The 142,388-nt window shown below is 51.0% G+C and overlaps 1 protein-coding gene across 4 annotated transcripts; it reads left to right on the top strand.

The window, feature by feature from the left end:
- Positions 1-58,294: 58,294 nt before the first annotated feature.
- On the top strand, positions 58,295-141,475 carry PHF21B (PHD finger protein 21B). 4 transcript variants are annotated; one of them, XM_066361289.1, is made up of 13 exons: positions 58,295-58,538; positions 59,407-59,472; positions 115,561-115,653; positions 117,108-117,458; positions 119,897-120,037; positions 130,464-130,515; positions 132,803-132,879; positions 134,276-134,330; positions 135,761-135,783; positions 137,620-137,775; positions 139,546-139,621; positions 139,894-139,997; positions 141,118-141,475. In XM_066361289.1, exons 1-13 carry the CDS (start codon positions 58,485-58,487, stop codon positions 141,334-141,336), a joined length of 1,467 nt encoding a protein of 488 aa, XP_066217386.1. In that variant the 5' UTR covers positions 58,295-58,484; the 3' UTR covers positions 141,337-141,475. The 4 variants fall into 4 exon arrangements, with proteins under 4 accessions (XP_066217386.1, XP_066217385.1, XP_066217389.1 ...); XM_066361288.1 differs by having other exon boundaries at positions 137,617-137,775; XM_066361291.1 differs by lacking the exon at positions 58,295-58,538 and adding an exon at positions 59,181-59,223 and having other exon boundaries at positions 137,617-137,775.
- Positions 141,476-142,388: the final 913 nt, after the last annotated feature.

The raw sequence follows: 142,388 nt of genomic DNA, 5'->3' as shown, positions 1-142,388 counted from the left end.
TAATATATTTTAATTACTTTTACATATCTTCCATATTTTTTAATATTTCTATATATTTAATTACTATAACATATTACTACAACAGAGGCGCTCGCTCGTGGTCCTTGTGGGCGTTGTGTCGAGGCTGCGACTGGCGGGGCTCTGGTGAGAGCGAGGTCAAGTCATGGAGAGGGGTGGAGGCATGTGGTATTGTTCCCTGTGGGGAGCCACAGAGCTGAGGGGTGACAAACCGTGCTGCGGGAAACGTGAGTGAAATTGGGGCTAGCGTCACGTCAGGAGGCCGGCCGTGGCATTGTCGCCACCGCGGTCCCAAGAGCTACCCAGGGTGACCCTGCCAAGTGGTTGCCCCCGACGTGCCTGGCTGGGGAGTGACCAGGAAGGCCGGGATTGTGTAGCCACAAAGGGATAGCCTTGGTACCAAAGGAGAAGGAGGAGGGGGAGAGGAAGGGGGAGGGGGAAGAGGAGGACAAGGACGAACTCACTTGCCCTACAGCTGTATTTGTCTGTCCTGGAGGTGAAGGAACTTCCTCCAAGTGGCAGGACTAGCTAGGTTCAACGAAGATGAGTTTTGCCAGCACGTTTCTGAACCGTGAAGCTGATACACATGTCCAGCACCAGGGTGTGTGCTCTTGTGTTTTAGTTTCATTTTGCAGTGTAGCGTTTCAAGCAGTAGGTTAAAGCTGCACAACTTTTTTTTTTTAAGTGAATTCTTTTTTTTTTAATTTTATTTATTTATTTTAGAGAGGAGAGAGAAGGGAGAGAAAGAGACAGAGAGGGAGAGAGAGAGACAGAGAGAGAAGGTGGGGAGGAGCTGGAAGCATCAACTCCCATATGTGCCTTGACCAGGCAAGCCCAGGGTTTCGAACCGGCGCCCTCAGCATTTCCAGGTCGATGCTTTACCCACTGCGCCACCACAGGTCAGGCAAAGCTGCACAACTTTTGCCCTAGTTCTTGCATGATGTTGGAAGAATACTAACCATAAGACGCTAAGGGAATGAGACCCATTATTAAGTGATTAGAAACTTGCTTGGGAAAAGGAACATGCTTCGAGCGGTGGTTCTGAACCTTCAGCAGAGGAGTGTTTACAGATATACTTGAAAATGCAAAGGAAGTGTGTTCGTGTAGCAAACCAGTTTGCATATAATTTTAGGGTGTTTATGAACCCTCCTTTGATCTTATCCATGGACCTCTGTGTTACGGACTCTTTAGGCACTGGATTGAACATATATAGGTTAAAAAAAAAAAAGGTGCCCCCTTCCAATTCTGGAGGTAAAAGAAAAAGTCAGGTTTATTCCCTGCCATTATGTGTACTTTCCCTAAGACCAGAAATGCAAAACATTGACATTGCCAGGTGTGTGTTCTTCTGAGATAGAGGTGAAAAAGCAGTACCCAGCCAGGAAACTGGGTCAGGTGTTAGAATAATATGAATTGTATGTAAAATTAGAGAATGTTAAGTAAGGGTGTATTGTGAAAAGAGAGGTCTTCAATGGCATACTTTTCAGTGTCTGTTTTATTAGCAAAAGAGCACTTACATTTCACATCCTTCAGGAAGATACATAACTTGCCAAAACCATCCAGTCAGTTGGTGGCAGAGCTGAGGCCAGAGCCCAGGTGTTACTCGCAGCCCATGGCCCCATTCCATGTGCCCTTTTGGTACTGAATGACTGATGCTGGGGACACCACAGATTTTTGGTGGCAAGCCACAGGTGGCCCTTGGTCTTTGCTAGCTGTTGCGGGTATGGGTCAGCTTTCCCATCATCCCCAGAGACTGCCCTAAAATGTTACTACTTAAACCTTTCCAACCACCTTTCTCCCAACTCCCAGACTCATCTCTTGCTTCACCATCCTTAGTATATAATAGGCACTCAGCTAGTTCCCAAAAGAGAGAGGCCTTATTCTATACATTTCTGAGTTCCCTTCTGACTCATTGCTTGTGAATCTTTATACTATACAATGATTCTTCGTCTATCACAGGGTTAGGTTCCAGAACCCCAGTCCCCCTCCCCCTCCCGCAATAGGTGAAAATCCGAGAAGTAACGACCTTATATTTATTTTATTATTTATATATTTTTAAGGCTTTATAAACTCCACACTCTTATAAGCCTTTCACACACTGTTATTAACCTTTCCCACACTCTTATAAATACATCCTATGCTCTTAAACACTTTCTACACTCTTAAACCTGTGTAATTTTAACAACATATAAAATTCTGTATGGGTACTCACCAGTGAATATACTACAACTTGAATGATGAAGATGATGTTGAATTCACTGTGCAGTACTGATGATGATGAAGGTGATGATGAGGAGATGACTGTACTGTACAGCCAAGAAGAGCATTACAGCTCTTCTGAAGGCACCACTTCATCAGGCACCTCATCAGGTGATACAGTATCTTCACCCTTGTCCGTAACTTCTGTTTTTGCTAAAGGTATAGGCGTAACTGGTGTCTTCTTCCGGGTGGGGAACATAGTTATGGGGAGTTGCTGGCAATGCTTTTCCTTCTGGGCAAGAAGGTTTTTATAAACCGACATGCCATCCTCAATTGTATTTGAGAACTGCAACAAACAAAGCATCTGGGGATCCCATTCTTGAGTTACTAGCTCAAGTTCTTTGGCCATTCTGACCATGGTTGTGAGGCGATCAAGTGTTAGGCCAACTTCCTCTTCTTCTTCAAGCTCTAGTTCCTCTTGTTCTTCTTCCTCTTCTTTGCTTGCTGACTTCGTCATCTCTGTGAGGTCTTCATCCGTCAAAGGTTGTGAGTGGGCATCGATCAGGTCATTAACATCATCAGAAGTCATATCATTGAAGCCATCTCCTTCTAGTAGTTTTGCCAGCTTCATGGCCTTATCTACCACAGAGTGACGGACTTCATTAGGAGGGAATCCCTTATAATTGTGAACCACTTCTGGCTCCAGAATTTTCCAGCTGGCATTTAAAGTTTCACTCTTCATCTCTTTAATGGCCTTCTGAATATTTAGGAGACATGATGCAATGGTGTAGTCACACCAGTATGCCTTTAGTGAGAAGTCTTTGTCTAAGTCCATAGCTTCAATGAGGTTTTGCGGGGTGTTTTGTGTATAGAGAACCTTAAAAGTGCAAATAATGCCTTGATCAATGGGCTGAATCAGCGATGTGGTATTCAGCGTCAAGAACTCTATCTGAGGCCCTGGCCAGTTGGCTCAGCGGTAGAGCGTCGGCCAGGCGTGCGGGGGACCCGGGTTCGATTCCCGGCCAGGGCACATAGGAGAAGCGCCCATTTGCTTCTCCACTCCCTCCCCTCCTTCCTCTCTGTCTCTCTCTTCCCCTCCCACAGCCAAGGCTCCATTGGAGCAAAGATGCCCCGGGCGCTGGGGATGGCTCCTTGGCCTCTGCCCCAGGCGCTAGAGTGGCTCTGGTCGCGGCAGAGCGACGCCCCGGAGGGGCAGAGCATCACCCCCTGGTGGGCAGAGCGTTGCCCCTGGTGGGCGTGCCGGGTGGATCCCGGTCGGGCGCATGCGGGAGTCTGTCTGACTGTCTCTCCCTGTTTCCAGCTTCAGAAAAATACAAAAAAAAAAAAAGAACTCTATCTGCATGCCATCATATGACAGATCAACAGCGTGGCCTCCAGCATTTTCCATGATCAGAAGCACTTTGAATTTGAGGCCTTTCTCTGCCAGATAAAGCTTGATATCTGGGATAAAACACTGGTGGAACCAATCTGACCTGAGGAGTTTTATGATCCAGGCCTTGGGGTTGTGCATCCAGTACACAGGCAAATTATTCTTGTTTTTTAGGGCCCTTGGGTTTTTTCACTTCTAAATAAGCCCTGGCTTTATCATAAAGTCTGCAGCATTCCCACACATAATCAAAGTTACATGATCTTTTTGGGCCTTAAATCCAGGGGCTTTGGCTTTGTCCTTCATAATAAAAGTGCAAGACGGCATTCACTTCCAGAATAAGCCTGTCTCATCCATATTAAAAACTTGTTCAGGCTTATAGCTCCCCTCCCCAATGATGGTTTTGAATGTGTTGCTCACATACTCCTTGGCTCTGGCTTTATCCACAGAGGCAGCTTCTCCATGCAGAGAAATGCTCTTAAGTCCAAAGCATTTCTGAAACTTGTCAAACCAGCCCCTGTTCTCATTGAATGGGGTTGGTCTGGTGGGAGAAGCACTCGATGGTCCTGCTTCTGCGTTGTCGTCCTCATCCTTGTCACCTTTTCGTGAACATTACCACTTTCAGCAAAAGTTTCACAAAGCTTCTTGGCCTTCATGCAGATGGTGTTGGCATGCAGTGAATCTTCTTCCTGCAGTCGCTGATCCACAGGGTAATGCAGACTCCATCCTCACAATGGCCTTATTGCAAGAAGTTACCACCCTCTTCTCAGTCTTGTTAAAAGACACTCTGCTGTCGCCCTTATATTCTTTTCATCCTTCTTTATGTAGCGAATTGAAGATTTATTGATCCCACAATGGCTGCCTACAGCCGAGTAGCTTCTCCCTTCCTTTAGCATGTTGAGGAGTTCCACATTTTTTGCGATGGTAAGCATCTTCTCTGGCACTTGGGTTCAGTGCCAGAAGCCTTAGAAGGCGCAGAACATTTGGGCAACATCATAGGGCTTGAAATAAATTTAAATTTATGAAATTTCACAAAAACACAACACCACACGTGCAATGATCAGACGTGGATGTGAAATGAACAAGGCAAGATGGTGAATGCATGCTCTATGTGAGGGACAGAGGAGACTGATGCTACAGTTGCTGAGCCAATCAGCGCCCACAATACAGAACACAGTGCTCTGGTTGGTCGCCTCCCATCCATCAGCCAATAGTGTGCTGTGTACAATCTCAGCTGGGCAAACTAGCTCAAGTGGAAGTGGCTGTAGCTGTGTTTTCCTTATGTGCGAATCTTTGTTTACTCATCTGCTGTATGCTAAGTGTTTTATTTTAATTTAATATTCTCTTAATATATTTTAATATTTTTTATATTTTCAATTTTTTAGGCTAGAAAATGCTTATTTTACTGCAAAAATAATTAAAATAATATATAAAAATACCTATGTACTGTAAAATCTCATGATATAGCAAAAAATCCACAATACCAAATTAGATATATATAATTTTAAAATCTGTGATACAGTGAAACCGTGAAAAATAAACCGTGATATGGCAAGGGACGACTATATTTGGTTATATCAGGGAAGCTCATTCATCCCAAGCTGTTTTCAAGTGCCTTATAAGTGGAATGGCAATTTTTCCTTTTAGTACAATTATTATGGACAAAAAAGGAGCTACATACTCAACCTCACAAACTTGGGAGGTCTATATAGCATCCTCTACAAACTCAGATACTGGAAATAACCATAGGATGGTCTGAACATAGAAGTCCTAACTAAAAGCAAGTCATGACAGTTAGTCACGACCTTGGCCTGTAGTAGCTTCCTTGACAAAGACCAATCCTTACCTTAAGTGAGCCTGTCTGTTGTCTTTTTGCATCTAAGATAACACACCCTTGAAATGTCAGGTAACCCCCTTTTTTCAGAGCCCTCAGGGTACACCTTCCCACCAGAGCAGGAGACCACAGAACCAACCCCTCTCTGTTAACTTGTTCCCACACTGCATCTCTGTGCTGTACGTGTTAAGTATTCTCGGTATCCACCAATGTAAAAGAAATCTGTCTCTCTCTGTTTTACTCTATGTATAATCTCAGAGATTTCTCCACTGTGCTTTCTCCCTCCCCTAATCTACCTCCAGTGGATTTTATGGAACCCCCTTACGTCTCCTCCTTTGATTCTAATGTATAAAATAAGCTGCAAAACTGCCATTCTCTGGAGCCTTTTTTCAATCCATTGAGATTTTGCTTCCTGGCAGTTGTAATCAGTTTGGCTCAAATAAACTCATAAAAATGCTCTACAGGTTTAGATGTTCCTTAGGTCGTAATATCTAGGATGTCACCAATATAAGGGACACAGCTTAGGTAGTGATAGAGACTTTCCCATGTTCACATTTCTTATGTTGAAATGTGGCTTGTTAAAATCACAATGTTTATTCTTGCAGTAATGCAATATTTATCTTGTAAAGCAAAGGAAAACAGCACATTTACTTAATTACATATTGTAACAGGAGGTAATTGATGTCTTTCTGATGCAAATAAAAAAGGTTTATGCATATAATAGCACTTTAGCTGGCTTGCATAGTACATTGTGGATTTCAGGGCTTACTAAAATGGCAACTTTGAACTGGCTATAGCACAGGAGAACAGAGGTGTTTTGCAACAGATCCCTACTGCCATTGAATTTGGCTACTTCCGCCCTGGCTGTTTGGCTCAGTGGTAGAGCATCGACCTGGCATATAGATGTCCCAGGTTCGATTCCCAGTCAGGAGAAGTGTGCGTCTGCTTCTTCACCTCTCCCCCTCTTGCCTCTCTCTCTCTCTTCCCCTCCTGCAGCCATGGCTCAATTGGAGTGAATTGGCTCCAGGTGCTGAAGATGGCTCCATGGCCTCCGCCTCAGGCGTTAAGAGCCTGGTTGCTGAGACACTGAGCCATACCCCAGATGGGCAGAGCATCGCCTCCTAGTGGGTTTGCCAAGTGGATACTGGTTGGGGTGCATGTGGGAGTCTGTCTCTCTGCCTCCCCTCCTCTCACTGAATTAAAAAAGAATTTGGCTGCTTCCATGTATTGAGGCTCTTTGCCATTCATTTTATGAAATAGTCCACTAAAGGTGTTAGCTAGTTTTTTTCTGAAATCTACCTCCAAAAATCCCTTTCAATTTGCTCAAGCCCTGAGGATATTTTTGGTTGCCAGGCTGGTCATTTTCATCTTTCTGTTCAGTAAATAAGTATCCAGATATGTTGGTTTACCTACATTATCTAATTCAGAATGAGTTCATGGCAATGTAACTTTGCATTCCTTTCTGCTGCTGGAGTTCCATGACATTGTGTCAGCTTGGCCACTGTGATCAAGTCACAAATGTCTCATAATTCACGCCTAGTTTACCCTAGTGAAGAAAATTGCAAGGTGATATTTGTTGAATTCCAGCTGCATTCTGAATGGCCCTTGATTCTTGAGATTGGAATCATTCTCTTGGACTCACCAGAAAACGCCCAAGAATAGGAAGCCTGGAGGACCACACTACGCTCCTAATTTGAGGAATGAAAACGGGGTTCTATCAACCCAGCAGAGGGGCTTCAGAGGATTGGTGCCACTGAAGTTCCCAGCTTATGGACGTTGGCACCTCTTTTGTGACTGGAGTGACGACTTTGAATCAGAAATGAAGTCTTCTCTTTATTTGGGGTCATTTGTTGACCAATATCTGTGCTCTTTCCTAGAGTATCTTTTACCTAAAGAAAAGAAAGGTGTGGGCAAAGGACAGGTAGCATGCAGTGCTGAGAATAATGTCATATACCACTGCTTTTCTCTTTCTGTTCTTCTGTTCTCCATGAATTTGGCTTTGAATACTGATCAAATGGCCTCAACAGTAGAGAGAAGTTAAGTACTGAAGCAGCAGAATGAAGAGGGAACTCGAGTTCTTGGGAGATGCACACGTCCCCAGACTTGTCTGAGAACCAAAGTCCAGCAGCTGGTCAGAGGTCCACAGGCACTCTCCAAGAGTTCCGTTTCCTCCCAGGGGTCTTCTTGCCTAAACTTGAACCTAGCGGAAAGTCCTCTAATTGTTGGAGAGGAAAAGGTACTCCAAACTGAGAGGGGAGGGAGAGGAATAAAAAATAGTGTAATACGGTCATTCAGAACATGAGTCTTGCCCTGGCCGGTTGGCTCAGCGATAGAGCGTTGGCCTAGCGTGCGGAGGACCCAGGTTCGATTCCCGGCCAGGGCACACAGGAGAAGCGCCCATTTGCTTCTCCACCCCTCCGCCACGCTTTCCTCTCTGTCTCTCTCTTCTCCTCCCGCAGCCAAGGCTCCATTGGAGCAAAGATGGCCCGGGCGCTGGGGATGGCTCTGTGGCCTCTGCCTCAGGCACTAGAGTGGTTCTGGTCGCAACATGGTGACGCCCAGGATGGGCAGAGCATCGCCCCATGGTGGGCGTGCCAAGTGGATCCCGGTCGGGCGCATGTGGGAGTCTGTCTGACTGTCTCTCCCTGTTTCCAGCTTCAGAAAAATGAAAAAACAAAACAAAACAAAAAAGAACATGAGTCTTAGAGTTCATGGTCCTTAGTGTGATTCTTGACCATGCTGCTTACCAGACAGGTGGCCTTGGACAAGCGTTGAAGTCTTTGAGTGAGTTCCTTCACCTGTAACCTCTTCATGGGGTTGTGAGGATTAAACGAGAACCTTCACAGAAAGCTCACCATAAGGGATCAGTTAACGGACCATTATTATTAACCCTGTAGCCCCTATGTTTAAGCTCCTTGGAGCTTCATCCCCCTACACTATGAAAGGTTTTTAGCTATTATTTTTTCGAATGGGATTCTTGTTTTAAAAGCTTTATTTATGAAACAATAATTCAGTTTCCTTTGCTAATCAAAAAGATAGCTGACATTCAGAGGGTTTTTCCTTTGTATTGTAACTCATAATTGCAGTGAGTTCTAAAAACAAAGAACTGAGATGTTATAGCTGGATAACTTTTTTATTTCTAATTGAATTTATCGGGATGGCACTGGTTCACTGGCGCACTACTCAGTATAACACCATCTGCGCCATCTTCATCCCAAGCAAAATCTTTTTCTGTCCCCATTCCACCCCACCGCCATGTTATATATATATTTAAATTTTTTTATATGTAAAATTTTTATTTAGAAAATTAATTTAGTGGGGTGACATTGATCAATTAGAGTACATAGTTTTCAGGTAAACATTTCTATAGCATTTGAACTGTTGATTATGTTGTGTATCCATCACCCAAAGTCAAATCACCATATATTTGTCCCTATACACACACACACACACACACACACACACACACTCACACTGACTAACCCTTTCACCTTCTTTCATCCAGTCCCCTCACCCCCTTCCCCTCATGGAACAGCTGTCTGTTCCGTGAGTCCATGCCTCTGTTTCTGTTTTGTTCATCAGTTTATTGTGTTTATTAAATTCCATATATAAAGTGAGATCATACAGTATTTGACTATCTTTTTCTGGTTTATTTCACTTATAATTATCTCCAGATTCATCCAGGGTATTGCAAAAGGTTAGATTAGATTTTTTTTACAGCTGCATAGTATTCCACTGTGCAAATGTACCATAGTGTTTTTTTGTTTGTTTGTTTGTTATTTTTTTCAGAGACAGAGTCAGAGAGAGGGATAGATAGGGACAGACAGACAGGAACGGAGAGAGATGAGAAGCATCAATCATTAGTTTTTCATTGGGACACCTTAGTTGTTCATTGATTGCTTTCTCATATGTGCCTTGATGGGGGGGCTACAGCAGACCGAGTGACCCCTTGCTCGAGCCAGCAACCTTGGGCTCAAGCTGGTGAGTTTTGCTCAAACCAGATGAGCCCGTGCTTAAGCTGGCGAGCTTGGGGTCTCGAACCTGGGTCCTCCGCATCCCAGTCGGACGCTCTATCCACTGCGCCATCGCCTGGTCAGGCTGTACCATAGTTTTTTTTTGTTTTTTTTTTTGCATTTTTCTGAAGCTGGAAACAGGGAGAAACAGTCAGACAGACTCCCGCATGCACCCGACCGGGATCCACCCGGCACGCCCACCAGGGGCAACGCTCTGCTCACCAGGGGGCAATGCTCTGCCCATCCTGGGCGTCGCCATGTTGCGACCAGAACCACTCTAGTGCCTGAGGCAGAGGCCACAGAGCCGTCCCCAGCGCCTGGGCCATCTCTGCTCCAATGGAGCCTTGGCTGCAGGAGGGGAAGAGAGAGACAGAGAGGAAGGCGCGGCGGAGGGGTGGAGAAGCAAATGAGTGCTTCTCCTGTGTGCCCTGGCCGGGAATCGAACCCGGGTCCTCCGCACGCTAGGTCGACGCTCTACCGCTGAGCCAACCGGCCAGGGCTGTACCATAGTTTTTTTATCCACTCATCCACTGATTGGCTCTTGAGCTGTTCCCAGACCTTGGCTATTGTAAATAATGTTGAAATGAACACGGGGGTGCATGTATTCTTTCAGATTAGTGTTTCAGGATTCTTAGGATGTATGCCCAGAAGTGGAATCTCTGGGTCAAAAGACTGATTCATTTTGAATTTTTTGAGGAAACTCCATACTGTTTTCCACAGTGTCTGCACAAGTCTGCATTCCCATCAGCAGTGCACAAGGGCACCTTTTTCTCCACATCCTCATCAGCACTTGTTTGTTGATTTGTTGATTATAGCTATTTTGGCAGGTAGCTGGACAGTTCTAGTTTGAGTTAGAGTTATAATTTCCAGTCAGCTTTTCGAAGTGTTGCCTACGGGTCAGAGACTCCCTGTTCCTCATTTAGATATTGTTGAGTATAGTGACATCTTTCTTAGAGGACTCATAGGGATCATGTAATGGGAACATGGTCTTTGAGAGTTGTCCTAAAGCAGCCCGCAGCCTTCCTGCACCAGGCTGTGTCATTGCTTTTCCATGACCTGCTTTGCTGCTTTAACCTCTGATCCTTCATCTGCTTCCTTTTGTGTCTGGCCCTCTCTTAGCCTTCTTTCTGTCCATCCACCCCTTTCCTATGTCCTAATGACTGTTCTTCATATTGGTGTCACTGTGTCTATCTCTCTACTTTGTGCCCTACTGGGAACAGCTACCAGGATTTCTGTGAGGGGAAGGACCACCCTGATTTCCTGTATCCTCAGTTCCTCAGCCCTTATTAAATGCTTAATGTGGCTGGAACTAATTGAACACACTTTTCTTTTTGACTTGCCAACATTTTATCACCACACGGTTCATTCTCCCCATGCTTTTAAGAGTACAAGCATATCTTACCTCAGTCACTAATTCTAGATAAAAATGTTAAGCTCATACTAAACCATCTGCTTTATGCAGCCATGGACAGAGAAGTGGAGCTGATACGATGTGTAAGGCCAGTGGCTGTCACTGTGGCCGTGCAGATGCAGGTTCCCACTGGATTTGGGCAGACAGTAAGAGAACTGGAGCCAGAGGATGGTGGGCCATTCCGCTTATTAAAGACTTGTAATGGCAGACGAGCAAACAGGCAGGGAAGACTGCTTCCCTTTCTCCCTCTGGACTCACAGGCCCCCACAAGCAACACAGCACTCCCCAGCAAAATAGGCAGGCTGAAATCAGGGCTCCCAAACCCTTTAGCACTCCCTCTCCAAAACAGGCTGGGAGAAAACCCCTTCTCCGGCAAACAATAGCAAACAATGGCCCTTCCCAAGCAGGAAGGCAATTGCAATTTGCAACCTGCCACCCTGAGGCAAGCAGGCAGCCTTTCACAGACCACATACACATGGCACTGCCCATGCCAATGCAAAATACAAGCAAGCAACCGAAACACACTTGAAGCACATTGGTTTACCCAACCCAATGGAACCCTTGCTTTCCTTATCATGACTGTGGCCAGACCATTCAGTGACACAGCATTTGTTAGCTAGAGTCTGCCCAGAGGTCAGAGCCAAGGACATTCTCCTAGAGTGGACAAAGCCCAGCGCTTGCAAAAGCCCGAGCTAAGGTCAGATTCCAATGTTACCACTTAGCAGTGAAATCACTTAATCTCCCTGAGTCTCTTCTTCTTCTTCTTCTGTTAAATGAGGACACCGCTGTCTGCTGCTGGGGGAATCACATGTCATTGAGACAAAAAGGGTCTAGCACATTCCTGGACATTTTCTATACTTCACAAATACCAACGTTGTTCTTCCCTCCTCTTTGCTCAGAAAACTTGGGAGGAAGCCTTTATTTAAAATTTCTGCCTGAGTTATTTCACATCCCACTTCCTCAGAATATACTTGTGGCTCCCTCTAAAATGTATGTGATTTATAAATAAAATTAGCAATCACTTTCACACTCCTTCAGGGCACATTATTTCCTTCTGCTTCTGAGATGTGTGTGAGGGTAGATTAGTTGGTCATGGAAGAGAAGGCGCTAAAAGGCAGCAGGCCTTAGAATGTGAAAGCGCGGCTGAATATTGGGGATTGGGGGCGGAAATGGAAGGCTGGAGCAACTGTCTCAAGGCCAGGAGGCAGATGAAAGCTAGCTTTAGAAAAGCCACTGTCAATGTTGAGTGAGACCGCAGAAGCTGAGAGGGCCGGGGAGGTCTGCCAGAATCAGGGTGTTACAATCACATTTAAAAGTATGTGTCTAAAGCCAAGGGAGGTCATTTCTCGGACCATACAGGTTCCCTGGGACCCCAGTTGTGGGGTAAATTCTTTGTGCTTCTCTCTCTCCTCCTCTTCCTTCCTGTCTTTTTTCTTTTTCTTTTTTTTTTAATATATATTTTTTTATTTATTGATTTTTTTAGAGAGAGAGGAGTGAGAGAGAGAGACAGAGAGAGAGAGAAGGGGGAGGAGCAGGAAGAATCAACTCCCATATGTGCCTTGACCAGGCAAGCCCAGGGTTTCGAACCGGCGACCTCAGTGTTCCAGGTCGATGCTTTATCCCACTGCGCCACCACAGGTCAGGCTTCCTGTCTTTTTTCATTGCCCACCTCTCTCTAGTCTCCAAGGTTCAATAAATCCATTCATTAAATACATATTGATTGTGCCAGGTTCTGACTGACTGAGACATAGGAGAAACTGAAGACCCAAGTATGGTCTGATTGGGTCACACAAGTGCCCAGCAAGCTTAGAAGAGCAGGTTACCAGGTGCGGATAGACTGAGGAACAGGACCCACCTCCCACCATCACTCACTCACACCCCCCACCTTGCTCTCTGCTGGCAGAGGCAGAGAGGCAGCCCCTGAGCAGGCTGGCCTCATGGTGTGCAGGGAGAGCAGTGGTCTGAGGGTGTGAAGAAGTCACTTTACTTGGTGGTTGAGGGCCTCTGTCCTCTGGCTCTTGCTGGCCCAGTCAATTACAGGAGGGAGCTGTGAGTGCTGGGCTGGAGGCAGGCAGTGTTCCATACCCCAGGCCCGGGAGGCAGAGAGTGAACATGGGAAGACATGCTCTGAGTGGGTGGATGGGGGGCATAAAGACTACTCTGAACCAGGGAACTTTGAGGGAGACTTTTCTGGGGTAAACATGCCTCCTCCAAATTTACACGTTGAATTCCTAACCCTCAGTTACTCAGAATGGGCCCTTACTGGGAATTAGGGTCATTGAAGGTGTAGTTAGTTAAGATGAAGTCATACTGGAGTAGGGTGGGCCTTAACCCAACATGACTAATATCCTTATAAAGAGGAAATGTGGACACAGACCTCACTCCCAAGGAGAAGCTGTGTGTAGACAGAGGCAGAGATGGGGTGGTGAGTGCCCTGGACAGTCTCCCCCCAGGGTGGCCAGAAGGAGCCAGCCCTGCAGACACCTTGATCTTGGATTCTGGCCACCAGCCCGTGAGAACACGTTTTGGTTGTGTGAGCCCCGGTCTGGGTCTGCGGTGCTCTGTTCCAGCAACCTCAGGACACTAATCCCTTGAAAGGTGGAGCCCTGGAGAAGGGCTGAAAACAATGCAGGGGAGTGAACTGGCTAGACCCTCTAGGCCAGTGGTCCCCAACCCCCGGGCCGCGGACCGGTACCGGTCCGTAGAGAAAGAATAAATAACTTACATTATTTCCATTTTATTTATATTTAAGTCTGAATGATTTTTTTTGTTTTTGTTTTTTACAGAGACAGAGAGAGAGTCAGAGAGAGGGATAGACAGGGACAGACAGACAGGAACGGAGAGATGAGAAGCATCAATCATTAGTTTTTTGTTGTGCGTTGCAACACCTTAGTTGTTCATTGATTGCTTTCTCATATGTGCCTTGACCGTGGGCCTTCAGCAGACTGAGTAACCCCTTGCTCGAGCCAGCGACCTTGGGCTCAAGTCAGTGAGCTTTTGCTCAAACCAGATGAGCCCGCACTCAAGCTGGCAACCTTGGGGTCTCGAACCTGGGTCTTCCGCATCCCAGTCCGATGCTCTATCCACTGCACCACCGCCTGGTCAGGCTTAATGTTTTATTTTTTTAAAAATGACCAGATTCCCTCTGTTACATCCGTCTAAGACTCACTCTTGACGCTTGTCTTGTAAGTTCAACAATTATATTTAAAAATACCACAGTTTTTACGCCGGTCGCATAATTTTATTTTGTGCATTTATCCGTCCCACCCTAAAGGCTGGTCCGTGAAAATATTTTCTGACATTAAACTGGTCCGTGGCCCAAAAAAGGTTGGGGACCACTGCTCCAGGTCAGTGGTAGTCAACCTGGTCCCTACTGCCCACTAGTGGGCGTTCCGCTTTCATGGTGGGCGGTAGTGGAGCAACCAAAGTATAAATAAAAAGATAGATTTAACTATAGTGAGTGGTTTTATAAAGATTTATTCTGCCAAACTTAGCGAAAATATGACATAAAGTACTTGGCAAGTAATTATTATTATATGCTTCAACTTGCTGTAACTTTCCTTTATAAATTTTACAAAGTAAAGTTACTTCCCTACTTTATAAATCACCATGACTGTGGAATCGGTGGGTGATTAGAAAATTTTATTACTAACAGAGATACAAAAGTGGGCGATAGGTATAAAAAGGTTGACTCCCCCTGCTCTAGGCCCACCACCTGCCCCTCCTCCCAACACTGCTGCCTTGTCCCCCCACTCCCCAGAGCTCTAGGATGGCCCTGGACTCCGAGGAGGACACCGAGTTCAGCCTGCTCCATGATCTTGTCCTCTGTCCCAGATCTCTGTTCACTGGAATCCAGGTATGGACTTGCTAATTAGCATGTAAATGCAGACCCAAGAGCAAAGAGAGCCACATTGAACATGTATGCACGTTCAAGGCAGACCTGCCATTTTGTTGGGACCACATAAGACATGTGTATGTGGCCTACCACATGCCTGAATGGGATCCTTCCTTGACAGAGGGGTCCCCACATGCTTGGGGGTTTTTTTTTTTGTTTTTTTTTTTGGGGGGGGGCTGGATGACATTTATTAGTCCAATTATTCTAACACTAGCAATTTTTTTAATAAATAAATTTTTATTTTAATGGGGTGACATCAATAAATCAGGGTACATATATTCAAAGAAAACATGTCCAGGTTATCTTGTCATTCAGTTCTGTTGCATACCCATCACCCAAAGAGAGATTGTCCTCCGTCACCTTCTAATTAGTTTTCTTTGTACCTCTCCCCCTCCCCCTCCCTCTCTCCCTTCTTCCCTCCACCCGCCCCCCCGTAACCACCACACTCTTATCCATGTCTCTTAGTCTCGTTTTTATGTCCCACCAATGTATGGAATCCTGCAGTTCTTGTTTTTTTCTGATTTACTTATTTTTCTCGATATAATGTTATCAGGATCCCACCATTTTGTTGTAAGTGATCCGATGTCATCATTTCTTCTGGCTGAATAGTATACCATGGTGTATATGTGCACATCTTCTTTATCTAGTCTTCTATTTTTTTTTTTTACAGTGATTAAAGCCTTTAAGCAAACTCTTGGCCAATACAGCAAGAATCCATAAAAGACTAGTGTCACATGCTTGGTTTTAAAGACTGAGAGCTTTGCCTGGTTTGTGGCCTCAGTAGCTCTCATCTCAGTTGAAGGGCTGTCCGTTCAGTCAGGTACAGAGGCCCGTAAGTACACACTCACCTGGTATCCTTGTCCTTGCTACAAGTTACCATCCAACAAGCTTTTCCCAAAAGTGCAAAATTAAGAGAACAGGGTTCTGGCAGGGAGGAAAGGGCCCCAGGGGCAGCTGCCCCAGTCACCGTTGATGTTCCCCTCCGAAGTCTCCTCTCTGTCTCCCCTCCCTGCCCCCCTGTACCCTGGATCCCATAGGAAGGCAGGGCTCCTTCCTCTTCTGCTCAGCAGCAGAGGTCTGAGAACCCTGCATGGGGCAGCTGTCAATCACTGTGCTCCAGTTGTAGTGGCCACTGACTTAGGCATCCTCCACTCCTTGCTGTACTCTTACATTGCATTGCTCATACTCCAGAAACGAATTTCCCCAGCATCTGACCTTGTACCTGGCCCCTGATAGTCAATGAGCATTCAGTTTATTTGAACCAGCCTTGTGACCTGGGTCAATTCACTTTTTTGTCCCTGGGCTTTCTTTCATCGCTTCCTCTCGCAAGTGAGGGACCTTGAACTAGATGCTCTCTCTAAGTTGCCTTTCAGCTCTAAAATTCTCCTATTTGACATGGGAATGTCACTGTCCAATAGCTTCTCATTTCCAGCTAGCCCCTCCATCCCCGTCCCTAGCCTGAAGACAATAATCAACATAGTCAAGGTTTGCAATATGCAGCTAGTCTTATGAGGAACTGAAAAGGTTTCTCCCATTTCTTTCTTTTACATTCAAGACTATGATCATGATCCTTAGCATGTGATTACGTGTTGTTATGCTGGAGGTCCCTAAGACTACTCTCGGGTTCAAAACTCACTAGAACTCAGAAAAGCTGTTATACTCATGGTCATGGCATATTACTATGCAAGAATACAGATGAGAATCAACACAAATAATAGGCGGAAGGCAGTGTCCAGGAGAGACTCGGCATGGGGCTTCCAGTGGAGTCGTGTGGAGGGTGCTTCATTCCCCCAGCATCAACGATAGATGGAAGTGGGTGCATTTGGTAGATATTTAGTCTGATTTGTGGGAGGAAAATTGACCAAATTTGAGGATTATTGACTTATAGGGGTCATGGGACAGTAACATTAAGGATGAACCCCAGTTCTCTGCGTACGAGAGAGGCACTTGTTGGTTGGAAGGGGTCTGGGTCTAGGGTGGGAAGGAGACAGGAAGTTCAGTTTTGAATGTATTGGTCTGAGATGCCTCTGATGGATCCCTGTGGGTCTGAAGTTCAAAGAGGAGGTGTGAGCTGCGAGTCAGAGTGTTCAAGGAGTTACCGGAGCCACAGGAGTGGATGCAACTGCCTGGCGGTGGAATTTAAAGTGGGAAGGATGTTCTTGAGGGCTTCCGTTGGTTTTAAATATCACTGAAGGAGGGTGAGCCAGCCAGAACAGTCAGCTCGGCATATAGCAAGCACACTGGGAGAAGACTTCTAGTGTGTGAAGGAAGAAAGAATGGTTGGGGTGTTGAATGTGCTGAAGGGTTCAGATGAAGTGAAAGAGTTGGTCGTTGGTGACTGTGGAGAAAGCCACTGTAGAGAAGAGAGGGTTGAGGAGCAGCCCTTTGCAATGGATTGGGAAATGAGGAGCAGAGAACTTTTTGGAAGTTGGGCTCAGAACAGAAGTTTAGAGCTTGGGAAACAGCTGGAGGGGGCGGTGGGATGGAGGGGTGCTTGTTTGGTTCTTGTTTTTCAAAGTGGGAGCATGTTAAAATGCAGAGGGGAAGCATCTAAGGAGAGGCTGAAGATTAAGAAGAGAGAAAGATAATAGAATATAGTTCTGGAGAAGGTGGAAGGGGCTGGGACCCAGGGCACAAAGGGGAGGTTTGACCGAGGAGAGCAGGAGGGAAGGAGAGAGGGGATGCTAGCAGGTGCAGGAGAGTTTGAGTAATAATACTCCCTTCCTTAATGCCATGGGAGGGTGCCACTTTTCTGTCCGATTTAACTCTGCAAACTCGTACTGACTGCTGGCCGTGCCCTACACTGAATGCTATGAGCTGGTAACACAGTGAGAACAACTCCAAGGCTCTTGTGGAGTTAGAAGTGTTGGAGACAGAGCTCTGATGACCCCGATCAGAACTGACAGTGATGGAGCAGGAAGTCTGAGCCAGGCAATATATCACTTAGTCCTCACCACAACCCCAGGGAGCTGGCAGCAGTGTGATTCTGTTGTGACAGACAAAGGGATGGAGTCAAAGAGAAAATAGATCACTTATCCTAGGTTAGAAGAAACTGCGGGAATGGGATGAAAATCCAGAAAAATCTCTGGAGGCTATGCTGCTCATGAGAATATCAGGAGCTGGCTCTGCTCCTAAACCATGCCTTAGAAAGAGGCCTGGCCAATGTACTGAGCATCTGGGTGCCAGTTTCCCAGGACAACCCTGGGCTAGCATCATTCTCAGTTCTTCAGCGAAGGCCATTCATTAACTTTCCTCATGGCCTCTCTTCCAGTGCATGGTCCTGCTCAGCCCCCGCAATCCAGCCTGCTAACCCCGTGCCGTCACCGCAAGGCTGGCCTTTCTCTGTTGTAATGCTTCTTGGTTTTTAATTATAGTCATTTTCTGCCTCCCAAACTGGGCCACCAGAGATTTGCTTTAACAACTTAGAAGTCTGTGGGAGATTTCCAGCCTGAACTCCTCCATTTCCATATCTCCAGTTGCCCACACACAGCACCTATATTTGGACGTCTGACATCTCAAACGTCAAAGCTTGAACCCCCAAAGCCTGGTTTCCACCTTTGACTCTCCCCACTTTGCCCACTGCCCCTGCAGCCTTCCCATCTCAGTTAATGGGATCTCCATGACCACAGGTACTTGGACAACTCCTCTCCTGGTCTCAGACCCCACACATACTAGCCGATGTATCCCATTGGCTCTCTCTTCCATGTGATCATTAATTTTATGTGTCACCTTGGCTAATGGTACCCAGATATTTAGTCAAACACTAACTAGTCTAGACAGTGCCATGAAGGTATTTTAATTTTAGCTTTTGTACCTTTTAATTTTTTAAGAGATTTTATTTATTGATTTTTAGAGAGAGGATATATATATAGAGAGAAAGGCAGGGCATGGAACAGGAAGCATTAACTCTTAGTAGTTACTTCTCATATGTGCCTCGACTGGCCAGCCTGAGATTTTGAACTGGTAACCTCAGCATTTCAGGTCAGTACCTTATCCTCTGTACCACCACAGGCCAGGTGGGAACTTACTTTTCATATATAGACCACAACTTTTTTCTTTTCTTTAACTTTTTATTCAGTGAGAGGAGGGGAGGCAGAGACAGACTCCTGCATGTGCCCTGACCAGAATCTACCCGGCAAGCCCACTAGGGAATGATGGTCTGCCCATCTGGGGCGTTACTCTTTTGCTCAGCAACTGAGCTCTTCTTAGAGCCTGAAGCAGAGGTCATGGAATTATCTTCAGCACCGGGGGCCAACTTGCTCCAATGGAGCCATGGCTGCAGGAGGGGAAGAGAGAGAGAGAGAGAGGGAAGTGAGAGAGGGAGGGGCGGAGAAGCAGATGGGCACTTCTGTGTGCCCTGACAAGGAATTGAACCTGAGATATCCACATGCCAGGCTGACACTCTACCACTGAGCCAACCAGCCAGGGCTGGACCATAACTTTTAACGGGGAACTCAACACTTCTAGACACCCAGACAATCCTGCCACTCTTCCCTGATAAATTTACTTTCATAATCTACCAGGTGATGGTTACACCTTCTCTTCTACCCTTATACTTCTGACACAACTCAGCTGATGACTGCCTCGGATTTTGTGGAGAACACATATGCAATTAAATGAGAGCTACCTCATTTCCTGCCTTGGCCATGGCTGACCCATGTCTCCTTGAAGGAATTCTTCTGTGGGCCACAGTGATACTGCACACATCTATGTTCCCCTCTGCCTATGGCTGCCCCTGTGCACACTCTGCTGGATCCCTGAATATGTGAGCTTTCTAGGGCTCTGTTCGTCACTTTCTTTTCTTTTCTTAGCAATACTCTCCAGGTAACCTCCGGTTTACTTACAACTTTGACTCCAAAATGTGTATTTTCTGCCCTGCCCTTTCTCATGACCTTTAGACTCTTCTATCCAACTGCCCACTCATTATTTTCATTTGGATATCTTAACGGCATCTCAAACTTTTCACTCTGCCACCCCCTCAACTGTTGATGCCTGTGCCCAGCCCCACCCCACAGCGGCTTCTCCCCAAACCTTCCCTATGTCTGCACTGGCACCACTACTAGCGTCAGCCATGAATCTCCCCTTTCTCTCACACACCATCTTTTTTATTTTATTTATTTCATTTTATTTTATTTTTACTTAGTGAGAAGAGGGGAGGCAGAGACAGATTCCCGCATGTACCCCGACTGGGATCGATCCAGCAAGACCACTAGGGGTCAACGCTCTGCCCATCTGGGGCCCTTGCTCTGTTGCAACCAGAGCCATTTTTAATGCTTGAGGTGGAGGTCATCCTCAGTGCCTGGGGCCAGCTTGCTCCAGAGGAGTCATGGCTGCAGGAGGGGAAGAGAGAGAGAGAAGTGAGAGGGGAGGGGTGGAGAAGCAGCTGGGCACTTCCCTGTGTTGCCCTGACCAGGGATTGAACCCGGGACATCCACACGCTTGGCTGATGGACATTCACACCACTGAGCCAACCATCCAGGGCCTCATGCCCCGTCTTTAAACATAACAGTTCTGGTTGATGGTACCTCCCGAGCACATGCTGTGTCTTCCCTCCCCTCTGCCTGCAGAGCCCCCGTGACCTCCTGTGGCCCCTCACATGCCTCTCTCTGAAGGCAGCTTTGTTCTTGCTCCACTGCTGAGCTTTCTTCCTCTTCCCACCCCCTTCTTCCTCCCTCCCTCCCTTCTTTTCTCTTTCTTAAACAAAAGTCAACGAGGAGGAGGATATTTGTGCATTGCCTTAAATTAAAAAAATTAACAGCCTGACCAGGCGGTGGCGCAGTAGATAGAGCGGTGTTTCCCAACGTGGGGCCCACGCCCCACAGGGGGGCAATTCGATAGTTAAGGGGGGCAATTTGAAAATGGACTCCACACAACTTTAACTCTTTCTCCCCGGGCCATATAAATGCAATGCTAGATATCGGTGCCAAATTTAACAAAAAATGCAATTCTTAAATAATTGCGGTAAATAATTATTAAGTATAATTTCGTTTGACGAGACCAAAATATCAACTGGGTGATTGGCGTCGTCAAGTAAGCTTCATCCTGGGTTCACCACGGAGCATGCTGTCTGCCGCGGGGAACCCCGGACGTTTTAAAAACTCGCTAAACAACGCAGTTATTCTCACCTAATTGGCCCATCGCAACTTCTGTAGTGTTTCACATCATTCAGTTGGTGTTAATTTGAAATAAGTGTCAGTCAAAACTGTTGTAAAAGCTCATTGATTTAATAAATATACATATATATATTGTATAGATATAATTGGTAAGTATTTGATTTTATTTTTATCAATATTAAACTCTTTATTAAGTACTTCTTGCATCGGGGCTAGAAAGCAATAATATTTTATAAATATTATTGGGGCTATAATAGTGCATGCACGACAATTTTAATTTTAGAAGCATAACTTTCCAGAAAATTTTGTCAAGTGGAAAAAATATAGGTACCTTTTTATTTGCGGTGGTAGTGTAGTAAATGTGTTATATACATTTAAATAAATATGAATTTTTAGTATACGTTTACTCTATGTCACATTGAATATATTTTAACACATATTTTAATATTAGTTTTTAATTGATCTTATTTTTATTATAGCCCATAGTAAAATGAGTGGTGCAAGCAAGAAAAAAACTCGTCAATATTTGGAGGAATATTTAAAATTTGGGTTCATACCCGCTGTTCACGATGAGCGGATTCCTTTTTGTCTTTTATGCCAGCAATGCTTGACCAACGAATCAATGAAACGAGGTCGTCTTGAGGCACATTTGAAGGTGAAACATAGTGCTCATATTAATTCAGATTTGAGTTACTTTAAAACTTTAAAGAAAATTTTTGAAAAAAGAACAACATTAAAGTCTCTATTTACTGCTCATACTTCAACTAATAATCGTGTTCTTAAGGCTAGTTATCAAATTTCTTTATTCATTGCTAAAACTGGAGAAAATCACACTATAGGAGAGAATTTAATAAAACCGTTATTAGCATTTCTTAAAATGGTTCTTGAAAAAGATGACAAAGATGTAAAAGCTATGCCACTCAGTAACAATTCTGTTAGCAGAAGAATAGACGAAATGAGTGAGGATATTGAAAAACAACTTATTGAAAAGCTGAAAACAAGAAAATTCTCCTTGCAAATGGGTGAATCAACTTTGAGAGACAGTGAGGCAGTATTGATAACTTACGTAAGATATATTGATAAAGGACATTTTGCTGAAGAAATGTTGTTCTGTAAAAGATTAGAAAGCACCACTAACTCCAAAGATATATATAATAAGCTAAAAAACTACTTAGATGTCAATGATATACCAATGAAAAATAAAACATCTTGTGCTGCAGATGATGCTCCCAATATGATGGGCAAGAAAAATGGCTGCTTAAAATTGATGAAAGATGAGAATCCAGAAATGATTCTTGTGCATTGTGTTATTCATAGGGAAAACTTGGTAGCTAAAAACATCTCGCCTGTTCTGAATGAAGTATTACATCCAGTAATCAAGTGTGTTAATGCTATTAAAGCTAGTGCCAAATGTGAGCGTCTTTTCAAGCTATTTTGTGAAGAACAAAATGAAGACCATGTGAGACTTTTACTTCATACTGAAGTAAGATGGCTATCTAAAGGAAACTGTTTGAAAAGATTTATGGAACTGTTTGATACTCTTAGTGATTTTTTAAGCGACAAACCTGAAATGAAGTATCTGTTAACAATAGATGGTAAAGCATTTGTGAGTTATTTAGCCGATATCTTTGAAAAACTAAATATATTAAATAAGCAACTTCAAGGAACAAATAAAACTCTTGTCGATGCAAAAGCAAAGATATTTGGTTTCATTACCAATATTGAGTTATGTCAGAAACATATTAACAACAAAAACTTTAAACAGTTTCATTGGCTCCAAAAATGTGAAGTAACTGATACCGCTTTACTTGTTATTGCCAATCATTTGAATATTCTATCAGCTGATTTAAAAGAAGGATTTTCCGATTGAAAACAAATTGATTTCCCAACATGGATGATACAGCCAATGTTAGTGGATTGGTCTGATATATCAAATATGCAGTATCAAGAAGAACTCTCAGAATTGCAAAATGATGAGTCAGTTAAATCTTTATTTAATATCAAAGGAGCGATGGCATGGCTTTGTGAGGAAACAGAAATCAAATACCCAAATTCAACCAAATGTGCAAGAAAACTATTGCTACCGTTTCCATCTTCATTTTTAGCTGAATGTGGATTTAGTGCTGTAAATGATTTACTGGTAAAAAAAAGAAATCGGCTGGATATAACACAACGTGGAGACTTGAGACTAAAGCTAACCAAATTGGAACCTAAAATAAAATTTCTGTGCAGCAAGCATCAAGCGCAAGGATCACACTAAATTAAAATAATAAATTAATATAGAAAAATCTGTATTAAAATTATTTGGAATTTAAATTTCTGTTTTTCATTATATGTTTTGAAATTTTACTTACTGTGTTTTTTGTTTTTTTTTAATTTTTTTTTTAATTTATTCATTTTAGAGAGGAGAGGGAGAGACAGAGAGAGAGAAGGGGGGAGGAGCTGGAAGCATCAACTCCCATATGTGCCTTGACCAGGCAAGCCCAGGGTTTTGAACCGGCAACCTCAGCATTTCCAAGTCGATGCTTTATCCACTGCGCCACCACAGGTCAGGCACTTACTGTGTTTTGTTAACAATTTCATAGTGATTTCTTCCTAGAACCTATCATTTATGTTTATTAAGTGAACAAATCAATTTTTTAATGTTAAAAATTATGTATGTTACATGGGGGGGACATAAAAATTTTAGAAAGGTTAAGGTGGGGCATGGCACAAAAAAGGTTGGGAAACACTGGGCTAGAGCATGAAAGCAGAGCAGTTACTTCTGGTAGAGTCCAAATGAGACTAGTGAAGTTGTATGAACATTTGAAAGAAAACATTTAATTTAAACAAGGCACGTGTACCTCCCATTTCCATCACCACAGTCCCTCCCATTGCATCGCTGTGGGACTCCAGAGTCTCCTGGCCCTAAGCTTGTTTCAAGGGTCCCACCTTGCTCCTGCCTCTATCTCTGCCTGTGCGTTGCTGTCCTTCAGTCTCAGCTCTGAATGTCCTGCAGCTCATGATACACAAGTTCCCACTCAGTGGGCTGAGGGGTGTGTGTGTGTGTGTGTATGTGTGTGCGTGTGTGTTTTGTTCTGTTTCTTTGCTTGTTTGTTTGTTTGTTTTTGCAGAAAGGGAATACATCTCTCAGTTAAAGCAGCAATGATTTCCTAAATATATTGAAATCAGGGCTCAATTCTGGACATGTGGGGGAAATGAATGGTCTCTACCCTCAAGTTTTTATTCTCATTGGGAATATATTTTAAATGAGAGTAGAAGTTAAACAGCAGTAGGCATTTAACAATGACAGAAGGCAACAGCACAAGCTGTGTCATGGGATAGGACAGAATAAACTTGTAAATGACAGGCTTCGGAATTCAGAGAAATGGGGAAGTGGCTCTGGGCTGAGCTGGGGTGGGAAGACTGCCCACCAGAAGGTGGTCTCGGATTGCCCTGTTGCCAGTGGTCAGGCAGTCATAGCTGCGACCAGACCATTGGTCAGAGAAGGCAGCAGGCTGGCCTCTAAGCCCGGCAGCCAAATTGGTACAATCGAGGTGGGAATCAGTGTATGGAATGATTTATACTTCCGTTCCCTGACCAATTTCTTTCTATTGCTATCATTACTCAGTGAGTCTGTGTACTAATTAATAGCTGTTCCTTCATACTCCACAGCTTAACCTGCTGCTGAAAATTACAACAGAGCTAGAGATGAGTGATTGCCAAAATACATTAATTACATCTCAAGGGAAGTGCCCAAGATATTTAGATTATTTTTTTCCTCTCCTCCTTCATTGCCTTCCCCTAGTGAGTAAGTTTACTCTAATCACTTTTGAAGAAAGTGAGTTTCGTTGACATTCTAGCACATTGGGGTGTGTACACATCAGCGTTGAGAGCAGGATTGGAGTCTAGCAGCAGAGTGGTTGGTAGGTTGGTAGTCTTCGAAATGAGAGGTTGCTAAGGCCCAGCCCGTTTTCCACCTCACCCAGATGTCTTTGAAATGAGAGGTTGCTAAGGCCCAGCCGGTTTTCCACCTCACTCTGATGTCTTTGAAATGAGAGGTTGCTAAGGCCTAGCCCGTTTACCACCTCACTCGGATGTCTAGGAGGGAGATGCGGACTGCACCTCCCTCCTCGTGGGCACGTGGGTGAAGTAGGGCAGGTGGTGGGACTCCTTACTACTTCCCAACCCCCGATTCAGGGCATGGCTCTTTCAACCCAAAGAAAGAGGGCGAAGTGACACATAGTCGGCGCCCTCCTTCCCCAGTCCTCGCCTCCACACACTGAGACCAACTTCCCGTGCACCTGAAACTCCGGTGTGCACCAGAAAGACAGTCTGCAAACCCAGAGCGAGCACTCAGATCAGAATGTGGGCGGAGCCTCAAGGATGAGTCCAAAAGCAGCAGCTATATCTAGCAGAAAGCAGTGACTGTTTCTTCTTCACAGTGATTGGTTGTAACATGAGCATTTTCAGCAGTTGCCTCATATCAACCTTGAGGAAAGAGTTCAAGTTTTGCTTAGGATTTGCAGAGGCAGCAAGACAAGTTCCAGGTCCAGTCGGTCTTACGGTCTTACAAAACGAGCTAAATCAAGCTTTACTTGCATGATTGAAACTCTTTTGTCTGCTCAGGGAGTTCTCAAGGCTGGTGTCCATTTGTTCTTGAGATTCACAAGAGTTTTTCCTTTCCTCCCCCTACGCTTCCCTGTTGGCCCTTTCTCTGAGGCAAGCAACTGTCCCGGAAATGCTGCCTCTTTTCTCTCTGCCACCCATCAAGCAGCACCCATTTCAGCTGTTACTTGTCCGAGGTTCACCTTGATCACCTGATGAAGGTGGTACCTGCCAGGCCTCTCCTTCATAGAGTTATTCTTTCCTCATTTCCTGCTGTTTTGTGGGAGGTTCTTTGAAGCTCTGCAAGTATCCCCATTCATCATCAAACTATCTATCTATCTATTTATTTATTTATTTGGGTGGATTCATGGTTTCCTGTTATAATTAAATGGCTTAACTGTTAGTACCATTTTTCCCCCCCATTTTTCTGAAGCTGGAAACAGGGAGAGACAGTCAGACAGACTCCCGCATGCGCCCCACGGGGATCCACCCAGCACGCCCACCAGGGGGCAATGCTCCGCCCATTCTGGGCGTCGCCATGTTGCGACCAGAGCCACTCTAGCGCCTGAGGCAGAGGCCACAGAGCCATCCCCAGCGCCCGGGCCATCTTTGCTCCAATGGAGCCTTGGCTGCGGGAGGGGAAGAGAGAGACAGAGAGGAAAGCGCGGCGGAGGGGTGGAGAAGCAAATGGGCGCTTTTCCTGTGTGCCCTGGCCGGGAATTGAACCCGGGTCCTCCGCACGCTAGGCCGACGCTCTACTGCTGAGCCAACTGGCCAGGGCTTAGTACCATTTTTAAAATTTTTATTTATTGATTTTAGAGAGAGAAGAACGAAGGGGGGGAGGAGAGACAGAGAGGGAGGGAGGAACATAGATCTGTTCCTATAAGTGCCCTGTCTGGGGATCGAACCGCAACCTCTGTGCTTTGGGATGCTGCTCTAACTAACTGAGCTAACCGGCCAGGGCAGTAGCATTATCTTTATGCTCACATCATACTAGATCTGGCCAGTAGCCACCTCTGATATGTCCCCATCATCCTAGGAGCATTGAACGCGTTCCTGCTCACTCTGGCCCCTCTCTTTGTGTGGTCTCTCACCCCAGACGGTCCTTTAAAGAGAGCAAACTCCAACGCCTACAGCTCACTAAGCCTCTGGCTTTGTTATGCCCTGAAGCCTCATTGGCTAAAACCAGTCACACGGGCCTGGCTGAGAATCAGCGTGGGCGGGGCCCCACCGAGGGCTGCAGCCCAGGAGGTGGGATTCATTTCGGTCAGTCATCTCCGCCTGCGGCGTATCACAACGGTTTTGACAGCAACATGGTTACAGAGAGATATTTCCGTGCTATAAGAAAGACAAAACCAAACAGGGCAGGTCCAGCTGCTCAGGTCAGCCGACATCCAGCCTCTGTGTTGTGAGAGACCTGCTGGTGAATGACCACCAGGACCACAAAGGCGGCCCCTTCACTGCCCCTGCTGATCGTGCCTGTGAGGACTTCAGCCCAGTGTCAGCAGGTTTTTGAATTGTTTCTGTTTTCAGAGACACAGAACAGTAGTTTTCTATAAAAACCCAGGCTTTAGCATTGGCTCACGTTTTTAACCCCTCGTGGGCCCTTTGGCATGCAGGCCACCCATTGGCTACCCCCGCATTTTCCAGTGGTGTCACAGCACCCCAAACCTGTAAGGTGGCTGCATCGGGAGTCCTTCCATTGCGAGGGTGTAGACATTCTACCCAAACTTGCTCTGGAAGGCTCCAGACAGAGGGGATTAAGGTCAGTTGAGGCCCTGGGTGCAGAAGAAAATATTGAGCCCCTTAAAAAAAGAGACAGGGAAAATAAAAATACATGTTAACCATATTTTAAAATAAATTTAAAATATTATGTACTATTAATGTTAAAATTGCGCATATGAAAGCAAACTTGGTGTCACTAGAAAAAAGTGTAAAGTTGGGGTTTTACAGGGCCCAGAAGTCGGGGCCCAGGGCGCGCGCCTGGTTCACTGGCCCTTAAATTTGCCCCTGTTCCAGAAGGAAAGGGATTGGTTCCATTAAGAGCTTGCAAGGTGCTGGGACTGGCTTTGGTCATGCTGAACTCAGGGCTCCAATGATGTCCCCAGGATTCAGTCTCTCCCTTTCAGCGCCATTCTGTCATTTGTTAGCTTCATCCTGAAACAGCCTTTCTCTCTGCACTGCAAAGAAGCTCCAGGCTTTCCCCAGCCGCAATGCTGGAATCCCCCTGCCCCCCGAAGAAGAGAATTTCTCTGGACTCCAAGTGGTCCACTTTGCCCACTGATGTGCCCGTCTCCCCCCTGCCCCATCAAGCACCATGTCTGTGTTCTGTCCAGGCTGCCTCACAAGTCCATCCTGGCTTGGGAGGAGCTGGGCCATCCAGCAGAATTGCCGAGAGTGGGTAAGGGGAGGAGTCTGAGCAGGAAGCCAGACGAAGTGCCCTTTGCAGAAGTGGAGGGGCCAGCTTGTGCCTGCAGGGAAAGCATGTGCCTATCAAGATAGCAGGTCAGGGCGTGGCTCACTGTAGTTCCCACCCAAATGACTGGTAGGTCCCCTGTCTTCTGAGCCAGTGCTCTCCTCTCTGCATGTTACAGAAACTCTGGGTGTTGCGATGTCCCAGTCAGGTGTGAGCTGCTCACTGGGCTCCCTGCATGTGGGTTTTGCTACCAGAACTTGAACATAAGATTAGAGAGGGACCTTGAGATTTTTTTTTTTTTTTTTTTTTTTTTTTTTAATTTTTCTGAAGCTAGAAACAGGGAGAGACAGTCAGACAGACTCCCGCATGCGCCCGACCGGGATCCACCCGGCACGCCCACCAGGGGCGACGCTCTGCCCACCAGGGGGCGATGCTCTGCCCATCCTGGGTGTCGCCATGCTGCGACCAGAGCCACTCTAGCGCCTGGGGCAGAGGCCACAGAGCCATCCCCAGCGCCCGGGCCATCTTTGCTCCAATGGAGCCTTGGCTGCGGGAGGGGAAGAGAGAGACAGAGAGGGAAAGCGCGGCGGAGGGGTGGAGAAGCAAATGGGCGCTTCTCCTGTGTGCCCTGGCCGGGAATCGAACCCGGGTCCTCCGCACGCTAGGCCGACGCTCTACCGCTGAGCCAACCGGCCAGGGCCGACCTTGAGATTTTTAACGTCTTGTTTTATTATTATTATTATGATTATTTGCATGTTCATTATAAAAACTTTTTTTAAATTTTTTTAATTTATTTATTCATTTTAGAGGGGGGGGAGAGAGAGAGAGAGAGAGAGAGAGAGAATGGGGGGAGGAGCAGGAAGCATCAACTCCCATATGTGCCTTGACCAGGCAAGCCCAGGGTTTCGAACCGGCGACCTCAGCATTTCCAGGTCGACGCTTTATCCACTGCGCCACCACAGGTCAGGCTTATAAAAACTTTTAGGGGAAAAAATTACCCTCACTCTGAAAGTGTGGTAAAGGTAGCTATATCTGATGGGTTGGCCTATTTCTTTCTTTTATCTGGGTGGGCTTCTGCTGTGTTCATAATTTGGCACCTGCTTTTCCCCCCTAAAAATCATGAGTTCCTCAAGTTGCCTTTTTTTTTTAAAGTTTTATTTATTGATTTTAGCAAGAGAGGGAGGGAGAGAGAGAGAAACATCGATTTGTTCCTGTATGTGCCCTGACCAGGGATTGCACCAGCAACCTTTGCATATATGGGCGATACTCTAACCCAGTGGTCCCCAACCTTTTTTGGGCCACGGGCCGGTTTAATGTCAGAAAATATTTTCACGGACTGGCCTTTAGGTTGGGACGGATAAATGTATCACGTGACCAAGACAAGCGTCAAGAGTGAGTCTTAGATGGATGTAACAGAGGGAATCTGGTCATTTTTTAAAAATAAAACATTGTTCAGACTTAAATATAAATAAAACGGAAATAATGTAAGTTACTTATTCTTTCTCTGCGGACCGGTACCAAATGGCCCACGGACCAGTACTGGTCCACGGCCCAGGGGTTGGGGACCACTGCTCTAACCAACTGAGCTACCTGGCCAGGCCTCAAGTTACTGTCTTGATGATCCTAAGTGGAGCCCCTGCCTGGACTCCTTGAAGTGCCTGTCCTCAGAAAGATCACCAGCCCCCCGGCGCTGAACTGAGCTCTCCAAGGAGGACCCAGAATGGAGAAACTGGGGCCAGGATCCAGGTAAGTCCTGACACTCTCTGACCACCCAGTTGTTGTAACCCCAACACTTCTTCAGGACCCCATGCTATCTATGTACATGTCAGCAAGCAATGGGACCCGTGATTTTCCCTTCTGACTGTTACTCCTGACTCAGGGTAACAGTCATCCTTGTGATGAAGGAGAGGAGCAAGGGGCACACCCAGCCTTGGACTGGCTCTCTGCTGCTTTCCCTGTACTGGCTGGCTACCTGGTGGCAGACCAGCAGATGATCAAGACTCTTTGCTGGTGGGTTCATGACCTGGGGTCCCCCTGCCTTACCACAGAAGGATTTGTGAAGACAGTCTATAAAGTGTTGGATGGTCTTCCAGACTGACCACGAAAAGTCCCAAGCCATGGTTCTGGCTCGTGCTCAGCCCGTTTATGAGACGCACGCTTATTTACTCTGTGGCACTGAGTGGATCCCAGGGGGCTCTCTGCTTCCATTGTGTAACTCCACGCTTAGAGAAGTTTCGCACACAGAGATTATGCACTCCGCCAACTGCAGTCATTCTCTGTTGCTATTACCGTTGAGGGTGGAAATCACACACACCACTTTGTAAAGTAAATGATTTTTCACCTGATGGATTATAATGGTTCTCCAGAGTTGTTAAGACCTAAACAGTCCATTGAGAGTTCTTGGAGGTGGGGGATGAAGAAGGGGGAAGGGGAGGAAGGGAGTGGAGGTAGGAACGAGAGTCTCATTTATCATTCTTCCCAGAAAGCCGGCATGATAAATACTGGTGGGTGCCTTTACCAGGATTCCAGGCCTTAACTCCTCTGTGCTTTATAGGCTTGTAGATATCATGGTCTCTTTTTCTATGTGTACTTTTTAGGCAGGGAGTTTCTGTCATTTAAGTATTAGATTGATTCATGTAAAATCGTTTATTTTCTTTCTTTAGAAATTAAAAATTATTTTAAGTATAATATAGCTGGTATATAGTATTATGTTTTAGTTATATGATGTAGTGATTTGACATTTATATATACCTTACCATGTAATCACCCCACTGATTCTAGTAATCACCTGTCTCTGTGTAAACTTACCATAATATTACTGACTATATTCCCATTTACCTTTCTTCACCCATTCCCTTACCCCCACCCCACCCCTCTGGTAGCCATCGGTTTGGTGTATGTTTCTATGAGTCTGTTTTTGTTGGTCTGCTCTCTAATAGGCTGTAGGAGGCAGTCAGGGTGGTCAAGCCCTGTTGAGTGAATGCATGAATAAGTGGGCATTTAGAGAGCCATAGGTCACGTGGTTTTGTGCTGAGCAATTCCACACCCTCATCCTGAGCGTGGGGACAGGTAGCTGTTTCCTAGGTAGGAAAATAAGAAGTCTTTGTGTGTGACTCCGCCAGTTGCCGTTGACAGACCATGGAGTCCATGAGGGTCTTTCTCAAAGGGTGGCCCACAGGCCAACTGCATCTGAACATTGTGTGTGTGGGGAGACCCAGGAATCTGCATTTTAAACTCTGTAGGTGATTCTTATGCAGAGAATGGAGTCTGTGTCTACTAAGAAGAAACAAAAAATGAAAGTGGAGAATGAAATGTTCTGGTGAAGGCAGAGCTTCAGTGCAAGAAGGTTCTGGATAATTACCTGGATAATGCTATCCCCTGTTTTATTATGATAAAATACACATAACAGAAAATTTAATGTTTTAACCATTTGTAAGTGTATAATGCAGTGGCATTAGGTACGGTCACATGGCTGTGCGACCATCACCACCATCCATCTCTAGAACTTTTTCATGTTTCCAAAATGTCCTCTAGGGGACAGTATACAGGAAGAACCACAAAACAAATATGCCCCTCCCCCTCCCCCCCAGTAAATGGTTAAAACAAGCAACACCCGCCTGACCAGGCGGTGGCGCAGTGGAGAGAGCGTCGGACTGGGATGCGGAAGGACCCAGGTTGGAGACCTCAAGGTCGCCAGCTTGAGCGCGGGCTCATCTGGTTTGAGCAAAAGCCCACCAGCTTGGATCCAAGGTCGCTGGCTCGAGCAAGGGGTTACTCGGTCTGCTGTAACCCCACGGTCAAGGCACATATGAGAAATCAATCAATGAACAACTAAGGTGTTGCAACGATAAACTAATGATTGATGCTTCTCATCTCTCTCCATTCCTGTCTGTCTGTCCCTATCTATCCCTCTCTCTGACTCTCTGTCTCTGTAAAACAAACAAACAAACAAACAAACAAGCAACACCCTTTAACCCTAACCCAGGTAAAAAAAAAAAATAGAACTTTACCAGCTATTCCAGAAGCCCCACCATATGCCTGATGGTTACAGACATCATTTCCCACAGTTCTTGATTGTTTTTTATCACTTTATCACTCAAGTGTGTATCTATGAACAGTACAGTTTACTTTTGCCTATTTAAATATTTTAGTATGTTTTTCAGTTCTTTTCATCTGTGTTTCCCTTCTGTGCTTTAGATAATCTTTTTTTTTCTTTTTTGATTTGTCTGCTGAGACCCAGGCCGTTTGACCTGCAGCATCCCCCTGTGTCTGGACTTTCCCAATGTGCTCCTCTTCCTGCCTTTTCCTACACACTGACACTGGGAACCTGGTTCTTTCCCTTTCATGTTGCTTTTTTTTCCTTCTAATCATAGGGCTCATAATGTCTGCTCGTCTCTCATGATGACATGAGCAGTTGTTGCTTACTGCCTGCACAGTCATGACGGTCTATCATTGCTTTTCTTTTACTGGTTGGCAAGGCCACCCTCTTCAAGCTTTCATTGTCCCCTGCCTGGATTTCTGCAGCGGCCTCCCAGCTGATCTTTCTGCTCCATGTCCGTCCCCCAACAGAGCCCTGTTAAATCCTAAGACCCTCCTCCATCCAAACTCCCCCAGCCCATGGTTCCCATCACCCTGCCAGGGAAAGCCACGGTCCTCACAGTGGGCAGCAAGGCCCAGTGTGATCCAACCCTGGGCCCCTGCTCTACCCCTCTGCCACCCTCTTCCCCACCCCTCACTCTAGCACTGGGAGCGGGTCCCCTCCAGGGTCTGCGCACTTCACTGTCTTCAGAGTCCTTTGTCAAATGTCACCGTGTCAGAAAGCCCTTCCCTTCCCTCCCCATTAAAATGAAAGCTCCCACCCTCTTCTTCTACACCAGTACCATCACCTGTCATGCCAGGTATTTGCTTGGACTGGAGGCTCCACCATGGCAGGGAATTCCCTCCATTTGGTTGGGATATTGTCTCTCCAGTGCCTAGGGTAATCCTTGGCATGTGGTGGCATCAGTATCTGAGGGCGAACGAATGACCGCGTGAGCGAGGAACGAGTATCCGTCCTTCTTTGGGAGCACTTCTCCAGCCAGTTGGACTCAGCACCGTGGGGCTGACACCTGACTCTCTCTCTCTCCCTCTTTAAATTGTGGCAAAGTATACGGAGCATAAAACACCATTTCAGCCCTTTCTTAGGTATACAGATCCATGGCATTAAGTACATTCACATCGTTGTGCAACCTGAGGCAGGCTACTAAGAAGCTAGGAAATTCCTGGGCAAGTGGAATGGGGACACTGAGACAAGATAATTAAACAAGGCCACAAATGTGACCAATTTACAGGCAGCTAGTGAATTGTAGGACCTTATCTTCCCTAACCAAGGACACTTGAGGATAAGTGACTTACACCTCTCCTCTCTGACCAGAGAATAAAAACCTTAAATCACCCTGGTCAGGGGTAGCAGCCAAACCCAAAGACGAATGAAGTCAGGGGAACAAATAAAAACCTGATCTGAGCCAGACAGACCCAAGATAAAAGTAAAGCAGTAAAACAACCAAAGAATCATCTCACCTTTTGGCTACAGTGAATAGATCTGCTATTAACAAGATAGATAAGTATCTGTTTGAGTCTTTTCTTTTCTTTTTTATTTTTAGCAAGAGAGAGAGAGAGAGAGAGAGAGAGAGAGAGAGAGAAATGAGAAGCATCAACTCATAGTTACAGCAGTTTAATTGTTCATTGATTGCTTCTCATATGTGCCTTGACTGGGAGGCTCCAGCTGAACCAGTGACCCCTTGCTCAAGCCAGTGGCCTTGGGCTCAAGCCAGCAACCATGAGATCATGTCTATAATCCCACGCTCAACTCAGAGACCCTGCACTCAAGCTGTTGAACTCGCGCTCAAGCCAGCAACCTTGGGGTTTCCAACCAGGTACCTCAGCATCCCAGGTCAATGCTCTATCCATTGCACCACTCCTGGTCAGGCTTGAGTCCCTGCTTTCAATTTTCTTTGATGTTTACCCAGAAAAGGCCTTGCTGGGTCATAGGGTTATTCTGAGTTTAGTTATTGTGAGGAACAGCCCTACCTAACTCCCTTTTTTTTTCAGTAAAATACTTAGTTTTGATATAAATTCCTAGCTTTCCTCAAGCCACACCTCCTTGGTGACACTCTGTGGCCGTTTCCATCATAGAGCCTCGTGTCTGAGGACTTTCCTCCATGTGTCTGGGACCTCCCTCTGTGTTCACCCTTGCCCAATGCTCTGGTTTCCTTCTCTGCTTGCAAAAGCTCCGAGTCGTACCTCTTTGGGTCACTAGATGGCGCAGGAGAGTAGTTTTGTTTTGTGTGTTTTTTGTTGTTTTTCCTCCGAGAAGGCTCTCTTTGTTTTCTTCTAGGCTGGGGTAGAGACTCCTTATGCCCCGTGGTGGTGGTGGAGTTCTTTGTAGTGTTCCCCACCTAAGGTCACCTTGCCTTGACACTTGGCAATGTTTTTCAGTTTCTCATGTCTTTAGTTGGAGAAGCCCACACCATTCTCCTTTTTAAAAGGGATCATGGTGTTGGGAGCACACCAGCATGTTTGAAAGGGCATCAGACCGGAGGTCAGAAAATCCCACCTTTTAATCCTAGTTTCATTAAGAACTCTGTGCAACTGGAACATGTTATCTGGACACTTCTGGCTTCAATTTCTCTACCTGTGATATCTGTAGATCGGATTAGGGAGTGGTTATCAATTATGGCAGTGCATGAGGACCTAGGGAGAGGACCTACATTGATGCTCGTTGAATCAGAATCTCTCACAGTGCTTCATGGAGCCCCCAGGAGACCTGGCGCAGTGCAGTGGAGGACCCCTGGGTTAGGTGGCCCCTGAGATCTTCTTTAGCTGTCATCAGCTGGGTGACCTGCAGCAAGAAACCCTTCAAGCCCCAGTGTTTTCATCTTGTAAGATGGGAATAATCATAGTACCTATCACCACATAGGGTGTGCGCATTAGAGGACAAGTCAAGCGCCCCGCACAGCCCCTGGGCACAAGATATTAGCTGTTCTGGTTTCTCTCCCAGCCATTCTCAAAGCACAGGCAGCAGTGGTCCATCAAAGGGAGTCTTGCAGAAGACACCTGCTGCCAGGGATCCACATCCTGAGCTTCCAAATCAGTGGGACGAACCCAGATGAGTGGGAGGGGACTGGGTGAGTTTAGTCAAGTCCATTAAAATGGCCCCCAGCACTTCACTCACTAGATGCTCCGCAAATGTTTGATTAAACAGTTCATTTGATTAAGGAAACCATCCAGGAGAAAGTGCCCCAGAGCTGAGTCTTGAATGTCCACCGGGAATTAACAAGACAGGACGGTCAAAGAAGGGCAAAGAACTTTCTCCCAGGGCAGGGAAAGCAGTGTGTGACTTTGGAGGGGGGATGCCATAAAGCTGCCAGGGCTGGCTGACAACCACTGAACCGACCACGCCTTCACTTACAGGGCCATCCTTACAGCGGTCCTGTGGGACAAGAGCTACGGGGGGGGGGGGGGCTGACAACCACTGAACCGACCACGCCTTCACTTACAGGGCCACCCTTACAGCGGTCCTGTGGGACAGAGCTACGGGGGGGAGGCTGACAACCACTGAACCGCCCACGCCTTCACTTACAGGGCCGTCCTTACAGCGGTCCTGTGGGACAAGAGCTACGGGGGGGGGGGGGGGGGGGGGGCTGACAACCACTGAACCGCCCATGCCTTCACTTACAGGGCCGTCCTTACAGTGGTCCTGTGGGACAAGAGCTGGGGGGGGGGGGGGCACATTCCATGGCAGGGAGGCTGCAGGACAGGGACTCTGAGATCCATTGGGCAGAACTGAGAAGTCTGAGCTTTGTCCTGTGTGTCCCAAAAGACCCTGGAAGGGTTTAAAGCAGGGATGTGCTGGGATCCCTGGCCTACTGGAAGGGCAGGTTTTCAGTGGTTGTGAGATGGAGCCCTGAGGGTGAGAAGGAGGGGTGTGATCTCTTGTAAGGTCAGTGCACTGGTTCTGGCAGAGAACAAGGCTGTGATGGGGAATGGGAGGAGGGAGCGGATTCAGGAGCCACTCAGTGAGGAAGAGGAGAAGGGGAGGGGAGATGGGCTGGCTGAGGCCTGTCCAAGGACATCAGGGTGTCTGGGGATAAGCATGTGGGGTCTTGCTGGCCACTGGGAGGGCTTGGAACTCAGCAAGTGCCTCTGGCAACTGATACCTAAACTCTGAGCTCCAAACCAGAGCATGTGTTGGTTTAGGTCTCAGAGGACCACTCTGGCCCAGGTGCAGAAACAAGGGGTGAGGGTGGAAGCTGGGGCTTTGTTAGGAGACTAAAACAGTCCAGTGGTGGGAAGGAAGAGGAGGGAAGAGGTCAGTTTGGACATAACTCAGGGGCAAAGCCACCTGGATTGTCCACGGATGGATGTGGGAATGAGAGAGAAGGGGCGTGAGGACTCCAAGATTTGTAGCTTCAGCAACTGGAGGACTGGGGCTGGGTTTTTGTGTTTGTTTGGTTTTTGGTTTGGGGGTTTTTCTTAAATTGATTTGAGAGAGAGAGAGAGATAGAAAAACATCTGTTTGTTGTTCCAACCATTCATGCATGCATTGGTTGATTCTTATGTGTGCCCTGATTGTGGAATTGAACCCACAGCCTTGGTGTATTGGGACGACGCTCTAACCAACTGAGCCACCCGGCCAGGGCTGGGGCGGCTGTCGATGAGGCTTTGGAGACTGGAGATGGTTGAGTTGGGGTGTGTGGGGTGCTTGCTGGGCCATCAGGGGAGCCTGATGGCTGGAGGAGTCAGGCCTGAGGAGTATCTGAGAGTCCCGATGCATGATAGAATTTAAAGTCAAGGGACATCAACACACCAATTGGCTTCGGCAGTGGAAGGCACTGGTGCCTAGAGCAACTGCAGCCCCTGGGGTGGTCTGGGTGGGAGCCGGGGGAGGGCAGTGGTAAAGAGGAGAGCAGCATGGTGGGGGGGGGGATGGTAAAGGTCAACGGCCTATAACAATCAACTCAGCCCCCGTAACAAAGTACCACAGCCTGGGGACTTAAAAAAGACCTGACTTCTCACAGTTCTGGAGGCTGGAAGTGTGAGATCAGGTACCAGCATGGTCTGCTTCTTGTTCTGGTTCTGGTGAGGACTTCTCCCCACACTGCAGACAGCTGCCTTCCTGCTGTGTCCTAACAAGACAGACAGGGTTGGGGGCTGAGAGAGAGAGAGAGAGAGAGAGAGCTCCCTGGTGTCTCTTTTTATAGGACACTAAACCCATCAACTCAGGGTCCCACCCTCCTGACCCCATTTAACCTAAATGACTTCCTTGGAGATCTTATCTTTAAATAGTCATTTTGGGGGGTAGGTATTCAACATACAAATATGGAGGGGACACACAAACATTTCATAATGCCATTACACATGGCAGAGGCAAGGCCCCCGTTCTACACCCCTCACCTCTCCTGGCTTGGGGATCCCCACCTCCTGTCTCCCAGCCTGATAGAACTACCTTCACATGTAGACCATAGAGCACCCCATAGACCCTCCTGTCTCCTCACTTCTAGAATGACCTCCTCCCTTCTCTGCCTGCCCATGTGTCAGGCCCTGTCAGACACCCCCCCTCTGGGGACTCTCTCCCTTTCTCCCTCCCTGCTTGGTTCCTTCCTTCCTTCCTTCCTTCCTTCCTTCCTTCCTTCCTTCCTTCCTTCCTTCCTTCCTTCCTTCCTCCTTCCCTTCCTTCCTTCTTTCCTTCCCTCTGTCCCTCCTTTCTTTTTGTTAAAAGTATGTTGACACCAAGCTCATCGAATACATATAGTTTTGAGTACATCAATCATACCTCCACTAAGCTGTTAAGAAATTGTATTGATATCTTTTCCTTGCTTTTCCTCCTCTCCTTTTGCCCTTGTGGCTTTATATATTTTTTAATACTTACCTATTGAGGCATAATTTAGGTACGATAAGCTGCACCCATTTCAATGATCCAGTTTGATGAGTTTTGACAGCAATTTGTGCTTGTGAAATTGCCACTGCAGCAAAGATTCAGGTCATGCCAAATGTCCTGTCCCTCCTCCCTCACCTCTCTGTGCCCCTCTGTCTCCTGGGGCTTCCTTCCGTTACAGACGTTTGTTGGCATTTTCTGGAGTTGCACACAAACGAACTCATACAGCATAAACTCTTCTGTGTCAGCCTTCCATCACTCAGCATGGTGATGTTGCCATTCCTGTGCTGTGGGTATTAGTAACCCGTTTCTTCTCTTTTCCAAGGGCTATTCTGTGCATGGCCATACATCATTTTGTTCTTCGTTTATCTATTAATGGACATCTGGGCTGTTTTTAGTCTGAGGCTATCACAAACAAAGCTTCTGCGAACATCTGTGTGCAAGTCTTTGTGAGGACAAATGCTTCTTTTCCCCCGGGGTCAGTGCCCAGGTGGGAAACCCGGAAAGGAGGGGGGTTGTGCGGCAAGTGTGCACTGAACTTTCAAGAAGCAGCTGGTTTCTCTTTTGGCTCCCAGCAGTTCCAGTAGCCCTGTGTGAGTGACCCAGTCCTGGCTGCCTCCTCTCCGAAGAAGCCCAGTGTTGGCTTTCACGCTTCAGTAAAAATTGTAGCTGTTCTAATGCCAGTGTAGAGTTCTCTCATTGTGGTTTTAATCTGCATTCCCCTGATGACTAATGCCATTGAGCACCTTCTCGTGTGCTCACTCACCTGTGAGCTCTGGTGAAGTCATGAGTGCTCCGACCGTTAGTGGACATGTCTCTTTTCAGTCCTCAAACAATCGGTCTTCCTTGTTTAATTGTTATTTTCACACAAGTCTTTCTATCACCAGTTCAGAAACTCACTGGTGTGCACCCTGCTCTGCCCAGCAAGGGGCCTGGGAGGGATTTAGTGCTGTTGTTTTAAACCCCTGGGCAGACGTCACCCCCCCCCTCCCCCCCGCAGAGAATGACCTCACTCTCCACTCTCCCCCATGGAAAGGGCTTCCTCTGAGATATTTTGCTTTCCACTAAGGTGAACAACACAAATGAACAAAGGTCACTGTGGGCTCCCCACTTTTCAGGAAAGATTGGGAAGAGAAGGATGAGGTATTGGGAAGATGAAGCTGTGTAAGGATCGGAGAGGAAATAGGGGTTACTAGTTCTCAGAGTCATGTAAGCTAATAAGCATTGATTACATTGACATGGGGGAGTCCTGTGATATTGACACTCCAGTGCCTTGGTTATGAGTCAGTCTTTAGGGTTTATTTTTCATTTTCTTTTCTTTCTTTCTTTCTTTTTTTTTTTTTTTTCATTTTTCCTTAGCTGGAAACGGGGAGGCAGTCAGACAGACTCCCGCATGCGCCCTACCAGGATCCACCCGGCATGCCCACCAGGGGGCGATGCTTTGCCCTTCTGGGGCGTTGCTCTGTTGCGTCCAGAGCCATTCTAGTGCCTGAGGCAGAGGCCACAGAGCCATCCCCAGCGCCCGGGCCATCTTTGTTCCAATGGAGCCTCGGCTGCGGGAGGGGAAGAGAGAGACAGAGAGGAAGGAGAGGGGGAAGGGTGGAGAAGCAGATGGGCGCTTCTCCTGTGTGCCCTGGCCGGGAATCGAACCTGGGACTCCTGCACGCCAGGCCGACGCTCTACCACTGAGCCAACCGGCCAGGCCTTCTTTTTTTTTTAAAGTGAGAAGAGGGAAGATAGTGAGACAGACTCTTACATGTGCCCTGATTGTGATTCAGCTGGCAACCCCCGTCTGGGGCTGATGCTCAAATCAGCCGAGGTATCCTTAGTGCCTGACGCCGACACTCTGACCAATTGAGCCACTGGCTGAGGGAGGGGAAGAGGGTGGGGAAAAGAAGCAGATGGTTGCTTTTTCTGTGTGCCCTGACTAGGCATCAAACCTGGGACATCTACATGCCAGGCCAATGCTCTATCCACTGAGCCAGCCAACCTGGACCCAAGCCATTTTTTTTTTAATTTTAGATAAACAATGCATACTTTTTAGTATAAATATATCTCATGAATATTTGGGACATACTTGTCCAAAATATAAGTATTCATTTATCTGAAATTTGAATTTATTGGGGCATTCTGTGTTTTTATTTGTGGAATCTAGCAACCCAATGAGTCCCTATGGGTTTACGGAGGGTGAGCCCCTGGTGGCTTTTCTCTGCCAGAAAGAAGCCGCAGTTCCCGTGGGACCTCATCTCCTGCCACAGCTCCTGTAGGCTCTGGGTCCTGTGCCTCCTCTACTTGTAGGGTAGTGGCAGTGACTTCCCACTGTGGCCAGCCCCGTGCATTACTGGCCCTTGCTGGTTTAGTCCCAGCCACAAATTCACATGAAATTTTGTCATGAAATTCTCCTTCATGAGCCCTTGTGAAGGTGAGCCCTGACAATACATGTGGTTGACAGCGTTGTGCAAGTTGGGGTGCTACGGGGTATTCAGGGGGCAGTGCATTTTGATGTTACCAAAAGCACGAACATCACAAATTCTTATAGAAAGGTCTGTGTGTGTGCACGTGCATGTGTGTGGTTGGCCCCTCCCACCAGAGAGATCCCTGTGTCCCCAGAGAGAAGCTGGGGCGTCCCTGCAGGAGGCTTTCCCCACTTGGCTTGTCATTCTTTCTTCCCTTCCCACTTTTTATGGGGGATGATAAGCTTCTGTTAACTTAGGGACTGATGGCCTTGGGTGCAAGGGCGAGCCTGTGAAAGTGCCCGCAGGTAGGAGTCCTGAGAGGGGGCTGAGCTCAGAAATGCGAACTCTGGCACCCATGGCAGCGATGTCCTAGGGACCCAGACGCCAATGCAAGAAGAAATATAAATATAAACAAAGTTCTGAGTCTGAGACTTGCTCATTAGGCCTTTCTGCCTCTGGGTCTGGCCTTTAGCCTTCACTGTGTGCACCCCTGCTTGTCAGCCGGCCCTGCCCACCCGGGACCCAGCTGGGCAGTGATGTTCAAGGCTGGGACCCTGTCTGCAGTGCTCTGCCTGACGCCTCCACCAGAATCCCTTCTCATTACCTTGGCAATGGTGACAGAGCGCAGAGGCGAGGGGCCAGAGCGGCCTACCAGGTGGTCAGGGTTGGAGTGGGCATGTTGGAGAAAGCTTGTCTCCCTAGATAATACTTATGGAAATGTTGGTTTTGCTTGGTGTGGAGAAATAAATTGTAAAACTGTGTCCTTTATGGAAATTCCTTTCATAATGATGTATGATGAGGATTATGGAAATTCGAAATATTAGGGTTGGGGAACCTTAAGATGCACCTGCTAATACGGCCTGTAACGCTTTAGCTTTAATCACTTGCACAGTGGGCTGCAGGGGCGACACTTAGGAATCTGTTCTTTGAATCCGCCCCACCTGAGATTGAAGATCAAGACTGTTAAATTGTATCCAAAATAAATACAAATGCTTCCAGCAGGAGCCTGAGGGGCTCTCTCATGCATGAACCACAGGGTTTGGATGCTGGGCATCTAGAGTTTGAATGTCCAGAGATCAGTCTCTGTATTTCCAGTTCTAGAGAATGTTTCAGATAGGAAGGGAGCTGATAATGCATCTCCAAAGAAGCCAGAAGTCACTTTGGGGTTGGCCTGAGCCTGAGCGTGATCATGAGTGTGAGCCTGGGTTTGTGTGTCTTTAAATTGGGAGGTGGGGGCACAGATAAGCAGCACCAGGCAGTGGAAAAGCTCTTGCTGGCTCCTAAGCTGCCCACAGTGACGAAGAATGATGCATGAAAACAGCAGCTAAAAATACCACCACCCACCTCCCAAACTTCCCAAGGAAACAACAAAAACTTTGGCCCGGCAGAAGGCAGCCCGTGAGCAAAATGGAGGCGCTGCAGCGTCTCTGCATCCGAAGGCTGGGCTTCCCCGGGAATGAACGCTATTGCAGACTGTCTTCATGCCTTGTCCACAAATAGACCCCCTGTTGTGTGCCCGTGGCTAAAGCCCAGGCACTTTCACTGGGCAAGGTCCCACCCTCCCACACCAGAGATGGCACAAGTGGGTGTGAACGTGGCAGGTCAAATATACAAAGAGAACAGACCGCTTACAACCTGTCAGCCTCGGTTTCTCATTCACCAAGAGGAGGTAGGGCCTCTGAGGCTGCTGCCAAGGGTACACGTGGAGTTCTGTGAGCGGTCAAGCGTTCATTCAGTGGCCACCAGTGAGTCTGATGTCCCCCTCCCGTGGACTGCTGCAGGTGCAGCCCTCCCGAGGTCTCACGTGGTGAATGGGAAGCTGGGGGAGTGCTATAGGTGAATGATACACGCTGCTGTTGGGAAGATTTAGTGAACAACAACAAAAGGATACAAACTATCTCATCAATAACTAGAATATTGATTACATGTCAAAATGGTAACATTTTGAAAATATGTGATCAAATAAAATACATGATTAAATTGAAAAACAATCAGGTAGTGAAAAGTTGTAATGAAAGGACTTGACCCAGCAACCTCAGGGTTGGAAGCAGAGTCAGAGGGTATGGGTTCCGCCCTCTGGTACCACAGAGATTGCCACCTGGACACAGACAGAACACAGAGACTTCCCAGGACCACCCAGCACACTCCACAGCCTGACCCCCCTCCTGGAGAAAACCCCTAAGTTTGGGCTGGGCCCCCACCACTGCTCTGTATGACCAACTGCTTCACGTTTAGGAAACAGAGTCCTTTTAAGTTCTGATCAAAAGTAATAAACCCTTAAAACCAGTCCCTACGAGTAACTAGAACAACCCAACAGGAGGCAGACGCAGCATGGGGGGAAAACTAGACGGAGGCGTGGAGGGCATCAGGCCAGGTGGTGGTGATGTGTCACGCAGAAGAGGGTAGAGACATTGAGGACAGTCTGCGGTTAGAATAGGGACTTCACCACTGGAGACTGCTAATATTTATTTAACTCTGACCACGTGCCAGGCCAGCTCTCAGGGCCTTCCTGGGTCCACACATTTAGGCTGATGAATGACCCTGGGGTCTCTGGATCTGCCCTGATCTCCATTCGGTCTAGGAGGAAACGGGAGCTCAGGAACCAGAGATAAATTGCCCGGGATCACTCGGCCTGTGAGCTTCCGAGATGCACTGGACCGTGCACACGTGTGGAAGTACACGAGGGAGAAAAGCAGAGGGAGCCTGTCGTTACTTCTGGGTTTCCAGAAACTTCCACTCTGAAACTGAGGTCTCCACAACGCAATTCATGGAAAAATGAATTTATTTCTCTTGGATTTATTTATGTATTTGATCAGTAAAGGACTCATGATCTTCTCAGGTTCTATTGACTTTTATATTGCTGCACTTTGCTTCATAGTTATTATATTCACTAAAAAAAACAACAACAAAACAAACAGAAAACAAAAAACCCGCCACAAAGATTCAGAGATTCCACACACAGCAAAGATTCCCTTTGGCAGTTGCCCAGGTGGCGAGCCCAGCCAGCCGCTGAGCCAGAGCTGGACCCCAGAGCCCCTTTATGGCCCTTCCGCCACCCCACCCAACTGACCCTGCTCCTCCCATGTAGGAACTGCCACCGATGACAGGTGGTACCATGTTGAGGTGCTCTCAAAGCTCAGATCCAGAACTGGTGGTGTTAGACTCATAAAACCATGAGACAGTAGCACTTTATATACAATAGATCATAAAACCTTTTTTTTTTCAATTCAGTGAGAAGAGGGGAAGAGAGAGACAGATTCCCACATGCGCCCCTACCGGGATCCACCTGGAAAGCCCAGTAAGGGATGATGCTCTGCCCATCTGGCAGATTGCTCTGTTGCTCAGCAACCAAGCTCTTCTTAGTGCCTAAGGCGGAGGCCCTGAAGCCATCCTCAGAGCCCAGGCCAACTTGCTCCAATCGAACCATGGCTACCGGAGGGGAAGAGAGAGAGAGAAAGAGAGAGAGAAGCAAGAGGGGAGGGATGGAGAAGCAGATGGGCGCTTCTCCTGTGTGCCCTGACTGGGAATCAAACCCAGGACACCCACATGCTGGGCTAATGTTCTACCACTGAGCCAACTGGCCAGGGTTAATAAAACCTTAACATAATTAAGAAAAGATCTAAGTATACAACTGCATAGGTGAGTCTCCCAGAAAATTACATCAAGTGAAAGAAACTAGACCCAAAAGAGTAGGCACTGTGATATTTCACTGAGGTGAGGTTCTCAGAACAGGAATTTGCTCCCCTCTGTGTGAATGTATTCCATAATGGGGGGCCCACTGCCTACTTCACAAGACACTGACTGGCTGGTGACTGCTTGGGGGGCCCCCAAGGTGAGGGGCCTGGGTGTCTCCACCTTTGCAGCCACCAGGCCTGCACCCAAGTGTTTCAGGGGCAGGAGACACAGGGCTGGCAGGTGGCTGAGGGACTAGCATTGTGATGGTGATGGGCAGGTGACTGAGGTTGGGCGGGGAGGAGGGTGAGATGGCCATGCAGGACTCTGCTGTCAATGGCTCACACTATTTATAGGATGCTGATGTGTTCCGTGTGGTGATTCAGCCTTTTAGTTAAGTGCAGCACTATGTTTAGCACACAAAGCATGGCATGGAAAGCAACTCTGCCAAGGACGAAGGTGTTTACCCCCAGGCCAGGCTCCTGCCACTCAGAGTTTCTGAGTCAGAAGTATGGGGGCCTCTGAGATTCCCCTACCACACACAGGCAAGCATGCATACATGCACCCTGCACATGCATACACACATGTTCCCGTGCACACATACACAGCACACACACCACATACATACACACATGTATACATGCACACACACCAGCCTCTATTCTTGTTGGTGGGGTCATGTGGAGCCTCAGTATACTTGGTTGATCTTTCCAGCAGTCACCATCTTTCCTTTGGTAGGAGGTGTGATTTGGGGAACAGACAAAAGAATATAGATGGGAAAAAATTAAGGTATGCAATTAACCCCAGATGGACACACCTGAGGTAACTTCCATGGGCCTTGCCCTGTGTAGTCCCCTCTCCTTGGGTGTAGGGGGTCCTGTGCTTCACTGCTCATAGACATAATATGGCAAGGGCGATGGTGTCACTTCTGTGACTGACGACATCCTTTGGCAAAGGTTACATTGTCACTCCCTTGGTTCCACTCCCCCTCACATAAGATCCCTCTTAGCAGCAGCAGAGAGAGCCCGACCCTTGTCAGCTCCGAGGAGCAAGCTGGGAGAAGGGCTGGGGGAACACGTGGTGAGTACCATGGGGGATGCCCAGGAGCTGGGAGCAGCCCCTGCCGACCCTGCAAGAACACCTGGACTCCAGTCCTACAACCCGAAGCACTGAGCGAGCCTGGAAGAGGACGTGGCCTGACAGGGAGAGCCCCAGCCGGCTGACAACGTGATGGCCCGTAAGGTGGGAGCACGGGGGCAGTTGGATCAGTGACTCCTGACCCTCAGAAACCATGAGATAATAACCGTGTGTATTTCTGCTAAGTTGGTTCCTTACACAACCATAGAAAGCTAATATGACTACCCTTTTATACAAGGGGCAAATGATGCTCACATGTGCCTGTAGATGTATTAAAATCCCGGGGGGACACAAGGAAACTGGTCCCTGGTTACCCATTGTTGGGAAGGGGGGCTATGGGCAATGTGGGGACCCTGTACTCTTTACTTCTGTCTGCTCTGCTGTCTTTGAAAAATGTCAGTGTTGAAACTACTCCAAAAGTAAATGAATGAATGGTGGTTTCTAGCAGCTGAGTCACTGAAGCACTATTTTTGTACCGGATATGAAATGACCCTTTAACCTTTACCCTATGAGGCTGGGGCTGTTATCATCCACAGTGGACAAAAAAGGAAACTGAGGCCTGCACCGTTCAGTATGTAGCACACTGGGGCTCACAGAGCACCTGCAGAGCAGGGATTGGGGCCAGCCCTTTGGGCTCCCCGCCAGCGCCCTTCTCTGCTCCACCCACTGGCCAGGGCTAGCTGGGCACCGAGGCCACAAGGAACCGGCTGTCTGCACAAGAAGAGCAGGAGCAGCTCCCAGACCCCGGGCCATGGGAGCAGGCTAATCTGCAACGTTAGGTGCCCATGACCCCTCCCCCCATCAGAACTGTACCGACTCCAGACTTGACAGTCCTCAGTGAGCTATCAGCAGTCAGACTGGGTGAGGCTCCCCTTACATTTTGGGTCCTTCCTTGTGTGACCTTTCTCATTTCCGCCTCCTTTCTCAGCATTAGCTACCATCTCCTGCATTCATTCCCCAATCTCCTTTGTTAAAAATTCCAATGGAAAAATCGCCTGTGGTTTTTAAAAAAATTGTTCTTTCAAAAGGATTTCCAACTGTGTTCTTTTAACCTACGAGTTAGATTTCATCAGCAGGCTCTTTGAGTTTCTATATTTTGTTGTATTATTTTTGGAGGTCCATATGCAAGGAGTGTTTCATAGGTGCCATTTCTGGTCGCAATGTGTTTCTCTTTGGTTATTAAAAGTCACCATTTATAACTCAGGCACATGATGACAGCGTTTCCCTCAGCTTCCAGCATGACGCAGTGTCCAATTCATCCACTTATGTCTCTCTTAATTTTTTCCCTTTATTTCTTCACCTGAATGTCTCCGGGTGACAGCCCCCCCCCTCAAATAATTTCTTCAGGAGATAAGATGATGCTTTTGGTAGTATTATTTTTGTGTCTGGATGTACCTGTACAGTATTTCTACTATTTTCCATGTCTACTAACTGTGAAATCTTGTTCTTCTGTCGCTCCCCTCCCCTATGTGGGTTTTTCTTTTGCATTTTTAATTTAATTTAATTTTTTTATTCAGTAAGAAGAGAGGCAAAGACAGACTCTCACATGCAACCTGACTGGAATCCACCCAGCAAGCCCACTAGGGGGTGATGCTCTGCCCATCTGTGGCCCTTGCTCTGTTGCTCAGCAACAGAGCTCTTCTTAGCACCTGAGGAGAAGGCCATGGAACCATCTTCAGCGCTTGAAGCCAACTTGCTTCAATTGAGCCATGGCTACAGGAGGGGGAGAGAGAGAGAGAGAGAGAGAGAGAGAGAGAGAGAGAGAAGGGGGAGGGGAGGGGTGGAGAAGCAGATGAGTGCTTCTCCTGTATGCCCTGACCGGGAATTGAACCTGGGACATCCACATGCCGGGCCAATACTCTACCACTGAGCTAGCTGGCCAAAGCCCTGATTTACCTTAAATGGCTTTTAAATCTAAAACAATCCCCTTTAACTGTGGAGTTGAAATCACTCATAATCTGTATAATGATTGTAATGATGCTGCTGTGTAGTTAGTACCAGATATGGACTAGACACTCCATGTCCCTCCTCTCAGCTTCCCAAAAACACCTCTGCCAGCCAGGGCTTATAATCCTCGTTGACAGAGTGAGAAAGAGAGCTACTGACTAAAGGGTGTATCTCAGACAGTATAAATAATTTACTTACGGCCACACAGCTGGTCAAATTGGACCTCAGATGTGAACCAGGCCTGCCTACCCACACTTCCTTCATTCCCTAGTGAGGCCCTGGTTCAAGGATACTGAAGCTATAAAGCACCTTAATCTCATTCCCGACCCACTGGCTCTGCAGGTGAAGACACCTACCCTCCGAGGGGAGAGCGCACACATGCAGGATTCTTGGGGGATGGAGGCAGTGGTTAAATTTCCTCTTGTGATGTGCAGAATGAATAAGGGGATGGAGACAGGGAGGAGGGAGGAGTGGGTGATGACCAGCTGGAGACAGGCTAGACCTAGGCAGGCCAGAGACCCTTGTGCTGGGGACAGGAAGGAAAAGGCACTGCCTGGAAGAAGGACAGGTTGCTGTCTGGCTGAAAGAATAGGCTGGCCTGGGTATTATTTCAACAGCTTCTGCCACTGCAAACACCTCTGTGGGACACCTGCTGGTCACCCTGCCTTGATGTTACAGGTGTTTACAGCTCTTCCAACTGGCAGAGTCTGGAGTCCATGTAGACTCAGCTCCTGTGCCTGCTGGGTATCACAGACCTCTGTGTTCGGCAACTAAATCACCTTACAGCCAGAAATCAAAGAACAGCAGCAGCAGCAGCAGCTACGTGGGCAGGGAGGGGGCACGGGAAGCTGACGGTGCACAGGCCCACCTGCCTGCCTCCATGAGTTCTTTCCTCTTTCTTCCATCAGCTCTTCCACCAGCTCCTCAAACCATCAGGTGAACCCCCACCCCCACCCAGAGCCTCCCTGCCGACTCCCCTTGCTGGAGGGCCCAGTCCCCATCTTTGCCTGGCTCAGATCCTGACCCTGCACTCAAGTGCATGGCCCATGTTCGTGCCTTCATTCATTTATTCATTGATCTGCCCACTTGAGGACCACGTGCTGGGCTCCTCCAGTGTCCTGGGCCAGAAGAAAATTGGGCTTATGCCCCTGCCCTCTGCAGAAGCTCTCTGCATGGTGGGCAAGACAGGCGTGTCTACCAACAAGTACTGGTGAGGGAGAGAGTGTGGTGAGACACATGTGCACAGTTCTGAAGGGGAGCTATGGAGGGATGGCCAGTGTCACACCAGGGGAGCCGACACTGAGTCTGGTTTTTGGAGGATCTTTTAGAATTCATCACAAACTCTTTCCCCAGGAACTTGGGTCCACTCAGACCCCATTCTCATCTCAATACCAAGGACGTCCATCATCATCCACAGTCCAGTGTTGAGAGCCACAGAATCCTACCCCCTATCAGCAGCCTCCCCACCAAGCCAGGACTCCCTCTGTGAGGCTGGATGAAGGCTGTGACACCTCACTCTAAAAGAACCCCTTCTAAGAGTTCTGTGGGTCCTGGGCAGTCACACCAGGACCCGGTGCTCAGAAGGGCTCCATACCTGGTTTCATTCTCTGCTGTCGCCGCCTTGAAATTTGTAATCATTTTTGAGTGGTGGGGATAGGCTCTGATTTTTCATTTCGCTTTGAGCTGTGTGAGCTATGTAGCCAGTTCCTGCTCAGCCTTACCTCCTTAACTTCCCTCCAGCAAAGATGCCTAGGAACGGACTTCTTAGTTTCTTGGCATTTGACATCATTTTAGCGAATGTTTCATTGTGTTTTTCTGGCCTCACCACTCACTGGTCTCATTGCTGTTGCGGGAATAAAGTTGCTGGCAACAAAGAATGTCCTTGCGAGATGTTCTTTTTATTAAGAGATGCAATATTGTCAATGAAGATGGTGCACAACGGCACTGTATGAATTAGGCAGCGATTACTCCTGTTAAAAAGAGGTTCTCATTCTTTTAGAAAAAGGTTCCCAGTGGAGTTCCTTTAAATAGCCGACTTTCCTAATGCATTGTTAATGCACTTCCACATATTAAAAATTATTTACGCATGGCCCTCTTAGGTCTGCTGGTTCCCCCAGCATGCTTGCTGAGCTCCAGCCCCGCGCCAGCCCGCCCAGAGAGGCAGAGAGGCAGTGTGGAGCCATGCCCCCCTCCCGGAGGAGCTCCGCCTGGAGAGGGTCGCCTGGGAAACCTTCCCAAAGCAGGGGACATGCAGATGACATCCAACAGGAAGTCCTGGAGCTTGCCAGACGGGAGGCAGGGCCGGGAATTCCCAGGAGAGGGAAGTTTGTCAGAGGTGCCCGGTGTGAAAGTGAACAGGGACTCTGGGAGGAGGCTAGACAGTGGGGGCAGGGTTGTGTCGGGAGAGGAGGGGACAGGCTTGGTTGGTGGCAGAGAGCAGGGCCTTGTGCGAGTCCTAGGGCGAGGCCATGGGGCAGTGGGGAGCAGGGCAGTGTCATTCCAGAGCTGTGTTCTAGGAGATAACTTGACTCTGGTAGGAGGACAGAGCAGAAGCTTGCCAGCCTGGTACTGGGGTGGAGGTGGCGGTGATGATTGGGGTGGCGTGGGACCTGTCTGAGGCACAGGCACTGAGGAAGGCAGATTCGAGAATGGTCTCCAAGTTAGCACGGGACAGAGGCTCTGAGAGTGAAGGGTTGGGGGGAGGTGGGGATGGTGGAGGTAAGAGAAACCATCTAACAAGCTGAAGCTGGAGGGAAGGGGTGAGCCTCACATGTTACCAGCACAGAGCTCTGGTGGGGACGTGAGGGTTCAGCAGAGCAGTCCCACCCAGACAGGTGGCTTCCACCATGTTTCTCTGTGGGAAGTTTCCAACGTGGGGTGTGGGAGGGGAGAGGAGCCATTCAGGAAGAAAACAGGAGATAAAGGTTAAAAGAGGGACCGGGTGAGTCTGGCCACAGGGGGGAGAGGTTGAGGCAGGTCGGCAGGCCGGAAGGGCAGGGAGATGAGGGGATGTGAGCTGGGGGCAAAGAGGTCACTCCAGACTGGGAAAGACCATGAGCAGAGACTCAGAGGGAGGGGGTCATGGGGATGATGTGTGTGGGGAGGGGAGAGATGAGCTCAGGCACCGGGCGAAGGCTGGAGTAGACCTAACCTCTCCAGAGCATCCCAGCATGGCGCAGAGCCCTCCGGATGCATTGTGTTGTTTTGCTAGGTTGGTCATGGTCCAAGGGGAGGGTGCTGCAGGTTCTGTGGCAGTAGCGAAGGACCCCCACAACCCCATTTTACAGTGGGGACTCTCAGTTGGGGAGCAGGAAAAGAGTGTGCTTAAAGTCACTCAATAAGGTGGGGTGCAGGATAGAAGAGGGCATCCAAGTTTGAGGTCGGTTCGCTTTGTCCCCAGCCATGGTCCATGCTGGGAGGTACCTCATGTCCTTGAGTGTGCAGAAGTTGGATGTGTTCCACCGTGTACCTCCTACCTGCTGGTGACTCAGTAAATGCTTTTACTGCCTTGAGGGTCAGTATTCTTATCTGGAGATCAAGGATGTAGGCCCATCTGCCTCTGCCACCCTTCTGGGGCCCACGTGAGGGTCCTCTGTGCATGGTTCAGACTCAAACCCATGCATCCCACTCTCCAGGGGCTGCTTGTGTGCTGGCCCACCTGGGTCACCCCAATAAATAAACTCTTTATAGTCTATTTGCCCCATGTTCTTCACAGGTATATTTTTACCCCTCCAGCTCTATTTATAAATGCTGGCTCCCAGTCCTATGCCCAGTGCTGCAAATATGTCCTCACCTTTCCTGTCTGCTCCTGGGTTTAGCTGTGGTGCAGACTCGGTTGTCTAAATAGCTACCATCTTAGCTGGGAGCCTTAGGGTGGTCCTAGGGCCAAAGTGTCTTGGGTAGTAGGTTTGTTGGTTGGTTTTAGGAGATCTGATACATGTGCCCTTGGGTTAGCCATGGCTCTGTAACTCTCTGACCATGTCAGGTAGAGGTCCAGAACTTCCAACTTCACACATCGTCTCACATACTTCCCTTCTTTGTTCCTCCCTGACTGACAAATCTGAGCCAACTTCTAATATCCCCAACAAGTTATAATTATTGCAATTAACACTAGTTCACAGCACCTCCTATGGTTATAGGAAACATCCTCATTTCATTGTTATAAATGTTATTAATAACTTGTAACTACTTAACTATGATTCTTGCCAGTGGCTGCCACTTGACAATTGAAGATTTCTTTTTTTTAACATATGTCCTCCCCAGAGAGTGATAAAACAGGGGCTAGAAGCCTGTACTCCAACATCTCAGCCCATAATGTGCCCACAGGCCACAGTGGCCGGCCCTTCGGCCAGCAAGTGCCGGTGTCGTCTGCGAGGCCGGCCCAGCTGCGCGGTGAGGGGAGCACACCAGTGGGTTTCCAACTGGGTTAGTTTCAGTTAGAAAGAATTACTTAGCAGCTCTTCTTCCTTAGATGAGTCGTGAGGTAGTTCTCTGAATGTACGCTGGGCTAGGTTTCCACATCTGTACGATGGGATTAACACCACCTACCTCCGAGGGTCTTTATGAAGGGTTAAAGTGATTACAATGAGGCAACATGGAAAGCCTTTAGCATAAAGCCTGACATTTAATGTGCACTCTTCCAATAAACATATCACTATTATTGTCACTTAAAATGCCTGCCGTGGTCCCAGACACACGGTGGTTCCTAACAAATGCTCTTTAGTTTGGATCCTGCACGTTCCAACGCGAGGCAGGGAGGTGCGGGAGGTGTCGCACGCAGCAGTCGGCTCTTCTGTTCCCGCTCAGGTGTTCTGCAGAATAACCAGGGTGGAGAAGAAAAGGGATTGTTTTTGAAAGTGTTTGAAAGTTTTCAATGAACTATCGGGGGGAAAAAAAATCAGTGCTGGATATGAGAGTGAAGAATTAACTCATGTTCCACCGCGAACGCAGGGCAGGGCGGAAGAGCAGGATCTGAGGACAGCAGAGCATCATCAGGCTTGAAGGGAGCAGAGGGAGCCCACAAAAACCCACCCTGCTGGAGGGGAGGAGGGGAGTCCAGCAGCGGCCTGGCCAGGGGTCATGCTACCATGAAGGATCGGGTCCAGCCTCAATCCCCTGGACAAGGAAACAGCTGTCAGACTCGGGCTGAGCGGCCTGGAGAAGGCTGTAGACTTAGCTGAGGGAGGGGAGAGGGGGTGGGTCCGTGCCGGGGCGGCCCGGTGACAGAGTCCCTCCGTGGGCAGCTTCAAACAACAGACAATGGTTAGCTCACAGTTCTAGAAACCACAAGTGTCACCAACGCTGCGCTTTCTCGGGAGGCTCTAGAAAGAAATCTGCTCCATGCCTCTCTCTTAGCACCTGGTATGGCTGGCAGTCTTAGGTGAGCTCTGCGTCCCTTGTCACATCGCATTGTCCTGTGTTCCTGTGTGTGTGCCAGTCTTGTGCCTCTCCTCTACTTATAAGGATCCCAGTCATATTGGATTAAGGGTCTATCCTCCTACCTACCTACCTACCTACCTACCTACCTACCTACCTATCTACCCACCTACCTACCTATCTGATTCGATTATACCTGCAAAGACCTTATTTCCAAATAAGGTCACGTTCTGAGGTTCTGGGAAGGATGTGAATTTGGGTGGGGGGAACATATCCAACCCCATCCAGGGAGGGAAATGAAGGGGAGAAGGAGCAATAGGAGGGCTGGTCACACACCTCCCTTTCCCCTGTCTGCCTGCCTGCCCTGGCACTCAAACCTGGCCCTTTATCATTCACAGTGTCTCCCAGACAAGCCTGGTGGAGGGCGAGGACCTTAATGCCCTGACCTCATCATCTCCCCATCTGCTCAACCTCCCCTCCTGCACTCAGCAGATCCCACTCCACTGTCCGGTTACCCAGGACAGATATCTTACACTGCCCCGGGTGCCCTCCTCCCCCTTGCTCCCCCCACCTACCTCTCAACCTGTGTCACTTCCACCTCTCCTACTCTGTGGGTCCCACTGCTATTATTCACCTTGGTTGCTTGTCCCAGCCTCCAGGGTTGGGGGGCCACAACCTCCCCCTCTATGCAGTGGCAGCTGAGTGACTGCGGGTGACCTTGCCCCAAACCATTTTGGCTTTTGATGCCTAGATTTCTAGATGGCTGCCTCCCAGGTGTGCCACCTGCATTTTGGGATCTGCTGAGCCCAGCACAGCAAGTCCTGATGGGGCCAGGCTCTCTCCGGCCCATCGCCTCAAGGCACTGATCTATTCCAGCACCCACAGCACCGCAATGGGGTGTCGCCAAGACAGAGGGACTTCATTCACACACTTTATGTTCCCTCTGTCACATAGTGTGAGCTCTGTGATGTCTACTGGATGGATAACCCCATCTTATAGAAGGAGAGACAGAGACACAGAGCAAATAGCTTTCTCCTTGTCATTAGGCCAGCTGGTGAGAGCCAAGGTTTGAAACTCCCAACCTCAGATGGCTAGGCTGCACAGCTCTTTCCTCCACTCAGAAAAGACAAGCACAGGGCTCCAGAGGGACATCTTAGGAGCCCCAGCATCAGCCCTCCCCCCAGCCCCCCGAGGCCAAGGTCCAGGGCATATTCAGGGCAGCACATCAGGGACAACAAGAGTTACTGGACATGTCCCCTGGCACTGTGGACCACCCTGCAGCTGCCTGCTCCAGATCCTCACAGGTGCCCTAACTCTTAGCCTCCCTTGGCCGCAGCTCTCCCAGACCTGCCTCTCTGCTTGTCTATCTGCTTGTGCCGGGCAGTACTACTGCCCACTGGAGCTCACAGGTCAGACAGGCAGGAATGGTTGGGAGACCTGTCTTCCCCAGCACTCTCACCTGGCTGGCCTCAGCTCTTACTCCCAGCCAGCTCCTTGCTCCACCAGCCTCTCCCACCTCAGCCAGACCTGGTCTTTACTGTCTTCCCAGGGCAGTGTCCTAATCTGTCACCCTGCTCCATGTCTCTCCACATCTGGATTCTGCAGACACCAACATGGTCAGAGAACTTTAAACATCAATGGCTCCTGATTGCCTGCTGACTATCCCAACTGCCTCTGCCTCCATTCCTGTTGAAACAATCCGCTCTCACAGGGGTAGGTGCTGTCCTGGCCCATCCTGCCCACACTCTTACCTTCCTCTCCTGCACCCGAAGCTTCTGCGACCGATGGCTTGCACTCTCCAGCCTTGGGGGCAGGTGTGGCCTACGGGTTCTGAACTGATAAGAGAGCAGCTCTTGACCAATGGCAGGCAGGAAGCCGGGGGAGAACTACCCCAGCTCTTTCCTCTTCAGTAGGACAGCTGGGAGTTGCAGTACACACGGTCTCCCAGAATTTCCAGTGTGACTGAGCCCTGTGGCCCAGCTTGGTGACCTGCTCTGTAATTCACCTTGCTTGGGCTTCCATTGCTTCCCAGCTCACCTCCCACACCCACAGCTTCTTCCTGGGGTCAGCTTCTGCACCAGGCCTTCCTGGACACCTTGTCCTGAGCTGTTCTGATCTCCACAGCTGTAACTTGGAAACAGTGGAGCCCACCTCAAGCCCAAGGTCTCACTAAACCTCCCACTGACATCCACCAATTAGTGACTTGCAAGAAACTGAACCACCACCTCAGTTTCCCCATGCAGAGAGGAGGTGACAGCAACACCATCCTCCCCTCCCAGGTCAGTTGGGCGTGTGAAGCCTGTCTGTGGGAACAGGGCTTCCTCTGTGGGGCTCCAGTCCCTGCTCATTCCCCAGGCTGGCACCTATTCTGGACCCCGATGCGCCAGTAGCAGGACCCCGCGATGCCATATAAAAGCCAGTTCTTCCTCACTCATTCCCCAAGAATTACCTCCCTGCACCAGGCACTTTGGCTGTGTTCATGGAGGGAAGACAAGGCTTGGGGGCAGATGAGTGAAAGCTAACTTTCGCTATTACCCCGCAGAAAGGTTTCAGGGTTAGAAATGCTGCTGAGCCAGGAGCCTGGGAGTGAAAACATCACCAAATGTGAGAAAGAAACAGAGAATCCATTTCATCTGGCAGTTCCTTGGGCCTCCCAGATGTGAAGGTGACAGGGAAGTAAGGGTTTGTCTGGCCGTGTGCTTCTCCTCCTTATGAAAGGCAGCTTGCATTTATGTGCAACGTGTTGACCCACTCTCCAAAGAGCACTTAAGTGTGGGTGTAACAGTGTTAATTTTGGCTAATAACAGAAGCTTTGGGACAGAAATGGTGCCCAGGGCTGGGCTCCTGCTGGAAACCACATTTGTCTTTGTGGTGCCCACAGTGGGACTATAGTCAGGCTGCACCTGGGAAACCCCTGCCCCTCCCTTTGTTACTCGATCTCCATATCAACTACTTATACCAAGAGGAACCCCAAACTCCCAGAGGTGAAGCCAGGGGCTGGTGAGCACCTGGCAGGCCTTGAACCCTCAGTGTCTGACTGAGGTTGGGGTCAGGAGGAACCGAGTGGATCTGAGGGTAACTCTAAATTGGTCAGATGATTCCCACTTTACCTCCAAAGAAACTGAGGCTGAGATGCTGAGTAACTTGACCCAAATGACAAGACTGTTAAGGGGTGGAGCCACCTCTGAAATCCTGATTCAGTTCCCATTCGAGGCCCCTGTCCACCTGACCACAAAGCAGGTGAAGAGAAACATGGACCCTGGAATGAAGAAGTGTAGACATTACTCCTCTCTATGGCCATCATTAATGACCCACCTTTCCATGACCAGCATGCACCTCTCTTTGAGCATTCATTCATTCATTTATTCACCTCCCTCACTCACTTATTCCTCCATGAAGCATCTACTTGGCTCCAGGCACACCATGCCTTCCTTCAACACATGTACACTGTACTCTGCCCACAGGCCTGAGTTGGCTCAGGCTCCAAGGGGACAGAATGCCTCCAGGCTGAGTGAGTTCTGCATGGTGAGTCTTCAGAGGAAACGGTGAAGAATTTATGTGTGGAAATTAGAGGGAGTTTCCTAGCAATGTTGACATGTGAAGTGAGTTTTGGAGGATAAAGAGAATTGTTTAAAAGGTGGTCTTGGAGGGAAAGGGCATTCCAGAGGGAGGGCTTGGCGTGGGCAAAGGGAGGGTGGCCTGGCGTGCTGGGCGCATGGAGGGAAATGTGTCTGCGACAGCAGCACGGGGCGCCTCCTAAGCTTGCTTACAAAATCATGGCTTTGGTTTTCCTCCGCAGGATGGATTCTCCCATTGTGAGAGAGCACCTCAGCCCCTGGCCCCTGGGTTTGCTCAGGAATTGGGTGACTATGAAAACAACAGAGGGGCATGTAGACCATCGTGTCTGCAATCTGAATTAATTAATGGAAACTTGCAAACAGCACTTTAATTTTAGTACAGTAGGAGCCACTATCCTTCAGCCACCATCTGCCCAAGTCTGTACAGCTCTCAAACAAACTGAATATCCCCTCTGTTGATTTCAATACATGTGTGGCCAATTAAATGATTATAAACACTTTTTAAAAATAAAAGCCACTGGCTTAGCCACTGGCTTTTATTTTTAAAAAGTGTTTATAAAAAGCCAATGACATTTACAGAGATTACAGTAGGAATCCTCTTACAAGCTCCCTCTCTCTGGCTGGTTCCCTAAACCCTGGTCCCCTGGGCAGTCCACTTTAACCAGGCTGGTGTCCAGACTGGTGTCCACGCCCATGTCCAGGCCGGCAAAAACTTTGAGAAGGAGGAATACCACCCTGAGCTGGACACCATCTGAGCTGAACCCAGGATGGAAGGAGCCAGAGCCCCCTCGGCCTGCCCAGAGTTAGCCTTTTTTGGTTTGCATTTGGTAAATTCTGCTTCTCCCTGCTTGGTGCTAGACCCAAGGGAGCATGACCACTTAGATAGAACATGGGTTAGTTAACCTGTGATCCCTTACTGAATGCTTCCTAAAGAGGCAGGGCTCTCAGTGTCTGGGGACCCCAACAGGCAAACACGTAAGTCACTCGTGGCAAGTGCACTAATAGACTCCAGCACTACACTGGGGTCTCCAGCTGAAAAGAAAAATTCCCACCAGTTCTGCAGACTCTAGGTGCAGTTTCTAGCATATTGGCAAATGTTGTTGAAAGGGGACATTTGTTGATTGTGTGTGCCTGGGTATTTTTTGTGCCATGGAGGAATATGAAGCTATATAATGATTTACCACTTTAAACGTTTACTTTGAAGTACGATTGCACCGTTTCTCCCCAGCATCTTTCAAACACACTGGGAGGCTATCCGTCTGGCACAAAGCATTCCCACGTTAATTGACCAGGATGGTAACTCCAAGATGGTAATATCGACTCAGAGACATTAACCTCCTGGCTGCGGGCCTGGGAGTTCTGAAATGTGATCTCCGCGTCTGTAGTTATAATTGTTTTATGTCCCATTGACCGGGCATGTTTACGATTTTTAACAACAGTCTTAAAAAGTCCAGTGACATCTGTTGAGAGTTTAATTGTGAGTGTAAAAAAAAATCATTAAAGGAACAGTCAAGAGATCAATTTCCATACTGTTTAAACAACACGGTGGCCATCAGGCGGTGGGGAAGTCTGGCGACCTGACTAATTTCATCTCCCAAGTCGCAGCGCTAGAGCGCAGGGAGGCAGGAAGGGATGGAAGACAATTCAAAGTAGTAAGGATGGCGGACGGTAGCAAGGGAAAGAGGGATTGGCGAGAGCCGGGGAGAAAAGAAATGAAAAACGGACATTTTTCCTCCCACGGATAAGTATCTTTAACCCCGGCTTTAGGCTGGGCTTCCCAGCGGAGGGGGGTGGGGCCGCTCCGTTATCCACGGGTGTGACTGGGGTGAGTAAGAGGAGGGCTGGATCGCGGGCGCCCCACTCCCAGCACCCCGCTAGAGACGTCCCGGGGCAGGCGCCCCAAGCCGCAAGCCGGGTAGTCTGCGCCGCTCTCTGCCACCACTTTTGTTCTCCGCTCGGGGCGCCGGGCCGCGGAGGGTCGGCAGTGCGCACGCGCGGGAGGGGCGGGGGCGGAACGGGGTGGGCGGCAGGCTCCGGCACCGCCCCCCGCCGCCAGGGCCAGCTCCATCCGGGCACTGCCGAATTAGCATCGGGCCGAGGCACAACTTTCCGAGACCCAGCGAGATCCAGGCGCGCGCGCCGGAGGAAATATAGTCCCTGCCGGCAGGCAGCTCTCGCGCGCGTGCACGCGGCGGCGGTGGTGGCCGCGAGGTGGGCGCGCGCCGGCTGCGCGGGGCTGCGCGGGGCTCCCGGCGCCGGGGGGCCATGCGCCGGGCGGCGCTGGCAGCCGGGGGACCCGGCGCAACTTGCCGGGCATCCTGAGTAGTTGGGGTGGCCGCGGGCTTGGCGCCGCGGCGCCCGGTCGCCTTCTTCCCCTTCGCCAGAACTCACAACCCTTTCAGTCGTGGGGGGCTCTTGTCCCCACTCCCAGGAGGCCCAATCCGCCCCCACCCGCTCCCACCCCTGCGGAGCCGTGCAACTTCTCGGGAGCCGGGGCCAAAGTAAGAGCAAAGTGCTGCCCAAGTTGTCGGGATGGAGCTGCAGAGCCGGCCAGAGGCGCTCGCCGTGGAACTCGCGCGCCACCAGGTAGGCGACCCGGGTCTCTGGGCCGGGGTGGAGGCTCAAGGGACGCGAGCCAAGGGTCCTGCTCCTTGTCGCAGGATCTGTTGGATTGGAGGTGCCCGGAGGGGGCTCCTCCTTGAGCCAGCCCCGGGGGTGGGGGAAGTAGGTACCTGGAGGACCCTATTGGGCTCTCCCTACATCCTCTGATGCAATCCTCCAGTTTCTGGGGGTGGGAGTCGGGGACGTGTAGGACCCGAGCCCGGCGTTTTCTCTTTCTCGACCCGCGGTCTGCAGGGCTGAGTGTGCCGGATCGAGATCCGTCGTTAGCCTGCTCCCGGGTCTGTGCGAGTGTGTGCGCCGACCCCCTGCGCCTCCACCCCGTGCAACCCTGCACAGTTTGCAAAAGTAGTTTTGGCGATTGTTGCTCGGCGAGCAGCGGCATGACGGCCGGACCCGGAGCGGTATTGCGGTGTGCGCGTGTGTTGGGGAGATTAGGACGCGACTTGAATATTTATGAGCTTTGCTCGACACGGACTCGCCGTGTTTACTTGGCTCTTTGTTCCTCCCCCCTCCCCCGGCACACACTCACATTCACACTCACTCGCACACGCACCCCGGCCTGCAAACTTGCACGGCTCGGGGCGCGCCGCCGGGTGGCCTCGGCCCCCGCCCCGCCCCGCGAGCTGCCCCGATGAGGCGGCAGCCACAGGTAAGCGGCCCCGCACGGCACTGCCCGGCCGCTGCGCGTGCGGGATGCGGCCGGAGAACTTGGGGCGCGCTGCGGACAGCCCGGCCCGTGGGCTGTCGTGCGGGGGGCTAAGGACCGTGGGGCTCTGGGCGCACCCGACTCCTTGGGAGGCCAGACTGAGCCCACTCCTCCGTGTTTCCACAGAACGGAGACCTTAAGAAGCAGCTTCACGAGAGGCAGCCGCGGATCGCCGCGCTCAGCGACAAACAAGTAAGCGAGCTGGAGCCTGCGCCCACCCCTCGCCGGGGTAGGAAGAAGGGGTCATCGGCTACTTTGGCAGCACCTTTAAAAGTGCCGGCCTCGGCGCCGCGCGCTCAGACTCCCTAAGGAGTCCGTGTGCCATCCTGAAAGTTACCGCCCCCCCCCCTTTTCTGGAAAGAAAGAGCCAGGTTCTCGGAGTCCGAGGGGGGAGAGCGCAGTGGCCGAAAGACAGAAGCTGCACTTAAAAGGCAGCGAGCAGCCCGGCGTCCATTTTGAGTTGGTGGACATGTTTTTGGAATGTGGGCATTTTTCCCGGCTCGGTGCCCCCACTTGACGCTGGTGTGAGGGTAGGGATCGAGAGGGCGGTAATTCGGGCCTGGACACCAAACTACTTGGAAGCGATTTCTGGGTGCCATTGCAAACCTTATTTACGGAAGCGTTCCTTTGGGCGCCCCCTCCCCTCACTTCTCCAGCATCACTTTTTATTCTTGGAATCTGACGCCAGCTCCCGGGGAACAAAAGAAATGCGCCCCCCAAGACCCCCACAATTCTGCCCCAACTTTGGTCTGCGGCGTCAGGTGTAGATTGGGACTCAGGAGAAGCTCCTCACGCTGGGGGCCACGGCTGCCGTCCCCCTCCTGGCCTCTCGGGGAGGAAAAGTTGTCCTTTGTGACTTAGTTGCGCTGAGCTCAGCGCTCGGGATTTCAGCACCACGAACAGATGCCGCTGCCGGAGCGCGGCCGGCCGCGCGCCCCCGCCCCCTCCCTCCGGCCCCGCGCACCCCTCCCCCTCCGCTTTCCTCCTCCTCGCACCGCGCTCCCGCCCCTTCCCCGCGCCGCTCCGAGCCGAGAACTTTGAGCGGCTCAGCCAATGGCGCTCCCGGGGCTCCGAGGCTGGCGGGGACTGGGGGTGGGGGGGGTCCAGCGCCCCTCCCCGCTGCCTCCTCCCCGCCCTCCCGCAGCCCCGCGGGCCCGCCCCCACCCGCTGTGCCCCCTGGCCATCGATCGCGGTTCCTTCGGAATGCCGGCCGCTGCCGTCAGCACCAAACTTGGACAGCGCCCGCCCCCGCCCCTGGCTCCGCCACTGATCACGTCCCCTCCTTTTCTCCCCAGTCCTGGCCGGGGCGGTTGGATCAGATGCCCTCTCCCCGGAGGAATTTTCGTTCAGGTTGGGGACGGAAGACCTGGAGGAGATTGGCGGGGGTGGCGGCGACTCTGGAGAGGGAGAACTCGGAGGCCTGGCGTTCATTTTGAGTCTTTAAAGTTGAAAAGTGGTGGGAGGGGGCGTGCCGAAGGAGGAGGGGTCCGGGGGTTGCGGAAAGAAAGATGGCTGTTCCCCGCCGCTGGTCCGCGCCTGGTCGGGGGCGCCCTGCTGGACGGGAGGGTTGGAACGAAAGCATTAACCCCTTTCTGCCGGTGCCGCGGCCCCCTCCCCGGCCGCGCGCTCCCGTCTTCGAGTGGAAGCTTCCATTCCCGCCGGAGGGGGGCCCGGAGCGCGGCCCCGGCGAAGTCGGGGAGTTCGCGGGGGGAGGGGACCCAGGCTCGGCATTACCATTTTGATTGCTTTGATGCCATTTTTGGAGGGGGAGGGGTTGGAAGACCCTTCTCTGCTGAGCACAAAGATGTTTAATCACTGTGCAGAATCAAATCAGATACTTTCTTTAAAAAAAGAAACCACCACCAAATCTGGCACAGTGTGATAACTGAGGGTTACTAAATCCTTTTTTCCACTGGGTAGAACAGCAAGTTGTTGACTCTTATGCTCCGACGGAAGATTTAAAAGAGAGAAATCCAGTAATCCCGCAGCTTTTATTGCAACAATGTCTCTTTATGTGTGCTTCTACGTGGCAGTAGTTTTACTATTCAGAGTGGCTTTTTAGCGCTTAGGTTTGATCATTTCTTCTATATTGTAGCAACTATTTCAAGGCTGTTTAAATTTTTATGATGATCGTAAATGAGTAGCTATTTATTATCTGTCCTGACGGAATTTAGATGAGGGTGAGGAGAAACATTGGAAAATCCAGTTTGAAAGCTGCGCCTCCGAAGGAGCTGTCCGACTCCAGGCTGCCTTTGCCTTTAAATTTGAATGGGGAAGGATGCTTGTGAACAGAATGTACCTCCATCTTTGTGTGTGTGTGTGTGTGTGTGTGTGTGTGTGTGTGTGTGTGTGTGTGTGTGTGTTTAAGAAGAAAGACAACAACGAAAACTTTTGTTTTCTGGCCTTCTAAAATGTTTCTCTTTTAAATTACTAAAAATAAGGTCTGGTCAGCAGCCAGGGTTTGACCTGGCCAACCGAACTTGTGTTTGTGACTGTGTTGTTTTGCCTTTTCCCTTTGTGACATTTTATATAACAAGGGCTCATAAAAGAGGGAGGGGAGGGGGCTGAGGCCATGGTGCCGCATGCTAATAAAGCTGCCTTGTTTCTCCGAAGCTCTGGAGGTGAAATCTTTCAGAGGTCACCTATGCAGTGAGTTGGGTGTAGACTTAACATTTTCTGGTCTCTCTCCTTGGGAGAGTTTGGTGGTGATTGTCAAGCCTGGCTGGGGAAAGGTCAATGAATTAGCTCTTGGGGGTTCTTCTGAGCTGCACCCCGACTATACTTGGTCACCCAGAACCTGGCCAGGAGGAGCTAAAACAGAGGAACTGGGGTGAAAAAGCCAGTGTTTCAGAGTTTGTTTTTTTAACTCAACATAAATTTAGAGGTAGTGTTCATTTATAGATCTGCCTGGGGAGAAACTCATGCCATCTGTACCTGTGGAGAGAGATGTGTTTTGGTGCTGTTCCTGCTTGGAAACTGGGATATAAAGGTTAAGTTTCAATTAAAAGTGCACACGTGGATGGTGAACTAGATAGTAAATGAACGGGTGACCCCATTATCCACGTTTGATAGAGATACAGTAGCGGCTGAGTAATACCTCGGTGTACAGTCATCAATTTCCCATTCATATCCTTGGCACTGGGATTTTTTTTCAGTTAACTTCTAAAAACACAGACAATTGTCTGAAGATGTGTATCAAGGACTCCTAGAAGTAAATAGGTAGGCTGTGGATCAGAAGTAGAGAGATACAAATTCTGTATAACTCCCCAGCGTGTCTCCTGTCCTTGGTGGACTAGGGGATAAACAGGAAACCAGCTTCCAGAGGAAGAATAGAGGTCTTTTTTTTAAAAAAAAAGAGTTCATATTTTTACTTTAAAAAAGAAGGAGTTGGGTGTGGGGACTTGGTGAGGGCTGAGTTGTGGCCCCGCTAAGAGTAGTCAAGCTGCGTTCCCAGGTGTGGCTGCACTAGCGGCTGGGTTATGATTCCGGTGGAGCCAGGACCCCTCTTCTTTAATGAGATATGATGTGTGAAGACTCCATTAGTTGCTCCAGTGGTTTTATGCAATGAATTTGCAGCACATGCAGAGAGGCAGTAACATTTTTATCTCAATTGTCAAGCAATAAGCACTTCTGTATAAATAACAGACCCATCACAAATACTGGAGGGGTTATTTCTTTTTCTCCCTCTGTGGTGTTCTCAGCACAACATAGGGGTGCCACAAGTAGTGGGCATCTCCAGACCTGAACTTCATGCAAGTTCAGCTTCACCATGGAGGAGCCTGCTGTGTGAGCCGTAGTCCCTGCCAGTGCGGCAGAGAGAGAGACAGAGACAGAGACAGAGACCCTGGAGGTTAACTTGGGGCCTTGTGCTCTGCTCCATCTGTCAGTTTGATGAACTCTGGATTCCGAGGAGCCATCCTCGAGTGTAGCAATAAAAATGTCTTCTTGAAAGGTGTTATGTATGTGGCATGCACCCAGGAATCATGTCCTCACTTTGATTCACTTTTAACCACATCGGACACTAGAGGGTTCCTTGGAAGCGTGCACCGAGGGAGGCAGGGGCACTTTCCCTCTGAAAGCTCCCTGACAGTTTGTCATCTTGCGCTATAAGGAAGTTGCATTTTCCAGGTTCTCCCCCTGAGTCTACTCCTGTCCAGGAGGCTACATGTTAGTACATCTAGCCAAGAGTTTGAGTTCTCATTCTCCAAGCGGCATCATTACATGCTAAAGAGAGAACCAATGCCATCTCCCAGTGCCCCTCATGTCAAACTCTGCTGGAACAAGTGTGGGACTGAGACAGCAGGACATAGTCCTGGCTTCGTCCACTGCTGCCTGCACGCCGTTGACCCCTTGCTGTCCCGTGCACAACCAGACTGTCCCGGGCCCACACCTTTATCTGAGCTTTATCTTAGCCCTTCTTTCTCTCTGTCCTTCCACACTGGTCCCTCCCACTATCATCTCTTAGCTAGAAGATTGCAGTAGTCTCCTCACTCTATCCATTTAAGCAAACAAAAACCCAGCTTTTTTTGAGGTATAATTCACATATTATATAATTTACCCACTTAAAGTGTACTGTTAAATAGTTTTTGAATATTTGCAGATATTTACAACCATCACTACCATCCATTTGAGAACATTTTTATCTTAAAAAGCTGACTATCAGTCCCCTGTTCCATCCCCATTCCAGCCCTAAGCTACCTACCACTCATCTATTTTCTGTCCCTATAGAGAGGCCTGTTCTGGGCTTTCCTATGACTGGAATCACACAATACGTGGTCTTACCTGACTGGTTTCTTTCACTGACCATCACATTGCAAGGTCCGCCCTGGTCGGATGGCTTGACTGGTTAGATCTTCACCTTGAAGCAAGGTCCATCCAGGATGCAGCCTTGTCAGTACTGTGTTCTTTCTTATGTCTGAATCCTTCTCTGCTGTCTGGACGGACCATGCTCTGTCCATCCATTCAGCAGCCGAGGGACACTTGCTTGTTTCTACTTTGTGGCCCCTTCTGCTACGTTCTCCACCAGAGCAGGTGCCTTCAAGCCTGTGCACCATCATGGCTGTCTCTCTCCCTTGCTGTTGGGATGGAACCTGAGGGCCCACAGAGCCTGTGGGGATGGCCCTGCACTCTGCTCTGCCTCTGCTGGGCACCTCCCACCTCACTCTGGCACCCTTGGTGGCTTGCCAGCAGCTCTTCTGGCACTTCGAGCACTTTGCTGCCTCTGGAGAGGGCTGGCCATGCCTGTCCTGATCTCTCCTTGAGGGTGGGGCTGTGTCTGCTTCCCTGCTCCCTGTGTGCTCAGAGCGGTTCTCCCGAGGGGCGGAGAGCTTACATACCGAGCAGTGGATGACTTTGTAAAGAGATGGTGTGAGGCTGAGCAGTGATGTCTGTCCTAGTAGAGTCCCCAGCCCGTAGTAGGCGTGGGACCAATGGTAGGCTTTGAAAATCATATGTTTGAGAGAGAAGACACAGAGATGAATAAGACCAGCAGCTCCCCACCCTTAGAAACCTCACAAAAGAGTGAGGCGTTGAGAACCACATTTCAAGGAAACTATCCAGAAGAGTTTTGTAAAAGTCTTGTACTGGTGTTCTGTGTTATGTCTGGTCTGGAGGTTGCTGGCTTCCTGGAGGAGGTGGAGAGAGGGGCCTCCAGGTCGGGGCCGGAGGGGCCCCTGGCCAAGCCCACTAACAGGCAGTGGCTTGCAGAAACCTGCAGTTCCAGGGGAAGGCCTCAGATGCCCGAGTGGAGGGCATGGATTTTACCCCCATGAGGCAAGAAGTGTGCTGAGGGCAGATTAGAAAGCAGGACAGGGAAGGAAACCTGGACTCCCTCTGGCTTGGCCCGGCCGTATAAGCTCCATAGTTTGTCACTTGTGTGAGAAGGACCTTGCAGGGATGGTGGGGCCCAGGAATGACATGGGAGAGGAGGCTGGGAGGCCGCTGGACCCATAGCCCTGGGTGGCCAGGGTATAACAGGCTGTGAGGGCTGGGGGCCACATGGCGGTCCTCCTGCCTTCACCAGGGCTTCTTAGATCTGAGAGGTTCACGGGGACACTTCCACAGGCCTCCAGAAGGTGACTCTGTGGGCACCTCTGCTCAGTTGGTTTAAGGAAAAACGTGTGTGTGTGTGTGTGTGTGTGTGTGTGTGTGTGTTCATATACACACATTTACATTTATTGGTTGCATTTTCATTATTGATATTTTTACTGTATATAAAGTATGTAATAATAAATATACTGATATATACTAATAAATAGAATACACATGAAGTCTATGTTTATATATGTATATAAAATTACTTTGCCAGGATTATGTTACTAAAGTGAGAGGATCTGTTTTTGAAGAAAAGTAATTACTGTTCTCTTGCTAAATGTAAACTCTCACTGAGGAAGGTGGTGATCGTGTTGTTATTTCTGTAGCATTTAGGAGATGAAGCATCCACTTTTTAAAAGTTTCTATTATAAAAGAACACTGGCTTGTTGGGAAAAGAATTCACAGTGCGGACTTGAACGCTGTAAACTGTGAGCCCCTCTTCCTCCCGCCCCTCCCTGCATGTGGATGAGGCTGTGCTGGCCTTGAGGTGTGTCCATAGGGCATGTTCCAAGCACACAAACACCTGCAACACCATAAATGTGCCCAATGGAAGCACTAAGCATATGATTCCTAACCTGCTGTGTACACTTAACACTGGACTATGGACATCTCTTGGGAGCAACGCAGTTTAATTCTGCAAACATTTAATAAACTCCTGCCAGGTATGGGGATTTGGAGATGATGATGGGTAGTGTGCTGTTAGTAACAGTGACGTCTCAGTTTTTAAGGCTTTATATTTACAAAGTGCTTTCACTTGGTCCCTGCTTGCAAACATGGTCACATAAAGTTGGGGAGGCAGGATACCACAGTTCCCTATCCCGTGGAGCCCAGTGAGCTATTGGCATGAGACATTTTACCACCAGACTCACCTGACAACAGAAGGGGTGTGTGCTGTGACGGGGTGTGTGGGGATGGCCCTGAGGAGGTGACATTTGTACCTATGGAGAAGCATGGAGGCAAACTGCACATGCAACGTCTGTGGCCCCTGGACTCTTCCACGGGCTTGCCCATCACCTTCTTGATGCTCATCTTCTTAGTTGGTTGTTGCGACGGTCCCCTGACTTGGGTCAGGCTGGGTAGGCAAATCATCCCTGCTGGGCAGATCAGAAAAGGGGACTTCCCAAGGTTAGATAGCTTGGGACCATTGGGAGGATGCCCTCTGTTACAGCCCCTGCTTCACCTCAGTTCACCCCCTGCATTGTGGAGTATAACATGATGTTGCCCCACAGTCACAACACCAGGGTTGACATCCCAGCTCCCTGCATCTGGCTGAGGAGCCCCGGGCAAGTCATCTTGCCTCCTTGAGCTCTGGTTCCTATCTGCAAAGCAGGTGTGCTAATAACACCACATTGTTCAGATGAAACCAGATAACGTTTTGTGAGAATTGTGGTTGCTGCATCCGTGACCACAGGAAGTTCCGTCAAGCCTTGCTCTGCGCTGGGGGAACTGGAGCCTTCACACTGTGGCCTTGTCCTCTTCCGGGCACCTTGTTTCTCATTACTCCTGGTAGAGGTGGACAGTGATTGCTGTCTTCTCCCATCAGCCCAGGAGTTCACTTTGATATTTTAGCCTTTAAAAAAAAATTTTTTTTTTTTTGTATTTTTCTGAAGCTGGAAACAGGGAGGCAGTCAGATAGACTCCCGCATGCACCTGACCGGGATCCACCTGGCACGCCCACCAGGGGGCGATGCTCTGCCCATCTGGGCGTTGCTCTGTTGCGACCAGAGCCACTCTATCGCCTGGGGCAGAGGCCACAGAGCCATCCCCAGCACCCGGGCCATCTTTGCTCCAATGGAGCCTTGGCTGTGGGAGGGGAAGAGAGAGACAGAGAGGAAGGAGAGGGGGAGGGGTGGAGAAGCAGATGGGCGCTTCTCCTGTGTGCCCTGGCTGGGAATCGAACCTGGGACTTCCTCACGCCAGGCCGACGCTCTACCACTGAGCCAACTGGCCAGGGCTAAAAAAATTTTTTTTAATGTACTTATTAGCCCTGGCCGGTTGGCTCACTGGAAGAGCATCGGCTCAGTGTGTGGAAGTCCTGGGTTCGATTCCCGGCCAGGGCACACAGGAGAAGCACCCATCTGCTTCTCCACCCTTCCCCCTCTCCTTTCTCTCTGTCTCTCTCTTCCCCTCCTGCAGCCAAGGCTCCACTGGAGCAAAGTTGGCCCCGGGCACTGAGGATGGCTCCATGGCCTCCACCTCAGGTGCTAGAATGGCTCCAGTTGCAATGGAACAATGCCCCAGATGGGCAGAGCATCACCCCCTAGTAGGCATGTTGGGTGGATCCTGGTTGGGCACATGCGGGAGTCTCTCTGCCTCCCCACTTCTCACTTCAGAAAAATACAAAAAATAATGTACTTATTGATTTTTAGGGGGAGAGAGGAAGGGAGAGAGACACACAAACACAAGCACACAGTGAGAAACACTGATTTGCTGTTCCACTTATTTATGCATTCATTGGTTGACTCTTGTATGTGCCCTGACCGGGGATCAAACCCACAACCTTTGGCGGATTGGGATAATGCTCTAACCAACTGAGCTACCCACCTAGGGTGATATGTTAGCCTATTAAGACAGCTGCTGTTGGAGCTGTACCATCAATTCCAGTTAACGTTGAATTTTTTCAGTGGGAGGAATCTGATCATCACTTTGGTAATTCCACGACGCCCCATTAGAGTTGCTGGCTGTGCTGATTGGCCCCGAGTTTTAGGAAGCATTTCCTCCAATGCCTTTGTCTCTTCAGGAAGCGAATCATGGGCTTGGTGCCATTTTTTTCTCACTTGTGTGAGTCCATACTAACCGTGGCTGCCACTGGGTGTGCCCACCACAGCCCGTAAGCACCAGGAGGCACAGTTGATCATTCTTTAGTGGTGGGGGCTCTTGCCAAGAAGCAGAGCCTTGCCACACGCTGGTTACCTGGGGGCTGAAGGAGGCCCTTTTGGGGGTGTCAGTTGGCTCAGCCTCCCAACTTTGCAGGATAGGTGGGTCAGTAGAGAGAGGGTTGACCCTGAGCACTCAGGTCATTGGTTTGAAACTCTTGGTCACCAGCTTGAGTGTGGTCTCACCAGCTTCAGCGTGGGGTTGCTGGTTGGAGCATGGGATCATAGACATGAGATTGTCGACATGATCCCAAGATTGCGGCTTGAACCCAAAGGTCACTGGCTTGAAGCCCAAGGTTGCCGGCTTGAGCAAGATGTCGCTGGCTTTGCACGAGCAGTTGCCAGTCTGATCCCCGGTCAAGGTATGTAGGGGAAGCAATCAATGCACAACTAAACTGAAGCAACAGCAAGTTGATGCTTCTCTTCTCCCTTTCTGTTTCTCACTCTTATAAAACAAAAAAGAAGAAAGGCTTTTAGGAATGGGAGTAACAGTGCACCACCAATCAGATGGCAGATGGCTGCCACGTGGCAAGCACTCAAGAAATGACATGAAAGAGGCACTAAGAGGATTAAGTGAGGTGGTACCTTCAGCTCTGTGCCCATCATCCATCTTTTACAACTGGGACTGGGACATTATCTGTTCCCCCTTCAGCTTTCCTATCTGATGCTCCTACCGAGCCAGGCCCCTCCTGGTACTCTTCTCCGACTGGCTCGTTCACCACACAGACAGTCCTGCTGGGAGGCCTGGTCTTAGTTTCCATTTTACCCAGGAGGAGGCTGAGGCCCAGAGAGGTTGAGGACCTTGCAGACATCACACAGCTGCAAGTGAAGGAGCTGCAATCCTGTCTTTGGCTCCTGACCTTAACCACCCCACCCCCACCACATTGTGTGGGGGAGAGATGACAACACTTTGTGCCATGGATGTGAAAGCTCTGGTGTGTCTTGTGGCTCCGGGGCACAAATTCAGATAAAAATAAATGGAGTCAGTGAGTCAGAGACAAAGTGTGATTAATAAATGGGAATTTCACCCTGAAGTTGAAGGTCCTAGAACTCTGGAGGGGGCCTGGATCCACACCCAGTCCCTACATCTCCACGGAGACTGCCCGCCCGCCTCCGGCTGGCACCGGCTGGGCTCGGGGAGGGGTCCCTGCCCAGTAGAGGCTGAGTCAGTGGCAGGTGGAGGTTTGGATGGAGCTGAAGTGAGTGCACCTCCCGCCATCTGTGAAGAACCCCAACCCACCTCCCCCACCCTGGGCTCCTCTGACCACTGCTGCGTGGTTATCATTTTTCTTCTTATTATTACTATTGTTGTTATTTTACACTTTAAGGTGAGGTACCTCTTGTTTTGACATGGCTTCTGTTCTCTGAAGGAACAAACATGCTTTTTTAAGTTATAATTTTTTTATTAGCAGTTACTTACTGTACAGTTGTAGCAGTTTCCAGGGTGTGAGGAGAAATTGCTGATGCAGCCTCATTCTGGTTACAGCCTCAGAGGCCGACAGTGTCCTGTGGGGTCTCAGAGGCAGGGTCCCGTGCGGTCTCAGGGGCGGGCGTCCCACACAGTCTCAGATGGGCTGTGCTGTGTTTTTTGCTTGGCACATGGATTGGTCTGGTTAAAACACAGCAGAAGGAGGTACATCTGTAGGGTGATTTAATTTTCTGTCCAGGTTTGAGTAAAACCCTCAGCCCCCAAGAGAGGTTGGGAGGGGCAGGTGGCTGGGTCCTTATCTATTTCACAGTGGGAGAATGCTGCTTCCCAGGCTGCGCTGTCCTGTGGATTTGTGAGGACGCATGCTGCACATGCCAGGAGCGACTCCCAACAAGCAGCAAGCAGGGCAGCTGAGTTGGAAGGGGGCTGTTATCAATATCACTTTATTAGAAATAATTCAAGATGCAGAAAGGTGCATGCCACAGAGATGTTGTTGCCATGGAGAAATAGACAGGCACCTGTGGCTTTTTGTCAGGACAAAAATCTCTGGGTTGCTTTTTTCTCTACATCCACAGCCAGGATTGGGCTTTACACTTGGGATTCGGTAGATGCGAGGGCAAGTGCCCCCCAGACTTGATCTGATGACTTAAAGCACAGGAGGTGAGAGGCAAGGGCTCTTCACAGGGCACATCCAAGCTCCCTTCTTTTTTTTTTCCTAATTATTTTATTTTATTTTATTGATTTTAGCCAGAGAGGAAGGGAGGAGAGAGAGAGAGAGAAAGGAGGAACATCAATCCATTCTTGCTTGTGCCCTGACCAGGGTTTGGACCCGCAACCTCTGTGCTTCTGGCCCATGCCTTAATGAATGGAGCTGTCCAGCCAGGGCCGCCAGCTCCCTTCTTACATGTGGAAATTATGGCCCTGAGTGGGGATGGGGACAGCACCCAGGGACTTTTGACCATATACTGCTGCAGCCACTCAAAAACTCTGATGTATTTGTTTAAGCAATTGAATTCTGTTCACTAGAGTTCTCTTTCAGAAGCTCCTCGCCCAACAGTGTGTCCCTTGCATGCGATGTGCTCAGGTCCTGAATAAGCAGTCCTCAGGTGACAACAGGGCCACCAAGAAAGGACCCTGGGGCAGCACCCTAGTGGCTTCAGATCGGCTGTGAGGCTTTTAGAGCAGGCAGACTTGGGAGGCGCAGAAGGAAGGAACAGGCAACTCTGGAGAGTCCAGTGTGCTCCAGAACTGCCCATCGTGTGACACGTACCGGATCAGAGGGACTGTAGATGTCTAGGTGCTGGCAGATTTCACAAAGGGGGCTGAGAAAGAGCTGGGGCTGTTTGTCACGAGGTTCTGCTCTCAAAGTCTTCAAAGGGGTGGGAGTGTCACCATCCAAAATAAAAGGTGCTAAAAGATGGTAATTGGGCAGGGGTGGGGTGGGGGTATCTTAAGGGCAAGTAATGACTGCCTTGTAATCTCCTGAGTGGAGGCAGCGGAAAGTTCCTTGAAATAGCAGTTGGAGGGTCTGTGCGGGCCTCCCTGGGGATGCCAGCAGGCTGGCCATGAGTGATGCTACAATCAGTTTGGGGAGAGGCTGTTGGCTCCAGGAAAGAGAAGAAGGAAGGGACGGGTTAGGGGAGAGAGAGGATGGGAGGGAGCTGCACTTCTCTTTGATGCCATTCAGGCGGAAAGCCAATCTGCACATGTAAATGAACTTGAAAATGCAATTAAAAATATATACATATTAGAGGCTGTGATCCAGCATTGAATGCAAGATGTAGGTTACAGAGTGACAAGCAGCATTCCCCACAATCAGCGATACCAACTCTTCTCCATGATTAATGCGTCTCGGTGGCAATGAGTGTGCCACAGATAAATGCCTGAGTGATTTCCCCGAGTGCCCTCTGACAGCCCCACCGAGTGTGGGGTTCTCCCTGCCCGCCTTGCCCATGGCCCTCGCCTGGCGGCCATCGCCAAGGGAACATGTGCTCAAAAAGGTCCCACCGGCCCTGGCCGGTTGGCTCAGTGGTAGAGCATCGGCCTGGTGTGCAGAAGTCCCGGGTTCGATTCCGGCCAGGGCACACAGGAGAAGCGCCCATCTGCTTCTCCACCCCTCCCCCTCTCCTTCCTCTCTGTCTCTCTCTTCCCCTCCCACAGCAAGGCTCCATTGGAGCAAAGATGGCCCGGGCGCTGGGGATGGCTCCTTGGCCTCTGCCCCAGGCGCTAGAGTGGTTCTGGTCGCAACAGAGCGACGCCCCCGGAGGAGCAGAGCATCGCCCCCTGGTGGGCAGAGCGTCGCCCCCTGGTGGGCATGCTGGGTGGATCCCGGTCGGGCGCATGAGGGAGTCTGTCTGACTGTCCCTCCCTGTTTCCAGCTTCAGAAAAATACAAAAAAAAAAAAAGGGTCCCGCCAACGTCTTGTCCTGGTTTGATAGAGAGCTGACAGCACAGAGTTACCGGTTTCAATGTGGACAGAGAGCACAGGGTCTCTGCCCTGGATGCTGTTCCAGCTGCAGTCACTTGAAAGTGAGTACCTAGTGGGAAGGCTGCAAGGAGCCACCCTTGGCACCCTTGGTGTCTTAGAGCAAGAGCTGGGATGTGGGCTGCCCAGGATGCTCAGCGTGGGGGGGACTGGAAGGGAACAGGGTGGCAGAGCTCCCTGTGTCTCAAGCCCGTTTGCTGTATGCCCACTGGGCTGGACAGCCAGTGTGTGTGCAGAAGAGGGTGCTCAGATGCAAGGTCACCAGCAGTCACTGCTTGCTATCGAATTGTGACATTCAGCCCATGCCTCTGTGCCAGTGCAGTGCTGGGGACACAGCAGTAGACGGATAGGCCCTTGAGACATGGTCACAATCTCAGAGGGGAGACAGGTAATAGACAGGAAACATAACAAATGGATTACCAGTGGCTTAGAAGGTAATGGGTGCTCTCACAAAAAGTAGAGCCGGCTAAGGGGTGTGTGTGTGTGTGTGTGTGTGTGTGTGTATAGGACAGGTGGCTATTTTAAATAGGGTGGTTGAGAGGGGCCTCATTGAGAAGGCAGCACTGGAGGAAGGGTCTGCAGAGATTGGAGGGGTGAGCCCTGTGGCCCTCTGCAGGAAGATGGCTCTAGGCAGAGGAAGCAGCCTGTGCAAAAACCTTGAGGTGGCACCTGGCCTTGCCAGTGTGGCCGGGCGAGAGTGGGTGACAAGTGCGTGTGAGGGAGCAGGTCAGAGAGCCAGTGGGACAAGAGGTGGGGTGTTATCCTCTCCACCGTAACTGACCCCTGCCTTTGAAGTGCCAACGGACCATAAGGGATAAGAGGAGCAGAATTTTGACTAGAAGCTGGAAATTACCAGAAGGCTGACTAGCTCTGGGTCTGGGAGGATTCCCTGAGAGCAAGGGCTGTCCAGGGACAGAAGTGATAGTTCTGAGACTTTCACCTGTCAACTCCCCTTCCTCCCGGATCGGTGGAAGAGAGGCAGCACCAATGGGAGTTGGAGGGGAGACCAGCTGGTTCTCCCTGAGCCCAGCATCTGTGGTTCAAAAATGCGAAGACTCTTCAAGGATCCCGTCCCTGCCTAATGACAACCCGAGACACTCTGACTGACGCAGAACCACAAACTCCCAACACTGCGGGCCAACGAGTGAGTGGCCCTCGACTGGCCAAGCCCCGGGTAGTGTGGCCCAGCCCTGCTCCTGCCGCCAGGCAGCTCTGCTGCACAACAGCCACTCCTTGGATTTCAGATGTACTCAGTGCACAGAGGCCTTTACTACATACTGCAGGGGGGGGGGGGTACTGGAGGGGGTGAGGGCAGGCGGAAGAACAGTACCGTAGTCCAGAGCCCACATGGCGTGGCGCGGCAGCTCCACTGCCAACCTTCCATGGTCCTCCGCCTGTCGCCTGGCTCCTTCCTCCTCCCCGCAGGGCTGGTGTCTCTCTTCCCGGGGCCTGCCTGCGTCTTCACAGTTCCATCACACTGGGTTGTGATATGGTGATTTCCCATCTCCTACACCTCGACAGCCCCTGTTCATTCCCCATCTCACGTATGGCCTACATGTAGAGCCACAGACTCGGAGCTGCCCTGGGAGTCAGGGCCTGGGCGCTCAGGGTCTGAACCCTTCAGGTTCTGAGCTGACAAGAGTGTCTGACAGTGAGCCTGAGAATCTCAGCAAGCCTGTGCTCTGGGAGACCCAACTCCTGTCGGGGACAGTGCTTGCTAATGCGGCTGGGGGTGGGACCGTTGAGGTTCTTCAAGAGGGTTCCTCTCTAGTTTAGATAAGCAAATGGAACTCAAAACTATTTCTGTAAATAAAGCCATCCCATCCATCCACCCCCCGCCAAACACACACACACACACACACACACACACACACACACACACACACACACACCCAGATCTGAGTCTATCTCCTTGAAGTTATTTTATTAACGAGTTCTGCTGAGTGGGCTTGAATGGGGACCAAGCTTTCATATTGCGGATCTAATTATAAACACGAGGGATGGTACCAAATAAGCAGCCTTGAAAAGGAGAAGAGTCTGGCAGCTTGGTTTAAAGTGTCCTTTAATGAACTTCTTTGGCACTTGTATCTTAGCAACACATTTTATTACATCCTGGTGCAGCTGGACTCATGCACAGTAATTTATTCCCCCGCCCCTACCCAGCGCCCCCCACTCTGACTGGAGGGAGGAATGCACTCTGCTTCCCCCAAGGCTGTGCTAGCGCCTCTCCTGCTTTGTTTAGTTGATGATAAAGACGAACACGGAGGGGCCGGGTTCAGGGAGCAGAGACCTCGCTGCCTGGCTGGGCAGTGCTGGCGTGGAAGGGATGGTGGGCCAGGCTGTGGGTGGGTGGCCCTTCTGGAGCTCCGATCCTGGCGCTGCAAGCTGCCCCTGTCCCTGGGCTGGTTCTGTCCCCAGTGCTTCCTGGGTTTGGGTATTTTTATCTAGACTCCCTCCCTGCAACGACACTAATTTGGATACCTTGGAAGTTGGGATGTTTGCAAATCTTTCATTGCAGGCTCTACGCAGGGCTTGGGGAGGTATTGTAGATGACGTGGAAGGGGGCAGCACAGGAGAGGAAAGGGGCGGGCATGGGCGTGAGGGGCCTTCAGCCCTGCCTGCTCACAGGGAGCACAGGGCCCTCACCAGCTCATTCCCCTTCTCTAAGCCTTAACTTCTGTGTCTGCAGTGAGTCTCCCGTGCCTGCTGTACCACGCCACCACACATGGGTGGCTGGCTTCAAACATCAGAAGTGTATCCTCTCACACTTTTGGAGGCTAGAAGTCCAAGGTCGGGTTGTTAGCTGGGCTGAGTTCCCTCCAGAGGCTCCAGGGAGAGTCCTTCCTGCCCCTGGCAGCCCCTGGGGGGGCTCCAGGTGCTCCTTGGGTTGTGGCCCCATCGTCCAGCCTCTGCTTCTATCTCCACATGGCCTCTCTTCTGTGTCAGTGTCTCTTGTACCAGGATCCCAGTCACTGCATGAAGAGCCCACTCCAATCCAGCATGACCTCAATTATATCTGCAAAGAACCAGCTTCCAAATAAGGTCACATTCTGAGGTTCTGGATGGACATGAATTTTGGGAGCTGGGACACAATTCAGTCCACTACACCTGTCAATTGAAGCCAGGCACACCTCCCTCAGACTAAGGTTGTGATCAGATAGGTGATGAGTGCTCGCCACCAGCCCAGCACCAGGCATGCTGTAGGCTCCGCGCGCAGTCCCCACCCCACCCCTTCCTACAGCCAGGAGCTGAGAGGGAGAACCTGCGGACCCCACAACTCCGTTGGGAGCAGAAACTTGGGTGCGTCATTTATCCCCGTGTGTGGCTCACCAGAAGTGAAGCGTCTGACGTGAATTTGTGGATCTGGTTTTGAAAAACAGCCAGCCAGTGGTTTCACCCTGACTTTACCCTCATTCTGGAGTGAGGAAAGGGTGCTTAGAACAAAATAGACGGTTAGTAGAAGTACCCCTGCTGAATGGTACATACAGCCCCCCTTTTGCCCCGCGGGCAGGGCAGGGGTTCCTGTACTGGGATGGAGGCCACTCTTGCTACCCTCACCAGCCAGGAGCTTCTTGACTTGGACAAGTGGCTTATCCTCATGAGTCTCAGTTTTCACATCTGTAATGTGCCCGTGATGAAGGACCCTGCCTACAAGATAGAGTTAAACGCCTTATGTAGAGGCACGTTTGTGACCTGCAGATTGCTGTGTGTGTGCATGAGTGCATGTGTGTGCATGCGTGTGCATGCATGTGCAGTTTTCGAATTGCTGTCTGGTGGCTGCAGCCGGTCCTTCTGGCTGACCAGAAGACTGGGGTCCATGTTTAAGTCTCAGGAGACACATCCTCTCTGGGCTGCTGTTGAGCTGAACCTGTCCCTGCCCATCACAGATGGGACCCTGGCGACAGTCCTGACAGGTGGGCAACTCACAGGACTGAGATAGGTTCAGCAGGAGGGGCCTGCTCAGTTCTTACCGCTGGCTGTCACTGCTGGCTGTCACCGCTTTTCTTGTGAGGCATGTATACAGAGCTCACCTCCGATGGGCAGTTTGTGGACTTTTGCCTGTTTCTTGTTGTTAACACATCAGATAAGTTAAGTTGACAGTGGTTAGAATTTTTATTGCAGTAAAATATAATATAAAACTTGTCACCTTAACTCTAATTTTTAAGTGAACAATTCAGCAGTATTGAGCACATTCACATCGTTATGCAGCCGCCGCCACCACCATCTCATCTCAAACGGAAACTGGGTCCCCACTAAGCTCAGCTCCATCTGCCCCTCCCCCAGCCCCTGGCAACTACCATCTACTACTTTCTGTCTCTGTGAATGTGATTCCTGTGGGTTCATCGTGAACGGAATCACACAGTGTTTGTCCTTCTCTGTCTGACTTATTTCATCATCTATGTTGGGGCATGGACAGTGCTTCCTTCTTTTATGAGGCTGAGTCCTGTTCCATTGTATGGACAGGCCATGGTGTGCTTATCCACTCACCGTCTGTGGGTGTTTTTGATAGTGCCACCTTTTGGCTCTTGTGAGTAATGCTGCCATGAGCGCAGGTGTGGAAGAATATCTTTGAGTCCCCATTTTCAGTTATTTGGTGTCTATACCCAACTGCTGAATTGGAATTTTGCTTTTCATCCTAGACAAACCCTGGTGGAGAGAACCCTGAAAGGTCTCCCATGGGGTGATAGTCCAGGGGTGGCCACCTTCTGTCAGACCCGGGGAGCCTTTGTTTTGACATCACTGTCTTTTAGGGAATGTGGGTGTCTTCCGCTGGCTCCTTGGTCCCTGGCAGGTCTCTGCTCTGGGGATATGGGCATGGGTAGGAGTGGACACAAGTGCAAGCATCCATGAGGCCTGTGGGCCACTTCAGTATACACTTTATGAAGGCGTGGACATGTGTTCTAGTTTCTCCCACTAGAGATTTGCATTGATGTTAAAAACATAGGCATTAAAAATTTAGCCTTGTTGTGATGGTTTGTCCAGTCTTTATATTAAGTGATTTATTTTACTCTCTCTTTTTTATTTTTTTGTGACAGAGAGACAGAGAGACAGATAGGGACAGACAGACAGAAAGGGAGAGATGAGAAGCATCAATTCTTCATTGCAGCACCTTAGTTGTTCATTGATTTTTCTCATATGTGCCTTGACTGGGGGGCTACAGCAGAGTGAGTGACCCCTTGCTCAAGCCAGCAACCTAGGGCTTTAAGCCAGTGACCTTTGGGCTCAAGCCAGCAACTCTGGGGCCATGTCTGTGATCCCGTACTCAAGCCAGTGACCCCACGCTCAAACTGGTGAGCCTGTGCCCAAACCGGCAACCTCGGGGTTTCGAACCTGAGTCCTCTGTATCCCAGTCCGGCGCTCTATTTACTGTGCCACTGCCTGATCAGGCTATTTTCCTCTCTTCTGATGATTACTCAACGCATGTATGGGACTGATTTGCCCAGACTCCTCTCGCCTGTTAGCAACACCTAACATTTGCATACCACACTCTAGTGTGTCAGACACTGGCATGCACATTAACACCCAGGGATGCCCACTGGTAAAACAGCCGAGGCCTGAGGGCAGGTGAGTCTTGTCCAAGGCACCCGTGAGTGAGGACCTAGGGGGCAGGTGGGGTTGGGCTGCAGCTTCCCAGAGACTTTGTTGTCCATTCCCATGTCACGGCCACTTCTCACACACTCCTTGATTCTGTGGTCCAGGAATGTCATTGTTGGAAGGTCCCCCCAAAGTCTGCTAATGACGTGGCTCTTTAATTGTGGTTCTTTGGGCTGTGTTCCTGAGCCGTGTGGACACATCCCGGTGGAGGTCTGCCACTGCTAACTTCAATGGTTTGGTTTTCCCCCAAAATGGAGAATTCTGCAACATGTAGCAAAATGCAGGTCTTTCTCAGTTAAACTTCTTTTCCTGGCATTTCTATTTCTTAAACTTTTTGTGTTGGGCTCTAACAGATGACCGAGTGATATAAGAAGCAGACAAAAACATATAGTCGGTGGTGATTACTTTGAAGACTTGGGAGGACTTCTTCCAGTGACTTTGTCTTTTGTTTTAGGTGTTTTTGTAGATCAATGCAATTAATGTTTTAAACAGTTAAGTTTTTCCTTGACAGAATGAAATATGTCTATAGTTCATGATGTTTTGAAAAGATGTTACTTCTCGGCTCTGCTTCCCAAATAAGTTTGACAAATGCTGACCAAATCCTCCAGGAGGTCCCTCTTTGTTATTTCCCCTATTTGAGACCTGTCTCTGACAGGGAGCTGTTCAGCAAGTTCATTCCTGTAAAGCAAGTTCATTCCGAGTCTGGACAACTGACCATCAGAGGTCTGTTAACTCCCCCTCCTCTCACCTATCCATCCACCCATTGGTGGAGACTGCTAGGAGCTATGGAAAGAGAGAGAGTTGAAGGAGGAGGAGGAATGCTTCTTAGAATGAAGGCTTGTTAGCCTCAAAGTCTGTCCTAAAGGACCTCCCTGTCGCCATGGAGAACAGTTATGTAGCATCTTGGGGACAGGGCGTGATGACCAGAGCTGGCAGCTGGCAGTGCTCCAGGATGCTCGAGGACAGGGAAGTGTTTTCTTCTAAATCCTGACTCGGAACAACTTTGTGCTTTCACCTCTCAGCTCCCATCTCTGACCCTTGCTAGTCTTGTGACATTGAGCAAGTTATTGACCATTCTTATGCCTCCATGTACTCACCTGTGGGGTGGAGATGATGCAAGGTAGGTAGGTGTCGGGAGCTCAGCTCAGCGCCTGGGGCACGGTGAGGGCTCAGATGTGGGTTCGCATTGTGTGGCTCCAGCCGGGCCTTTTTCTTCCCATGCGATGCTGAGCTTCCGAGACACCCATCTCCCTGGCATCCCGCTGGCCCCGGCTCTCATCTCTTCCCCCGGCTTGCCAATTTCACCCCCTAAATGATTCTCACTTTCCCCACCTCTGTGGTTCTAGCCCGCCTCCCAGCAGCTCTGGCTGCATAGTTCCAGCAGCTGCCTGCCTAACTGCTCTCTTTGCCTCCAGCGCCTGTCTTCCGCTGTTACTGAGGTTGTTTTTCTAAAGTTTCACCCTCATGTTACTTCTCTGTGCTTAAAAACAATCTCCCACTCTCCACTGCCTGCAGCCTTAGCTGCCAGTGCTCTCCTGGCCTCTCCCCCAGATCTGAGCATAGGAGCTGCTGTGCTTGAAGCTGGGTGGGGGCTGGGCCTCCCCAAAACAGCCTGCCCTCTGCCCCCAACCGCAGGACTGCTGGCCAGTGGGAGACACCAGGGGCTCCAGGAAGCACAGCCTGGAAGCCAGTGACTTGACGAAAAAGATTAAAAAATTCTTTGCAATTGATAGACATTTGCAATTGCTAGACAGGTCTTTCATCATCTGGCTTCCGGTCACTTCGTCAGCCTCATCTCCTGATCTGGAACTATTGACTGTTTCCCAGGTGGACTAAATGCCTGTGGGCCACCAGGCCTTCCCTCAGGTGGCTCTCCTGCTGGATGGATGCTCTTTCTTTTTGACCAAGGTCCTTCTCATTCCCCAAGGCCCAGATCTGCTCTTTATCCTCAAGAAAGACACCTCTGGGTTCATCTGGATTGGATCATAGTCGTGGTGGTGGTGATGATGATGATGGTCGTGATGTTGGTGATGGTGATAGAGAGTGATGATAAAGGTGATAGGATTATCGTGATAGTGGTGATGGTGAGGATGATCATAACATCAGAGATGATGATTTGACTCCCATTATGGACCACTTCCTTCAGTAGGTGTGATTAACATCACAGCCCATCCCACTGAGGAAGTTATCCTCCCTCCACACTGGCGGAAACAGACAGACTGAGGAGCTAGGCTGGCCAGACTTGGCTCTGCTACTTTGTGGTGGATCAGACTCCAGGTGCAATAGGGATTGTTATCTGTGTGACACATAAAAGCATAAGAGTTACATTTTATTGAGTGAACAGTGGGTGTGGAGGTGCCTCAGAAACTGTTAATGTGACAGAAATGTTCTGCCGTTACATTATGTCCCTAAAAACAAGATGCTTGTTTGTGTGAAGCTTTAAAAGTTCTAAAGTCACTGAAGTTGACACCCAAGCAGTGACGTCCCTGTGCATCTAGGACGTCCTCCTGGAGCCCCCCTACTCCCCAGAGCTCATAACAAGGTGACATGAGGCACAAAATTTGCCCAGCCTTACTTTGAAAGATTGAGGCTCAGATAGCATTTTCCTGGGCAGTGTATCTAGTTTGGCAGTTATTTTTGTGATGTTTACTGTCACTTACTAGGTGTCAAACATCCCAGGGCAACTCCTGGAACGCTGTCTGCCCCTTCTGCCTGAGCCCGCAGTTCCCCTGGCAGCCAGCGGGTTGGACCTAGGTTCTGGAAGGAAGTCGCAAGAGTAGAAAACAGTACCTGATAATCTCTTGAAAATTAAAACTTTAAGTGGAAAGGAACAAGAGAAACAATCCCACTGCCCTACACATTTTAATAGGTGAATGTTGGAGCAAGATTTATCTATAACTAGCGTATGGGTTGAGTACTTTCATTGACATAATTGCAACTTATCACACTTAACATGCAGTTTTTAACTCTTGCGGGACCCTTTGCTCTCAACTGCAGTGTTTTCAGGCTTTGCAAAGACCCAGGCCCTGATTGGAGCTTTGCTCAGGGTCCCGGGGGTCTGTCCCCCCGACTCTCCTGGGAGCTCCGTTTGCCAGCAGGTGCCTGGTGTCAGTCTGCACTATGGGGCCAGGAGTTCCACCACTGGGCCCTGGAGTGTGTGGGGCTGTTCCCCGCAAGGTTCTGGAGCCCAAAAGTGCATAATGTGAGAACCAGGGCCCTGGGTGACGGTGAGCCTTTCCCTGGCCACCTGGCAAAATACAAAGGTGTGGACAGCATGTTGCTTCAGCCCTGGTTGGAGCCTTTTCTCTTTTGTAGTGATGATGATGTGGTGATGGTTGTAAAAATGGTGATGAAGATAGTAGTAGTGATGGTGATACTGTGATGGTAATGATGATGGTAGTGATGGTGATGGTGGTGATGATGGTAGTGATTATAGTGATTATTGTGATGGTAATGATGACGGTGGTGTGGTAATATGGTTATTAATGTGACAGTGGTGATTTTGTGAAGGCGATGGTAGTTCTCTCCTCAGCTCAGGGCAGGATTGGGGAGATTGGGGCATGGAGAAGGGCCCAGCGCCAGGTCCGTGGATTATTCACCTTGCACACTTGAGTAAGGAGTGGAAACTTGTGAACCTTAGTTTTCCTGCCTGTAAAATGGGAGTAATGATCTTTATATAGCTATAAAGGCTATGCAAGCATTAGTAGTTTTATTATTGTATCTCAGAAGACTACACTCAATTTTAATTATGTGACATCGTTATGTAAAAGTAAGAAGGAGGAAAGAAGGTAACAGTATAAAAGAGTCTGTGATGTTAGACTGCTTTTACTTCTTTCATGTGATTGGTAGACCTATCTGTTCATCTGCATTGATTTTCTTAGGTTGAGTTTTAAAACTTATTTCTTAAGAAAAATTTAAAAATAAAAACAGAAAGTACAAAAGATAATTGCGCAAACTTCATTATCTGCCCTTTGGTGTTTGGGGACAGGCGTGGGTCCTGTGTCTCGTATTCTGGCTTGTCTCTGGTCTGCTGAGGCCTGTGGGTGGCCCCTCTCGTTTCCACGTGGGGCCTTTGCCACTCAAGGTGCTGCCTCTGCGCTTCTGTCCCCGTCCCCGAGCTCCCCTGAGCCTGAGGCCTGGGTGGCTGGACCCCCCTGAGAGCCACCAGCCGAGGCTGAGAGGCCGCAGGAACTGAGCTCTCTATTCCCAGTTTTGGTTATGAAGTGGGTTTCTCCCCATTTTGCTTTGACTCAGATTTGGTTTTGTCCGTTGAAGCTTCACATCATGATTCTGCTGGCTTTGGTCTCATGGTCACTGTTTGGGCATCTTCCCTGGCCGATGTCTCCTCTGAGCCCCAGGCGCCTCCTCCCTGGCACAGAATCTGCTGCTCCCGTAATACGTACTCACCCCTAATGAGCTACTTAAAAAAATAAGGATTGATTTCCAGATAAAAATCACAATTAATTTTAAATGCCCTCTGTAAACCTTGTTACAAACAATTGCCTGAGACACACAAAGTCTGAAATGAATTAAAATCAATGGCCTAATTTGATGCAGGTCGCGCCTCTCATTGTTTAGGGATGTGTGAGCCGTGTGGGTCCCACTCGGGCAGAAGCTGTGGCTGTGAGATGCCAGGCGGGGGATTTGCTGGTGGACCAGCTGAGCTGTCTGGCGCCATGTGGAGTGGGCAGCACCCAGGTTCGAAGTCATCCATACCTGGCTGGCAGCCCTGCATCCTCTTACAGTGGCTGAGTGACCTTCCAAGCCTCGGGCTCCCTATCTGTGAAATGGGTATAGTAGTCCACCTGAGAGCATCTCTCAAGGTGATGGTGAGGACGTTCCTGCTCCAAACCCACCTTGGGAAGGCTCAACTTGCACGACGTTGTTGCCATCACAAGGATTCATTCATCCATTTATTTACTCATTTCTGCCATGAGAGAGAAAAGGAAACTTGAAGGGAATGGAGACAGTGAGGATGCCCAACAGAGTTTCTCTCGTTGGGGCAAGAACTCTGAGGTTAAGAGAGACAACGATATGGTATAGGCCAGGTCCACCCAGCACTCCTGTCCTGTCGAGGCTTGTGGGGTGGTGGGAGGTTGGCATCACCAGACAAAGGGAGCCCAGGGAGGGCCGTGGGTGGGCAGCTCTGTGATCCTTGTCCCTTCACCCCTGGTGTGACAGGAGCCCCTTTCTCTGCAGCTGGTGGCTGTGTGAGGGTGAGGAAATTCCTCAGTAGGATTGCTATAGTAACTGGGCACATTTCTATTGAGTTGCATTTATGGTAAACCTCTTGGTTTCATTCCAGAATTCTCAGAAACACTCCAGCGTGTCCTTGAGCAGATCGCCCCTGTAGCCCTTCTCATTTCCTATTGGTCCTTGTGTAGCTATTGTTTAGGGCCACCTCCCCCCTACCTTCTGCAAGGGAGCACAGGTGTAAGGCCAGACCTGCTGGTTCCGCCCCTAACTGAGCACAAGTGCTAGGCACTTACTTAGCATCTCTTAGCACCCCTGTTTCCTCATCTGCAAACGACGCTGTTTGTTCATGTGTCCACTAGCCAGGGTTCCTCATCACCTGCCACATGCGAGGCCTTGGGTGACGTGCTGGGAAGCTGATCAACAACACGGTCCCGACCCTTAACAAACTCACAGGCAGATCAGAGCATCCCAACGTGGTGAGTGAAAACAGGGAGCTCAGAGGTCTGAGGGGGCTGAGAAGGAGCCCCAGTCCAGTCAGGGGCTGCAGGAGACCACGTTCCTCAGAGAAGGTGGACACGACCCAGGAAAAGTGGTTAACAGATGGCACAGGCTCAACTGTGACAGTTCCTTTCCTCCTTCCTCCCTTCCTTAATTCCTGCTTACCTGTCCCTTCCCTCCCTCTCATTCCCCAGGTATCTATTCTCCTCTGTCTCCCCCTCTCCTTGGAAGCTTTGGACAGTAAAGGCCAGTTTCTTGTTAGATTCCTCCTATGCCTCTGGTCTCAGAGATAAATAAATGGCAACCCCCCCTCCACCCCCACCCCCATGTCTCTGCAGAGAAGGGAGAACAAAGCTGGGGAGTTATTTATTTATTTCTCGCTTTGCAGAAATGTTTATTTGAAAGCAGCATGGCAAGGTGGATGGTTTGATTTGATTAGCAAGTCTAAATGTATTAGCAGCAAGACAGAAACGATATTACAATTAGCGGTAATTAGCTGTGCTGATGACTCTGGGTGGCAGTGCAGGGTGACAGATGTGCTTCCTGGTCCAGGGTTAGACTGGGAGGGCACTCTACCCTTGTGAAGGGGCTCAGCTCCCCAGGGGGGCAGGGCATGCAGGACCCCGGCTCGGTTGTCAGCAAGTCTGAGTAACAGCTAATTAGTCCCTTCATGGAGACACATGTGCACGACCTGCCTGCGTTGCGTAAAGTGACTTCTTGGTTTTCAGGGTGGGAGAGAGTGGGGATGAGGGTCCTAACCTTTAGGGGGCTGGAACCTTCTAGGCTGCCCTGAGTTGGCACTGTTGATGACAGCAGCAAAGAATCCCTTTGTCCCCTGCTCATCTCTCCACAGGTCTTGGTCATAGCACAGCTCCTCCTGGCCTGTGTTGTGTCCCAGGCTCAGCTAGGGCTGCGGTGAGGATGCCCTCAGTTACATTTGTTGGTCTGTGGTGGGTGCCTGGTAACACTTAGGCCGCTGGCATAGACTCAGGAGACACTGGGAACTATGTGACTGCATCTTTACAAGTTTGTTTATTTCAACATGTGTTATCTAGGGGCTCCCATCTTCTGATGGGGCACCAGACACCCAAATTTCCTGCAGCAAGAAGCCACGTGCTCCTTGGGGGCGGGGGATGAAACTGTTTGGAACTAGATAGAGGTAGTGGTTCTCCTACCAGGTGAATGTCGTGAATGCCACTGACTCGTTCACTTGAAAGTGGTTTTTTTGTTATGTGAATTTCATCTCAGTTTTAAAATGAGGGAAAGTGCTAAGAGATACTTTGGAAGCCCAGACACTGTAAACTGGGCACGTCATAGGCTTCGGTGAGATGAAGTTTCTGCAAACGCAGAGCCAGAGGATGGGGATGATCCTTGATGTGGTGTTAGTTACAGCACTGGTCAGGGCCACTCTGAGGGGCAGTCCCAGCTGGCAGCTCCATAGTCCCTCACGACCCCCAAACTGTTGGGTGTCAGTCTCCCAGGCTGCAGATCTGGCCCAGACCTGGCTCAGGCACTACGGGTACCACAGAATGAGACGGACGTGTTCTCCCCACCTGGGGCACCATTCAGAGTGCCCAAGGCTGCATGTGGGGTGTCTACAGAAAGACAGCTTGAAAACACCCTTTCTAAACTGAAAGTGCGATTGCAGTTTAAGGGATTATTATTATTGAAGTGAAGGGGGGTGATCAGCACAGGAAATGTTTAGCTGTGAGCTATGAAAATGTGCTGTCCTTCCCGGTGAGGACCCAGGAGTGGGTAGGCCCACTTCTTTGGTAGAGTTCACACAGAACAGTGACTGTCTAGTTCCCCAGTGGACCATGTTGGGGTCCTTGGAATGAGACCCTGGTCCAGAGGCTTCCGATGGTTGTTGAGGGTAGTGGGTGTTTGGACAGGCCTCCCTAGAGAAGAATAGTTGATGAACATGTAAGAAGATGCCCAGCCCCACCTGTGTCACCTTTGCGCCCATGGAGTGTGCTGATATTGCCCAGGGCTGGCAAGCATGGGTGTCAGTGGACTCTTGTGAAGTGCTCGTGGGCCAGCAGTTTGAGAATTTAGCAAGTAATTTGTGGTCATCTGGTTAAGCCAGAGATAGATACTCATATCCTGTGAGTAGAAACTTCACTTCTAAGTGTATATGCATCTTAGAGAAGGTCTTACACAGGTGGGCCAGAAGACCTACCCATCTCTAGCAGCCAAAACAAAACAGACGTGGTGGGAACTGAGGCACCACTGACAGTGAGTGGATGGTAGGTCCATGCATGCCCTGTGTGGTTGTGAAAGGGAGGAGCCAGGCCAGGTGCAGTTGAGTCCAAAAAGGAAGTTGGAGACTACTTGGGACAATGCAGTTGAGTCCAAAAAGGAAGTTGGAGACTACTTTGGTATGATTTTATTTCTATAAAGTTCAAAAACATGTAAAACAAAACAATGTAGTTTTTGATAAACATATTGGTAAACTACAAAGAAAAGTCACAGAATGATATACAAAATCACAGTTAATGGTGCATGGCGGAGGGGGGAGAGTGGGGGAGGGAGGGCATGCAGAGAAATTTCAAAGCTGTGTCAATTTTCTTCTGTTCAAGTGGGTACTGTGTACCCAGCTGGTAATGTCATCCTTTAATTGTTACACGTACTTGATTATTTCGAGTATCTCTTTAGTACTTAAGACATACGTGCATTTATAAAGTGAATTTACATATATGGCATGTCCTGTCTCAAACCCACAGTGAGGTTTTGGGCTTTAGGGCAGGTGGACAAAGATCAGGGCTGTTCTTGGCCATACAACCTCCAGGGACAGGGCACCTCCAGCTTCCCAGAGACAAAAAAGTAAAATAAAATAAAATAAAACAAACTTGTTTAACTTTTTAAAACAAGACAGAATGGTCAAAAGTGTGTGAGCTGTGTACATTGTGAAGTGTAAGCCATAAGGTTTTTTTTATTAAAGTAAAGTAAAAGCTACATTTTATTTTTACTTATTTTATTTATTTGTGATTTATTTGATTTTAGAGAGAGGAGAGAGCAAAAAAAGGGGCAGGGAAGGAGCAGGAAGCATCAACTCGTCTCATATGTGCCTTGACCAGGCAAGCCCAAGGTTTGAAACTGGTGACCTCAGTGTTCCAGGTCGATGCTTTATCCTCTGCGCCATCACAGGTCAGGCAAGGCCACGTTTTAAAGATTGTTTTAAAAAAGAATAATTCTGGAAAGAAAGCAAAACTGATTAGCGCCCTCTCCTGGGCAAGGAGGCATGGAGCGCTGGCGTCCCGGGAGGAGGGACGGCTGGCCGCGTTGTTTCAGCACCACGGACAGCGCCCACGCGGATTCGGCATTGGTGCAGGCCTGCGCGTATTGCTGAGTGGGCAGCTTCGCAGAAGCGCGGCTCTGAAACCTAGAGACCTGGGGTGGAATCCTGCCTCTTGCCCTTCTTAGCTGTGTGACCGTGGGCAAGTTTCTTAGCCTTGCCTCGCTCCTGTCTGCCTCGCAGTAGCCGATAATGTGAGGAAGCGCCCAGCATGTTCTTGGTACTCTGAGAATGGTTCCCATTAGAGACCCTTTGTGCTATTGAGGGGAGTGGGCTCCTATAGCCAAACAAGTGTGTTTGTCACATGTGTCTCTGTGAAGTGTCCAATTTGCTGGAAGAGTGAGTGTTCAAGAGGGGAGCGGTAAGCAAGTCAGGTCAGGGGGCACCTGATTAGTCCTGCTTGTTGGAGCCATGTGATCAGCTGGTTGGCATGGGATGGGGGCCCCTCCGCAGGGTGGTGAAGCCCCACTGTGGCTCTCTGAGGCACCTGCCTACTCACCACCTGCACTTCCTGCTCAGACCAGCCTCAAAGCTACCAGAGGAGGAGCGAGGCCAGGCAGTGCCAGTCAGGAGCTTGGACTCTTGGCCCTCAGTCTCTGGAGAGAAGGGTGGCTTGATGCACTTTTGGGGTAGAGAGATAGTGGTAACTGCTTCTGGAAAGTTCTCTCTTCCCTTCCTTCCCTGAAACAAGAAGCAAGACCCTCAGCTCAGTGTGTGGATGGGGGAGCAAGTGGAGGAGGCAGAAGGCGGGAGTCATTGACTAGGAGAACTGCCATGCTGTTGCCCCATTGGGGGGGGGGGCAGGAAAAGCCTGACAGGAAGATCTCTGAGTTTGCTCGCTTTAAATTCTAGGGCATCTGCTTCGAGTCACAACAACACTCATTTGTTAAATCACATTTCTATTTGATTTATTTGTTCGGCGATTGGGCATTGAGCAGTGTTATATGATCTAAACTCTCAATAACGCAGAGAACATTATACTGTTAATTAAAACAAATTGGTTGGCATATATGTCTCCATATACCACTCTGGTCTTATTAAATCTAAATCATATTCATGCTCAGCAGCTCCGATTTGAACTGTAAACCCAGCATGAGTAGAAGGCTGCCTGCTGTTTGAAGAGCTATCTGTCTTTTTTCTCCTATGTCTGGCTTGATTTGACATACTGTACACTGTTCAGCATTAGGTCACGTCTGTGAGAGTTGGCAACAAGGCCCCAAAAGTGGCCAGCTGTCGGCACAGGGCTTTTGTCTGGTGTTAAAGCTTGGTGTGAGTTGTGTGGATGTATGATTTGTTGCCATGTAGCCTAGGACATTCGGCATGTTGTGTATGTGAACATGCAAGCGTGGGTCATGTCAGGGCTTGTTCATGCAGACCTCTGTGTCCTTACACACACATATGTGTGTTCAACTTCACACACCAACACTCCAGGACTAAGAATGGAACTGATGTTTCACGCCTGTTTGTTCTCATACCTGCCGTGACCCCAGGTCGAAGCTTTAGTGCTTCTGAGCAAGGAGTTCAGGGACACCTGAGTGAGGGTTTGTGAGTGTCCCAACCCCCAGGCTCCAGGCTTGGGTGGCTGACTCATCGGTGTCCAAAATATATACGAGTTTTGTGGCTGCATTTAATTCTCCCCATGTTGTTCTATCTTGCCTCCTCCTGGCTCATTCCTGCTAATCCTTTAAGAACTGATTTGGCACCTCCTCCTCTGAGAGATCTTTCCTGACTTTGCAGTGCTAGGCTCGGTCTTCCTCCGCTGGTTGCACAGCTCTGGCAGCAGGAGCCGCACAGCCCCCTCCCATGGTGCTCCCACCCCACCTTGCATGGCGCCTTGCCAAAGCTGGGAACTCAGTAGGTGCCGGATAAATGTTCATTGTATTTCAGATTGATTAGTTGTCCCCTTCCCTTGGTCACACAGAAGAGAATTCTTCTCCAGTCTTCACTGTGAGAACCTGATGGGGTTCCTGGAGATAAAATCCATGAAACTGTAGGGCCCCCAGGAGTTTTAAACTCAAGCTAGTCCACACTCTGCCTCTAACAATGCGCTAAAGTTACCACTTATGCATTCCTACAAGTATCTGGTTCCAGCGGCTTCTGCTCACGGAAACTGTGATTCTCTGTGGCCACCTGTCTGCATCCCGCCTCGCCTCCCTGTATCTGTGCTAGCGCTGAGTTATCTGTGTGAGGAGCTCTCTGTCTGGGGGGTGCACACACAGAACTCTGGTGCACTCTGCTTTGAGGAGGGAAAGGGCTGGCGTCTTCCTAGTCCCAGGTCAGCCCCATATGGGCCAGGCATGCTTGAAGTGCTTCCATGTTTGTTGACTGACTGACTGAGTGAGGGTTTGTGAGTGTGGGCCCTGTATCTGGCTCTGCCTAGAACACCCTGAGTTGGCCCCCAGGGAGAAGATTGGGCTCAACAGTGTGCACCACAAGAGCCACAGCCACTTCCTCCATCCACTTGGGCAGCCGTCACAACCAGGACTAGGTTCCAGACTTCTTTGGGGTTTTTTTTTGTTTCTTCCCTTTAACAAAAGGACAAAAATGCACACTAGGCCAAAGTGCCCCAATCTGTAACTCATTATACATTTTCTCAGCGTAGGAGAAAATAATAATAAAGAAGAAAAGGGGCTCCCCTTACCATCTTTCATATTTTCATTAGCAACATCAAAGCAATTAGGTCTGGGAAAACCACATGGAATCATAGTCACCTTAGAAGATGTTATTGAAGAATGCAGAGGAATTTGAATTTCAAAGCCAGGCCTTTATCTCTCATTATTGTTTTCTGCTGTGAGGGCTCCCCCAAGACCCAGCCGTGTCATCCATTAGGGGCGCGCGTGAATCCAAACAAATGTGGCATCTTTGCTTACTTGAAAGTGCTCAGTGCCTACTGTGTGGGCAGCCCCATTGTAAGCCCATGTGATGCTCTTCTTCCCCCCACCAAGCCCACCTGACCCCTGGATTCCAGTGTTAGTGCCTCTGAGCCTGCCTCACTTGTTACACTTGACCGCACTGGGCCAGGTGGGGTGCGAGGTGCGTAAGATGGAACACATCCTTGGGGAGCTCTCTGCCCAGTGGGGAGAGGACCCAACCCTGCATGGGAAGGGTCAACACAGGCTCAAGTCACAGCATGCAAAGACCCAGAAGACAGTGTCTACCGGGCATACCTGGGGTGGGTGGAACAGCATGGGGAGGGCAGAGCCACCCATGGCCAGGCCCTTTTCGGCCACAGGGAGGCACTGGAAGTCCTGAATTCCGGTGCCTGCAGGTACCTGAGGACACAATGGGTAGATGCAGAGTTCTGACTCTAGAATGCTTGCTGTGGGTGTGTGGGGACACCTGGGGCACACCTTCTCTGCTCCCAGCCCTGCTGGGCCCTGACACCGGCTGTGACACATGGAGTGGGCTGTTTGCCGGGCACGTGCTTACTTATCATCTTGAAAATGGCAAAAACATTCCAGGGAAGACGGAGATCCTGAGGGTGCATGCCAGGTGAGAGGTGTGCCGGAGGGCTGCCCAGCACCCATGCTGAGCGGGCTGTGCAGGACTCCTGCATCCAGCTACCAACAGGGGCGAGGAGGCACTGGGAAGTGACTCAGCAGGTGTGTTAGGAACCCCTTCTGTCTGGTCCTGCCGTAGGGGTAGGGGGGAAAGGTGGGGGACCCAGATGCTTAGGCCTCCTTTTCCAAGATGAGGCCTTAGGACCAGTGCCAGGACCATCATTCCCCAGAGCAGGTCTGAGGATGGGGTGCACTGCAGTGGCCAGGGGACCTTTGACCACACCAGTGTCCTGCTCACCTTTGCCCACTGAGCCTGGCTGCCGTACTGAGTTTACTTAAGGGGTAGGCATTGGGGGCTGCTGGCGATTATGTGGCCACAGATCTGGGCAGGTGGGTGTGAGTTTGTCACCTTGCACACTTGGGCTACCTGGTCCAGTCCTCACCTGGCAAAGGTGCTTCCCATGGCTTTGCAGAATGAACTAGGAATGGCTGGAGTCTGCTGTGAGAAGCTAGTGTGTAGAAAATGTTCCCCCACACTCCCCTCAAGGCACACGGCCAGCCCGGCTTAGAGCGGTGGGGAAATCCCACAGTCACGTGGCCCAGGACACATCCCAGGGACATGGCATGGACGAGTCAGGATTTACGCTGTTTTCCCATCAGAACCTTTCTGTTCTCCCCCAGATGGAAGTCTGCTGAGCTGGAGGTAGGGATGCTGTCCAGCTTTCTGATGAGCTAGCTGTGTGGTCTTGGGCTAGCCACACAGCCTCTCTGGCTTTGGTTTCCCAGGTACCCAACCCTTGGCTGGGGCTGTGATCTCCGGGCCTTTCCAGAGGTGACCTCCTGTGGTTTCACGAGATGGCCAGTTTGGTAGGACATGGCAGGAACAGAGGAATGACTAAAGTCTTCTGAGAACTCTCGGAGAAAGGAGTGGGGTTCAGTTCTCAGCTGGTTGTTGGGAGCTGAAAGGGGCCCGGCCAGGTATGCGGGGACCAGGCCAGTTCCTCCTCAGCTTGGCCTCCTCACATGTGCTGGGAGCAGGCAAAGAGGCTCCCCATGAACGTACATTGGGGCTCTTCCGTGGAGAGCTGGGCTCGGGTTCATGGACCTGGACTTTGCACATCATTTTACCAGAAACATGCTTTTTTGACTGTGGAGCCTAGGCCTGAGGAGCCAGGTGCCAGAGACTCAGATGAGCCCTGTCCTGGGTGCTCGGGAGACAGCAGGAGGAGGCAGGCCTCTGTCCTCAGCAGGTGGAGGAGCATGGGGACTGGGCAGCTGCCAGCTTTGGAGGAGGTGGGGTTGAGCTGGGTCTTTGACAGGCAGCTGCTGGGAGGAGAAGACCTCCCAGACTGAAGTGACCGCAGGAGGACCATGTGGTGTGGTCTCTAGAATCACTGAACCCTGTGTCGTGCCTTTCTGTGTGGCTCAGTTCCACATGCAGACACAGCCCGGACCTCCGCAGCAGGTGGGTGAGCGCACATGTGGACACGGTCCTTTGGACACTGGGTTTCTGATGGGCTCCACCTCCTGGGGGAAGGAAGTGATGTGTGCAGGTGGCGGGCAGCGATGGGACAGGCCTTGGTTTCTGCTTGGGGCACCTTTGGGTAAATGGCTGGTGCTTACACCAGGCTGCTGGGTAGGGCTTGTCCACCCCTTGGCCTGGCATCTGGCTGTGGCTCCCAGCTGACTCCCCAGCAGGTGGGCAGTGTGGCCCGTGCTGAACGGGGTGTGGGGCGAGGGGCTGCCTCTAACGCTGGCCATGGTCATACAGCTCCAGGGCCCAGCAGCTGCCTCCATCCTCCATTGCCCAGTTGATAAAAGAAGGGGCTTTTATTTATTAAAAAAATTTTTTTTTAACAAGAGGAGGAGAGATAGACAGATTCCTGCATGTGCCCTGACTGGGATCCACCCGGCAACTCCCGTCTGGGGTTGATGCTCTGCATCAGCCAAGTCACTGGCTGCGGGAGAAGAGAGAGAGAGAAGGGGGAGAGGGAGGGGAAGAAAAGCAGATAGTTGTTTCTCATGTGTGCCTTGACTGGGTATCGAACCCTGGACTTTTGCATGCCGGGCCAACACTCTATCCACTGAGCCACCTGGCCAGGGCTGAGGCTTTTATTTTTATACTTTCCACCCCAAATAAATAAATAAATTGAGGAGCCTCCGTTTCTTGTCCAGGGTCACATAGAACACATGCTACAGGCAAGAACTTCCTGCAAAGATCTCACTCAGGGAGGTATTTCCCTTTAAAATGTACTTATTAATCACTGTAGCTGAAATTAGCAAAACTGGTTCATTTAAATGTGAACATCTCCTGTGGAGTGTGTGTGGGGGGGTGGCTGTGGTCCTGCTGGAGGTCAGAGGTGCAGAAGGGACTGCCCAGTGGTCAGGCCTGAGCTCCCGGTGGGAGGGTCCAGGTGCAGGGGTGTGGGAGCTGGGCCCTTGGGGGCTGCTGAGCCCAGTGGGGCCGGAAGGTGGGGTGAGCAGTAAATTGGGACTGAGGTGGACCACAGGAGGCCCGTCCCCACCCTCTCAGATCTAGGGCTCACTGTCAGAAGAGTGATCTGACTGTCGAGGGTGTCTCCCGGGATCTGTGTCTGGAGGAAGATAATGGTAAACCACTGTGCAGGGTGGGCGGAGGGCTAGGTCCTCGATCACTGATAATATCAAGTACATTAGCCCCTACTGCATGTCTGTCACTGTCCCAAGCACTGTCTGCACTGACAGACCTGCCTCCATCTCAGCGGGGCTCCCAGGGCCCCTCCCCCAAACTCACACAGCTGGACAGGGCCCAGTCAGCAGTGACTTTCCTTTTGGGTAAAAACAATACCAATCTGTTTGCATTAGGATAGCAAGAGTCACAACTTCCTCAGCATCTTGCATGTCCTGAAACAGTCCAGTGTGACAGTCACCCTTTCCTTGTCACTGTGGTGTCTCGCCCCCTGGGCCAGTGCTGGAAGGTGTGAAAATAGCCTAGATCCTTAGGCTCACTGGAGCAGCCACTTCTCCTCAGGCAGTGGGAGGGCTGGGAACCCCTTCCACAGTGAGTGTCCCCGTGAGGCAGCGCTCAGTCGGATTCTGTATGAGGTGAGACCCAGGGGAGCCCCTGCGCCCCAGAGAGCTCAGTTTTCTCATCTACAGAGTGGACATGGTAATTTCTGCTGCCCGGGGCTGCTGAGGAGACCAGGTGTGAGGGGAGGAGCCCATGCTTTGTACACTAGGGACACTACACAGTTGTAAGGGATCATTAGTAGTATCACCGTCATTGTCATCATGGTATGTGGAGGAAAAACCCTACAGTGTGTAGATCTGTGCCTACCTGAGCTAGTAAGGTGATCTGGGAATGCCTGCGTACGCTGGCCACATCAGGAATAGGGTGGCCACATCAGGAGTAGGGTATGTCTTCCTCAGTCCCACCACCCACTGCCCCACCACCATTCAATGAGGAGCCAAGAGGAAGGCTTCATCTACTCATGTATCCATCCAATGTCAGTGTCTCCATGCGCAAGACCCTGGGCTACACATTACCCAGCTTGGATTAGGGTTTCCAGAGAGAAACAATAGGATGAAGACTTACACACACAAACATACACACACATATGCACGCACACATATAGGAGAGATTTGTTACAAGGTCTTGACTCCTGCAATGACAGAGGCTGAGCAATCCACAGACGTGTGTGCAGTCAGCAGGCTGCAGACCCAGGAGAGCAGGTGCCATAAGTCCCAGTCCAGGGGCCACCAGGAGCCAGTAGGCGTGAGAGCCTGGATGGGCCATGTTTCATGGGAAAAGACAGACGTCTGGGCTCAGGCAATTGGGCAGGGGGAGTTCCCTGTTCCTACGTGGGTGTGTTCTATTCAGGCCTCCAGTGGAGTGGGTGGGGCCTACCCACCCTGGGGAGGGCCGCACTCAGTGTGCTGATTCCAGTGTTAATTTCATTGCTAAAAGGAGGAAGCGCTGGAAGGCCTGGAAGGTCTCTCGACAAGTAGAGTAAAGCGGTGAGTGGAAGGGAGTGGATAAGCCAAATGGAGAAAATCGGGGAGATCTCCAGCTGACTACCAGGAGTTCCAGATAAAATGGGGACATTGGCAGACAGATCAAGATCAAAGGCATAGGAACATTCTTTGCAATTAAAAGGCACCGGGTTGCAGATGGAAAAGGCATCCTGAGTTCATAGCACAACCAGGGGTCCACATGGCCGGGCATCCCCATGAAACTCCAGACGCAGGACTTGAACTTGGGGAGCGAGAAAGCGTGGTCACTCACTGGGGTCAGGATGCACGGGTGCTCAGGATGCCGACGGGTGATGAGCTCTACCATAGAATCTGAGCCCTGCCCTAAGACGTGCGGCGCCTGGCAGGTGTCTCCACCGTTACCTCTCGCAGAAATCTGGGTGAGGAGCTCCACCAAGGTAAGGACACTAAACCCAGAGAAACAGGGAATTTAAGTGGAGGAGCGAGGCTTCCAGGAGGGGGGGTAAAAAGGACCAGCACCTGGTTGTACAGAAGAGGGTTTTGTAATTCAATCAGGAAATTTAGGAGAAATTAGCAAGAGGGCCTTCCAAAGTCAAGCCAGTGAAAACTCAAGGTAGATGAACAGCAGTTGTGTGGGAGTGGGAGGGTTGACTGTTGCATTATTTAAACACAAATAAAAATTACTGTGAATGCTCCCCTTAGAGGCAGCATGGAGGATGAGCGGAGGGAAGCGCCTCCCACGGAGACTAGACAGCCAACTGTGTGACCTCGCTTTTGTGCCTTCCTGAGGGGGAGGGGGAAAACCTTTTCAAGGAGAGTTACTTGCACAGACCGTACACTGTCCAGTTCTTGACCCACGAAAGGGCTCGACAAATGCTGCTTGGCTGTGTGCTCAACCTGGCCACATGAAAACCGGTTCGGGCAGAGGCCCTGGGCCAAGGGAAGTGTCATCATTGGTGGTGGGCTTGTGGGTTGGGGGCAGACCAGGAAGGAACAAGGTTGTACAGGACAGGAGGTGGTGACATCAGCGGGGAGGGGCAGGCTCACTTACTTGTGGCTGTGGGACAGCTCCCACCAGTGGAAGGAGGACATGGGGTGCCACTCTCGACCTCCAATCTCTCTAGAGTGCCTGCGATGCCGCTCAGGAGAGCCCTTTCTCTGGTCCCAGCTCCCGGGGAGGGACACCAGGTGAGGGAGGTCAGAGGATCAGGAAGGAGAACTCACTGCTTGACAGGACCACCCATCTTTTATTTCTTCCTGTTTTTGTTTCCAAACAGGGCCAAGTAGATTCCAAAAGCAGGAACCACTGCCCTGGGCAACTCAGCAGCAGCCCTGGGGTCATGTTTCCTCGGGGCCTCCCTCCGTCCTCCAGAACTTCATACGAAGGCCCCCAGGGGTCTCCACCCCAGATAAATCCCAGCCTCGCTGCCATTAAACAACAGCGTTGTGAGGGCTGAATTGCCACCTGCAATGAGTAAATTAAATATTGACGATTTCATTGACTGTTAGATTTAATTTGAAGCCATCTTGCCGGGCCGTAATGGGGCTGCAGATGACTTACTCTTTAATCCTGGCTGTCACCCCTTTAAGAGTTGAGTGATGAGGAAAAGATGCACTTGTCAGGGTGAGGGAGTTCTGCCTCTCTCTGGGCCAGCGGGTCAGGCCCCCACCCCATAAATTTGGTGACAGCCCTCTTTGTCATTGCTACTCAGCCCCTCCCCCAGGTAACACTTAGGAACCTTGCCTTGTTCCCAAGAGAGTCGGGGTCTCAGACCATCCAGGCGCCTGGGGGGGGGGGGCTTTGCTCACTGGGACATGCATTTGCCTCATGTTGTCTTTGGGCCTGAGAGCTTCATGCTCTTCCTTGCAGGATGGAAGAGGAAAGGAGGGCAGTATGGTGCCTGCCTGGCATGGACAGGTTCTCGTGAAGTGTTTATTAAATGATTATGTGAACTTGGGCCATTCACCTCATCTGCAACGTTAGTACATAGTTGTTAGCACAGACCGCGGGCCAGGCTCAGTTCTAAATACCTCTCCTGCATCTTCTCACTTAATGGCCATAACCATTCTGTGAGCACAGCTCATGGTACCCACGGGGTGGGGGGAGGGACAGGGACTGAAGCCCAGAGAGACTCAGGGACCTTCCTAAGGTCACACAGCCTAGGAGTTGTGACAGGAATATGAGCCACGCTATCCAAGTCTGGAGCCAGTGCTGACCAGGGACCTTGCTGCCACCCTCTGTCCTCTCAGGCCTGTCCCAGCTGATCTGTGGTCCCACTGGTCCACACTGGTCACTCTGGGCTTAACTGGACCATGGCTGCTGGTCCTGCTGCTGCCCCTGCTGCAGGGTCGAGTGTTCCTTCATTATAGCCCCGAGGTGCAGGCTCAGGTTGAGTGGCCCTGGTGTGTGAAGACCCAGATTGAGACAGTTCAGCTGCCGTCTTGCTGAGTGGCCTTGGGCAAGGCACTTCACCTTTCTGTGTCTATCTCAGAAGATAGTAACACAGGTGAGAATACTCCACCCACAATCTGGTTTGGAAGAGCAGATGAGAATGACTGAATAGAAACAACAGGCTACTGGTACTGAGCTTGTGCTCTGTGTCAGCGTTGTCCTGGCTGCGTACTTAGCTCCTCTCTAGTCCTCACCAAGGTCCTGTGGGGTAGACCATGGGGATAGTGAGGCCCGGCAGGGGTGGGGGGAGGGGTTCTTTGTCCTCTCCAAACCATCACAGGCGTTGAAGGGCAGGGCTGTGCCCCACTGAACTGAGCTCCTGGGTGACGGGGCTGTTTCTAATTCATCCCATCCCTGGTGCTGAATGAAGGAGTGCATGGAAGGGTGTCACCATCAGCAGGTGGTTCTGTCTCCAGCTGGACACAGCAGGTGTGTGCAGAGCGGTTCTTTGAGTGAGGGAAGGCACTGATAGTCCAGGTCGTGGCTTTCGTCCCCTCCTCCTGCCCCGTTAGCGTCAGTGTGGGTAATGGAGTTGTGTTCTTTATTCACCACGAGGTCAGAGAAAGGAGGCATTCTGGGCTTCGGTGGGATCTGTAATTTTCTGTCTTTCTGTCCCCACTTCCTGTGCCCACTGTTACTCTGGGCAACTGAGATAAAACCCGAGCTGAAGAGGGTGGGCAGATGCTGAGCCTCCTCCCGAGGAGCAGGACCAGAATGCTGAGTCACAGAGGATGAAGGACGGGCTGGCCTGACCCAGTCTGGGGCAACGGCAGCTCCCTAGCCTGCTGAGGTCACCACTGAGCTGGCTGGCAGGAGCCCCGTGCTGTGCTGCTCACAGGGACAGGATGAGGGAGGCACAGGGAGGGGCTTGGCTGTCCTCGAGTTCCCCTGGGGGTCTCTGGGATGTCTCTCATGTGCATCACAGGCTCAGAGCTGAGTGACCCTGGGCAAGTCACTCAGCCCCTCCTGCAGCCTCCAGGGCTGTGCCTGCTTCTCCCCAGGGTTCTCCGTCATAACCTGAGACCCAAAATTCTGAAATTACAGTGTCCCTCTATCCTGTTGGGCCTTGTTACTCCTGTTTATTACAGCAAAGATGCTGCTGGACACGGGTGCCTCAGAAGTCGCTCCCTGCAGGCGGGCGGGCAGCAGATTGGATACGCTACTGGTGGTCATTAGCAGTGGGGAGCACTGATTGCTGGCTCCCCTTGGAATACTCCTTGGACTTTGGAAATAACAAAGTTGACTCGAGGTCTGGGAGCAGGCCTGGACCTGGAGCTGGCTGCAGGACCAGGACCAGGACCAGGACCAGGAGAAGGCGGGAGTGATTTCCTAGTGACCTAAGTGCCCCGAACAGTTCTCTATGCCTTCTTGCTCATGCTCATGTGTCGTCCCCCCCAGGCCCCGGGCCCCTTGCACTTACCCCCCCGCCCCCTTGCCCCCGACCTCCTGCCTCCTCCTGTGCAGCCTCGGGTCCATCTTGCATCTTCGAGCTGTTCCTCCACTGTGCCACTCACATCTGCTCCTGGACTCCCTGTCACCTGCGACATCACATCCTGCCTCCTCTGGGGGGGTCTCCCACCTGTGGGAATCCTGCCTTAGTGTCTCCTCTGTCACCTCCCCTCACTGGGGGTCCCACCAAGTTCTGTGCCTGGTCCTGTTGGAGCCTTGCTGGGCTCTGCTGGAAGGTCCAAAAAGGCCTTAGAGAAGGCAGACGCCGCTGTAATCGGAGCCCGCTCTGCACGTTTGCTCCCTGCAGGTGCCTTGTGTGCCCAGCCAGGGGCCTGACTGAGGTTTGGGGAAGTCCTCCGTCCCCTTTAGTCCTCAAGCCTTCCTCTGCAGAGCTGTGAGAACAGAGGTCAGGAAAACTCCATCGGTAATCAGTGAGGCCATGAGCATTTTATCTACATGAACCGGCCACATTGGTCCCATTGCTTCACTCAGTGCCACCCAGAAATCTTACCTGTCTCCAATGCTGTTCCAGGTCCCACGTCCCCTCCTGGCGACAGCACCTGGCTTTTCAGGTCTGACTGACATGACGTTTTGACTCCATTCCAAAGGCAGCCGGTTACTGTGTAGCTGCTGAAAGACTGGGGGTGCTTCCTCAGCGGGCCTGGGTCTGCGTGGAAGCAGACACCCCTCCCTTGGCCCCTTCCCTTTCTCCGCATGACAGTGGCTGCTGAGATGGCTCTTGCCTTTTTTTACATATGTAATTTTTTTAGATGTAATTTACATACATTGAAATTCGCAGATCTTAATTGTACTGGTTGATGAGTTTTGACAGTAGCATACACCCAAGTAACTCACACCCCAGTTGTGACAGAACATTTCCAATCACCTCAGAAGGTTCTCCCGTGTGCTCGCCGCCGCCTCCTCCCCACCCCTGCCCGGAGGAGCTGTGCCTGTCCCTGGACTTCAGTACGCGGCCTCTGTCTCGCTCTGTTCATTCAGCATCGTGCTTCTGAAGGGCCTCCGTGCTGCTGGCGTGCCTGCGGTCCACCTGTGCCCCTCAGCACATTTGTGCACTCCAGTGGACAGACATGTGGGTTGTGTCCACTTTCTGACAATTCAGGCTAAAGCTGCTGTGACCATTTGTGCCCAAATCACGTTGAGGACACATTTTCATGTCTCGTGTTGATAAATGGGAGTGACACTGCTTGATCCTGGGGCACAGATGTGGGGTTTTGTAAAAAAAAAACTTCCAAACTCTTTCCCCAAATGTGACATCGTGCCCTGGCGGTGTCCCCGTCCACTGCACCTGCGCTCACACGGGTGCTCACCTGGTGTGGGTGTCCTTGCTCTGCTCACACGGGTGCTCACCTGGTGTGGGTGTCCTTGCTCTGCTCACACGGGTGCTCACCTGGTGTGGGTGTCCTTGCTCTGCTCACACGGGTGCTCACCTGGTGTGGGTGTCCTTGCTCTGCTCAGCCGGGTGCTCACCTGGTGTGGGTGTCCTTGCTCTGCTCACACGAGTGCTCACCTGGTGTGGGTGTCCTTGCTCTGCTCAGCCGGGTGCTCACCTGGTGTGGGTGTCCTTGCTCTGCTCAGCCAGGTGCTCACCTGGTGTGGGTGTCCTTGCTCTGCTCACACGGGTGCTCACCTGGTGTGGGTGTCCTTGCTCTGCTCACACGGGTGCTCACCTGGTGTGGGTGTCCTTGCTCTGCTCAGCCGGGTGCTCACCTGGTGTGGGTGTCCTTGCTCTGCTCAGCCAGGTGCTCACCTGGTGTGGGTGTCCTTGCTCTGCTCACACGGGTGCTCACCTGGTGTGGGTGTCCTTGCTCTGCTCAGCCGGGTGCTCACCTGGTGTGGGTGTCCTTGCTCTGCTCACACGGGTGCTCACCTGGTGTGGGTGTCCTTGCTCTGCTCACACGGGTGCTCACCTGGTGTGGGTGTCCTTGCTCTGCTCAGCCGTCAGGGTGTCTGCCCCCCTGGAGCTCGTCAGGTTTGTCAGACCTACACTTCTCTCTAGTCCCATGGAAAGTCTGACTCTTATTCTGCCCTGTGTGTCTTCTTGTCGCCATGAAGCACTGGGTTCCTTTCTTCTGCCTCCTAATGGGGGGTGGGTGGAAGTCCTCGGCTTTTGTCTTATTTGGAAACATTCCGTCCAAGGGAAGGAGCCACAAATGTAATTATTAATCTTCTACTAGCCGAGTATCCCAGTAGATTTAAAATACTGTCATTTCAACATAAAACTCTTTAAAAAAATATATTAATGGGATATTTTACTTTTTTTTCCCCACAAAGTCTTTGAAATCCCACGGGTATCTTATACTTACCGAGACTTGGGTCGGACAAGCCACATTGCAAGTGCTTTCCAGTGACAGGTGCGTGGTGGTCCTGGAACACAGAGGTGACTTGTAGCCGTGAAGAACTGAGTTCACATCTAGCCGCTGCCTCTGCCAAGCCCGTCTGCCTGGCTGAGCATTGGTTTCCCTGTCTGTGGAATGGGTACTGCAAGTGGGGGGCCAGCACACAGTGAGGAGACGAAGGTCGTAGGCCAGGAGCCAGCATCTGCCTGGCCAGGGGGAGAGTGTGTGGCCCCGGCAGTGGTTGGGCACCAAGTGGTCAAGTTTCCCACCCTGTGGCCACATGACAAACTGGCCCCCAGCCTCCGCCAAGAGATGGATCACTGTGGGGATGTGAGGAGGCCGGAGGTGGGTTCTGGGCAGGGGAGCCTGCTGAGCATAAGGTGGGTATAGCATCCAGAAACCTCTTGTGGAAAGAGAGGCTTGAATGGGTTTCTCTCCTGCAGAATGAGTGTGCTCATAGCGCTGGGTGCCGCCAGAGTGATGCATGGGGAGCTTGGTGGCCAGGTGGCACCTCTCCTGTGGTCCCCACTATATATACTTCCTGCTCTAGGCCTGGGTTATCTCAATGTTCAATTTTAGAAGATCCTTTTTAGTGACCCATCTGACTATATCTCATAGACACTGGTGGCCCCATCACAGACGTGGGGAAACTGAGTCAGGAGATGAAGGCGCTAGGGCCAGGCGGCTCTGAGGTGGAGGCAGAACAAGAAGTGTTTGTGTTCAGCATGGGGAAGGTGTGCCCAGCCATGGCCCCTCCCCTCCTGAGCTTTCCCCCACAGCCGTCGCCTCCCAGGTCCCCAAGTGTCACTGTCAAGCATCACAGTCCCCTCTGCCCTGCTGGGGACAGGCCAGTGCAGGGACGCACCTCTGAGAGGGAGGTGCGTTTGTTAAGCACCTCCTATGTGGCTGGAACATGATATTACTGCTCTGTCCCAGTGTCCCTGTAAGTCTGAGATGGCCGTGCTGGCCCTGCAGGGGACACTGAGCTCTGCCCTGTGTCTCCTGCATTCATTTCCATGACCTGGTCTCATTCTGCAGGTCAGCTCTGGGAGGAAGAGAGGGAGGGTGGGTTGAGTGGTAGGGGACGGTCCAACAAAGCCAGAGGGCCAGGGTCTCTTTGGGTCCCCTGCCACACACATCACCAACTGCTTACCTGGGGCAGGTCACCCCCCCCACCCCGTTTTCCCCATCTGCAGGTGGGGTCCTGAACTCATCTCCCAGAATGGGGGGAATCGTCCAGACACAGACATGCTCTGCCAACGTCGGACACCCCTGCCCCTTCCCTGTTGGTGGGGACTTCCCATCCACCTCCATCTCCATTGGCTGCGTGGTGTCAGATCCGGGCTCACATCCTGGTCTGCGTAGGCTGGGCGGGACCTTTGCCTTACTTACATCTGTCCCCATAGGGCCAGACACGGGACAGCTGCCCAATCCATAGTTGCTGAGTTTAATTGGTGCCAACAGGACAAGAAGATCGTGGGGATTTAGTTCTGTTTTCCTAACTGCTGCTGGTTCAGGGACTCAAACCAGGGGCACCTGGGTTTGCCAGAACGTTCTGCATCGTGGTCTGGGTGGTGCGTACTGGGGTGTAGACATTTGTCACAGTCCATGGAGCTACCGACTCAAGCCTGCGCCGTTCACTGTAAAAGATGCAGTTCAATGTAAACTGCATCTCAGTGCTCCCTCTTTGGGGAGCCAGGACTCTGAATGGACGGCGCTGCCCCTCTGGGTCACTGCCCACGGTCCAGGGGGCCTCGCTTCAGTGAGGAGTGTGTCGTGGGCCGTTAGTGGGCTTCCTGGGGCACCATGGCGATGTGCATTCCCTAAATTAGGTTCCAGGGCATCGGAGGTGGCAGGATGACAAGGCTGAGGCCGCTGGGAGTGGGAGTCAGCTGATCACACATGGACTTAGATTTTCTAAATGACTGTTTATTTTACGGAGGTACGGAGGTTGGTGGGGGAGAGGCCATTAGAAACACTCCTATCCTTGGTGATTTATTCTCTCTGAGATTTGTTCTGAAGATGCCTGCCTGGCGGTGGCCTCCACGGTCCCAGAGCCCAGGTCATGGCTCTGGGCCTCCCGGCCGAGGAGCAGACACAAAGGCTCCCCAATCTCAGATACTGGGGAGCACGAGGTGAGGGGGATAGGTGGTCTGTGGGGATCAGGGGATGGGAAAGGACAGGCACCAACTCCTCCATGTTTTCCTGTCACCCCAGGCCCTGGGAGGCCCACCCTGGAGATGAGACCAATACTCGTTTATCCTTCCAGGGACAGACCAGAGGGAGGCACACACTCCAGGGTCTTGCCAGTGGCCTGTGAGGCTCCCCTCAACCCCTGGGTCCTCTGTGCACACACTGCCTCCCCCATACCTCTCCAAGGCTGTGAGCTGCGTTGTCTTCACCTGTGTGTCCTCCTGAGGAGAGGGGCCCTCCAGTGGGGGTGAGCCAGCCTGCTCTTCTGCCTTCTAGCCAGAGGCTACCACCCAGGACCCACGGACCCCCTACCCCGTCACTTTGGCCTCTCCCTCTTGGGGATCAGAGGTGCGCCAATGGCCTGGGGGGAACTCACCAGGGTCCTGACTGGCCTCCAGACCCCCCCCCCCCCCCAGTTCTCCTTCAGACGTGGCATTTCTCAGTTGAATTGATGTGATGCGGCATTTTCGCTGGTCGCGTGGATACCCCGCCACACATCCAGTGTGGCTTCAGGGGCTGCCGTCTGTGGGGAAGCTTCCACGCCCCACTCCCAGCCCACACCTGTGGTTGCCAGACACAAATGGCCAGTTTTTGCACACCCTCAAGATCACAGCCCAGTTCTTAGTCCACAGTGCCATTTAGGTTGTGCATTTCTTACTAAATAGCATAAAATTACACCCTTTCAAGTTAATTAGACCACTTTGCCACACTGGGGCCTGCTGAATGGATGTTGTAAATATCAGCGCAGAGAAGCCACTTGTGTCTTCAGGGCTTTCTGAACGGCCTCCCCTGCAAAGACCTCTGTGCTGGTTAAGTGGCCCTGGGCAGTCCGCTCAGCCTGACTCATCGGGTCACTGGGACCTGGGCAGCCAGGCTGCAACGGTCTCCCAGCGTTTCCCCCCAGGTGCACTCGAGAGCCACTCTGCTTTGATTTGGGGCAGGTGAGGCGTGTGCTCGTCTTGGGCCTGAGCTTCAGGAAATGACTTCCCTCTGGGGGCTTGAAACCCTGGGTTTGGAAGAGGATTCTTGTTTTAAAGACCCAGCATTAAAAGTCTCCTGAGAGCCCCCTGGGTGTGCTCCCCTCCCTAGGGAGCTGCCGTGCACTGGGGACATCCTGCGGACCCTGGGAGGAAGCAGGGTGCTGAGGGCTGGGCCGGCAGGGGAGGCGCCTGTGGGCACGCGGCACAGCCGGTCCTGGGAGGGAAGATCTCAGCAGGGCCCTGCACCGCGTGGGCCAGTCGGGCATCCTGCCCTTGCCCTTGCAGAGAGACAGCCCGCTGGTGCTCCGTCATGTCAGGAGAGGTAAGAACCCACCCTGGTTCCCTGCCTGCCCCAGAGGGCTCTGCCAGCCCGGTGTCACCTTGGGTCCTGCCTCCACATGGCAGCCCCACTTGGGCCCTGGCCAGGAGCCTGCATCGGCCCCTTACCACACGTAGGGGAGTGGCAGAGCTCTGGGGTGCAGCTCTCACTGCCCCTGGGGCTCAGACCCCCTGCCCTCCATGCCTCCCTTCAACACCCACAGTGGGCTTTGCCTACATCCCCTTGACACCCCCACTGCTGGTGCCCCTGCCCATCCCCCCACCGGTCCCACCCCTCATCCCCATGCATGTCCATCTCTGACTGCCCATTTGGAATATTCTGCTACAACTTTCAATGTCCAGCTCAGATTCCACCTCCTCCAGGAAGCCTTCCCACTTCCCCAGCTCTGTAAAGAGCTCCCTCTCTACCTCCTTTTATACTTGTTTTCGCTTATAAAATGTGCAAAAGGTACAATAGCAGACCTTTATGTGCTCCCCACCTAAATGAATAAATGACATTTTGTCCCTTTGGCTCTGGCTTAGTTTTTGAAGAGCTGAGACCTGCAGAGGAAGTAGGTGTCCCCTGTGTTGCCTCCCTCCTCCCCCTCTCCAGGGTAGCCACAGCTACACACAGGTTTGCCTGTTGACTGTAATGTCCCCAAACCACACAGCCTGCGGTGCTGACTTTCCGTAGGTGGTGTCACAGGGGCGCATCTCCAAACTCATTGACTCATGTGTACAGGGGTTTGTTGACTGACAGCTGGGAGGTGTTCCATCGAAGGCATTGTTGTGTGTCTGTGTCCCTGCACATGTGGGCGTGAGTGGCTTCAGACATGCCCAGAAGCAGAACCGCAGGCCTGGGTGTGCTTGACCTCACTTTGTCGGGCGAACCTGTTTCCCTGCAGGCGGCGCAGGTGGACACCTTGGGTTCATCTCTCCCTCCGCCCTGTGACCATGTGTGGCTCCTGGTCTGCATTTGTGAGGGGAGGAGCCATTGCGATGACAGACTACACTCTGTGCCAGGCGCCTCCCACCCTCCCCTCCAGGCCTTGGAACCAGGAAGGGGGTTCTCGCTGCCCCTGCCTTGGAGGTGAGGACAGGGATGCTTGGTGTGACCCAGGCTAGCTGAGAATGAAATCTGAGGGCAGGTTGGTCGGCATTGCTCCTGGGCATGCGCTGTGTCACAGCTGTGGACGCAGACAGGGGCTGGGAGGAGCAGAGACTTCCAGGAGATGGGGAAGCAAAGACAACAGGTGTGCATTTTCCTGGGTTGTCACACACACCCTAGATGCCTTCGATGGTCCTGTGTGGACGAGCACGGGGTCAGTGGGAATAGGAGGGGGCCCCTAGCGGTGTGACGCAGGCCCAGCGGGAGCACGCCAGTGGCACATGAAGCAGTCAGTCATTCCTGACAGGGATGACGGTGGCGGTCAGGTCTCATCTATGAATAATAAGCTGGCTTCACATGACAGCGAAAGTGGTGCTTATGTTGTATTAATATATATTTATTGCACCTGACCTCTGGTGGCGCAGTGGATAAAGTGTCGACCTGGAATGATGAGGTCGCAGGTTCGGAGCCCTGGGCTTGCCCAGTCAAGGCACATATGGGAGTTGATGCTTCCTGCTCCTCCCCCCTTCTCTCTCTGTCTCTCTTCTCAAACATGAATAAGTAATAAAATAAAAATAAGAAATAAAAAGAACTTTCCATCTTACTTTAAATATATATATATATATATTTATTGGCCCTGACCGGGGTGGGAGCCTCGTTGTCACCTTTGCCCCACACCACAGTGATTCTGTCAAGATGCAAGAATTTGCAACTCGAGAAGCTGCATGGCCCAGGCCCGTGGAGGTGTGGGAGGCAGGGCCCCCTGCCCCTGGGGTGTCCTGCGTGGTTTTTGGAGGCCTGCACTGCTGCCCCACATTTCTCATCCAGCTGGCTGGAGGCAGGAGCCTCATGGGGTGTGGGCAACAGGAGCCCCACTCTGGTCAGCTGAGCACTTGCCCAGGCAGTGGAGAGGTGCAAATGCTCCCTTCCCTGGTGTCATTGAAGCCGTGCCCAACACGTGGAACCCGCAGTGAGTGGTCCAGGCCACAGCTGCCCTGGCCAGCCCCCAGTGTCCCCTGCTGGACACAGGGAATGTGCCTGGATATAGGGCATTCAGGAATGAGGTCTCTTCTTCCTTCTGCAGGGGAGCCAGGCTGACACCTGCCCCTGTGTCAATTACCATTGGAAACGTTCCTCTCCATGTGGTATAGCCTCATTTCATGGGGACTGCAGCTCATGTGATGAAGACGGAGCTTCTTAAGCGCCAGCCTGAGGCCCAGCCTCCCCTCCACCTGCACAGCCCACACCCTCCTCTCCTCCCGGAGCTCCAAGTCCGGAATCCTCTCCCCTGGCCCAGAGTCTCGGCCCAGGACTCACTTTGCATCAGAAGGATGTTGGTGGGCATCTGGGCAGGGGGTGATATAAGGGAGGAGCCAGGGGCCACCTGGGATGAAGCTAGGGGGCCGATCTGCAGGGACATTTGAGGACTGAGGACGTGGGAATCCCAGGAACCCCCCCTACTTGAGCTGTCTGGTGTTCCCAGGTGGTGGCTCAGGGCCTCAGGCTGTGATAAGAGCCAGACTCTGCCTTGGGCTGGCCTTGGGTTATTGAACCTGCTCCATTTAATAAAACACCACTTCCTCTCTGTCTTTCCCTGGGGGGCCTGAGGCCGAGCTCCCGCTGGGCAGGCACAGGCTAAACCTGCCCATGGATGCTGCCCAAGATGTGATAGAAGGTGTGACCATCGGGAGGGCTTTCAAGGCTGATCCTCAGAGTGAGAGTGGACTGGATCTCAGTGGTCCAGGGTGGACCCTGGTCCTGGGTACCTCGTGGGAATGTCCTGTCCAGTCCTAGAGGTGGACTGGTTCTCAAAGTTGGATTTTTGTCTGCTTTGGGAACACATTCACATGGACAGCACGGGACCCCACTCCTCCCCCTCCCCCTCCAGGTTGTTGACACCCACACCAAGGGTCCCTCTTGGAGGGTGGCTTTTTGAGGTCTGGGGTCACTCTGGGCACAGAAATGGTAACCAATTCTGGGAGGTCAGGGAGCCGGTTTGCACATCTATGGGAGTGGACTTAGGTGGAGAGCTGGCCATGGCCTGCTAGCCTGTGGGGTGGTGGGTGACAGGCCTATTGCATGGGTGGCTCTGGGTGACAGTGTTTTCAGGGGTGAAGGAGGAGCCCCTTCCCTGTGCCGCACAGCTCCCTGGCCATCTGCTGAGCAAGGTCCCTAAGTTGGACCCTGGGGGCGCCAGACCCTCCTTGTTTGATGTCATCTGTCAGACCTGTCACCAAGCTCCTGCTCTGACTGGGACCTGGGCTGAACTCCAGGAGACAGAGGCCTGAGACTGGACCCTGCAGGAGCCACCATTCATCAGGGAAGTAGAGAGTGAAAGGCCAGTTCTGACCCATGGGGTCAGGGTCTGGGAGGGCGCAGCCTGAGATGCTGGGCACTGCCCATCCTTACCACCCCGTTCTCGGGCTGAGGTGAGAACTGGCTGGCCATCCAGTGGGCGCCATGCAATGCTTGCTGAATGAATGATGGAGTGAAGGGAGTCGCAGGAGGGGTGGGGCATCTGTCCTCTGACCAGGGAGGAAGTCTTGTAGACATGGTGGCACTGGTTTCCTCTCCTACCTTCTCCCACTGCTGGGCATCAGAGTGCTTTGCTTTTGGGGAGGCAAGTACATGATCCTTTTTTAGAGATGGGAGATGGATGTTGCAGAGCAAGTGGGACTGCACAGATTTGCCCAGTAAGAAAGGGGCCACTCCCGATTGACACCTGGACTGGCCGACACTGAGGCTATGCCATAGGTCCCTCTCCGTCCTGCCCTGAACAGCAGGAACGTGCCCTGTTGCAGATGAGGTGACTGGCACAGAGCTAGGGCCACACAGCTGGTGTCAGAGCCCGAATCTGAGCCCGGGCCCAAGCCCAGCCTGTCCTGCCACATGCACAGTCGGCCCCGCACCTGTCCCCTTGGCACCTGCCACCTGCCTCAGTGTCTGAGGTCCGGGCCCTGTCTGAGGTCTCCTGGGCCTCCCCAGGGACTCCGCCGATGCAGGAAAAAGTTGAAGTTACCTTTGACTTTTTTTTTTTTTTTTTTTCTGAAGCTGGAAACAGGGAGAGACAGTCAGACAGACTCCCGCATGCGCCCGACCGGGATCCACCCGGCACGCCCATCAGGGGCGATGCTCTGCCCACCAGGGGGCGATGCTCTGCCCATCCTGGGCGTCGCCATGTTGCGACCAGAGCCACTCTAGCGCCTGGGGCAGAGGCCACAGAGCCATCCCCAGCGCCCGGGCCATCTTTGCTCCAATGGAGCCTTGGCTGCGGGAGGGGAAGAGAGAGACAGAGAGGAAAGCGCGGCGGAGGGGTGGAGAAGCAAATGGGCGCTTCTCCTGTGTGCCCTGGCCAGAATCGAACCCGGGTCCTCCGCACGCTAGGCCGACGCTCTACCGCTGAGCCAACCGGCCAGGGCACCTTTGACTTTTATGGTCCTTTTTCTCCCTTATTAGAATGCGTAGAGCTGTAAGTGCCGTCATGAGGACGCGTTTATCTTGAGAAAAGCTCAGCTGTAAACTATCCTGTGCTCCTGAACTAGCCTCCGCCACGTTGTCTGCTGGTGTCGATAAGTTCCGACGTGGGTGGAGGTCAGTCCCTGCCAAAGTGTCTTCTCAGCTTGTTAATTAAAGGGCTGTAAGGATGTGGAGAAGCACGCTCAGGCGGGCTCAGGGCTGATAGGTGGAGATGGGTGAGCCCCCAGAAGAGAAAGGAAGATAGGTGGGAGGTGGCTTTGGCGTTCAGGGAGGAAACCCGTCCTTCCGAGTGTGTGTGTGTGGGGGGACTCTGCTCAGCAGCCTCATTGGTAGCACATCCCTCTCAAAGGATTTTGAGCTCTGACCTGGGGGGATCACCTCATCTTCTGTGCCCTTCCCACTGCCCTGGCACCAGGGGCACCTGCACCCTGCAGTATGCTCCTTGGAGAGCTGCGGGCCCCCCGCATCCCCAGCATCTGTAGCAATGCCAGTGTTGGTTGGGTTGCAGTTGGGCAGTAGTGTAGTTCATGGAGTCAACGGGTAAAGATGTGGGATGACAGCTGGTTGGTATTTTCCACGCAGTGGGTTCTGTTTCTCTATTGGTAGCCGAATGCTGAGAACGAGGTCAGAGCAAAGTTCCTGTCTTTTCCCCCCGCACTGCCCTTGAGCTCTGCCCTCTGGCAGCCTCTGTCTGTCTCTCCCTCTCGGTCCGTCTTCCCTCTGGACAGAAGTTGCTGGTGTCCCAAGTCAGAAGGGAGGGCCAAGCATTGACTGGGAAGAAGGCTTAGTTCCTCAGCCACTGGAGTCTACAGAGCAAAAGAGGGACCCAGAGAGGAATTCATGGAAACACAGGTGCCTGCACCACACAAGACCGACTGGTGCCTGGTGACGCACACAGACACGGACACACCGCAGCCCTCATACCCGCCCAGGAGCATGTCGGCACATGGGACAAGCTCATAGACAGCACACGCCTCATCTGGAGGTGTTGTCCAGACCCTCCTCATGGGCTGATGGCGTCTGGAGGGCTTATGGGGCATCTTGTCCAGAAGGGAGTCCCCAGGAAGGCAGGCTTGTGCTGGTTCTCTGGTTCCCACAGGTCCAGGTGTGGTTGTGCCTGAGTGGCTCTGGGTCCCTAGTGGTTCTGGTTGGCTCCCCACTGACGAAGTGCTCGTGTGGGTCTTTCATTGTAGGGCCTGCTGGCAGGACAGGTTGGCGGAATCACCTGGAAGCTTGGTAATCAGGTGCTGCTCCGTACCTGCCTCCCACCTGTGCAGGTCTGGGCTGGTGCCTGGGGATCTCATGCAGACAGGCCTTACAGGTGACTCTCACGTGCCAACAGGGCCAGGGGCAGGAGAGGGCAGAGCCTTCTATGTGTGTCCCTTTGTGAAAGGTGGGGCAGACCCTTTAACATGGGAACTGGTCAGCGCTTGTCCCCACCCAGGCTGTGCTGGGGAGGGACATGAAATATCACGATTGAGACGCTTCTTCACTAAGCGACCATGTCTGTTCATTCTCTCTGTGTTGTACATACATAAAGCTCGATGTGCACAGCAAAGCTTGAATGTAGGTAACTTGGCTCCATTGACAGAGAGACAAGACCTGAGCCGGAACTTCGCCCATGTGGGGCAGGTGGTACATTCTGGAGGAGGGAGGAGCCATCCCATCATCATCATCTGGAGAAGCAGCCCAGTGGTTTGTGGGCCTGTGATACTTGCCGGGTCGTTTGGGAATAGTTAACAGTCATTCTGGGGGCAGAGAGATCTAAGATAAGGGGGGAAGTAAAGAGCGATTTATTTTTAGCAACTTTGTTGAAGTGCAATATACAATTAACTGCACACGTTTAAAGTGCGCCACGTGACAAGTCTGACATGTGTATACACCTGTGAAACCATCACCAGAGTCAAGATCGTGAACATGCCCGTCACCCTCATAAGTTCACTCCTGCCTCCTGTGATCCCTTCCTCCCATCTCCTCCATCTCCCCACAACCCCCAATGTGTTTCCTGTCCCTTTAGGTTAGTTTGTATTTTCTGAAATTTTATATACTGTAAATGGCATCATACAGTATGTCATCCCTTTCTTATCTGGCTCCTTCCAGCAGGGTCATTTTGAGACTCATCCCTGTTGTTTTGTGTATCGATCACCCATTCTTATTTATTGCTGAGTAATGTCCCATTAAGTGGGTGTACCAGATGTTCGTCTGTGGCCCTGTTTCCACTGGGAGAGATATACCAGGTGTTCATCTGTGGACCTGCTGATGGACATGTGGGCTGTTTCCAGTCTGGGTGGTCACAGTAGAGCTGCTGTGAACTTTCGTTTACAAGTCTCTGGGTGGGTACAAGCTTCCATTTCTCTTGAGTAGAACCTGAGAATGGAATGGCCGGACCTTATGGCAGATGACCTTGATTGGGCGGCTACGAAATGGCCACAGGCTGGGGGGGCTTATGCAACAGACCTTTACTTCTGGCAGTGCTGGGGGCTGAGACATCCAAGATCGGGGTGCTGGCTGATTCAGTTTTGGGGAGGACCCTCTTTCTGGTTTACAGATGGAGCCTGTTTTAGCTTGTTTGAGCTTCTATAACAAAATTCCCAGCAGGCTGGGGGCTCATGAGCAACAGAAATGTCTTGCTCACAGTGCTGGAGGCTGGAAGCCCAAGGTCAGGGTGCCAGCACATGGGTGAGGGCTCTCTTCTGGGCTGCTGGCTTCTCCTTGTCTCCTAGGCTGGGGGAAAGGGCCAGGCATCTCCCTGGAGCCTCTTATAAGAGATAAATCCCATTCATTGCGAAAGTCCACCCTTGAGACTTAAGCACCTCCTTCTAACACCTTCCCATGAAGTGTCAGGATTCCAGCCAGTGGATTTTAGGGGGGCACAATCATTCAGACCATGGCAGATGCCACCTTCACATGGCAGAGAGAGAGAGAGAGAGAAAGAGAGGGAGCAAGCCTGCCCATGTCTCCTCTTATGAGGGCCTTCACCCCATCACGGGCCCCCGCCCCTGTGACTGGCTCACCTCCCAAAGGCTCCACCTCCAAGGCTCCCACTGGGGGGGATGAGAGTTTCAACCTATGAATTTTGGGGAACACAGACATCTTTAATGTTTTAAGACACTGATTATACTGTTTTATGTTCTCAAGAGCAGTGGCTGCCCTCCAGCCTCCCCAGCCCCTGACTTGGGCAGTCTTCCTCATTTTAACCATCTGAATAGGCAGGCATGTGGGAGTATCTTATCAAGGGTTTAATTAAGCATTTTCCAAATAACAAATGATGTTTACTGTCTTTCCATTTGCTTATTTGCCGGTCAGCACATCTTCACTCAAGTGTCCATTCCAATCTTTTATTCATTTTTTAAAGTGGGTTGATTTCCGTTACTGAGTTTTGAGAGTTCTTTTATGTGTTCTAGATACAAGTGTTTTTATCAGATAATTGATGTGTGTGCGTGTGTGTATGTGCGTGTATGTGTGTGTGTGTTTTATTTCAAGCTTGCGGCTTGTGTTTTCATTCTCTTAACACTGTCTTCCCAACGTCAGGAGTTTTTAAAGTTTTGAAGTTCAGGTTATTAATTTGTTCTTATACAGATTATGCTTTTTGGTGTTACATGTAAGAGTCTTTGCCGAACCCGAAGGAAGTCCCCAAAATTTCCTCCCATGTTTTCTTCTAAAAGTTTTATTGTTTTCTTAGGCATTACAATTAGGTTTTGGATCCATTATGAGTTTTTTCTTTCTTTGTTAACATGGCACAAGGTATGGGTTGAAGTTAACTTTTTGTATGTTTTTAATACACAAGTGTCTATTTGTTACAACACCGTTTTTGAAACCCTGATCCTTTTTCCACTCAGTGAATTAATTGACTTCCCTGAAAACCAGTTGATCATGTATGTGTGAGTCTATTTTTGGACCCTATCCAGGTCCATGGGTCTATCTTTATAACTTAACACTTGCACCACCCAGTCTTCATCACCATAGCTGTGTAGCAGGTCCTGAAGTCATGCAGTTTAAGTCCTTTACCTTGTTTGATGGTTTTTGTCTGTTCCAGAGGGTTTGGGGGTGTTTTTGGTTTTTTGGCTGTTCTGGTCCTTTGCATTTCATATGCCCTTTTAAGTTATCTTGTCGATTTTTACCAGAAAAGAAACAAAAATACCTGCTGAGATTTGTATTGAGATTATTTGTAATTGAATAGGTAGATCAAGTCAGGAAAGAGAATTGGCATTTTAACAACATTGAGCCTTCTGATCCATGGTTACAGTATGTCTCTCTCTTTACATGGGTCTTTTAAAATTTCTCTCAGCAGTGTTTGGAAGTTTTCAGTACACAGGTCTTAGAGAGCTAATGTCTTATCTGAACATATATTCCTTATTTCTTTATGCTATTACAAGTAGCATTTAAATTTTTTTAAGGTTTCTGAATGGTGATGGCTGGTAGATAGTAATACAATTTTTTCTGTTAGCCTTGCATCCTGAAACCTTGCTAATAAACCCATCTATTAGCTCTAAGAGCTTTTTTTTTGTAGATTTCATAAAATGTTTTTATGTAGATGATACTGCCATCTGCAAATGATGACAGTTTTATTTCTTCTTTCTAATCTGGGGGCCTTTGATTTCTTTTTCTTGCCTTGTTGCATTGGCTAGGCTTTCTAGTCCAATGGGGAATAGAAGGAGTGAGACCAAATATCCCTGCCTCATTCCCGATCTCTGGGGCAAAGCCTTCAGTCTTTCCTCAGTAAGTATGATGCTAGCTGTTGGTTTTTTATAGATGACTTTTTATCAGGTGAAGGGAGTTGTTTCCTATTACTAGTTTACTGAAAGTTTTTGTCTTGAATAGATGTTGAGTTCTGCTCAATGCTTTCTCCACATCTATTGAGATAACCATATTCTGGTGTTTTTTTGTTTTTTGTTTGTTTTTTTGTATTTTTCTGAAGCTGGAAACGGGGAGAGACAGACAGACTCCCGCATGCGCCCACGGGATCCACCCGGCATGCCCACCAGGGGCGACGCTCTGCCCACCAGGGGGCGATGCTCTGCCCCTCCGGGGCGTCGCTCTGCCGGGACCAGAGCCACTCTAGCGCCTGGGGCAGAGGCCAAGGAGCCATCCCCAGCGCCCGGGCCATCTTTGCTCCAATGGAGCCTTGGCTGCGGGAGGGGAAGAGAGAGACAGAGAGGAAGGAGGGAGAGGGTGGAGAAGCAAATGGGTGCTTCTCCTATGTGCCCTGGCCGGGAATCGAACCCGGGTCCCCCGCACGCCAGGCCGATGCTCTACCGCTGAGCCAACCGGCCAGGGCCATTTTGTTTATTTTTTAACTGATACTCAAATGGTGAAGCAGCCTTGAATTCCTGGGATAAATTCAACTTGCTCATGTTGTAGTATCCTCTTTATTATTGTTGGGATTGATTTGCTAACACTTTATTTAGACTTCTTCTCTCTCTTCTAAATTTGAGAGAGATCCTCGCTGATCTCTGGCCACCTGACTCTGATTGAGAGATGTTCATCCCCATTGGGGAGGCTCATGGGGCACAATCATGGCTGAGTAGGACTGCCCCTCATCAGCTGTGGTAGTGGTGATTCTCACAGAAGGAGGCTTAGGCAAGCAGGCACCTCAATCACATCTATATATGTGTGTGCCTAGCATCCCAGGGAGGTGGTCCTCTCCCATCTCCTCACCCTATAAATACCCACCCTGCTGTTGGTGTGGCATCAACATTGGAGGGAGCCCCGAATTGAGGAGATGGGATTCGAGGGTATGTCAGGTGTGCCCTGGTCACTGCCCACCTGGTGGGCAGAGTAGGGACATGTATCAAGGGCCAAAATTCTTAATACCCTTCTTAATTCCTGCCTAGGAAGCTGTTTATAAAATCTCCCCTATGGAGTTTGTGATGTGCAATGGTTTTGTCCACGATGGCCATTCACTGAAGCACTGTTTGAGCATCGCAGGAAGATGGGACAAAGCCCACACTTGTGGGAGGAGGGACTGGCTGTGGAAATGGCCGTCAGTCCACTGAGTGAGACTCAGCAGCCCTTGGAGTGACTTGTGATGGTTGTAGCAATGTCAGAAAATTCTACGTTCCCTTGAGTGGAAGTAGAAACACAGGGGACACAATTCTGAGTGTAGCTTCGTAGAAATTGTGCTTTAAGAAAGGAAGTTGCCTGACTTGTGGTGGCGCAGTGGATAAAGCGTCGACCTGGAATGCTGAGGTCGCCAGTTCGAAACCCTGGGCTTGCCCAGTCAAGGCACATATGGGAGTTGATGCTTCCTGCTCTTCCCCCTCCTCTCTCTCTCCCCTTCTCTAAAATGAATAAATAAAATATAAAAAAAAAAAAAAAGAAAAAAAAGAAAGGAAGTTGATGTGCGACTAAGGGAGGTTTTCTGGGTGATGCCCTTCTTTTCCTTCCTCTGGTTTCCAAAGTTTCTTGCATGTGTATCTATTACTTTTGCAACTGAAATTTCATAATTAAGGGTGAAGAGAGCAGCATTTGCTGTTTCCGCGGCCTGGCCCTGCCAGTGCACCAGGCGTCTGCTGGGTGGGCCGTTCCGCGGCCTGGCCCTGCCAGTGCACCAGGCGTCTGCTGGGTGGGCCGTGCACGCTTCGTGCCGCGTCCCGTCTCAGGTGTCTGCTGGGTGGGCCGTGCACACTTCCTGCCGCGTCCCGTCTCAGGTGTCTGCTGGGTGGGCCGTGCACGCTTCCTGCCGCGTCCCGTCTCAGGCGTCTGCTGGGTGGGCCGTGCACGCTTCCTGCCGCCTCCCGTCTCAGGCGTCTGCTGGGTGGGCCGTGCACGCTTCCTGCCGCGTCCCGTCTCAGGCGTCTGCTGGGTGGGCCGTGCACGCTTCCTGCCGCGTCCCGTCTCAGGTGTCTGCTGGGTGGGCCGTGCACGCTTCCTGCCGCGTCCCGTCTCAGGTGTCTGCTGGGTGGGCCGTGCACGCTTCCTGCCGCGTCCCGTCTCAGGTGTCTGCTGGGTGGGCCGTGCGCACTTCCTGCCGCCTCCCGTCTCAGCAGCGCCCTCCTGTCTTCCAGACTTTGGGATCCATAACTACAGTGCCTGTCACGGGTCCTCAGGTCAGTTCCTTGCAGAGGTTGGCCGGGCAAGGAGCGGCAGTGCTACCTCAGGTAAGCAGCCCGGTGTGTCTGTCCCTCCATCCCTGTCCCTCCAAGCCCAGCCCCGTGGTTCTGAGGTGTTGGTGGGCACTGAGCTGGGCGGGAGCCCCTTCCTTCGCCCACCTTCTCCTGTCTTGCAGAGGTGTTCTAACAAGACCTAGCTTTCCCCAGTGAGGAACTGGGGGAGATCAATTCAGTGGGTACTGACCAGGATTTCTTTTTTAATGGAATAAACTAGGCTGGACTAGAATAAGACTGAAAATATCAAGACACATCCTAGCATTGTTTCCTGAATAACTTGTTTCCAGACTGGGTCAGCAAGCACGAGGGCACAGGAGTGAGAGATGGAGGCAGAATCACAGTCCTCACAGCACAAGGAGGGGCGGTCGGAGCAGGCAGAGAGGTGGAGATGTGTCCACAGGGGCCTTTGGGAGGCTCATATATCAGGCCACAGACCTGGGTGTTGCCTATCAATGACCCAAAGGCTGTGGGGAGCTTTGGACAGCTTCAGAGCAAGGGAGGGTCAGGATTGGTGCTTCTGATCAAGATTGGTACACTTTCCTTGGAGTTCTCACTCCAGCGTGCACCCACGTGCACCCCATACTTGTGAAATTCCAAGGCCCCCCTTTCTTTCCACCCTAACATGAGTTCACACATGTATATGCACACACACACACACACACACGTGCACAGGTATGTGCTGTCTTCATAGTCCCTCACCATTGGCCTCTGCACCTTCCCCCAACCTTCTTCTCACATGTCATGGCCAATGTTCAAATCCCGCCCGTGTTATCTGGGCCTGGCTTACTCACACTCAAGTCCAGATTATGTACTATTAGCTGGCAGTGCTGTCCGTAGCCCATGGCAAACCTGAATGACAGGGAGGAGCCAGCAGAGCATGGAGCAGCCCTTGGTGTGAGCTATAGGTCACAGCTGGGGTCCATGTCAGCTGGTCTTCTTCAGAGGGGGGGAACTGCAGTCCCAGAGCCAGTCACTGTTGGCAGCCAGAGCTGGCACAGGCCAGAAGGAGTCTGTCTGTGGTCTTCCACATGATGTGTCCATGTTGGTGTAAGAGGGCACTTTGCTGCTTTGTGACTCGATACGGACAGGGTCATACTGCACCCACTGTCCCTCTGACTCATCTGTCTGCTCCCCCATCCTCCTTTTCTGGTCAGTACCACTTTATCTGAATTGAGCTGGGAGGGACTGTGGCCCAGAGTGGCTCCTCCTGAGCCCCCAGGCCAGTCAGTGCAAGCCCAGGACGCGGGAGACATTGGTGGGCCGTCCCGTGGCCTCTCAGCTCTCATTTTCTCACCTCTGACTTGGGAAGTCTGTGAGCCAGGTTATGTCGGCCCCCATGCTCTGTCCTCCCTACGTCCTGGCTCTGCTCAGGGCTGCCCCTTTGCTGTGCCTCTCGTCACCCGCCTGCGTGTCTGTCTGACCCTGCACCTGTTCCTCCCTCCCAGGTTAGGCCAAAGACCCTGATTCCAGACAGCCTCCCCATCACCCCAGGCCGGGATCGGCCACCCAAGCAGCCCCCAACTTTCCAGAAGGCCACTGTGGTCAGTATCAAGAACCCCAGCCCAGCTCTCCCAACTGCCAACAACACCGTGAGCCATGTGCCAACACCCGGCAGCCAGCCCCAGGCCCTCGCCCAGCCGGCCGCCATCACCTCTTCTCTGAGCAGTGCCGGGGTGGCCTACGCCATCATCTCCACTGCCCCCAGCAATGCCGCCGCCATCGCCCCCAGCACCGCTGTGTCCGTGGTCAGCGACAGCATCAAAGTCCAGCCTCTCCTCATCAGTGCCGACAACAAGGTGAGGCTGTGTCCACAGGTAGGTTCCGGGTGTGCCCGCACACACTGGAGGCAACTGTCCAAGAGGTGCTCAGGCAGAATGAGTGACTGATGGCAGAATGATCAAGCAGCCAAATGTATAAATGGGCCATGGATGAGTAAGGGTCACACAAATGGATCCATGCATGAATGACTGAGGGCACAAATAAATTGATATAGGACTGAAAAAATAGATGTTCAGAAACTAATATAGCAAAACAAAAATTATTGGTCAATGAATGAATTATTTCTTTTATTTTCTTCTTCTTCTTCTATTCCAAGTGAGAGGAAGGGAGATAGAGAGACTGACTCCCACATGTGGCCCAACCAGAATCCACCCAGCAATACCATCTGGGGCTGATGGTCTGCCCATCTGGGGCCATGCTTGCAACTGAGCTATTTTTAGTGCCTGAGGTGGAGGCTCCATGGAGCTATCCTCAGCGCCCTGGGCCGATGTGCTTGAACCAGTTGAGCCATGGCTGTGGGAGGAGAAGAGAGAAAGAAGGGGCAGAGGAAGGGGTGAAGAAGCAGATGGGTGCTTCTCCTGTGTGCTCTGACCAGGAATTTAACCCAGGACATCCACATGTTGGGCCAACTCTTTATTACTGAGCCAACTGGCCAAGGCTGAATTATTTTATTTATTAGAATAATTGGTTAACTAATAAGATATGTGGTAGAAGGGATGACTAGAACAGAGCTGTGTACTGAGAATGTCTCTTGGCCTCTGGAGTTTCATGGAAAAATTTATGATTTCTTCTTGCCCAGATTGAAACAAACAAAGATTGCCTCCCCATTCCCCTCTGCTTTTTGGGGCTGCATAGAGGTACCGTTTCCTCTCTTGGGCCTCTTTTTCCTGCTCCCAGTTTGCGGTTCCCACTAGGTTGCCCTCCTCCTTTGGTTATGGCCAGTGTCCCACCCACTTCCCAGCCGAATGTTGCCAGTCTCCTGTCATGCCACCATATATTATTACATACAGTGTATTTCTGGGTGTGTAACATTTCTGAGCTTTCACACCCATGGACCATGTCCCTAGGGATTCTGAAAGCCTGAAGCATTATTAGTGGGCTCTGGTCAGATGGCAAGTTACAGGGAGGAAATGTGCACCCCAGGGCAGTGCCTGGTCCAGACTGGGTGCTTAAGCAGATATTTGTTGAATGAATGTACCTGTTTCACTGCAGCCTCACCAGCATTTCGTATTGTCATTTTAAATACATTTTTTAAATTTTTTGCTCATTTAATTGGTGCAAACAGATACTTGCTACTGAAAGTTGAATTGCTTGGTGATTATTAAGCTTGAATATTTCCACTGTACTTTTCAAGAATTCTGACACCTGTGTGACTTGTTGGAGCAGTCTTTGCCCCCTTTTTTTTCTATTGGGGATCTTAATGTTTTTCTTCCCCATGAATATAAGAAGGGACATTATTTTCCATCCAGAGAATTCTGGGGTTTTAAAACCTGTGACACAAAGAAGAACAAAGAGCCCTTCCTTCAGCCAGCAGAAAAGTGGGGTGCATCTTCTCTTCAGGTATAGGACCTTCAGGTTCAGAAGGTAGTAACCACATGTTCTTCGGGGGAGAAAAATGCAAGTTCAGGTTATTCCTGGCTCCGGCTCGACCCTGGCTGGCCCAGGCAGAGGCTGGGCTATGGAAGTCAATTTCAGACTTCACAGCCCTCTGCCCCTTTATCAAACCCGAGGATAACCCTGACCCCTGGTGAGGACTGGCTGAAGCAGAGCTGCTCCGGGTGATTCTGTGTGGGGTCTGAGGCCCACCTCTTCCTTCCCCACACCCCTACCCACCCCGGGGCTTGGCAGGGCTCCTCAGGGAGAGAGAAACATCGTTATTCTCACCTGCACCCCTTTCCCCCACACCCCCAGACAAGTGTGAGCACCTGAGACACAGTGGCCTGGAGCCCAAGAGGCAGGGAAGGGAGTGGTTAGCCAGGGTGTCCTAGCCCCCCCTGCCCCCAGCCTCAGCTTGCCTGCATTTGAGCCAGGGATAAAGAAACTCACCTTCTCATTCATGCTGCCCAGAACTGAACAGCTTCCTAGCAGTATTTATTACAAAGAAGCTGAGGATAGAGGCAAAGTGACCCCCCCTCCCAGTCCACACAGCCAGGAAATGGTAGCACAGGATTGAACCCAGGCCCTCCTGGTTCCTAAACCAGTCCTGTTTCTCACGTAGACCATCTTCACCATGTAAGGGCTGCCGGGCGGCACACGCCCTCACCATAGATTGGAGAGCTCAGTGCAGGCCTCCTCACTCCTCTGGGATCCTGCTATTGAGGGACCAGTGCCCTCTGGGACGGGCAAACCCGGCCTCACCCAGCCTTTGCCCACCCTGCCCACCCTGGACCTTCCCAGCTTCTCCTTCCCCCTCCCCTCCCCTCACTATCCCTTCGTCCCTCGCTGCATCTTCCAGGTCATCATCCTCCAGCCTCAAGTGCAGACACAGTCCGAGAGCACGGCGGAGTCGCGGCCGCCCACGGAGGAGCCATCTCAGGGAGCTCAGGCCACCAAAAAGAAGAAGGAGGACCGGCCCCCGAGCCAGGAGAACCCTGAGGTAGGGTGGCTGTGGTCTGGGGGGATTGTTCTGCAAGGGTGGGATGGGCTTCACATGGGGTCAGCTAGCTGACAAACCCAGGGCACAGCCACCCTGGGCAGTGGACACTCCAAGTGGGGACTCAGCCAATGAGCCCAGGTCTGAGTGGTTTGTCTCATGGGTTTGTGTGCTAAGGCAGTGTGGGGCAGTGGTGAGCGCAGGTCCCAGCACCAGGCTGCCTGCATTTGCATCCCAGGGCTGCCGGTTTCTAGAGGTGTGAGGGGGCAGATCACATCTGTCCTGTCTGTGAAATGGGAGGATGCCATGAGTCGGTGCCAGTCAAGCCCCCGAACAGTGCCAGCCAAACATCTGAATGGTGCCTGGGGTGCTGGGTCACGACCTGGCTGTAGACCAGTCTGTCCTCGGGACCCCCATTCTAGGGGACAGTGGCTCTTGGGAACACATGGCCCTAAAGCAGCCCTGGCTCTTCTCTCTGCCCGTGACCAATCACGAGTGCCTAAAGGTGGGCAGGACAGGACCCTGAATGGCTGAGAGTTAGCGACTGCCCCAGGCTGGCACAGGAGACGCAGATGTCTCCTGAAGGTGCTCATAGAACATTCCAGAGATTGTACATAGCACCTCCTTCCCAACCCCTACATGAGGGAGGAGGGATGAATGGGCTCTCCGCACCTCCTGGGGCAGCTGCCTTGCTGGTGGAGGTTTAAGAGGCAGCGGCTGAGTCACGGCCATTCTCTGCTGAGTGTCGGGTTCCAGCAAGTGACTGTCCTTGTGCGGCTGCTGGTGTCCTGGGCCAAAGTCAACCCTCTGGGCCTTTTCCCATCTAGCTGTCCCCTCCTGGCCCCCTTATCTCTCTAACAGACCCTCGTTTATCTTATGTTTTACTTTAGACATTGACTCCTCCAGGCAGCCTTCTCTGACCACCTACCCAGAGGGTGGTAGAAGCCCCTCTGGGCTCCCACAGCTTCTTATGATTCTTTACACCAGGGGTCCCCAAACTTTTTACACAGGGGGCCAGTTCACTGTCCCTCAGACTGTTGGAGGGCCGGACTATAAAAAAAAACTATGAACAAATCCCTATGCACACTGCACTTATCTTATTTTAAAGTAAAAAAAAAAAAAAAAAAAAGGGAACAGTTCGATTCCCGGCCAGGGCACACAGGAGAAGCGCCCATTTGCTTCTCCACCCCTCCGCCGCGCTTTCCTCTCTGTCTCTCTCTTCCCCTCCCGCAGCCAAGGCTCCATTGGAGCAAGGATGGCCTGGGCGCTGGGGATGGCTCTGTGGCCTCTGCCTCAGGCGCTAGAGTGGCTCTGGTCGCAACATGGCGACGCCCAGGATGGGCAGAGCGTCGCCCCCTGGTGGGCAGAGCGTCACCCCATGGTGGGCGTGCCGGGTGGATCCCGGTCGGGCACATGCGGGAGTCTGTCTGACTGTCTCTCCCTGTTTCCAGCTTCAGAAAAATGAAAAAAAAAAAAAAAAGGGAACAAATACAATATTTAAAATAAAGAACAAGTAAATTTAAATCAACAAACTGACCAGTATTTCAATGGGAACTATGGGCCTCCTTTTGGCTAATGAGATGGTCAATGTGCTCCTCTAACTGACCACCAATGAAAGAGGTGCCCCTTCCAGAAGTGCGGCGGGGGCCGGATAAATGGCCTCAGGGGGCCGCATGCGGCCCGCGGGCCGTAGTTTGGGGACCCCTGCTTTACACCAACATGCTGTCATTATCAAAAGAAGTCACCATTTGTACATTCAGTTATTTGTCCAGCATGTCTTATGCCAGGCTCTGTACCAAGGGTGGGGATGCTGAGATGGGGCAGGTGTAGTCCTGGCTCTAGGGAGACTCACTCCCCCTGGCAGAGATAGGCACAGCCACAAGGACTTGGGTTAACAAATGCCAGGTGTCCCCAGAGAATGACAAATTCAGAGGTCTGGGAGATCCAGCCAGGGAGAGGCCGTGTTTGCATCTGGAAGGATATGTAGGGCTCGGCAAAGGAGGGGTGTGCCCAGCTGGGCCCGGAGGAACAGGCAGCGTCTCAGTAGAGAAGCAGGAAGCAGGAGGGATGGCACTTCAGGGAGGGCACCGCCCGGGCAGCCTCGTGGAAGTGGGAAAGGACACAGCGTGCCTGAGGAAGCCAGCTGGTCAGTGCGGACAGCATGAGAGCTTCTGCATGTGGGGCTGAATAGACAGCCCATCGTGAAGGGCCTGGTGCAGAACTTCATTCTGGGGTAGCAGGGAGCCGTGGAAGAGCTTTGAGCAGGAGGGTGACTTGATCATTGTTCTTTGCATATCCAAAAAGGCTGCGGGATTTATAGAGTTGACTACTCTTCAAGGCTGACATGGAACCAAGTTTCAGTGGCCCCCAGGCCCAATTTTGTCCTAAGAGAGATGGTCAGCCCTGGCCAGGTGACTCAGCTGGTTAGAGTATCATCCTGCTATACCAAGGTTGTGGTTTGATCCCTGGTCAGGGCACATATAGGAGTCATCCAGTGAATGTATAAATAAGTGGAACAACAAATCAATCTCTCTTTCCCCCTTCCTTTCTCTCTGAAAACATGAAAATCAATAAATAAATTGAAAAAAGAAAGAGAGACAGTCAATTTGGTTCTATGGCATGTGAGTACCTATGTGCATGGTGAGGTTCAGGTCGGTGCGCAGCCCAAGGCTCCCATGAGCCCTCACAGGGTCCTTCTGTCCCCCATGGGGCCTTGCCACACCCTTAACCTTCAGGAGGGCTTTCTGGGTGAATTCTTTGTTCTCTCAAAGTTGTCTTAGTCAATTATTGTGCATTTATACAATTAGTATAATTACATCTAACTACATAATTGGCATAAATATATGTAATGGCTTAAATAGAACTTGCAAGTACAGCATGTGCCGGTGTAAAAATCCCTGTCAAAGTTTCTTTTTAAAGAGGGCCCAGCGCAGCAGTGGCAGCTTCAAACCTGTTTGGAAACAGTCGGGGTGAAGCACACCTGAGGCGCGAGCGGCAGCAGCCCCAGAACTTCATCTGTTGGGAGCCCGGGTCGTTGGGTGGGGGCATGGGTGTTTTGCAAAGAAAGATTGGCTGGTGTCTGTAAGACTCGGCGGTAATGGTGGCTTTTGGGGGCAGCGGCTGTCGAGCTTCCAGTGCCACTAGCAGTCAGGGCCTCATGCAGCCTGAGACAGGTGGGCCAGCCTGCTGGTCCCCCGGGGGTGCTAAGACAGCACAGAATGGGGAAGGGACAGCAGGGTTATCAGCGCCCCGCAGTGGCTCCTGGTCACCACAGGGAGGAGTATGGCAGTTGCTCTGGGATCCAGAGTGGTCACTGCAGCCAGGGGGGCACTTCACATGGGTTGGATTCAGCCCTCAGCGTGAGCAACCTGTGCACTGGAGACCATTGTTAACTTCTTGTACAGGTAGGGAAACTGAGACCCAGAAGCAGTGACCATCAGAGGTGGGAACCACTCCAGGCCACTGCTCCAGGCATCCTGCACCCTGAGCCATGCTGGCCTCCTCCACCATGGTTCTGCTGAGGGGGCAGGTCTGGGCCAGAGCTGACTGCTCAGGACAGTCCTGGGGAGGCCGACCACTCCCTGGGCTTGCCTCCTTTCCTGGTTTTCCCACAGGAAGCTCCCAGCCTTTCCTCCAAATAATGATTATCAGTGTGAAAGGGTCCCCATGACTCACCTTCTCAGGGGGGTCACAAGGCTCCCCCCCCCCATTAGGGCCCCTGCACTTCCCAGAGATTCCAGAGGGTCAGTGGATCATGGTGCCATGCTTCCATCCAATTCCCCTCTTTGCTCTGGCTTCTAGGGAAGGAGCTCACAGCCAACGTGACCCTCCTCTAGCAGTTGTATAGGGCCCCTGACCTGCAGTGTGAAGCCAGACCTACCTGCCTTCATCTTATGTTCCTAAGTTTATTCCCCCTTCTTCTTACTTCCTTGTTTATTTTGTTTTCTGTTTATATATCCACTGCAAATCCCTTTTCTGTCATCAAAATAGCATTTTAAATATCAATCACTCAGTAATTAGTGCTAATCTCAGGTATGTCCTGCTTTTCCTATAATCAAGGTCAGAACCTTCTCTAAAGGACCCTTTTTTGTGGCTGAGGTTGCCCCACTCACTCCTGAAAGACACATCACATGACCCTCCGTATCCAACACCCAGGGCTCTGGCACACCCTTACACACCCACTCTGTACCAGGACACACATGAGTATGGCTATGCTGTTGAACCCACACAGGAGCGGGAGTCGTGTCTCCTGTTTTAGGATGTGTAAACCCCAGGCTCAGGGCAGCTAAAAGCCTCCATAATGGTTGTTGTAGGAATATAGGTACTTGAGCCTAGTCTCTGGTCTTTCCACGGGTGCCTCCTGATTTCATTGATGACGTGTCACGTTAATGTGGGTCCACACCACAGCTGACAACTATGAGAATAAAGAGAACACGAGCACTAAAGGAAACAGTGTAGAAGGAGGTCAAGGCTGGGGTAGATCTGGCCACAGCCAGACCCTGTTGCTCTCCTACCACCTCAGCTTGGCCGGAAGCTTGCCTGGGGTTGCTCACAGTGAGGATCAAGTGACAAGATGGACCATGGTTCGTGGCAGGGCCGTTCATGCCTGTGACATTGTACAGTTTGTGATGTGTATTCACACGTTGGGCATCCATCCCCCGAGCCTCAAGGCAGCCCCCTCAGGTGGGCAGGGAGATGAAGCACATGAAGTGACAGTGCCCACCCAAGGGGTTGCATGGGCACGGGGTGGTCACCCCAGATTGCTGCTGAGGCTTCATCACTAATGGTGCTTCTGCTCCTCCTCTCCTCGTCCTCACAGTGGCTCCGCAGGGAAGGCAGGGCAGGGACTACCATGTTCATGGTCTAGATGAGAGGGCTGAGAGTCAGAGAGGTCACAGGCTCCTGGCTCCTGACCTAGGCTCTGTCTGCTCCTTTCTGTTCCAAGGCCCATGCCTTCTTTAGGACAGTCGTGGCCTTTTCTGTGCCACCTATTATCCTGGCTTTGGGTGGCGTCTACCCGAACAGGCCACCCTCAGACCACCATGTGCCCTGCACAGAGCTGGCCAGGGCAAGGGATCCAGCCCCGACAAGCCCTGACTGCAACCCCAGCCTGGCCGCCTCTCTGGGCCAGACCTGAGAGTGCAGATGCTCCCTTCCTCCACGCCCTGCCTGTTGCCAAGGCCTTGCTCCTACCGTGCCTCTCCCCGGGCTCTGGTCTCCCGGCCCCCAGCTGGGTTCCTCCCTGTTTGTTCAGGCTGCACCTAGAAGGACCTTTCCAAAGTTTAGAAATAACCAAGTCACCCCCTTGGAATTCATCAAAGCACATCCCTGCGTCATGATGACTCTTGGATGTTCCTGTCTGCTGCAAACCCACAGCAACAACAGATAAAACGTAGGCAGAGACAAAGGTTTGGCTATGCATCGCTGTGACCAGGACACCAACAGAGAGCAGGGCCGGTGCCTGGGCTGCAGGCTCAGAATCAGGCGCGAGGGACCAGGTGGGCAGCTCACATTGGCAGTGGGTGGGGGAGGGGAGAGAAGAGTGGAACCAGGGTTCTTGGCTTGTCCAGGAGCCAGTCTGAGTCTGGGGCCACAGCTGCTTGAGGCAATAACAAACTTGTCCTAATGGAAGGGTAATAAGCAGGAGGAAGGAGGAACAAAAAGTAAACAGGAAAAAAAGACGTTATGCCCAAAATGAGCCTGTAGACAGAATTCTGAAACACGTGAAGGGGGCTAATGTTAGGAATGACAGTCAATAAAATCAACACTTGGAACCTGATTTGATTGAAGAGGAAGCTCATTTCATGGAATACTCTCATGGCACCTTTTAAGTAAGGATGCTTAGGATACTTAAAGAAGTTCAGAAAAGGGAATAACACACACAAGGAATAAGAAGCAAAACATCTCGAAAACAGAACAAGATCAGAGGAATATAAACAGTATTTGAAAATCTGGTCCTGAAAACCATGGTGATTAGTGGAAATTTAAAAAAAAATAGACAAGATGAACGAGATAATAAATGCTTTGGAATTGACAACACAGGTATAGCACAGAGACACAGTGTCCAAAAATACACTCGTCTGTGTAAAAGCAGGTAAGAGAACGGACGGAGGGAAGGGGAGGAAGCACGAAGTGAAGAATGATGGTAAAAATTTACTAGGGTTGAGGAGCATCGGCGTGAAGTCTTTGTCCAGAAGTCACCCCCATCTATCAGCAGGAGGAAGGAGAGTAAATCTAGAAGGCTAGACATCTCTGTCCAAAGATAAAAAAGAGAGATCGTAAAAAGTGCCAGGGCAGAGGGACAGATCACCCACCAAGAATGACAGACGTGGCCCTGGCCGGTTGGCTCAGTGGTAGAGCGTCGGCCTGGCGTGCAGAAGTCCTGGGTTCGATTCCCGGCCAGGGCACACAGGAGAGGTGCCCATCTGCCTCTCCACCCCTCCCCCTCTCCTTCCTCTCTGTCTCTCTCTTCCCCTCCCGCAGCGAGGCTCCATTGGAGCAAAGATGGCCCGGGCGCTGGGGATGGCTCCTTGGCCTCTGCCCCAGGCGCTGGAGTGGCTCTGGTCACAACAGAGCGACGCCCCGGAGGGGCAGAGCATCACCCCCTGGTGGGCAGAGCGTCGCCCCCTGGTGGGCATGCCGGGTGGATCCCGGTCGGGTGCATGCAGGAGTCTGTCTGACTGTCTCTCCCCGTTTCCAGCTTCAGAAAAATACAAAAGAAAAAAAAAAGAATGACAGAAGTGCGGTGGGCTCCTGGCAGCAGCCAGAAGACGGCAGAGGGATGGCCACAGACTGCTAAGAGGAAGCAAACTGCCAACTCAGGGCTTCACACCCAGTGAAATCATTTTTTCAAGGGCCAGGGCACAATAGAGACATTTTTAGACATAGAGAGACTAAGGGTTTTCTCACCCACCAACCATCAATTAGAAAAACTGTGCCTTAGCACGGAGATGGGAGGCCACGGAAGTGGGTGTGAGAAGCCACAGTGAGCACCGCGGTTGTTCCATGGCAGGTAGTTTATTTAAGCATAGACTGCAAAAAAATACCCATGTTTTTAAAAATTGAATTTTTTAAGGTGACACTAGTTAACATCATTATACAGGTTTCAGGGGTCTAGTTCTACAACACATCTCTCTGTACACCGTATTCTGTGTTCACCCTCCCCCCCAAGTCAAGTCGTCATCTATCACCATTTATTCCCGAGAGAGAGAGAGAGAGAGAGAGAGAGAGAGAAACATTGCTTTGTTGTTCCAGTTATTTATGCATTCGTTGGCTGATTTTTCCATGTCCCCTGACTGGGGATCAAACCTGCAACCTTGTCATTTTGGCACAACACTCTAACCACCTGAGCTACCCGGCCAGGGCTCCCAGTTTTGTTTTTCAAAACAGGTAGAAGGAAAATTCTAAGCGACAATAATAAGGTGGTTGTTGGTGTTTTAGAGGGGGGAGTTAGAACATGCTAAGATTAGTGTTGTGTTGGGGAAATATAGAAATACTAAATAACCTTTAGACTTCATTAGAAAAATGAATAGTTAAGAACACAGGCTACAAACATCTAGGCTAATCTATAAAAGTAATAAAATGCCACCTAGAATTTCCAAATCAGTGGAGGAAAAGGAGGTGAACATGGGACTTATTTTTTCTTTTCCCCAAGAAGACAGGAAAGGAAGTAAAAAGAAAAATACAAAGTAATCACCAATAAGAAGGACACAATAAAGCTGAAACCCAAGGACTTAGGGAAGAGGCGGCTAAATGACTGATGTACTAGAGACAATGAAACATGAACTGCAAGTATTTAGGAAAAAAAATAATAAAAACCGTCACAGACATTACAATACATAACCAGATGAGCAGAGGGTACCCTAGACACAGCAGAAGGTAGAGCAAGGGACAAGGAGGCAGAAGTGAGAGATATATACAAAATGGAGAAGAAAGAGTGAGTTTTTGGGTATCAGAAAGTAATACCTACAGAAGACAAGCAAAGAAGGTACCACAGATCAATGATTGAAGGCTGGAACGACAGAGCAGGATAAATACAGACTCCCACAATCCCCTGCGATGATGTGAATTAGGCTGTAACATAGTAGGCATTTGGCTCCTGTGACTTACCTGTAACCTGTACTCAGAAGAGCATGAAGCTACTGTCTGTGGAGGAAAGGGGTGAGTGGGGGGAGGCTGAGTGGGAACCAGGAGGCAGGAACACAGGCCCCTGGCCCTGGTATTCACCCAGCCCAGTCTTCCCAGATCTAACCAGTGAAATGAGTGCCAGTTCCGGGGGCTTTCCAGAGGCCCTGCCACTCTCCAGTCAGCCACCGGGCCCGGAAGTGAGACTGAAACCAGCTGGCACCACACTGCAGCCCAGGCTGCTATCAATGGTGTCTACAGGCAGAAGCTGCTGGATCCCAGGGTTCCCATTCCAGTGGCTCTGTGGTCACCTTCGTCATTGCATTAGTCTTGCGGTAACCTGGACATACCTCTTACAGGATTGAATTGTAGGGGACTCACTTTTCTTGGGGTGGTGATGCTTCAGTGTTTTAAAAAATATGTAATTCAAGAAAAGTTTACTAAAATCAAAGACTAGTTTACATATTGAATGAACACACTTGAGTACCAGGAGGAATGGCCCATCATTATGGAGACAACCCAGAAAAGTTACCAACTTTTGTTAGGCCCCGGAGCCTCTTCCATCTTGTCAAGGGGACTGCTAACCCCTGCATTTATACATTGCATGTCACTGACTTCTGGTGGAAACGAAAGGGTCCTGTAAGCATCCAGGCAAAAACGGTCAAGCAGCTTTCAAGGGAGAATGAATGATCATGCTGGCTTCTGACTTGTCCACAAAGTGACATTGACCTTCAGGACACAGCCAATCGACATCAGCAGGATCCTAAGGACGAAAAGAGCCAAGCACTTTCTATCCAGCCAAGCTGGCCTTCAGGTTGAAAGGCTACAAAAAAAAAAGGGTTAAATCTGCTAAGAATTCAGGAGATGGGCTCCTGTGAACTGTTCATGAAAAACTACTACAGGCTCAACCCCAGTCAACCGTGAGCCAATTGGAACCACTTTGGCACCAACCCTGAGGCAGGCATCTCGTGTGATTAACTGCAGAGTAAAACCAAGCCGGGATGAGGATGTTGTGACCATTTTAATATCACCTGCTCCCATAATGTGTCAAAGGCTCAGCCGAGGAAAGTTGGGAGGATGAGGGGGAGAAGGTGGGAGGTGGAACAAGCTGTCGGATGGGCTCATCGGTTGTAGTTGGGACTTTAAATGAATCAAAGAATACCATTTCCAGCTGACAAGTTGGGGAGGAGTATTTTTAACAGCACAGAAGTAAACGTTAGAAAGGAGAGTGGACAGTCATGTTTGAGATGACGTAGAAAACCCAAGAGGATCTATGGAAAAACTCCCACAGATGGGAAGAGAATTCGGCATGGCAGCGGTGGTGATATTGGTGTACAAACATCAATGGTCCTTACGGACGCACAGGAACACCTGTTAGAAGCTTAATAGACAACCCACCCACAATAGCAACAAGAAGATTAAGTGCTTAGAAATAATCATAATGAAAATATTCAGCACCCACTTAAAACCTCTGAAGACAAAAAAGAATAGAGGCACACCATGGTTTTGGGTAAGAAAATGTAGTATACAGTTGTCATTACACCGTAAGTTAGTTTGTAATTGTAACACCGTCACAGTCAACATGCCCACCGATTTCCTCATTCTCAGATACATCCCAAGTGGGTCTAAAATCCAAATGTAAAATGCAGAACGTAGGCCCTGAAATAAAACACAGTCAACTTGCTTTATTATCTCAGAGTCTCTGGCCAAGATTCAAAAACCCACACTACAAAGGAAAAGATGGATAAATTCTACTCCACACAAATGTTTAAAAACCTACATATGGCCCCACAAAACCCCGGAAATTCCTGGCTCCGTATGTAAGTGTGTGAGCTGTGCATAGGGACTTCCTCCCAAGAGGACAGAATAGAATGGAGGAAAAGTCAGCTAGGTAATTAGGGATCAAGTTGAAAGTGTATCCCCTGGTGAGATGTGATGAGAATGGCACTTCCCCTCTGTTCCTCCTCCCCAAACCCATGACCTGAGTCTAACCCTGAGGGAAACGTCAGACATATCCTAGGTAAAGGGCATCTTACAAAATACCTGCCCAGTCCTCCCAAGGTCATCAACACCATGGAACACCTGAGAAACTGTCACAGCCTCTAAGAGGAGCTAAGGAAGCGTGAGGATGACTAAATGTAACTTGGGATCTTGGATGGAGTCCTGGGACAGAGAAAGTCCATTAGACGAAAACTAAGGAAACCCACAGCAGATAAGCCAGCTGCATGGGTTGGTGCTAATGCTTGCTGAATGAATGAATGAGAAAGGGAGGCTGCGTTAACACTTCTCTCTTTCCTCCCCTCAGAAAATCGCCTTCATGGTAGCTCTAGGCCTGGTTACAACGGAGCACTTGGAAGGTAAGGCCTCTGCAGCGTGGGCAGGGCTGGGACTGGCCCACTGGATAAGTGGGGGCGGGAGGTCTGCTGGAATCAGACAGAAGCAGCGGGTCTCCAGATCCCCCAGGTCAGATGGCAGCACCTGAGCGTGAACCAGCCTCTGGGAGGCCTGCCCAAGCGCCAGCCAAGGGTGGTCATTCCCAGAGACAGACAAACCCTCCCCGCTCTCCCCGGCTCCGTGACCGTCTGCGTAAAACCCTGTGCAGCGCTTCCTTGCTGCAGTGCCGGGACCGCGTGGGTTCCCTGCCTCCGAATCAGAGGCAGCTCAGTGGTGGGATAAGAGGCAACTGCTGCAGCAGACTGCCCAGCTCCCCATTTAATCACTACTCAAGCCTGGGCAAGTTCCTCGGCTTCTCTGTGCCTCGGTTTCTTCATCTCTGAAGTGGGATAATAACGGAACCCTCCTCCTGAGGTTGTGGTAAAGCACCATGAGGTGTGCCCAGCACCCCACACCCGCTGCTGTCTAACTGCCTGTGGGCTTATGTCTGTATCAGTCATCATTTGGAGTCAGAACCTTACTTTATCTGAGCAGCAGGTGAGCGTGACTCCACAGGTACTGTCTGACTTGACCATTGAGAGCCATTACACATCCACTGTGACCATCGTCGTGGACTCTTGGGGCCTGGGAAGCATGGAAACCAGCTCTTGTTGCCCGTGTGGGAAAGCTGAGACCAGAGAGGTTGTCTCATTGCCCAGGGTCACACAGCCAGTCAGTTCAGGCTCAGGCCAGAATTCGGGTCTCCTGACTCCCAGCCCCGAGTGTTGCCCATGATTCCAGCCTTGCCTACTGAAGACATTTTATAAAGTGAGAACACCCATCACGTAAGCTTGGATCTGGGAAGAAAGCCTAATTTGCTTTTCCTTCTTAAAATCGAGGCCAGGAAGGGAGTGAACTGACAACCACACTGCCTGAGGCACTTAGTCTTTTAGGTGAGGCAGAGGTTCCCTCCAGCGTGGGAGGCGAGTCACTGAGGTCCAGGGTTGGGAAGGGACCTGGCGAGGTCACACAGCTCGCCGGGGGCCAAGTCTTCCCCCTTGACGTCTGAGCTGGGGAGGTGGGTCGAGACCTGTCTGTAGCCAGCTCCCTTCGGCTCCCTGGAGGACAGGAATGTGGCTTCCAGACCACAGCCAGCGCTGACCTGGCTCTGGGTGGGGAAGCCCCCTCCGGGCAGCCCCCCGCAGTGCAGAGTTGGAAGGCCTTCTCTGAGCTTTCGGCCTGAATGTTTGAATGCTCCTGCTTGAACTTGAATGTAAGGAGTCTGGCTGTGCTTGGAAGCCTTTGAGAGCTGTCTGTGCTCTGACAAAAGCCATGGAGGCAGCATGGAGTCCAGGCCCCATGTCATGTAAGAAATGCTGCGTTTGGGTTCTGCTCATGCTGCTTGGAGCTAGGTGACCTGGGACAGGCCCCTTGCCCACCCTGACCCTCAGTCTCCTCATCGACAACATGAGGAAGACTGCCTCTTTAGACTTTGCCTGGTCGTCGTGGGGACTGAGAGCCGAAGTTTTTACTCGTATCCATGTGATTGTCATTATGATTTGCATGAATGGTTCTCAGTTTGGAAACTTTTTCTCCAGCCTGTGATACTGTTACTTGCTCCCTCTCTTCTTCCCCAGAAGGTCTGAGGTGCCTTATAGGAACCACACAAATAATCTTGAAAAGGTGTAAAAGGAAGAGTCAGGGCCAAATGTCAAAGCAGCTCACACACAGAGCAGCAGGCGGAAGGTCCCTGCTGGTGGTCAAAGCAGAAGGGAGAGAGAGACAGAGAGAACAAAGTAAACTTTCGTCATTGTTACTGCATGAAGCACATGCCACAACAGTCCTCTTGGAAGTTTCGTGTCTGGAGCTTTGTTCGGGGGGATGGAGGCTGCCTGAGCCACAGGTCTGGCCCAGGTCCCCCCAGGACCCCTCGGCCTCGCTCAGCAGCTCAGCCGGGCCAGCATCGACCGCCGGGTACCCGTTGTTCTGAGAGTCCCAAGGCCTGGCCCCAGGCTAGATGATGGCACACAAGGGAACCCTGAGCCGAGAGTGGTTCCTGGATTCTGGGTACCTGCCACCTTCCTGCCAACTTGTCCTCCAGCCTGAGGCCAGCACATCTGTCCTGCCTCAGAGGGAGTGAGGCCTGAAGACCCTGCTCTGCTCTGGGCCACTCTGGGGCATTGAGGCTGCGGGACAGGAGGGGACGGTGGAGGAAGTGTATCGGGGTCCTGGAGCAGGAAGGATCCAGTAACGGCTGCGCCTGCCTTTCAGAGATCCAGAGCAAACGCCAGGAGCGGAAGAGGAGAAGCACAGCCAACCCCGCCTACAGTGGCCTCCTGGAGACTGAGGTGAGGCTGCCATCGCTGCGTGGGGGGGGGGGAGCGCTCCCTGGGTGGGAGCTGGGGGGGGGGACAGTAAATCATGTCCTTCACCCCTGAGTTCAGAATCAATTGAGTGACCAATGCAGGAGATCAAAACGGTTGCGTTCCTCATATAAGCGGCACTGGGTGCAGCCGGCCTGCAGGACGCAGTGGCTTCCTGACTCTTCACCCGATTACCATGCATGTCTCCCGGTCACAGGCATGGGGGAGGGACACCCTGGAATTGTTTACTAGACTAGAACCAGGTGTTTTAGGGCCCTGAAGACCAAAGCTTGGGGCAGCCCTCTGAAGTGGAGCCATGTCCCGGGAGACCTGCGAGGCTCTGCAGGGCCGGGGGGAGGGTCAAGAAAGTGCCGTGCTTGCGCCTTCCCAGGGTGCTGGTCCGTCTGGGTTAGCTGTCCCCAATCTGCAACTTGTGGACGAGAACTCAGCTGGGCGGGGAGGGCGGCCCTGTGCCTGAGGCAGGGTCCCCTGAGCACTGGTGTCCCATTTGTCAGAACATTGCCACACTGTTTCTGACCCTCCACCTGGAAGTGGTAGTCTCTGTTTGAGGAGGGTCCTGTTCCCTTTGCTGTGCTCGTGGATGAAACCCTCTCTCTGCTCTGAATATACAAGCCAGACAGACCTTGGTCTCCCAAGTCTGGGGCCAGAGATGACCCGATGAGCAAATCAGGAACCAATGAAAGCCCTGTGAACTTGACCCCTGTACACATATGCAGCCTCAAGAACCACCTTTCTGTGGCATCCTCCCTTGGCCTGGACCACATTCAGAGAGACAAGTTTAAAGCCAAACACAAACTCTAGAACAAGCTTTCCGAACAACTACAGCCAAAGCCACCCTAAACCACCCAGGTCTGGAGCAGCGTGGCCTGTGGGTGAGCGGCAGGGCCACCCTTCACTCTCACCTGCCCATGATGCTTGGGCACAAGGGCCGCTTCTTGTCTGGCAACAGGGGCCTAGGCCACATGCCAGAAGTGGAGTTGACGGAGGTGAATTGTGACACCTTCATTTCCCGACCCAACTCCAGAGCCAGAGGAGAAGGAAGATATAGGAAGCAGGCAGACGGGGACTAGATGTCAGCTCTGTTACTGATTTGCCCCATGTGGGTCTCAGCATGTCCTTCCTGAGTGTGACTGATGTCCCCACAGGGAGCGGGGCTGGACTCTACCGTGGAGAGGGCAGAGCCTTTGCCGACTTGCTCTGCCGACCCTCCTCCCCCCTGCCCTGCGTGTTCTGCCCCTGCCCCTGGGGGTCCAGCCAGAGCCCGAGCCTGGGTGGGAAGCCTGTCCCGGGTGAGCCTTGGCAGGGGTTACAGCCAGAGGAGGCTGCACACAACCGTGGTTTGGTTTTGTTTCTCCTACAGAGGAAGCGGCTGGCGTCCAACTATCTCAACAGCCCCCTGTTTCTCACAGCGCGAGGTAAGCACAGGAGGGCTGAGGCTCCTCTAGCCAGGGCTGCTGTGGGCCGGGGCGTTGGCAACCCTCCGCTTCTGGCCTGCCCTGTTCACAGCAGCTGCTTTCTGCTGGGCAGCGTGTTATAGCTCCTCAGCCCTCCATGCTGCGGTCTTCGGCTGCACCCTGCTCTGGGGAGGAAGGCTGGTGGAGTGTATCCCCATCTAACAGATGCAGAAACTGAGGTTCTGAGTAGGAGTAACAGACCCAGGGCTCCAGGCTGCCCCCTCGGTCCCACCCTGAGGTGTGATCCTGAGCAGAACCAGGCCCCATGGTGCCAAAGGCTCCTGTGGCAGAACCCACTCACCACAGAACTTGCCCTGAGTCTGGGGGAGGACAGTGTGCCGGGGGGGCCTCTGACCCCCAGAACCTGCATTTGCAGCCTGTGGCTCTGCCCAGGCGCCACCTGCCACCACACAGCCATGGAAGAACATCTCCCCCCACCCCTGCCCAGCACAGGCAGCTGGCTGGTGGCTCTTGACCCCTGCCTCACACACCCTCATGTTCCTGCCCTGGTCAGCGAGGAGCCTGGACTGCACGTGGGAATCCTGGGTCCTCGGCCCAGCCCTGCCTTGGACGTGCTGTGTGGTCAGTTGTATGGCCAGGGCCAGAACTTCCCTCTGGGCCTCGTGCTCCTTTCATACAGAAGGGTCCTGGGCCCCCAGTGCTGGCAGACTGTGACCTGGCCCGAGACCTTCACCCCAGGGTCCATGGCCCCTCTGTCCTCTGCCAGCCTTGCCCCATTGCAGGACCTCCAGGCCCAAGGAACTAACACCCACAAATACAACCAGGAGAGTGTCTTTTATTTTTAAAAAGGCTTTAAGGGCAGGAAATGATGGTCCTCTTCTTGGGGCTCCATGTGGGTTATAACATGCCATGTCACCTCCTTGGGGCTTGGTTCACTAATAAAATGGGGTCCTAATAGCACCTGCCTTGAAGAACTGGGACAGTGGCACAAAGGGTGAACATGACAGTGCTGTGTGCACAAGAAGCTGTTCTTCCTGCTGCGTGGTATTATTTGCAGACCAGTCTGATCATTCAAATGTGTGGCTTGGCACCACTTACTAGAATGAGAGTGGGTTATGGCCAAAAAAAGAGTTAAAGTAAATCGCTTATTTTCACTGGAGCCATGGTTCCCTCCACTGGACAGCTCACTGCTACCCTGTTCCCCAGGAACCCGAGGGCCACGATGAGCCTGGTTCATGGTGGGTCCTGATCATAAGCAGAGACTCTTTCTCCCATCGTGTTCTGGGTGAGAACCAACTGTCCCTGGGGCCTGTGATGCTCCCATCATGCCCCGGGTGAGAACCTAGCCAACTGGGCCTCATGGACTCCAGTCCTCATTGGTGCTCCCAGATGCCCACTAACATGTTCTCCGCCCTTCTTCCTTGTGCTAGCCAATGAGGACCCCTGCTGGAAGGTATGTGCCCCCTCTCTTAATACCTGGGGTGGGGTGGGGTATGCTTCCTACAGTCAAAGCAGGGTCTCTCCTGGCAAGGGTGAAGGGCCCCAGTGTCCAGCTGTCCTGGAGCTGAGCAGAGGATCTTTGGACTCTGCCCTTGGTGCTGAGAGCTTTACACCCAGTCCACTGTCCAGCCTTCCCAGCAGTTGGGCATCACTGCAGGTGGCAGCCTACAGGTTCAAACTGGAGCTTCCCTGCCTGGTGCTGAGGATGTAGGGACCCCAGGACTCAGGAAGACCTGCATGCCAGTTGGGCCCTTCTAGGCTCTGCCTGGCCTATGTGATCCTGGGCAAAGCTGCCCCTCTCTGGTCCTCAGTGTCCAACCTCAAGGGGTCAGACTTGATAGTCCCCAGGGTCCTGCCCCATAGTCCTACACTTCTGTGATTCTTTGAGCTCTAGCCCCCCATGCATATGCATGTCCCTGCTTCCCAGGATATTGGCTGGTCATGACCTCACTTGATGGTGTGGCTCAGAATTTATTCAGTGGTTTTCTTTACTGAGTCTCAGATCTAATTTTAAAAGAGGTTCCCAGCCCGTACATGCCTGTAACGGTCTAGCTGCTGGGAGACCATAGGCAATAGCTATCAAGTCTGGTGGTGGGGGGCAGTGTTTGTCCTCAGCCACCCTGTGCCCAGCCCACATAGGGGTGGGGACTGGAGACACCTCGAGCCTGTGCCCCACTTCTGCAGAGCCCACAGTGCCGGAGGGACCTTGGTTTCTAGTAGGAGACCCAGATGCTGGTCCTGGGTCCCCGTCCAGCTCACTGTGTGACCTCAGGCAAGTGGCTCACCCTCCCTGGGCCCTTGAACTGAAACTAGAAGTGAGAATGGGGTCTCTGAAGCCTCCTTCAGGGACAGCCCTGAGGCTTACTGTCATGGTGGCATGGGTCATTCCAGATGAGAGCCCTTTGGTCCCTTCCAAGTCTGAAGGTAGAAGGTGTAGACATGTGGCTAGAGAACAGATATAATGTGCAGGGGAAAGGCTTCTGTTGGGTGGTGGGAGGCCATGCAGGTTAGGCAGGTCACGTGAGGGGTGGTTATAATGGCTACTCACTCTCAGGGTTGTTCACGGTGTAGCCAAGGCTTAAAAGGTAGTGAGCTCCCTGTCCCTGGAGGTGTGTAAGCAGAGACTGAAAAACCAAATGAGGATGACTCGATAGATGATGATCATCATGAGGAATGGAGAAGCTATCCTTCATTGGGTTCCTACCAAGATGGCACTTTGTGTGCCTTATCTTGTGAGTTCCCCCAACAGCTGTGGGGCAGGTATCAGTGTACTTTACAGATGTGGAAATGGAGGTGTTCAGTAACCCCACCTCCAGGACGTTGGAGACGCCAGGTTAGATTGAGATGTTGTTAAGAGAATTGAAGAGGATCGTGAAATCCCACATCCTCCCTCCCTGCGCTGAGGACCCCATAGGGGGAGCTTTGTGAGCAGTGCCCTTCCCTCCCCCGCAGGATATAAGCCCTTGGCACAATGCAGACTATAAGGGAGTCTGTCCCCTAAGCCACACAGCAGGACCCCCTGCCCTGCCCCCACCCCTGGAGGCCTGTCTCAGAGCCTCCAGTATCCAGAATCAGGATACTAGGGCCACTCTGTGCCCAACTCCAGCACTCAGTGACGCTAGTAAATGTGCCCGTGGGTGCCCTAGAACCCTGCTGCTCCTCCTGGTCACATTCGGGCTTGTCCCTCTTTGCCAGAGCTGCTGAAAAACATGGCTGGGTCACAAGCTGGTAGCGGTGGCACCTGCCTAGAGACCCCACCCACCTCCCACCCTCCCTTCTCTTTCAGAAGGAGATCACCCACGATGAGCACTGTGCTGCCTGCAAGAGAGGGGCCAACCTGCAGCCCTGTGGCACCTGCCCGGGGGCCTACCACCTCAGCTGCCTGCACCCACCCCTCAAGACAGCACCAAAGGGCATGTGGGTATGCCCCAAGTGCCAGCAGAAGGTATGGGGGTCTGTGTCACACGGGTGGGTGAGCCCTCAAACCTGTGCTCTCTGGGTGACTCCTGCAGAGGCTGAGACAGGGAGGCCTGGGGTGGTGTGAGAAGAGGGGCTGGTTGTAGAACAGGTTTTCTCAGCTTTGGCTTGATAATCCACTGTGGAGCCGTCCTGTGCATTGGCACCTTGGTCGGGGCCATCTTAGACATTGCCAGTTAAAGATCAGAGGTGTCCCTCTGCAGCTGTCTGACTGTGCGACTCAACCTCTGAGCTACAGACCCTCCCCTCTCCAGTCCCCCAGTAGAATGGACTAGCAACACAAACCACAAAAATAGTAATGACACAAATGAAAAGCTATCAAATTAGCAAAAACAATAACACACCCTTCTGGTGCTGATGGGGTGAGACAGGCACTCTTAACACTCTTGTATTTTATGAAGAGGCTTAAAAATATGTATACTGCCTTACCAGGTGGTGGCACAGTGGATAGGGCATTGGACTGGGACGCAGAGGATCCAGGTTCGAAACCCCGAGGTTGCCAACTTGAGCACGGGCTCACCAGCTTGAGCACAGGGTCACTAGCTTGAGTGTGGGATCATAGACATGACCCCATTGTCATTGGATTGAGCCCCAAGGTCACTGGCTTGAAGCCCAAGGTCACTGGCTTGAGCAAAGAGTCACTTGCTCTGCTGTAGCCCCCCGGTCAAGGCACATATTGAGAAAGCAATCAATGAACAACTAAGGAGCCGCAACGAAGAATTGATGCTTCTCATCTCTCTCCCTTCCTGTCTGTCCTTATCTGTCCCTCTCTCTATCTCTCTCTCTGTCTTTGTCACATACAAAAAATTTGAATACCTTTTAAACCTAGAATCTTGCTTGGGAGAATGTAGTCTAAGGATGTAATCTAAGTACAGATAAAATCCTGTGCACAAAGAAAGCCCCGGCCTTCATTTATAAAAGGGAAAAGCTAGAAACAGCCTAACTTCCCAACAATAAAAGATGGAGAGATAAATTCCAATGCTTGCACTCAGTGAGCTGTGTGATCATTGAATATGATTTTTTATAAAGATGTGATTCTTTGGGACTTGTTCACTATATGAAATTAAGTTTAAGAAATGTAAAAATGGGGAAAAACAGGCTTTATAGCTGCTATTATAGTTGGACCATCAGCTACCTCAGAAAAGTGTACAGAATAAAAACCTGGGGGAAATGTAGTGTTAATCTTGTGTGTGGCTGGGCAGTGAGAGCAGCATTGATTGCCTTTTTTAAAGTATGCTTTTCTACAGCAGGTCCTCCTTATAAAATCATAGGGTAGTTACCTTTATTGCAAAAAAAACACAGACCCTGGTGAGTTCCATCATCCTGGACTTTGCAGTGTCAGGGGCTGTATGTCCCTGTAAGGGCTGCCAGCCCCTGAACTGTGACTGCTTGGGCGCTGGCAGCATGATGGTGTGGTCTCACAGGGTCCCTGATTTGTCCCAGGCTGCTCTCAGGTCCCCAGGACATGGGAACAAGACAAGTGATCATTTATTTATTCATCTGTTCAGGAAGAATGTGAGCCTGCTCATGCCAGGCAGTGTGTGAGGCCCTGGCAAAAAGCAGGTCCTGTCCTCTCTGAGCAGCCACTGAGCCAGACCCCTGATGCAGGTGTGGCCCCATCCCTGGTTACAACCGGGGGACCTGCAGCTTGGAGAGCTTCTGCCTCCTCCAAGGTCACACGCAGGGGGCGTAGCAGGTCCCCACCTGTCTGCCTGCTCATTTCCCTTCTGCCCTCCAGGCCTTAAAGAAAGATGAAGGTGTGCCCTGGACCGGGATGCTGGCTATCGTGCACTCCTACGTCACCCACAAGACAGGTAGGAAGTGGGAAAGGGCACCTACCCCTTCTCTCCAGCCCCACCTCTGGCCTCACTCAGGCCCATTGGAGTCTGTGACAGGCTGGAACTCTCAAAAGAGGGGCCCTGGGACCAGTCCTGTGTCTGGGCAGTTACTGTGGGAGGTGGTGGTCTAGTCTCCATGCATCCAGCCAGGGCCACTGGCTCCTGCGGGAGGGCGTGGCCTGTAGGCACAGACATGGGATTCTCACTGCTGATCTGCCCTCCTCGGTGGGGCCTGGCCCCCTCTCTAGTCAAAGAAGAGGAGAAGCAGAAGCTGCTGCAGAGAGGCAGTGAGCTGCAGAGTGAGCACCAGCAGCTGGAGGAACGGGACCGGTGCCTGGCCTCCACGGTGAAGGTGCGCCCGGGGCAGGGCAGGGTGGGGGCGGGGTGGGGGCCGGGCTGCCTGAGGACTACAAGATGTCGGTCCAAAGCGTCACTGTCCCGTGACTGAGGCCCCAGAAGAAGACCGACTCTCCAGTATCACTCAGCGAGTCAGAAGGTGGAGAATGTAGCTTTGTGATTCATTCAGCAGTGAGCAAGCAAATGAGCATCCAGCTCTGCTCCTTCCCGGCTCTGTGGCCTCCACAAGGCCCTGCGTGTCTCTGAGCCCATTTCCTCTTGTGTGAAGTGAACATAATGATTTCTCCTGTTGGGGGGGTGATAAGATAATGCTGATAGTTGTGATGATGGTGGTGCTGATGGTGATGGTGGTGATGATGGTGATGGTGGTGATAGTGATGGTATGATGGTGATGGTATGATGGTGATGGTGATGGTGATGATGGTGGTGATGATGACTATGATGATGATGGTGATGATGATAGTGGTGATGGTGATGGTGATGGTAATGATGGTGATGATGGTAGTGATGATGACGGTAACAGCAGTGCCATACCCTGCTAAAACTGTTTAAATGTGGTATGGAGAGACTATAATTATTCCTTTCTTAGGGTTTTGGACAGAGACTCAGGGATTTTAAGCTATTGGCCTAAGCAGCAACTCTAAGTCGAAGCATCAGTCCTTAGCTCTCTTACTGTGCTGCCGTGATACATATAAAGGCTAGAAAAAGATAAGAACACAGACTGCAAGAGAGAGAGAGAGCAAGGAGCTGGCCGATGATCTAAAGGTTTTGTGCAGCTGCCATGGCTGAGCCAGAGCTGGTCTGAGCCTCGTCCAGGAGGAGGAGAAACAGGTGGTCAGCTAGGTGGCGTCACAGCCATGAGCAGGTTCCCACGTTCCTGCACAAGTGCACTATTGCTAGCCCTGTATTTAAAACAAAATTCTATGTGTCTGGCTGCTGTTTAGTTCTGTTCTTTGCTGCTGCCTGGTTTCTGTGAGGCCCTCTGCCTGGTTTCTCTCAGGCCTGAAATAGGAGGGAGGGGCTTCGGGAGAGAGGGCCGCGGGGTGGCTGCCCCAGGATGCCTGCACAGCTGAGTTCTGAGACCCTTCTCTCTGGCCCCCATCTCCCCCTGACAGAAATGCCTGGAGCTTAAGACGAGCCTGTTGGCCCGGCAGAGGGGCACCCAGTCATCCTTGGATCGCCTGCGGGCCCTCCTGAGACTGATACAGGGCGAGCAGATGCTCCAGGTCACCATGACGACCACCAGCCCCACCCCACTGCTGGCCGGGCCCTGGACCAAGCCTTCAGCAACAGCCATGCACTCAGCCCTTCAGCACCCCCAGGGGCACAACTGATCCCCACAGGAGCTATCTTCACACCCATGGAACATCACTGGGACCCTGCTCACACGACCTGAGGGTTCTGTCAGCCTTAATTCATAAACACTATGAATTTCAGACAAAAATAAAACCAGACAGAAAGACAGAGGAAAGAAGGGAGGTGGAGTTCCCTTCTTGGTGTAAGTCCTAGTCATTGAGCCAGGATGGGTGGTGGGTGGGTGGGGGGGAGTCCTACCCACTTCACGTTCAGACAAGACACCCAGAAGCCAGGTGGGTGGCTCACCATCAGCCCCAGCTGTGGTGGGACTGCCCAGGCCTCCAGCTAACAGCATAGCTGTCCCCATGGCCTCGTGCAGAGGTGTGGAGGGGCCAGGGTGCCTGGTGCCACTGAGGGCCTGCACCTGCCCAGTGTCCTGTGGGGACAGAGCCGGAAATGCAGACGTAGCTGAGTAGTACAGGTAGTTGGACAGAAGTGGGTAGCGAATCTAGGTAGGACTCCAGGCCCCTCCCTCACAGGGGTCCACGCCTGGGCCTGGGCACTTGGGTGCCTTTCCAGAACATTCCCAGGCCCGTCTGTCAGTATTATTAGCATTAAGAATCGCAGCTGTTTGACTTGAAACTCTGTGCGGCCTGCGTTCCGAGGGGGCGTGGCAGTGTCCCCGAAGAAGCCCCGGAGCGCCATCGCCGTGCGCACCTCCTTCCTCTTACTGATGCTTCGGACTCACTTTACCATCGGTGTATTTTCCTCATGGAGTTTCTGAGCAAGATGGAGCTGCAGCCATGCAGTGGGGGCGTCTGGCAGGTTTTCTGTTTTGGGTTGAATCATTCAACTTGCGACCGAAGCCTTTTATTTTCTCCCCTTTTTGAAGAGCCGATAAAGTATCCCACTCCTCGTTTCTTGCCAGTACAGACACTATGCCAAAAAAAATAATAATAACTTTACATTTTTGTATGGCGTTTTTATTGTAAGATATTTAATGTGAAGGTGGGGAGAGGAGGGGCGCTTGCTGACGTCTTTTTCTGCTCACGGTAGTCTCTGCTGCAAGGTACGAATGGGAACCCCTCCC

This window comes from Saccopteryx leptura, chromosome 1 (assembly GCF_036850995.1).
Source record: "Saccopteryx leptura isolate mSacLep1 chromosome 1, mSacLep1_pri_phased_curated, whole genome shotgun sequence".
Lineage (NCBI taxonomy): Eukaryota > Metazoa > Chordata > Mammalia > Chiroptera > Emballonuridae > Saccopteryx > Saccopteryx leptura.
Note: the sequence above shows the minus strand (reverse complement) of the source record. Positions and strands in the feature narration are given on the sequence as shown.

Bases quoted from the DNA above. Each gene is read 5' to 3' on its own strand.
- PHF21B (XM_066361288.1), top strand. From the start codon at position 58,485: ATGGAGCTGCAGAGCCGGCCAGAGGCGCTCGCCGTGGAACTCGCGCGC. The intron at 58,539-59,406 runs GTAGGCGACCCG...GTGTTTCCACAG, and splicing joins TGGAACTCGCGCGCCACCAG to AACGGAGACCTTAAGAAGCA. The intron at 139,998-141,117 runs GTGCGCCCGGGG...TCCCCCTGACAG, and splicing joins GCCTGGCCTCCACGGTGAAG to AAATGCCTGGAGCTTAAGAC.